The 137,644-nt window shown below is 48.1% G+C and overlaps 5 protein-coding genes and 1 long non-coding RNA gene across 15 annotated transcripts; 3 read left to right on the forward strand and 3 right to left on the reverse strand.

Annotated features, from left to right (window-relative positions):
• Positions 1–5,167: 5,167 nt before the first annotated feature.
• On the forward strand, positions 5,168–26,725 carry FAM183A (family with sequence similarity 183 member A). 2 transcript variants are annotated; one of them, XM_042996848.1, is made up of 5 exons: positions 5,168–5,394; positions 8,763–8,822; positions 10,981–11,084; positions 26,183–26,263; positions 26,345–26,725. In XM_042996848.1, the coding sequence occupies exons 1-4, from the start codon at positions 5,265–5,267 to the stop codon at positions 26,231–26,233; spliced, it is 345 nt and encodes a 114-aa protein (XP_042852782.1). In that variant the 5' UTR covers positions 5,168–5,264; the 3' UTR covers positions 26,234–26,263; positions 26,345–26,725. The 2 variants fall into 2 exon arrangements, with proteins under 2 accessions (XP_042852782.1, XP_015390864.2); XM_015535378.2 differs by lacking the exons at positions 26,183–26,263; positions 26,345–26,725 and adding an exon at positions 20,687–20,878.
• On the reverse strand, positions 25,739–33,698 carry EBNA1BP2 (EBNA1 binding protein 2). Its single transcript, XM_007077347.2, is given in 10 exon segments — positions 25,739–26,189; positions 26,325–26,487; positions 28,382–28,475; positions 28,709–28,784; positions 30,453–30,542; positions 31,817–31,940; positions 32,815–32,984; positions 33,183–33,266; positions 33,350–33,625; positions 33,627–33,698. Coding segments are annotated over 10 exon segments (1,200 nt in total). The 3' UTR covers positions 25,739–26,138.
• Positions 33,674–112,501, forward strand: CFAP57 (cilia and flagella associated protein 57). 8 transcript variants are annotated; one of them, XM_042996843.1, is made up of 24 exons: positions 33,674–33,756; positions 33,997–34,173; positions 37,991–38,349; positions 39,903–40,189; positions 42,069–42,276; positions 45,334–45,486; positions 52,906–53,045; positions 53,814–53,979; positions 54,708–54,821; positions 60,213–60,425; positions 61,997–62,170; positions 65,992–66,153; positions 70,154–70,309; positions 71,473–71,566; positions 72,190–72,380; positions 76,235–76,408; positions 77,316–77,474; positions 79,629–79,772; positions 84,241–84,357; positions 85,707–85,841; positions 85,924–86,067; positions 93,139–93,271; positions 103,062–103,285; positions 112,421–112,501. In XM_042996843.1, exons 2-23 carry the CDS (start codon positions 34,017–34,019, stop codon positions 103,274–103,276), a joined length of 3,795 nt encoding a protein of 1,264 aa, XP_042852777.1. In that variant the 5' UTR covers positions 33,674–33,756; positions 33,997–34,016; the 3' UTR covers positions 103,277–103,285; positions 112,421–112,501. The 8 variants fall into 8 exon arrangements, 6 of the variants coding, with proteins under 6 accessions (XP_042852777.1, XP_042852778.1, XP_042852776.1 ...); XM_042996844.1 differs by lacking the exon at positions 112,421–112,501 and adding an exon at positions 110,493–110,611; XM_042996842.1 differs by lacking the exon at positions 112,421–112,501 and having other exon boundaries at positions 103,062–103,517.
• On the reverse strand, positions 86,791–101,591 carry LOC122241286. The gene is made up of 3 exons (XR_006221333.1): positions 101,551–101,591; positions 91,041–91,126; positions 86,791–87,267 (listed from the first exon to the last, which is right to left on the reverse strand). It is a non-coding gene; the product is annotated as an uncharacterized LOC122241286 (long non-coding RNA).
• A 63-nt stretch (positions 112,502–112,564) lies between the features above and the next one.
• On the forward strand, positions 112,565–115,725 carry TMEM125 (transmembrane protein 125). Its single transcript, XM_042996847.1, has 3 exons — positions 112,565–112,642; positions 113,968–114,117; positions 114,368–115,725. Exon 3 carries the CDS (start codon positions 114,508–114,510, stop codon positions 115,165–115,167), a length of 660 nt encoding a protein of 219 aa, XP_042852781.1. The 5' UTR covers positions 112,565–112,642; positions 113,968–114,117; positions 114,368–114,507; the 3' UTR covers positions 115,168–115,725.
• A 9,615-nt stretch (positions 115,726–125,340) lies between these two features.
• On the reverse strand, positions 125,341–128,859 carry CC1H1orf210 (chromosome C1 C1orf210 homolog). 2 transcript variants are annotated; one of them, XM_015535374.2, is made up of 4 exons: positions 128,758–128,859; positions 127,348–127,441; positions 126,366–126,483; positions 125,341–126,244 (listed from the first exon to the last, which is right to left on the reverse strand). In XM_015535374.2, exons 3-4 carry the CDS (start codon positions 126,382–126,384, stop codon positions 125,925–125,927), a joined length of 339 nt encoding a protein of 112 aa, XP_015390860.1. In that variant the 5' UTR covers positions 126,385–126,483; positions 127,348–127,441; positions 128,758–128,859; the 3' UTR covers positions 125,341–125,924. The 2 variants fall into 2 exon arrangements, with proteins under 2 accessions (XP_015390860.1, XP_007077407.1); XM_007077345.3 differs by lacking the exon at positions 128,758–128,859 and having other exon boundaries at positions 127,348–127,859.
• Between the last annotated feature and the right edge of the window lie 8,785 nt (positions 128,860–137,644).

Genomic DNA, 137,644 nt, shown 5'->3' on the forward strand with positions numbered 1-137,644 from the left:
AGTACGAGCTGCCCCTTTTGGAGGAAAGCACTTTGCTGTGTACGTGCAATGTTTCACCATAAAAAGGTTTTGTTTTGATTTTGAAACATGAGTGCTTATCGAGAATCCCTAACTTATAACTGAGTTCTGATGTCGTGGTGTCAGGCAGGAGGTGCAAGGGGCTTCCACAAAGGACCCAGAGGCTCTCTCCTTTTGTCTTCCCTCCCCATCTGCCAAATGTAGAGAGGGCATCATATGGTCTTTCTCTTTTATTTGTTAATATGGTGAATTGATATTTCCAAATACTACACCAACCTTACGTCTCTTCGACAAACCCCACTTGGCTATGGTATATTATTCTTTTCATATATTGCTGGATACAATTTTCTAATACTTAGTTAAGGATTTTTACATCTATGCTCATGAGGGTTATTTACCTTTAGTCTTGCTTTTTGTAATAATTTTCCTGGTTTCAGTGTTGATGTAATGCTGACCTCACAATGAGTTAGGAAATGGGACGCCCGGCTGGCATGCAGTTCTTGATCACAGGGTCGTGAGTTCGAGCCCCACGTTGGGGGGCGGGGTGGCGCTTATTTAACATTTTTCAGTTAAAAAAATTAAAATAGCACATAAAAAAATGAGTTGGGAAATGCTTCTTCCACTTCTGTTTTCTGAATGAGTTTGTGTGGGAATGGTATTTTCTGCATATGTTTGACAGGCTGACCAGAGAAGCCATCTGGACCATGTGGGGAATTTTTCAATTACAAACTGAATTTTTAAAAATAGATATAAAGCAATGCAGATTTTCCATTTCTTCTCTTTTCCTTTTTTTTTTTCTATCTTTGTCAGTTCTAGAAACCTATGCCTTCACAGAAGTTATCCATTTCATCTAAGTTTTCAAATTTCTGTTTGTTGCTTTTTCTCCTGGCTCTAGGTCACATTTTCCTACTTCTTAACTGTCTGCTTTTCTAATACTTTTCTATTGGTGCTGCTCCCTGGGAATGATACATTGTTGAGTGCTGGATTTTGTTGTCTTTTTTTTTAAGTTTTATTTACTTATTTTGAGAGAGAGAGAGCATGAGCAAGGGAGGGTAAGAGGGAGAGAGAGAATCCCAAGCAGGCTCCATGCTATCAGTGTGGAGCCCCACGCGGAGCTTGAACTCCCGAACCTTGAGATCATGACCTGAGCCAAAATCAAGAGTCAGATGCTTAACCGACTGAGCCACCCAGACACCGCTGTTGTTTTCTTTAAAAGGTATTGGAAATCTTTCTGGCAGGCCACTTGGCCATTTGTGGATCCATTTGATACTTTCAGAGCTTGTTTGTGAACTTTGTTGGGGAAAGGCTAGACCAACGTTTTCTCTAAAGCTAGCTTAGTCCTATTACTAAAATGCAAACTTCCGGGGGCCTCTACCCAACACCTTCAACTAGGACTCTCTACCCTGTGTGGCCAGAACTCACTCTTCTCTCCATCCCATATGAGATCTGGGTGGTGTTGGGCTCACAGCTCCCCAGTCACTTCACTGAGTTTCGCCCTTCTTAGTATCAGGCAAGACTCAAGGGGTTTCCATGCACATCTTTGGCTCTCCTTCCCTCTCTCCCCCACCCCTCCCTCCAATTTCCTGCTCCACAAATTGTCAGCTGCCTTGCACTCCTGAACCTCAGTCTGTGTCTCCGCAACCAGCCAGTATCACCTGCTCAGCTTGGGATTCCCTTCCCTGCATATTTCAGAAAGTGTCTCCAGAGAGAAATGTGGAGTGACTGTAGGGTTCATCTCACTTGTCCCCCTTCTCTCGAGGAATCACAGTCTAGCACCACTCGGTGCCCAGGGTCTGCATTTGCCTAGTTGTTTGCAGCAGGAGAGCAAGCCCAGAAGGAAAAGTCTTGTTTTCTTATTTTACCCTCTGTTTTGCCTCTCCAATCTCCTACATTCACTCTGTACCATGTAGACTCCATCTTGTACCATATAGAGTTGGTCTGTTTGTAGTTTTAAGTAATAGGATTATACTTTAAACCTTAGCCTTTTTTTAAAAATATGAAATTTATTGTCAAATTGGTTTCCATACAACACCCAGTGCTCATTCCAACAGGTACCCTCTTCAATACCCATCACCCGCCCTCCCCTCCCTCCCATCCGCCATCAACCCTCAGTTTGTTCTCAGTTTTTAAGAGTCTCTTATGTTTTGGCTCCCTCCCTCTCTAACCTTTTTTTTGTTTCTTCCCCTCCCCCATGGTCTTCTGTTAAGTTTTTCAGGATCCACATAAGAGTGAAAACATACGGTATCTGTCTTTCTCTGTATGACTTATTTCACTTAGCATAACACTCTCCAGTTCCATCCACGTTGCTACAAAAGGCCATATTTCATTCTTTCTCATTGCCACATAGTATTCCATTGTGTATATAAACCACAATTTCTTTATCCATTCATCAGTTGATGGACATTTAGGCTCTTTCCATAATTTGGCTGTTGTTGAAAGTGTTGCTATAAACATTGGGGTACAAGTGCCCCTATGCATCAGCACTCTTGTATCCCTTGGGTAAATTCCTAGCAGTGCTATTGCTGGGTCATAGGGTAGATCTGTTTTTAATTTTTTGAGGAACCTCCACACTTAAACCTTAGCCTTTGATAGTTTTTCCAATGAGCCCTGTTTTAAGGTCTTCCCTTACTGCTGCAGTGATCTAATTTGTGGTTCTAACTGCTGCATAGCAGCTCACCAGCATACAACGTATAGCTCTTTATTTATTAAGACATTTTGTATGATAGGGATACCTATTTTTACTTTTTTTTCTTCATAAAAGTTTCATGCATTCTTTGTTAGGTTAACTCCTAGATAATTCAGTTTGTTGCTAATGTGAATGGCATTTTCTATTATATTTTTCTAGTTGGTTTCCATGACCTAGGTCTCTGCATCTGCTTCCAATTGAGATGGTAACACAGAGATTTCAAGAGAAATCTGCAACCTCAGACACTAGATGAGAAACTAGAGGGCCAGACCTCTTCAGCTTTTTCAATACATAGTCGGGGAGTTTAGAAACACACTGATGGCTTGGAATGGCCCAAGGTAAGCAGAAGGTAGCCCCAGAGAGTCACTGGGCTAGCCTGTAGTGGGCTGGGTTGTGATGTGCTCAGAATCCATATCAGGGCACCTGGGAAACATAATAATGTGAGACTGGAGTGGAGAGGAGATAAAGTTACAGTGACTCCCACCTCTCCTCCTTCTGAGCCTCTCCCTAGCCCTAGCCTTGTATGGAGGAACGGATGCTGGACCACTGGGCCAAGCTGAAGAAAGGTCAGTTTAGCAGGGGACAAATACTTCTAGAATGATGGTTCATCTCTACTTAGGCTTAGGAAGGTAGTGAAAACTTTTTTTAAAAAGTTATTTGTTTATTTTGAGAGACACAGAGATAGTGTGAGTGGAGGAGGGGCAGAGAGAGAGGGAGACGGAGACCCCCAAGCAGGCTCCCTGCTGTAGCACAGAGCCCAATGTGGGGCTCAAACCCATGAAATTGTGAGATCGCGACCAGAGCCAAAACCAAAAGCCAGATGCTTAATCAACTGAGCCACCCAGGCACCCTCGTAGTGAAATCTTTAGAAGGCTGTTTGAGCCTTTGCTAGAAAAAGGGATCCAGGGGCACCTGGGTGGCTCAGTTGGTTAAGTGTCCAACTTCAGCTCAGGTCATGATCTCACGGTTCATGCCCCCCATTGGGCTCTGTGCTAGCAGCTCAGACCCCGGAGACTGCTTCGGATTCTGCGTCTTCCTCTCTCTCTGCTCCTCCCCCACTGGTTCCCTCTCTCTCTCTCAAAAATAAGTAAAACATTAAAAGAAAAAGAAAAAGGGACCCAGGTGTGGCTCACAATGATGAGTAACAAAGGCTTCTTTGGCTCAGCTGTGGTGTGATAAAGTGTGTTTGCGTTTCTTTATCATGTAAGGGTTTATGTAATGATGTAAGCAGAAGATCACAGTACTAACTGATCAGACATCCAATCAGTTAGCAAACATTTACCAAACACCTATATCTGTCCACACTATGCCAGGTACTGGCAGTGCAGAGATGGCCCTGATATATTTCTTATTCTCGAGTAACTTACCTATAAACAAAGAAGCTTAGTAAAGTATTCCAGGAACTACAGATTGGGAGTAGAATATGGCACAGAAAAAAATTGGACTAGGGGCTATAGAGTCCAGAAAGGTTTCTGAAAGATTACATGTGAGCTCATTATAAACACGTGTTCTCCAGACAGACAAGGGGGAAAGAACCTTCCAGGACAAGGGCAAGGAGCAGCAGGAGCTAAAACAAGAAGCCACTAAGTAGCTGGCTGGGCTCAGGAAACTTCAGGTGTGTCATATAACTGATGTGTTCAACACTGGGTCCCAGACCTAAACACATCCTGGACCACACTGTGTCCTGAATGGATGGATGGATGGATGGATGGATGGATAGATCAATGCATGAAGCACTTAGCTGAAAAGTGCATGGGCTGGCAAACTGTATTATAGGAGGTATCTAGAGTTGTCATATTCATAGAAAAAGAAAGTAAAATGGTAGTTGCCAGAGGCTAGGGGGAGGGGGACATGGGGAGTTGTTTAATGGCTATGAAATAATTCTGGAAATTGGTTTCACATAATGTGAACCGCTAAACACTAAACTATATCCTTGAAAATGCTTCTGGTGGTAAATTTTATGTTATGTGTATTTTATCACAATTAAATTTTTAAACGAAATAAACTATAAAGTCCCCCAAATTATTTATATTAGGAAATAATTCTTGTCTGTATCACATGGGTGATAAGGGCCAGAATAACTTGTCAGACTTGAACTTCCTCTGTTTTGTGAGATAGACCTTTATCTGTTTTGTGAGTCTAGGCATCTGCTTTAAAAGGAGAGAGGTTTCTGACTCCTCTCAAAATCTTTTTTAGGAAATGACTGTCCAAGGTGAGGATCAATCAAGCCCATTACCTCCGGGGTCTGCCGCTGGACGGCATCCTTTCCTGACCGTATGCAGGGGCGGTCCTAGTAACCAGGGTCTTGAGAAGCTGGGGAAGGTGAGTCGAGCTTAGTGGTTCTTCGGAAGGAAGTGGGGCAAAGTATAAGGTTGGGGGAAGGGGGATGGGCGGACCGGAGGGGGTCCGAGGGAGGCGACGCCGTTGCCGGAAGGCGACGCCGTTGCCTGGAGACAGCGTGGGACGCCGTTGCCAGGAGATGGCAGTCTCCCCGCACCCGCAAGCCATCCAGGGCAGTGAGAAGTAGTTGGACGGATCTGAGCGGAGCCCCGCCACAGTCATGGCCGGTCGCCAAAAGGAGGTGATCATAGATGAGGTCCATCAGAACCAGATCCTGCGCGAATTGTACCTCAAAGAGCTTAGAACCCAGAAACTCTACACAGAGTACCACGTGAATCCCCTCCGCAAGGGTGAGAGGCGCTTGGGCCAGAGGAAGGGGACAGGGGCGGGGCAGGAAGGAGGGCCTTGAGGGTGCGGGGCAGAAGTGCGGGGTGCAGCACAGTAGGAGACGCCTTCTCTGACCTCGCCCCCCTTCCTAGATTTCAGGACTCTTGATTGTTGGGGGTGAGGGTTATCTCACTCCGCATCCCATCAAATACATTAATATGTTAAAATGCACACGCACCGCGATTAAATAGTATTTTTTGTGTTGCAAACTGGTGCAGCCACTCCGGGAAACAGTGTGGAGTTTCCTCAAAAGGTTAAAAATAGAACTACCCTACCACCCAGCAATTGCACTACTAGGTATTTATCCAAAGGATACATGAGTGCTGATTCGAAAGGGCACATACACCCCAATGTTTATAGCAGCGCTATTGATAATAGCCAAGGTATGGAAAGAGCCCAAATGTCCATCCACAGATGAATGGATAGAGAAGATGTGGTATATATATATATATATATATATATATATATATATACATACATATATATATATATATATACACACACACACACACACACAATGGAGTATTACTCGGCAATCAAAAAGAATGAAATCTTGCCATTTGCAACTACGTGGATGGAACTGGAGGATATTATGCTGAGTGAAATTAGTCAGTCAGAGAAAGACAAATGTCATATGACTTCACTCATATGAAGACTTTAAGAGACAAAACAGCTGAACATAAGGGAAGGGAAACAAAAATAATATAAAAACAGGGAGGCAGACAAAGCATGAGACTCATAAATATGGAGAACAAACAGAGGGTTACTGGAGGGGCTGTAGGATTTTATGTTTTGTCTTGCTCTGTGTTTTGGTTTGTTGTTAATAAGCTAGTTGTTTGTTTGTTTGATTGTTTGTTTTCTCCAGGCTTCTAGTAATGTCTTAGCCCTTCAGAAAGTTCAGGGATGGTGGACTCAGGGCCCATAGCGTCCCCCGATAAAACAGCCCCGCCCCTACTCTTCTCACTTGGCACATTCTTTGGGTGGTTGCATCTGGTCCGGTAACATCAGCTGCCCCTGAATGACTCTGGGTCTCAAAAGGAGCCCCAGACCCACGAACCCAACCACTGCCCAGCTCTCTTCCCCTGGACAACCCATGAGTACCTCAGACTCACCAGCTGGAAAACTGGGGGCATCCACACCTCTCCCGCCCCCCCTGCTGCTACTCCAGAATATCTTTGAGCAAAAGTTACCACAACCCACGTTAGTAGCCTAGAAGTCATCCTCAGTCTCTCTCTCCCTCACTCCAAACACGTGGAAGTGGTCACATCTCTCTCACCTGACCCTTCCGGGTTCTTACCTCAGCAAAAGACTGTGGTGCTTGTGGAGGCATCTCTACTTCTCACTTCCTTCCACCCTCTAATTAGGGCCTGAGTCCACCTCTCCAGCCTCTTCCCCCCACCCCCAAGCCTCCTCACTTCTGTCTGCACTGAGAGAGAGAGAGAGAGAGAGAGAGAGAGAGAGAGAGAGAGAGAGAGAGAGATAACTACCCTCTTCCTCCAAGCCCTCCTGATCTCACACCCCCACCTCTCCATCCTCCTGGAGCTACGCTAAAAGTGAGTTCCATCCCACCATTCCCTCTGTAAAATCCTCAGTGGCCCCACAGCTTCTGAACTGAGGTTTAAACCAGTCAGTACAGAAGACCCCTGTGACTCTGGCTCTGCTGCCCACCCAGCCCCATTGGGACTCCCCTCCCCAGCCACACACTACTCCTTTAATAAATAGTTTAGTGCCCACTCTGTACCAGCCACACACTCCCTTCTGTCCCACCGTGTCTAAATAGAATGGATTTCCTAAATACATCACACCATTCCCCTGCCTCGGTACCATTGTTTCTTCTTCCAGAATTTCTCCCCCAACTTCCGGGCCTAATTAACAGTAGTCCACTGCAGCTCAGCTCTGCAGAGAAAATGTAATGCGATTTTCTAAACAAAAATTGCATATATTTAAGATGTACAACATGATGTTTTGATATACATATACAGAGTGAGATGATTACAACAGTCAAGCTAAACTGCATACCCATCTCCTCAGTTACCGTGTGTGTGTGTGTGTGTGTGTGTGTGTGTGTGTGTGTGTGTGGTGAGAGTACAGAAAATGTAATGTCTTCATTTTGCTCATAACTAATCTAGTTTTCCTCTGGAGCTCCCAACCACTAATTTCAGGAATGCAAATTAACTGTCCAATTCTGTTTAAACTTGTTCCATTCCCACAATTTAAATAATCCCTTCAGGCAACACTCAGGCTTTCTAGATCTCCTGGCTCTTGTCTCTTGGGCACATGATTCATATGATCCATTGGGACAAAGTCAGGAAATATTAGAACTTGTATTTGTGCTAGAACTTGTATTTATGTTTATTTTTAGGCATAAAGAAAAATTATACTGCTCATAGTATATAGAGACTATATAAATATACATGTATTAGGCGCATGCTTGGAAGGTTTTACTGGTAGGAGTCTGAGGTAAAAAATCACTTGGGAGACTACTGGTTCCTTCTGGCCTCTGCTCATTTCCTACTGCCCTCCACCTATCTCACTGCACTGCAGTACTCTGGCCTTCTTGATGTTTCTCAAACTCACCAAGCTCACTCTCAGATTCTTCCCACATGTCCTCACACAGCACATTCCCTCTCTTTGTTTGAAATTTTGCTCTAATATGTCTCCTTAGAGATGAGACACCCTCACCCCCATCCCACCATCGACTCTCTACCCGTGTAAAATACTTTACTGTTCTACATCTCACTTATTTTGGCCCAAATATTTATTTGTTTACTGTCACCACAAATAGAAGATCAGCACAGGAACTTTCTCTGTTTATAGCCCTGTCTCCAGTGCACAGTAATTATGGGTTGAACGGATGTCTGTGGATTCTGCACCTCTGTTTTCACATAGTCTTCTGATATATCAGTGTGTGTCCAACCTTGTTTGGCTGCCTGGTATGTCTACATCCCTGTAGACCACCGCTGTTTGAGAGAACCTTCTGTAATGATGAAAACGTTCTATATCTATGCTGCCCAAAATGGTAGCCATTAGCCCCCTGTGGCTACTGAGCCCTTGAAATGTGGCTAGTGTGCCCATGGAATGGATTTCTAATTGGTATTTAATTTCAAATATTCAAATTCAAGTAGCTACATGTGACTGGCGGCCACTATGCTGGACAGTGCCTCTCTGGATTGTGAGGTCCTTGCGGGCCTTATTCCCTGGTGCCCAGCACAATACCTGACATGCAGCAAACACTCAGAAAATGCTCAGCAGGTGTCTGGCCTAGGGTGGGTCGTTGAGACGGCAGGGTGTGAATGTTTTAACATGAGCTTGTGATGCTGTTTTTCTCTAGTTCACACAATCACCAGAAAGCCCATGTCTTGGCATGATAACCTGGAGGAACCTGAAGATGGTAAGTCCCAGGGCTTATGAACACCATTGAGATAGAGCACAGATATGCAGCTGGCTAGGGAGGCCTCTTGGGATAGCGGTACCTTAGGGCAACACTTTGATCATCTGAAAATTGGGCTCACGCTCATGAAGCTCATTGGAGATTGGCATACTCAACCATACAGCAGGTTCATTAACTGCCAAGCCAAGAAAAATGCTCCTAATGGCTTTGACACTGTATCCATTCATCCACTCACCAAACATCTTTGCTGTTACAAGCAGAGGTTCTGAAGTCATACTGAGTTCAAATCCTGATTCTGCCCCTCATTAGCTGTGACTTTGGGCAGATTTGTTAACTTCTCAGAACCTATCTCTCAGGGTTGTTGTGAGAATAACAAAGTAATGCAAGTACTTAGAACAGTACCTGCGGGGTAGAGACCTCATACCATAGTGAAGGAGACAGACGAGGAAATTGAGAGTAAAATTGAGATGGCAACAACATAGAAAACAGGTGCCCTAGTCCAACAGTGGAGTTCTAGGAAGTCTTCTTGGAGGAGGTGGTAACATGGTGAGGTGGAGTAGGTCAGGTGAAGGAGACTGAAAGGACATTCTGAGTTATATGGAAAGGCACAGAAATGAGAGACATCAGCACGGCCCAAGACCTGCGGGTAGTTTGGCATGGCTGCAATATACAAGTGGGCGGGGCCACACTCAGGAAGGATGGAAGAGAATTTGATGGAAAGCCTAATCCTTCCTGGCAAGCTCTCCTCCTCCCCTCTACCTTCTTAGAGTAGAATTTGATGGAAGAAAGACGCAAGGTTTATGTAGGAGGTCAGGGTAGGAAGGTGGGGGTGGGTAGGAGGAGGGAGGATCTCGTATCATAGTGAGACGGACAAGAGACTAATAGAGCAGCTATCTGTAGCTATCTGTAGCTACAGCTATCTGTAGGAATTAAGTGTGCTATCTGTAGCCCAACTAGAGGAAAGGAGAGGAGCTGGGGGCTTGCAGCAATAAGGAAAAGAGCAGGTGGTGAGGGGCCTGAGAGCTAAGCAGCAGTTGATCGCTAACTGCTTATATTAAGGATAAGCTCAGCCCGATGCCAGCCCTTAATTAACATTCCTTCATCCATCCTCAGTCATCTTGCTGTGGTAGATATTTGCCTTCCATCTTACAGATGAGCAAAGTGAGGCCTGGAGAAGTTAAACCACCTGTCAGGCCAGTAGTGGAAGGGCCAGGAATGCCTGACTACGAAGCCCAGGTTCTTCCCACTGTCAAACCGCCTCTCTCAAATTGAGACTTAGTAGGATAGAAATGGAAAAATGAAACTTTTAAAGTGCTCAAGCTGTGGAGTTACAAATACGTGTGGGGGTGGTGGCCATATATATCACCGTGCGAAGGATCTGACCTTCTTACAAGCTGCTTCCTCTCTCCACCACGGCCACATTGTTCCAGCTTGCTCGTGCCCCAGTGCCTTTGTTCTTGCTGCCTGTAGTGTGGTTTTCCTCTGCCTCTCCCTCAGGGCCAGCTCCTGCTTGGCATCTAGAGAGACCTCCCCTCACCATCCTGTCTAAAGTAGCCACCCTTGGGGCGCCTGGGTGGCGCAGTCGGTTGAGCGGCCGACTTCAGCCAGGTCACGATCTCGCGGTCCGTGAGTTCGAGCCCCGCGTCGGGCTCTGGGCTGACGGCTCGGAGCCCGGAGCCTGTTTCCGATTCTGTGTCTCCCTCTCTCTCTGCCCCTCCCCCGTTCATGCTCTGTCTCTCTCTGTCCCAAAAATAAATAAAAAACGTTGAAAAAAAAAATTTAAAAAAAAATTTAAAGTAGCCACCCTTGCCTCTGCGTGCCCCTTCGCCTCCCCCCTTCTACACAGCTAGCATCACTATAACCATCCGGTTTATTTGTCCCCTTGTGTATTGGGTCCCCTATCCCCCCACCTAGACCACAAGCTCCGGGAGAGCGCGAACCATAACTGTCACACTGCTCTACCTCTGGGGTCCAGAACAGTGCCTGGCACAGAGTTTGTGCTCAACAAATACTTGCTGAAAGATGAGTTTTGCAAGGCCTTGGCAGGCCCCTGAGGCCATGTGCCGTATCTCCAAGGAAGGATGTGGCCAGGGTAAAGAGCATGGGAGCTCTTGGACCCAAAGCCTGCCTCCTTCATAACTCATGCCTCATCTCCCAGCCAGGTTTCTAAATCTTCTTCACCATGCTGCCCTGGGGCCAAGGAAGAAATACCCAGAGACACAGACTGAAAGCCAAGAAATCGGATGGGACTCAGAGCCCTTGGTAAGTGTGGCTCCTTTACTTCGGGAGCCCAAAGGCAACAGAGGTGGTGGCTAAAAAAGCAGTATATGAAGCCAGACTGGCTGGGTTTCCACTCTGGCTACCACTTCCTAGCTGTGTGACCTTGGGTAAGTGACTAAACTCTTTCCTGACTCTGTTCCCTCACTGTAGAATGGAGATATTACAGACATCACCTCATACGTTTGCTATGAGGATTAGAGGAGGTTGTATTTGTAAGGTGCCTTAAACGGTGCCTAACACATAGCAACTGCCGTGTAAGTGTTGACCAAAGGTTGCCGGTGACTGCCTGAGTTTGCTGTACCAGTTTTTACTAGGGCGATCTTGGGCACGTAACATCACAGGGTTCCACTCCCTTATCTGTAAAATGGGAATGCTGGTAACACACACCTCATTTGATTGGAAGGGGACCGGGAGCTGCGAGGAGCCCAGGAAATGTAATCATCAGCACATTGTCACCCAACATGAGCTGGGGCTTCTGTTACTGAGGAAGAAAAGCAGGGTTTCGAACAGAGAATTTGAAGAACTTCCTGCCACGTTTGTCTTTGAACTGGCTCGTGTCTTTTGTCACTTAGGAAGTTTTAGTTTTTAAGTAGTCAAACGTGCCAGCCTTTTCCCTCACAGTTTCTGGGGTTTGTGCCTTGCTTAGGAAAACACCTTCACTATCCAGAGTTGCAAAATGACTAGCTTTCCTTTTAGATTTCCCCCCAAGTTGTCGTGTCTTTTTAACACTTGGCTCTTAGTCCATCTGTATACTTCGCGCCTGATGTGAAGCTGGAGACACTGTTCCTCAGCTCTGACAGAGCTTCCTTCATTACCTCAAAGGCACCAAGGTCTTGCACACCCTGTATCCTTAGTTTACTGCTCCTGCAGCCTGCCTCCTGATCCCTAGCCTGTACTCCTTGGGGAGTTCTACTCAGCCTTCAGGACCACTCAGGAGGCACCTCATTATAAAGTCTCATTAAGGGATGTGCACCCCCCACTCCCCCCCAGGTAGAGTTGGGCACCTTCCTGGTACGTTTCTGTAGCACCACATGTCTCCTGCTCCTGCACCATTCAGCTCAATTCCGTGCATCAACGTAACATGGTGGCTCTGGTGCCAGCGGCTGGAGTTCACATCCCAGCTCCACCACTTTCTAGCTGTGGAAACTGAACCTCTCAACTTCCGTTTACCCACCTTAAAATGGGGTTAATAATATGGACACTTGAAGGTTTGTTGTGGGAATTAACTGAGACAATGTATATAAACTGCTTAGGGCAGTACCCAGCACATAGTAAGTGTTCAATAAATGGGGGCTGCTATGATGTGGGTTAGGAGGAATAGAAAGGAGAGCTTTAGCCCAACCAAGGACCGATGGGGTGCTTCTCCTGGCCCCTTGGCTTGATCCCAGATGTCTTCCTCTACTGAGTAATTTTCTAGTGTGCACCTTCCCAAGAACTGCCTACACACTGTAGTTCTTGAATTTCTGCCGCAGGCCTGGTCTTCTTGCCTATTTATATGGCTCTAGTCTGGGACGTGTGGTTCTGCTGAGGCGCTACAATGGGGAGATTGGAGTAAACAGCTGAGTAATAATGAATGAATGAATGAATGAATGAATGAATGAATGAATGACTTAGCAAATAGCTGCAACGGCTCCTCCTCAGAGGTGGGGCATTGCCCTAGAAAGAGGAGACTGGGAGATAAGAAGTGGGTCCAGCAGGAGCCTCCCACCTTCACAAGGGGACTGAATCCAGGAGAGCAGTGCTCAAAGGGACAGAGGAGGAGGAGGGGTGGGGGACTAACATACAGTGTATAAGGACAGGGACAGAGAGTTGTGAAGGTAAACTATCCAACGTAGATAATTAAGCAACTTTAAAAATATTACGAAGCACAAGTAATTTAGCTTGTTAGTCTTCATTTTCTTAAAGACAAAAGGCCTGGCTCCCGTGGGTACAAAGTATGCATGTGGAAATGCATCTATTTTTTTTATTTCCTTTTCTAAAATGTATTTATCTATTTTTAATTTACCTCCAAGTTAGTTAGCATATATAGCATATAGCAATAATGATTTCAGGAGTAGATTCCTTAATGCCCCTTACCCATTTAGCCCATTCCCCTCCCACAGCCCCTCTGGCAACCCTCAGTTTGTTCTCTATATTTGAGTCTTTTATGTTTTGTCCCCTTCCTTGTTTTTATGTTATTTTTGCTTCCCTTCCCTTATATTCATCTGTTTTGTATCTTAAAATCCACATATGAATGAAGTCATATAATATTTGTCTTTCTCTAACTGACTTATTTCGCTTAGCATAATACCCTCTAGTTCCATCCACGTTGTTGCAAATGGCAAGATTTCATTCTTTTTGATTGCCGAGAAATATTCCATTACATATATATACATATATACCACATCTTTACCCATTCATCTGTGGATGGACATTTGGGCTCTTTCCATACTTTGGCTATTGTCAATAGCACTGCTATAAACATGGGGGTGCATGTGCCCCTTCGAAACAGCACACCTGTATCCCTTGGATAAATACCTAGTAGTGCAATTGCTGGGTCGTAGTTCTATTTTTAACTTTTTGAGGAACCTCCATAACATTTTCCAGAGTGGCTGCACCAGTTTGCATTCTCACCAGCAGTGCAAAAGAGATCCTCTTTCTCCGCATCCTCGCCAACATCTGTTGTTGCCTGAATCGTTAATGTTAGCCATTCTGACAGGTGTGAGGTGGTATCTCATTGTGGTTTTGATTTGTATTTCCCTGATGATGAGTGATGTGGAGCAGTTTTTCATGTGTCTGTTAGCCATCTGGATGTCTTCTTTGGAGAAGTGTCTACTCGTGTCTTTTGCCCATTTCTTCACTGGATTATTTGTTTTTTGAGTGTTGAGTTTGATAGGTTCTTTATAGATTTTGGATACCAACCCTTTATCTGATATGTCATCTGCAAATATCTTCTCCTATTCCATTGGTTGCCTTTTAGTTTTGCTGATTGTTTCCTTCACTGCACAGAAGATTTTTATTTTGGTGAGGTCCCAATAGTTCATTTTTGCTTTTGTTTCCCTTGCCTCTGGAGATGTGTTGAGTAAGAAGTTGCTGTGGCCAGGGTCAAAGAGGTTTTTGCCTGCTTTCTCCTCGAGGATTTTGATGGCTTCCCATCTTACATTTAGGTCTTTCATCCATTTTGAGTGTATTTTTGTGTATGGTGTAAGAAAGTGGTCCAGGTTCATTCTTCTGCATGCCGCTGTCCAGTTTTCCCAGCACCACTTGCTGAAGAGACTGTCTTTATTCCATTGGATATTCTTTCCTGCTTTGTCAAAGATTAGCTGGCCAGACGTTTGTGAGTCCATTTCTGGGTTCTCTATTCTGTTCCATTGATCTGAGTGTCTGTTTTTGTGCCAGTACCATGCTGTCTTGATGATTACAGCTTTGTAATATAGCTTGAAGTCTGGGATTGTGATGCCTCCTGCTTTGGTTTTCTTTTTCAAGATTGCTTTGGCTATTTGGGGTCTTTTCTGGTTCCATACAAATTTTAGGATTGTTTGTTCTAGCTCTGTGAAGAATGATGGTGTTGCATTGAATATGTAGATTGCTTTGGGTAGTTGACATTTTAACAGTATTTGTTCTTCCAAGCCAGGAACATGGAACATTTTTCCTTTTTTGTGTGTTTCCTTCAATTTCTTTCATAAACTCTCTATAGTTTTCAGTGTATAGATTTTTCACCTCTTTGGTTAGATTTATTCCTAGGTATTTTATGGGTTTTGGTGCAATTGTGAATGGGATCAATTCCTTGATTTCTCTTTCTGTTGCTTCATTGTTGGTGTGTAGGAATGCAACTGACTTCTGTGCATTGATTTTTATATCCTGTGACTTTGCTGAATTTATGAATAAGTTCTAGCAATGTTTTGGTGGAATCTTTGGGGTTTTCCATATAGAGTATCATCATCTGTGAAGAGTAAAAGTTTGACTTTCTCCTTGCCGATTTTGGATACCTTTTATTTCTTTATGTTGTCTGATTACTAAGGCTAGGACTTCCAATACTATGTTGACTAACAGTGGCAAGAGTGGACATCCTTGTCTTGTTCCTGACCTTAAGGGGGAAAGCTCTCAGTTTTTCCCCATTGAGGATGATATGGGGTGGGTCTTTCATATATGGCTTTAATGATCTTGAGTTACGATCCTCCTATCCCTACTTTCTTGGGGTTTTTTATCAAGAAACGATGCTGTATTTTGTCAAATGCTTTCTCTGCATCTATTCAGAGGATCATGTGGTTCTTGTTCTTTCTTTTATTGATGTGATGAATCACATTGTTTGTTTTGCAGATATTGAACCAGATCTGCATCCCAGGTATAAATCCCACTTGATCGTGGTGAATAATTTTTTTAATGTATTGTTGAATCCGGTTGGCTAATATATTGTTGAGGATTTTTGCATCCATGTTCATCAGGGAAATTGGTGTGTAGTTCTCCTTTTTAGTGGGGTCTTTGTCTGGTTTTGGAGTCAAGGTTATGCTGGCTTCATAGAAAGAGTTTGGAAGTTTTCCTTCCATTTATGTTTTTTTGGAACAGCTTCAAAAGAATAGGTGTTAACTCTTTAAATGTTTGGTCGAATATTTCTGGAAAGCCATCCAGCCCTGGACTCGTTTTTTGGGAGATTTTTGATTACTAATTCGATTTCTTTATTGGTATGGGTCTGTTCAAATTTTCTATTTCTTCTTGTTTCAGTTTTGGTAGTTTAAATGTTTCTAGGAATTTTTCCATTTCTTCCAGATTTACTGGCATATAATTGCTCATGATATTCTCTTATTATTGTTTATATTTCTGCAGTGTTGGTTGTGATTGCTCCTCTTTCTTTCTTAATATTATTTATTTGGGCCCTTTCCTTTTTCTTTTTGATCAAACTGGCTAGAGATTTGTCAATTTTGTTAATTCTTCCAAAGAACCAGCTTCTGGTTTCATTGATCTGTTCTACTGTTTTGTTTTGTTTTGTTTTGTTTTGTTTTGTTTTGTTTTGTTTGAATAGCACTGATTTCTGCTCCAATCTTTATTATTTCCCATCTTCTGCTGGTTTCTGGTTTTATTTGCTGTTGTTTTTCCAGCTGTTTAAGGTTTGAGGTTAGGTTGTGTATCTGAGACCTTTCTGCCTTCTTTAGGAAGGCCTGGGTTGCTATATACTTTCCTCTTATGACAACCTTTGCTGTGTCCCAGAGGTTTCGGGCTGTGGTGTTACCATTTTCACTGGCTTCCATGTACTTTTGTATTTCCTCTTTAACAATGTGGTTAGCCTTTTCATCCTTTAGTAGGATGTTCTTTAGTCTCCAAGTATTTGTTACCTTTCCAAATCTTTTCTTGTGGTTGATTTCGAGTTTCATAGTGTTGTGGTCTGAAAATATGCACGTTATGATTTCCATCTTTTTGTACTTGTTGAGGGCTGATTTGTGTCCCAGTAGGTGATCTATTCTGGAGAATGTTCCATGTGCACTGGAGAAGAATGTATATTCTGCTGCTTTAGGATGAAATGTTCTGAATATATCTGTTAAGTCCATCTGGTCCAGTGTGTCATTCAAAGCCGTTGTTTCCTTGTTGATTTTTTGATTAGATGATCTGTCCATTGCTGTGAGTGGGGTGTTGAAGACCCCTACTATTATGGTATTATTATCAATGAATTTCTGTATGTTTGTGATTAATTGATTTCTATATTTCGGTGTGCCATGATGGGATGTTTACAATTGTTAGGTCTTCTTGGTTGGATAGACCCCTTAATTATGATATAATGCCCTTATTCATCTCTTGTTACAGTCTTTATTTTAAAATCTAGGTTGTCTGATACAAGTATGGCTACTCCAGCTTTCTTTTGGTGATCATTAGCATGATAGATGGTTCTCCATTCCCTTACTTTCAATCTAAACATGTCTTTAGGTCTAAAGTGGGTCTCTTGTAAACAGCATAAAGATGGATCTTGTTTTCTTATCCATTCTGTTACCCTATATCTTTTGATTGGAGTGTTTAGTCCATTGACATTTAGAGTGAGCACTGAAAGATATGAATTTATTGCCATTATGTTGCCTGTAGAATTGTAGTGTCTGGTGGAATTTTCTGGTCCTTTCTAGTCTTGGTTGCTTTTGGTCTTTTTTGTTTTGTTTCATCTTTTCTCCCCTAAGAGGGTCCTCCTTAAAATTTCTTGCAGGGCTGGTTTAGTGGTCATGAACTCCTTTAGTTTTTGTTTGTCTGGGAAACTATATCTCTCCTTCTATTTTGAATGACAGCCTTGCTGGATAAAGAATTCTTGGCTGCATATTCTTGATGCACTTCAGCACATTGAATATATCCTGCCATTCCTTTCTGGCCTGCCAAGTTTCTGTGGATAGGTCGGTCTCCTGTGAACCTGATCTGTCTTTCCTTGTAGGTTAAGGACTTTTTTTCCCATGCTGCTTTCATAATTCTTTCCTTTGTTTTGTGAATTTGACTATGACATGCCTTGTTGATGGTCGGTTTTTGTTGAATTTAGTGGGAGTTCTCTGTGCTTCCTGGATTTTGATGTCTATGTCTTTCCCCTGGTTAGGAAAGTTTTCCAGTATGATTTGCTCACATAAACTTTCTACCCCTTTTTCTCTCTCTTCATCTTCTGGGACCCCTATGATTTGGATGTTATTCCTTTTTTTTTTTTTTTTTTTTTTTTTTTTTGGATGTTATTCCTTTTTAATGAGTCACTGAGTTCTCTAATTCTCATTTGAGTTCTCTAATGCTCTTTTGCCTCAGTTTCCCTCTTTTTTTCCTACTTCATTTTTCTCCATAAGTTTGTTCTCTATATCACTGATTTGCTGCTCTGCCTCATCTGTCCTTGCTGCTGTGGCATCCCTTTGAGATTGCATCTCAGTTATAGCATTTTTAATTTCATCCTGACTGGATTTTGTTTCTTTTATCTTTGCAGAAAGGGATTCTATCCTTTTTCCAACCCCCGCTACTATTCTTACTATTGTGACTCTAAATTCTGTTTCAGACATCTTGCTTGTGTCTCTGTTGATTAAGTCCCTGGTTGTCATTTCTTCCTGTTCTTTCTTCCGGGGTGAATTCCTTTGTTTCGTCATTTTGGAGGAAGAAAAAGAATTAATAAAATAAAAATTAAAAGTTAAAAACAACACAAAAAATCAAATAAAGGATGCTAGATCCTAGGTGTGTTTTGGTCTGGTTGTTGAAAGGACCTTGATAGAATAAAGAAAAAGGGAAAGAAAAGAAAAAAAAAAAAGAAAACACTTGAAAGTTTTAAAAAATGAATACAATAAAATAGAATAAAGTGAAATGATGAAAGTAAAATATAATAAAAAATTAAAAAAAAAACCCTGGTAAACATAGTAGAAAATTTTAAAGAAAAATCTTTTTATAAAAACAGAAAATAAAAATAAATTTTTCTCTTTCTGTATTCAAGAATAAGGAAAGAAAAAGAAAAAAAAGTGGAATAGATGGACAGGCAAACAGAAAGGAATACGATGGAAATTACATCCAGTTTCCCCTAAAGTCAAACTATGAAGCACTTTATAGTCTGTACCTAAGCAGGTGGAGAGACTTGTGTTCCTCTAGAGCACAGTTGGTCAGTTGGCCAGCAGCTGGTGTAACAACTCCATTTCTCCATAGATGGTGCTGCTTAGCTTACTGGGGTGGATTGTTGCGGTGCATGTGTATGTGCATGTGCAGGAGCAGTGAAAATTGTGTCACCCAGCTACCCAGTCTCTAGTATCAGAACTCTGTGCTCGCCTACTGGCAATCAAGCACCCCTATCCTGAGTTTTATCTCAATGGGGCTGTGTTTCCAAACCCCTCACTTCTGAGGGCCCTGTGGTTTTGACCCATTCAGACCCTCTGGGGGAGGGTCTCACAGAGTAGTGGCCAAGTGCTGGCCCACCTCTCGGAATGCTCACATGACCGTGACGCTGCATTTGCCCAGAGACGGCGGCTGGGTGCCAGCCGCCCCAGGAAAAGTTCATGCAATCACATAGCAACAGCGTTTCAGGGTTTATGGAAAATCACAACACACATCTGGCACCAGTCTTCACCACCTCAACGTCCTTGTTCCAGCACCAGCAAATGTGGCTGTTCTCTGGGGTCTGCTGGGACCTTTGCCTGTGGGGAGGCTGCACAACCTCTACCAAATGTCCTCCCAGCTGGGGAACTGCCTCTCCCCGTGTGGCCCAAGGACCCCTCAGATCTCGCTGTCTGTTCCTGGGGATTCACCCTTCCCACCAGAGGTCTATCAGGTATCGAGCTGCAGAGTTTCAGACTCTGTGCTCCCCCTGTTTATAGAGTCTTAATGAAATTTAAATCCTCTCCTTTCTCCTTTTATTGTTAATTACCTTATGGGTGTTTCCACTCTTTCTCTTTCTCTCCAGATGCTTTCAGGAGGAGTGCCTTTCCTCTATTCTACCCCATGTCTCCATCCTCTCTCTCCAAGCAAAAACAGCTCCTTGCCCTCTGAGGCTTCTCTCTCCCCCAGTTAACCTCTCTGCACCACATACCTGTCAAGTTTGTGGCTTAAGTTATGCAGATTGTTGAGTTAATCCTCAGATCAATTTTCTAGGTGTGCAAGATGGTTTGGTGTTGATCTAGCTGCATTTCAGGGATAAGAGACACAAAAAACTTCCATATTGCTCTGCCATCTCGGCCCTTCCCCCAGAAATGCATCTTTGACCAGCACATCTCATGGCAGGCTCACCCGGCCATGACAGGAAGCACAAGTATGGCTGTCCCGGCCAGGGGGACCCTCCTAGGCCTCACAGATAACCAACTGTGCATGCCAGATCAGCCATCACTGTGGAGTTGCAAAGGTTCTGCAAATAGGTCAAGCCTGTTCATCATTACAATGCCATTAGATGGCACTGCTGGCATAATAAGAAAGTATTCCTCCCAAAAAAGTTAGATCCAGGTGTTTTGCAACCATAAAAGGCAATTAAGCCGGAGTTCCAGAGTGATACATTTGGGGGCAGAAGAATTGATCAGGCCTAACTTACCTTAGGGCTGGCTCCCTACCCCCTAGCAGGGCCTGACCCTAGACTAGCAGAGAACCCCAATCCCAATAGTAGGACACTGGGGAAGCCATACTCGAATACCTCTCAGCTTCTGCTCTCCTAGTAACATTTGATGAAAATGTAGCCTTTCAGTTAATTGCATAAATTAATCTTCTAGCTTCTGTAAGATTTATGTGTCAGAGTGCTTGCTCTTAGTTCCCTGTGTGACTGCTTCAACAACATCCACTCATTCATTCAACAGATGTGTACTGAATCCCTAGTGTATGCTGGATACTGTTCTAGGTGCTGGGGATAAGCAGTGAGTGCCACAGATACGGGACTTGCCCTCGTGGAGCATACATTCCAGCAGTCCACAGGCGTGGCCTCCAACTCAAGCCTGGGAAAGGCAAGGGAAGCCACGTTGCATATAGGTACTCTCATTCAGTCCTACGACTGTTTTGATGCAATTGCTGTCATCTCCTTTTCCCAAACAAGGCTGAGCAAGGAGAAGCCTCCAGTGCTTTGGGGGCCCGGGTCCATCCAACTACGGGACCCAGGTCATCCCCCCTCTCCAGAAGCTTCCTTCTGACACCCGTGTTCTCCTCTTTAGGTCAGCCCCGAACGTGGTGACCGCAGGCTGAACCACTTCAGGGTCTACAATGACATCACTCTGTACAAGGCTAAAATGTGGAGCCTGGGAGAGGATGATCGCCACAAATAGTGTCCCAGCGGTGACAGCAGCTCTGTCTTTAATACCCAATGTGTGTGCTGCCTGGATAACTAAAGATTATTTTGCAGCCTCGGTCTGACTTTTCCTATTTGGAGTCTCACATTTCTCCTTTCTGCCCAAGTCCACCGGTTCATATCCTTAATCTTAAAACTGGTGGCAGAATTCCAGTTTAAGATGCATACAGTATTTCCTCTGCCTCCCCTGATCCCAATAAGGGATAATAAAAGGACAAAAAAGGTATGGATGCACAACAGAGAGAATGAGAGAGGAACATCAGCTACCAAGAAGACTGAAGACATATTTAGAAGATGGGAAGCTGATGGAGGAAGGTGAGGAAATCACAAATGGGACATGCCGACTGGGACACCTCTGACTCAGAGAGACAGGGGTGTGAGGCGGGGAACTGAAAATGGACATTGGTAGGGAGACCCTTCCCCCCACCAACACACACACCAGCCAGACACATAACACCTCATACAGTGGAGGTCTACTCCTAGGGAAATGGAAAAAGCCCAAGGATCCGGGACACAAAGTAAAACACAGGGTAGGAGTGAGGTGTGACACCACCAATGAAAATCGGTGAAAGTAAGATTGAACCCTAGTCCACACATATATTGCGCTTTTACCCCAGGTTTGAAGCTGGAAGGTTCCTCTCTGGAAAAATGAAATGGCTCTAAAGACCCCCACGTAGTACCACCTGAAGTCCTATTGGAAAAGTGCCGGGGGGAGGGGCCTGAGTGGCTTAGTCAGTTGAGTGTCTTTTGGCTCAGGTCATGATCCCATGGTTGTGGGACTGTCCCGTATTGGAGCCTGCTTAGGATTCCCTCTCTCTTCCCTGCTCTCACCCACTTTCTCTCTCTCAATCTCTCCGTGGTGAACACACGTAGGGTGTGGGAGGGGGCGTGCCCAAGAGGGCACGGCAGCCCCACATCTTCCCTCGGATACCTTGCTCCAGGTGTCTCTTCCATTAGGCCCTTCTTGAGTTATGCCTGAAAGTCAAAGCCATCTATTGCTGAGATCACTCCTGCTTTTGGAACCTGACAGATCAAACTGCAGATCAAGACTGCAAATCCAAGTGGCCTTCCCCTGGGAGACATTTTCATACAATGCAATGATGACTAATTAGTAATGACTACTCGGGCATCTAGAAATGTGCCAGTATCTCTTAACTATTATAATTGTTTTGCTGGAACGGAAACAGGAGGTGACCTGTGATGTCACAGAAAGATAGATGTCTTTGTCCCCTGTTCCTGACGTAGTTCCTAAATCCCTTGTATTTCCTGAGAGAGGTGATAGGGCCATCTTTTATTCTTTGTAAAAATTTTTAATGTTTATTTTCGAGAGAGAGCACGAGCAGGGGAGGGGCAGAGAGAGGAGGACAGAAGAACCAAAGCAGGCTCTGTGCTGACAGCACAGAGATGTGGGGCTTGAACTCACAAACCCTGAGATCATGACCTGAGCTGAAGTTGGACACTTAACCAACTGAGCCACCCAGGCACCCCACATTTTATTCAAATGAGGAACTCTTGGCAGCTTCTAGATAGCTGCAGAATGGGGGCTGCTTATCAGAAAGACCAAGCCTTGATTAGAAACTTGGAACTTTAGCCCTACCCCCAACCTCTGGGGAGGGAAGAGGGACAAGAGGTGAACCATCACCAATGGTCAGTGATTTCATCAATCATGCCTATGCCGTAAAACCCCATTAAAGAAAAAAAGAAAAGAAAAGAAAAAAAGAACAAAACAAACCCAAACTGCAGGATTGGGAGAGCTTCCAGTTGGTGAGCACATCAAGGTGCTGGGGTGGGGAGGGGGGGGGGTGTGTGCCGGGAGAGGGGGTGAAAGCTCCAAGCACCCTCCCTACCCCCATAGCTGCAAGCAGCTCATTTTAACAGTCGTGCACTGCTGTGCAAAGTGAGGATTGCCTGGGTACAGAGTAACAGCTTTCTTTTTGTTTTGTTTTCGGTGACATTGAGAAGGAATTGAACATGCTGTATTTAAAGGAACAGACTTGTAGGAGCACAACGACCACTTTCAGAGCTGACAATTTTGTGACGAGAAAGAACCAGGGACCTGATCTATCTTATAATTTACACTAGATCAGAAAATTAGACTCACGTTTCTGCCTATCAACTGTCTACCTTTTATGCTTCTCTCAAAATACAACATCCACGATGATGAATACATTTTTTAAAGTTCGTCAAAGTATTAAAAACTTCTATTGTTAAATGCGGACAATGAAAAAAAATAGTAAAACTAATATTTTGTAGACTGTAACTTAAAACATTAAAATCACTGAGAATCAAGTGTTTCATTTGTGAAAAAAAAACAGTGCTTGCCTTTTTTCCTTGTATGACACAGAGCAAGCTTCCTTTCTACACCTTGGCAAGTTGTCTGACTCCCCAAGCTTGGATTCACCTCCAACACTTTATCATTTGGCCTTTCAATGTTACAAAATACCTCCAGGAGTCCCTTTAACGTGAAGTTTGCTACCAGTGTCCCCTCTTCTGGGACATCTCCATCTTTTTCCTCATCGTGTCTATAGGCTCGCTTTTGCTCCTTCTCTGGCTGCGTATCCAATCTCCAGAAAGCAAGTGTCACCATTCTCTCGTCACCTGTTTCTCCCGCGGCTCCACTCGCATCCTAGCATCCTATTCAAACGTCACTTCCAACCTTATCACGGTCGCTTACTTGTTGCGCTTTCACTTTGTTGCCTGATCCTCCTCTGTCTACTTTTGTAAAATGTCATGTGGGTTTATCCCTGGGAGGCTAAGAGGCAACACAAGTGCACCCTTGGCCACCTGTGCGTGAACTGAGATGTGCCACGACCCACCACCGGGCTTTCAGTGACAGTTGGTCACTAAGTATCGAGTAGGGATTTGTGGACAGGAGAGCTGGCAGCAAAGTTGCTACTTCCTGCCATTACTCACAGTTAACAACACTTTCAGTAACTGAAATGTGGACAGTGTGGCTGAGAAACTGCTACCTTGAGCACTGAAATCCAGGCATAGCAAGAAGGGCCCTTACAACCGAAATCCACACACCGCAAGAAAAGCCTGCACTTGGCACTGAGAACTGCCAGGTCCCCACCTATCCCTCCATGCATGGGACTGCAATTTAATGCAATATGAGGGATGTTACTGCCTGCACCCTGGTGATCCTTTGAGGGCTGAAACAGCAGAGGAAATGACTTAAATGACTTCTATGAAGTCCACCTCTGAAATTGATTCCATTCGCTATATAAGAAAAAAGGGGGGGGGGGGGAGGTAGCAACATAGTTTCAAATCCTGTACAAGTACTAGCAGTAATGACTTACTTTTGGCCTTCTTACTTTTGGCCTTCGCAGTGGAAACTACTGCTAACCTCTGTTCTCCTTTCTTAAAACTCTCAATTATGTTCCACACGTAATTCAAAGTCTTTAATGGATACATTACTCCATCCGCTAATATTGTAGATTGTCAAAAATAGGTCAGGGTAAAACATTTTGGTCTTCTGAAAACGGGACCTGTTTGCTCAGAATTTTGTTAATCGAAATGAGTTTACAAAAACGAAATTCATTCTTTTTGTAGTGGAAAGTATCATAAAACCAGAAATGTCCTTTTTTGGACAATGATCCCACAAGGAAACAATGTAAAAATGAATTTTTTTCCTGCTTAAGACTACACAGTTCTCAGATATTCTAGCCTCCTTAAAATACAGTTTCTAAACTGGAACGGAGAGATGGAGGACAGGTAAACTTCCCTATCAACACGGAGTAAAACCCAACATGCAACGTGGCCCGCCCACCCACGTCCAACCTATGCGTAGCTTCCAGGCAGCATCTGAGTACCTCTTAAGTATGTACCACCAAGGCTGACGTGAAGAAACTCCCCCCCAGCAAAATAATTCTAAGCAGGTATAAACTCCTATCATATGGCAGGCAACAGTCTAAGCATTTACATATATTAACTCACTTAATGCTGACATTTGGGTAGATATTATTCTCATGTATATAAAAAGATGACAAAGCACAGAAAAATTAATGTGCCCAGGGTCAAACAACAAGTAAGCAGCAGAAACAGGTGTCAAACCCAGAAGTCTGGCCCAAGTCTGTGCTCTTGACCCACACGGCTCAACATGAAAAAGGGGGATCATAATGCACAGGTGGGGCAGGGGAAAACCCAAGGAAACAGAATGAAGGGAACAGAAGAAAAGCCTTAAAAAAACCAAAACTATAATTCACATTATGAGATAAAAGAACAAAGAATGCTTAGAATAAAATGGAAAATGAAAGCTAAAATAAATACTCGATAAATGATTAGGCAAAGAATCAAAAGAATCCTTCCCCTAAAGTAGAACGAAAATACAAACTTAGAAGATCACTGGAAGGGTTTCACAATCTAACAAAAATTCCAGAATTAGAACAAAGAAAATAGGGAGAATTTATCAAATAAAATTTGCCAGAACTGAAGAACCTGTATCCTTCTAAATACCCTAATTAGAGTAAAAACAAGCCCACACCAAGGCATGTTATCATGGAATTTCAGATCGTTGGGTCAAGAAAAGCTTCCAGAAAGAAGGAAAGGGAAGGGCAGTGACTTCTCAGTGGGGAGAGGAGGCAGCAAAACAGAGAAGCAATGCCTACAACATTGTCAGGACAATACCCATCAGCCAAACTAAAGGCAGCTGCAGAAATGTAGGAAGTTCTCAAGTTCCCCTTCCTTAGAAGACACCAGAAGATGGTACACACCAAAGGAAGGCATAAGCTAAGATGTAGCTGATGATGTAGATGGTATAGAAGACACAAGGTGACAGCTGCATGACAGATCTAGGTTGGAGCAGAAAAGTATAAGCTGGTTAAAATGACATAGGTCTAAGGAAAAATAAAGATATACAAGGAAAATTAGGCACACAGGAAAATAAGGGTGATAATCAACTCAAGGAAAACCCAAAAGCTGTATCACAAAGGAAATTTTATCAGAGTACAACTAGTTTGACAGTGATTGGTATTTTAACAATCATAATGTATAAACACTGATTCTTGATTTATCTAAAACCATGATACAATTACCTGGAAAGATGAGGAAGGTATACATTAAATCTCCAATTATCATAAAAGGAAGGCAATTTGGGCTCAAAGTCTAAATTATCATCAATAAACAGCAATCTTAATACATAAAAGTAACTTCTCAATCTTTTAGTCCTGAGTTTTTAACCAAGAGGATGTGTTTCTTTGAAAATTTTTTAGTTTATGAAAGAATTTTTTACAAAAAGAAACCAAAAGAAGATCCAACTGTATTGTGAAATCCCAAGTCTGCATCCCTTTCTCTTGGTTCTTCATATACAAAGATGCTGTTTAGCGTGTTCTGCTCTTCATCTTCTCTCTTGTTCGTTTTCCAGGTCTCTTCTATGGAACAAGAAAATACCGCATGTGGTCACACAGCAGCTTGATCTTCTGCCCCAGGGAAAGGAAGGGAGCGGGTAGGTGTGGGATGGGAGAGGAGGTGATCCAGCCCCTCATGTGACCCCTTGGCTCACTTACATTTGATCCTTTCTTTCCAGGCCTCTTCAGGCCCTTGCCATGAGCTGTCTTGGCCCGGAAGCTGGATACATCATCGTAGCTCTCACGAGTGTTCCACTTGGAGCCTTTCTTCTTTCCACCAAAACCAAACTTCTGGTTTTTATAGCGTCGCTTAGCATTGGGCCTGGAAAAATGCCGGCTTACAGGTCACCCACAGCACTGCAAATCCTGATGAGTCTTACGGCCTACGACTACCCCTAGTTTCCTGTCTAAGCAAAATCTCTTAGATACTTTGTTACCCAGAATCTTATCATTGGCCCTACATTCTTACTCTAAAAATCCCCCAGGCAAGCTCATCTACTTATGGTGTTAACCACTAGAGCAAGAAAACAAAGCAAGAACCAGGAAAGGTTTCACATACATTTTGTGGCTCACCTCTTCTCTCTGAAGAGTTTTCTATTTTAACTAATTTTTGCTAGATCATCCTCAATTGTTTCTATTCCCTTCAAGGATAGTACATGCAATTAACATTCAAATATCATAAATTTTAAAACTGGTCTTCCTGCAGGAAATCTCAAATTCAACATAGCCAAAATCACATGCCATCTCCCTTCCTAGACTGGTTTCACCTCCTGTATACAGGCAATGACTTGGTGGGGCACCTGGTTGGCTCAGTCAGTAAAGCATGCGACCCTTCATCTCTGGGTTATTCATTCGAGCCCCACATTGGGTGTGGAGCCTACTTAAAAAAAAAAAAAAAAAAGGCAGTGACTTGAGGCTGGTGGAACTACATCTTTTCAGCCACCAGGCTAGAAACCTGGGAGCCAGCCTTGATTATTCCTTCTTTCACTCTCTACACCCAACACAATTACTGAGTGCTGCTAGTTTAACTTCTTGAATATTTCTTCAATCGGTTTTCTCTTCTCTGCCCCCGTTACCCCTTTTGGGTCATTATCATTGCTCTCTGGACTTTTGTAATAGCCCCCTAATCAATTATCCTGCCCCCTCAAGTCCATCCTTTATACGAGGTACACTTAATTTTTCAAAAACATGAATATGACCTACTCATAATTTTGAGTAAAGCCCTCAATGTCTCCCCAGTGCCTACTGGATAAAACCCAAGTTTCTCAACAAGGCAAACACTGTCTCTGTGACTTGGCCCAGGGCCCCCTCCAGCTACATTTCACTCCTCCTTGCTCCACACCGCACTCCCAGTGGCACCAAATGCTTGCTCTTCCCTCATACACAAACTGCTGTTCTCACCTCTATGCTTTCACTCTCTCGTGTTCTTCCTTCTTCCAAAACCAGTGTCTCTCCTATTCTCCTGGTTCTTACTCATCCTTCAGACTAAGCTCAGGTGGCACCCTCCTCCAGGGAGCCATTCTCACGCCCTCATCACCAGACCAGGTCAGCTATTTCTAAAATGTTCTTCCACACTACTCCCTCAAATGCCTTGATCATAGCATTCATATATTCTACAGAAATTATCATTTCCCCCAGGCCTGGGGTCCAGGGATGCATAAAGGTGAACTAAGAAGAAAATAATAATCTTTGCCATTAACCCTTTTAATCTGCAAAATGGTATGAGGTGCATACAATTTTCTCATTTTCATAGATGAGGAAACAAATATTCAGAAAGGTCAAGTAAAACTTGCTCAAAGCTGCCCAAAGTGGCAGGCTCTGGACCTGAACCTTCGGTCTACGCCGTGAGCAACTTTTACTGAGCATCCACTTAAAATGTGCCAAATCCTTATATCACCCTACTTTAGTTTTTTTGGTTTTTAGTTAATTAATTTTTTAAAGCAAGCTCTACACCCAACGTGGGGCTTGAACTCATGACCCCCAGGTCAAGAGTCCAATGCTCTACTGACTGTGCCAGCCAGGTGCCCCCTAAACCACCCTACTTTAATCTCCCAAGACTGATACGGCTAAAAGGACCCATCACATGGGCCGGTAAGCCCCGGCCACAGGCAGCACTGTGCTCTCTCAACTCGAGGCCACTCCTGTGGAACTCGCTGCCGTGCCCGTGACTCGCTTGCCCAGCACCCATCACAAAACCAAACAAAAACCCTTCATACCCCTTCTTCATCTGTTGGCCTTTGGCTCCTTCCTTTGTTTTCCGTGCAGCAGCTTTCTGATCCCCCTCAAGGAAATCCAGTTTATCAGAAAAGCCTGGGAGGGAAGAGGTACTTTGATCAGCACTGACCGTTCATTTTAAGAAGAGCTTGAGCTTCGAAAGAAGGTTGTTACTTGCTAAATTAACTTTAAGAGATACATCTTGTTCCCCACACCGTCCCCAAACCTTAGGCCCCGTGGCTGCAAATCAATCAAGGCTCCAGAGCAGTATGTGTTCAAATTAGCAGCTACCCCTGCTCCCTGTATCCTTAGAACAGAGATATACTGACCTTTCTGATATTTCTTAATGGCGTCCATCATATGTGTTTTCTCTCGCTGCCTCTTCTGAAGAACCTCTGTTTGCACCTGGACATGAACACAGGGCTGTCATACCCACTCCAGACCATCGCTGTAAGCGCCTACATGCTTTCGGTAACAACGATGTGCTAACACCACCACCGCACATTTACGTGTGCCAGAACTACGCTAAGGCTCTAAGCATATTCTTACTTTATCTTCTCAACCACCCAGTGAAGTAGAAATCCCTATCACCCCTGAAACTGAAGCACAGAGAAGTTAAGCAGCTTGCCCGAGTCACACAGTGGGAAAGTACGCAGCTGAATTCACACCCAGGCAGTCTGCACTCTTACCCCATTCCACCATCCTGCCTACAAAATCACGGCAAATCACGTCTAGGTCTACACCCAATTCTCTCCGTTCGTTATACGTGAGCAGATTAAGTGTCAAACCCACTCCGTTATGAGGCATGAAAGTACCAACAGAAACAATCTCCCAAAAAACATAAAAGAAAAAAGGCTGTAAGGACAAAAGAAGATGCCAATACTCAAAGGCAGGGATTCTCAATCTCCATACTACTGATAGCTCGAACAGGAATCACTCCGTGTTGGGGGGTGGACAGCCTGCCCAGCGCACTGTGGGAGCTTTAGCAGCCTCCCTGCCCTCCGCCCACTAGATGCCAGTAGCACACTCCCCATGGAGATGTGACACTAAAAATGTCTCCAGATGTTGCCTGGTAAGCAAAATTATCCCCAGTTGAGAATCGCTGCTATGAGGTTTCTTCAAGTTAGCAACAGTGAGCTAACAGGCCCCAGTGACGTTTTCTTTGGCTCTGACAAATTAGATTCTGTTACACCAAATGCCCACGTCTTTGAGCTGGCCCCGGCCATCGACCACCAGATCAATCCAATAAATACGCAGCTGCCCTTCCGCACAGGACAGGACACTCCTCTACTCTTACTCTGCTGAGGATCCGGCAGTGAAGTGACTCCCAGTGTGGACAGCAGCTCGGCACCCCGATCACAAGCGTTTATGTCCAAAACGCAGACAAGGTCCGAACACTTCTGCTGACCCTCCTCACACTCCCTTCTTCCCACAACCCTGACTTCAATTCCTGTCATCATGTTTCCTAAATAACCATGAAATAACAAAGAAAAACCAAAGAGTTTCATGGTATGCCTGCCCTTTTTTACCTGAGGTTTTTTTCATGTTAGAACTCAGACGTTCATAGTTCAAGCACATGGGTGCCATTTTTCCCTCTCAGTTGGATCACAATAATATGGTTCTTTCAAGGACTTCACATCATCTAGGCCAGTGATTCTCAAAGCAGGATGCATTTCAGAATCATCTGAGAAGCTGGGGCATGACGGGGAAGGGGAAAAAAAAAAACACCCAGATTCCCAGACATTCTGAAGCCCAGAAATCTGTTTTGAAAAACCTCCCCAGGTGATTTTGCTGTGGTCAGGTTGGGACTCCACTGATCTGGACTCCCCTCTTCACTGTACAGATGAGCAAATGGGGCCCAGTGGAATGAATGAATTGCCTACAGTTACCATGCTACCCCTGGTGAGACCCTGGTGTCAAGGGAAGATTGTGCTCGTGGATACGAGCACATACTCCCCACGGTGAGATAATAAACACAAGACAGAGCACACACAGGGCATGGAAGCAGACCTGACCCAGTCACCCCAGCCTGACAAACACTCGGCCTCATCCCGTGCGCCCACATCTTCTTACCTTCTTCCCGTATTTCCTAAGCGCTCGCAGTTGCTTAGCCTTTTCAGACTTTTCCATGGCGGCCTGTTTAGCCTGCAGCTTCTGCCGAATCTGAAACACAAAATATTGTCAGCTCATGTTAAGTGAATCTGGGCTGACCACCACGTAGGGTGTGCTGGAGCAGGGAGCACATCTTCCCGGTTCTGCAAACTGGAGCTCAAAGGAATCTTGTACGTCCTGTTTCATACATGAGGACAAGAGGCCCAGAGGTTGAGCACTTTGTCCAAGATACCAAAAGTATCCATGGTGGACCTGAAAGTGACCTCCCCACTCCCAGTGTGCTGTCCCAGTGTGCTGTTTGTTCTGCTATGCAAAACTGCCTGCTTGCCATTCTCCCAGGAGAAACCAACTTTTCCCCAACCCAACTGTCTGCAGACTAAGGTCAAACCAGCATGCAGCCTCAGTCCCCTTCTCCGATACACCACATACACATTAAAAACTCAAGCAGGTACCAGGTACCTCGCCTTTTGCATCAGACACACACATTTCAGTCAAGGGGTAAGCACGTGTCAGTGTGAGTGTACAGAGGGGTGTCCGAGCTCGTCTCTAGATTAGCTTCCCCAAGTACCACTGAAACAAGAGCTCCCTAAAATCCAGCTGGAGACCCAATAGGACTATCGGAATATATCTTGGGATTAAATTTTGACAATTCTCTTCCTCCCAGAGTTAAATGAGGATCAAGTTCTATGTAACCCTAAATTATACTACATCTGAGCAATATGTTAATCCCTCATCTTACAGAAAACTGATGCCCAGAGAAAAATAATTGTTTACAAGTTAGAGCACCGCCCCTTGGCAACGGCTGGACAAGAAGTGTGTTTTTTCTACATGCCATGCCATGACCACGCCAGCTAAGAAATGCAAAAGGCCATCTTGATCTCGGGACCACAGTTCTTACAGTACTTCTCCTCCCCTTAAATGCTTAAACTAGGAAAAAATCATCCTCCTATTTATCTAACTGGTGGTGACTGGCATGAGTCTGAAGTAGGCAATCAAGATGATAATTGTCCTCTGACAACCAATTCCCTATTATTGGGCTTAGTTCTTTTTATTTTCTTCTAAAGCTCATTTATTTATTTTGAGAGAGAGGGGAAGAGAATCTCCAAGAGAGGGAGGGAGAGAGAGAATCCCAAGCAGTCAACCCAGGACTTAAACTCAGAACTGTGAGATCATGACCTCAGCCGAAATCAAGAGTCAGACACTTAACCCACTGAACCACCCAGGAACACTGTGGGCTTAGTCTTTTTTAAATTACAAGAGATAAGCCAGCTGACTACACTTAAGTATAAAGCCTTGGCTTTCCAGAGAAAACCTTTGTTTCTTACCTTCTGCATCTGCTGATCAGACTTGGCCATCTCTGCAAAATAGTCAGTGGGCCTCTTGGTAGGGACTTTGAGCTGATGCAGCCGGGGTAATACAGAAAGCACAGCGGCCTGGGCTTGCCGGTAGCTGAGGATGTAGGACAAAATGTGAAATAAGCGAAGGGAGAGAGACCTTCCACTCCCTCTCACTTGCCTTATCCATCGAGGATGACCTTGGAGTTATCCAGGGGCAGAAAAATGCTCAACATCTGACCTCCACCAGCAAGAACACACACACACACTAATGAAAATGTAATAAAGCTTCATTAACTTGATATCTAGGAGAGATTTAACTGTATACTCTTTAAAGAGGAAGGAAAGTTCTGCTAAAAATAAATTAGTTTAAGACAGTGACCACACTAAAAGTACCCCTTAACTTAAAAACTAATACCAACTGGGGCACCTGGGTGGCTCAGTCAGTTGAGCGTCCGACTTCAGCTCAGGTCATGATCTCATACTCTGTGAGTTTGAGCCCTGCGTCGGGCTCTGTGCTCAGGGCCTGGAGCCCGCTTGGGATTCTGCGTCTCCCCCTCTCTCTGCCCCTCCCCTGCTCATGCTCGGTCTCTCTCTGTCTCAAAAATAAATAAAAACATTAAAAAAAAAAAAAAAGAAAACTAATACCAATCATGAATTCTTATGTAGTCCTTAAAAAAGGTCATGTAAGAACCTTCTGAGGCAAGTTTCTGTTTAACTGAAAACACACAAAAAACTTTAAAACTGAATACCTCAAAATAAAATTTAAAAATAAAATAAATTAGACTTTGGATTATAACCGGTGGACCAAAGGGCTCTTTTCTCAACCAGGAACAATCTTCTAGAGCTTTTTAGTAAAAAAAAGAAGCCTTCCTACTCACTCTCAGGCTTATGACAATTTCTGAGGACTGCAGGTTCACTGCTTCTCCCACCTTCCTTTCTCGAACAGGCCCCCCCCCCCCTTCTCCCACACTTGAAAACAAACATACAAACTCATCTCCCGCTGGAAGTCATCCTCCGGATCAAAGGCTTTCTGATCCTTGTTCTGAGGGGTTGACTGAGGTCCACTGATTTCCGGCACGGGACCCAGGGTCACATCAAGCCTTTCAACCCATTCCAGATCCCGCTTGAATTCAGCCAAACACTGCTTCAGGCCACTCTAGGAAATTCATCAGACACTGAGCCTGTATGAAGGACACAGGCCAACGGACAAAGCACTAAATAAACCCCAACATCCGGACCTCCTGACAATGCCCAGGCTGCGTCTTCCCTGGGACAAGAACTCAGTCCGCCAAGCACAACTGTGCCTTGGGAGCATCCCGTGTCCTAGGACCCCCGACCAGGCGCCCGAGCTCACCACGTCGTTCACAGCTTTCTTCGGCCCCTCTAGCACCACATTGAGGCCTGGCTTCAGGAGCCCTCTGGAAAACGCATCCTGCAACTGCAGGGTACAATCGGCAGTCAGCACCGGGGGAATAAGGACCCTCTCCCGCGCCCAGCCCCGCGAGCCCGGCAGACACCTACCTCCCTGTCGGTGACCAGAGAATCATCAGAATCCGAGTCCGAACCTGACAGCGGGGGGGTGTCCATGTCGCAGCGAACGTGCACGTCCAGTCTAGTCGAGGGAGCCGGGTGGCCTGAGGCCCGCGCGGCCGGAAAGGGTCGCCTCTCGCTGCTGCTGCCTGCCCCCCGCCCCCTGCTCGCACGCCGCAGCCCCACGTGGACCCGAACCCCACTAACGCCGACTGCCGGGTGCCTTGGCAGAACTTTCCCACCGGGACTTCCGCTTCCGGCCGTATACCCACACTTCCGGTTTGCCGTTGCTATAGGAACCGCTCCGGCGTCCGAAAGAGCCGGGTTGCTCGGGACCCATAGGGGTTTTACTCCTGGATACACGCGTGGTCTGGTGACCCAAAGAGAAGACGCCAAAGGTGTGAGCGCATAGTTGGGGGTCCTCTGGAGAAGCAAGAAGCCTCGAGGGAGCGAAGGAAAGGGGAGAAACAGCTGTCGCGGTGGAAGGGGGTGTGGGGGCCGCTGGGGGCGAGGGGGGGGGGGGCGGAAACTAAGGAAGGCTCCGGGGGGCGGGGCCAGGGGCGTGCTCGGGGCGGGGCGGGGCGGGGCAGGGCGGGGCGACGCGCGCCTCCACGCTCACCGCTGCGCTCCTTGTTCAGCAAACTCTTTGCCGGGTACCATGTCGACCGTGGTGGCTCAGTCGCTGCATGTTTTTGGTCTTCGATCCCACGTGGCCAACAATATCTTTTTCTTCGATGAACAAATCATTATATTTCCTTCAGGAAATCACTGTGTGAAGTACAATGTGGATCAGAAGTGGCAAAAATTCATTCCAGGTAAAAAACCTTTCCATCCCTACGCATGCGTTTGACCGTGCCAAATATAACCCCAAAATCCCGACAAGACTATAGAAAGTTAAGTATTTTGGCCAACTTAAATATACGTATAGTTTTATAAAGGTAGAAGGAGTACACGTCCACCTGCATTAACAGAGTAAGCACACATACATCGTTAAAATCACATGTAAAATGATGTTAATTTAAAAGTACTTTTTTACCCCACTGATTTAATGGAAAAAAATTTATTTTAGAGTCTTTTTTCATGCCTCTGCAATATCATTGTCTTCGTCATCTCCAGGGCCACTTTTTGAGTTGTTTAGCACAGCTTTCCAGAGTTCGGTACCTTCATTACATCACGTTTTGGAACCGTGTATGATGAAGGCCCTGGAGGTTTAATCGCAAATCACAAATAACCGTTTGTATAATGTTACATTTGTGTTTGTTCACACTGGTCCTGTTAATGTTATACCTGATTTCCACAACTCAGTCACTCTTTTTCCAGTCTTTATTGCATTCAAAATGTTTGATCTTGACACATGCCTACAAAATAGTGTTCACTGCATGTATCTAATATCTAAAGAACTATAATAAAGCGAAGGTCCATGAACGCACCACGCAGGATAGGAAATAGAACATTGCCAGCTCCAGTGTTTCTCCCTGATTTCGTTCTCACCACGCATACTCACACCCCATCCTGGATATTGTAATTACTCCCTTATTTCTTTATATACTTTTACCATGTATATGTGTGGCCTTATAGAAAATAGATCTTTGTTTTTGCTATTTACCAAGTTTTATAAGTTTAATCATGGTTATACGTATGCCAAGACCTTCTTTTGTTTGACATCATGCTTTTAAGACTCATACATCTTAATATATATTAACTGAGTCATTTTATTGCTATATGGTGTTCCATCATATGAATGGAATGCCCCAAATATATTTATCCATTCTAGTGTGGATGGACATTTGGGAAACAACAGTTTTTTGCTTTACAAAGCATCCTGCTGTAAAGTTTCTTGCATGTATGTACGCTCATCCACTTGTGTGGGTTCTCCAGGGCACATGGCCAGGACTAAAATTACCGGGTAATTTTCCTTATGGAAAGATTTTTGTTTTTTCCTTATGGAAAGAGAAGCCTCGGTGTCACGACTCTCTGTGCAAGAATCCTGCTACAGTATGGGGTGCCTGGGTGGCTCAGTTGGTTAATTGTCCGACTTCGGCTCAGGTCATGATCTCACGGTTCGTGAGTTCAAGTCCCGCGTCAGGCTCTGTGCTGACAGCTCAGAGCCTGGAGCCTGCTTCGGACTCTGTGTCTCCCTCTCTCTCTCTGCTCCTTCCCTGCTCACACTCTGTCTCTCTCTTTCAAAAATAAATAAAGATTTAAAGTAATAATAATTAAAAAAAAGAACCAAAAGATAGGAGGAGACTCATGCACGAGGTGAACTTGTTTCAAGGAGGTGGCCGTCATCAACTAGGTGTGCAAAGGCATTTTACAAGCTCTGCAATCAGCCAACATATATTAAGCACCCATTTGGTGCCAGTCACTGGTGATTGAATGAGTGGATTGCATGAGTGAATGGATAAAGAAAACCATGGCCTGTGCTCTCTAGAAGCTCTCAGTATTGCCATGGAGACAGGTGTGTTTTCAAAGGAGCAGGACTTGGAAATGACCAGGATAGATGCTATGCCAGCTACAGCCCAGGCACGAAAGCACAAAAGGAAAGAGGGAGAAGTTTTCCTTTGCCTCCCCCAGGCAATCTCCTCTATGCCCCCAGTTTCAACTTCCCACGGTGACTCTTACCTCACGTCTGCATTATCAGTCCCAACCTCTCCTCCGAGCCTTAGAATCATACCCAGTTGTCCACTAAATCTCTCTACCTAAATGTCCCACAGTATGCACCTCACACACAATATATCCAGAACTGAATTTGTCATTTCCTTTTCTTCCCTCTCTTCCTTAAGACCCTACCTCGCCAGATTGTCAAATGCATGATAAAGCTACAATTACAAAAATAATGTAGTGCTGGTATAAATATCCCCAAAACCCAGTTATATATATGTATATATGTAAATGAATTGAATATATCATAAAGGTAGCATTAGGAGGAATCTGTGCTGGGACAACTAGTCAGGTATTTGGGAAACAGGAATCAATGTAAGTCCTTACTTCATGCCCCGAGAGGAAGTAAAGACTTTAGTATAAAAAAAAAAAATGAAATCAGAAAAAACTAGAACCAAATAAACATGAGTAAAAGTAAAATCTTTGGATGGGCTGTTTTCCATAAAAAACAATGGACATACTCTTCGCCATGACCCCTAACTCCCTCGGCCTATGTTCCTTCCCAGCTGTCACCCCTACTCCCAGTCACCAGACGTCAATCATTGCTTGTTTCTCTCCTTCCCCTGCCTCACCCAGGCAGCCACTGGGTCCTACTTGGCATCTCTCTCATCTCCCCATCCCAGCCTTCATACTGCCTGTCACTGCCATCCTGTTTTTGAAATTATCTGCCCACTGGTTTTCTTCCCTCAAGGTCTGTCTTCCACACAGTTGCCAGAGGGATTTTTCTACAACATGCGTCTGACCCTTCCAAAACTTCCTCTGTGGCTTTTCATTTGCCTCTGTGATAAACTCCAAACTCTCGTGGCTTTTCATTTGCCTCTGTGATAAACTCCAAACTCTCATGCAGGGTCTCCAGCGACCCCAAACCTAGGGTCTTTTCCAAGGCACGGTCACTTCCTGAAGCCCTTCCAGAGAGGTCCTGCTGCTGGACAGACTCCCTTCAGCTTGCTGGGAAAGACAGCACAGGGCCCAGGGCATCACTTTCTAGCACTTCTCCGCTGCCTTGCTCACCATCCCTGCCCTGGGCTTGAATCAGGGCGGACTTTTGCACAAGGCACAGTAGGCACAGAGCCCAGGGCCCATGATACTGTTAGAGACCCAAGAAAATGAGTATAATAATACTAAGTCCAGTCTGGATTATATTCTTTATGCTAACGCAGTCGTAAGATACAATTTTTACCAGCTTATTTTTTAAACCACTTTATTAATTTTTACTGTTAATGGAAGAAGGGACCCAAGAAAATCATAATGTGGGCCTGATTTCATCTCCCAAATAAAGTTCTTGCCCCTTCATCTTTGCCTCAGCCTTTGCTTTCTAGACCACAACTTTTATTCTCGTGCTTGTTACCTCATGGTTGCAAGATGACTGCTCTGTCTCCAGGTACCACTGACACATTCCAGGAAAAGTCGGGGTAGAATGCATCCGTCTCTGGTTTTCGAGAGAACACAAGCTTTACTGTAAAGCCAGTCCAGCAGACTGGCCAGATTCACACAGATGACCTGACTGTGAGACAGCCTGGGGCCCCCAGCAGTTGGTGTCTCAGCCTCGAAAATAGAGGGGCGCTGCCTGCTGGCTGCTCAGGGCATGGAGGCCCACCCTCTTCACCCGTCTACACCCACCTGTGGTTTCCCGGGCTCACGTGCGATGCCCCAGCCACACTGTACCCTTTTTCACATGCACACCTCTGCTCTTCCTGCCACCTGCCCCACCCTGCACTCTATCCCACCTGTCCTCCCTCTGGCATCGTTCCTTGACTTCTCCTCCTACCTCAGCCTCTGCGAGGTACCCGTCCTAGCCATTTTCCTAATACCCCAGACATAGCAGGGCCAAGGGACTGCAGGGATTGACAGTTACCTGTTTCTGTGCCTTTTCTCCCATGTGTCAACCTTGCCACCACTGTGCCCGGTACATGTCGAGTCACGGTGAAAGCATGATCTGCCCTCATTATCCCCCTTTACCTCTGTTCGCAGGCTCAGACAAGAGTCAGGGCATGCTGGCCTTGTCCATCAGTCCCAATCGGCGATACCTCGCCATCTCCGAGATTGTGCAAGAAAAACCCGTCATCACCATTTACGAACTGTCATCCATCCCTTGCCGGAAGCGCAAAATCCTTAATAATTTTGACTTCCCCGTTCAGAGATTTATTAGCATGGCTTTTTCTCCAGACTCCAAATACCTGTTGACTCAGACATCACCTCCAGAGTCAAACCTTGTCTATTGGCTGTGGGAAAAACAGAAAGTAATGGCTATTATTAGAACCGACTCTCAGAACAATGCTGTCTACCAGGTACCTCCCAACATAACAAGTATCGTGCAAGTTATAAAACTAGTAAGAGCTGTCTTTTATTGAATGCTTTCTGTGTGCCAGGAACACTGCCAGTTTCTTAACATGCATTTTTTTTTTTGAAAAGTTCTTTTTTTTTTTTTTTTCAAGTTTATTTATTTGTTTTGAGAGAGAGCATGAGTGGGGAAGGGGCAGAGAGAGAGAGAATCTCCAAACGGATAGTGCAGAGCCTGTTGCAGGGCTCGAAATCATAAACTGCGGGATCATGACATGAGCCCAAACCAAGAGTTGGATGCTTAACCGACTGAGCCACCCAGGCGCCCCTCTTAATATGCATTTTTAAATTAATCTCTCAACAACCATATATGGTCTGCATAATTATTATCCTTGTTTTATAGATGAGACAACTGAGGCTCCAAGAGGTTGAGTCACCCACCCAAGTATCACACAGGTAGTGAGTGGCAGGGTCAGGAGTCTCAGACTCCAGTACCCCTCTTCTTTACCCTGGCCCAGAACTGCTTTCACAGGCCCAGGCGATGAATTGATAACTCACTTTGTCTTGCTGGTCCTGTCTTCTTCCTAACAGCATTGCTGGGCAGTGGGTAGATTTCAGGAACGTAACATGAAGTGGTTGATCTTGAGGAATGTGTCAACAAAATCGCAGTTACGTGGGGAACAGAATTTTCCATTGTTGTTTGGGGGCAAAATGAAGAGGACCCATGAGGAGGCTGGTTGACTGCTCGGGCAGTGGGTCCCAGGGAGGTTTTACCTTGGTGTGGTCACCCCAGTCTGGGATCTGGTACTCAGCTTTACAAGTTCAGGAACTCAGCTCTGCTCATGTTCAGAGATATTAGCTAGCCAGTGTCTCAGGAACAGACTCCCTTATTCTCACCAGAGGCCAGTGAATAACCCAGCATGTGACTACGAGAACACTCACATTATTTATCTGGTATATTTCCTCCCTAGTAATAGAGAAGTGGGGAGGTGAAATTAGTAATCAGAGGTTGCTTGGTGATCGCAGAATCAGACCAGAGGCAGAGAGAGCCGGAAGATTATTTTGTCTCGGCCTTGGTGAGGCCGAGTCCAGCATCCCTATTCAGAGCAGAGTACACACATCCTCCCTAACAGATTCAGCTGGATGCCCACTATGAACCCCGCATCGGGAATACAGAGATGCAGGTGTTACAGCCCGTCAGTTGCTCACCATCTAGTAGGGGTGTGAGTTGACTGCCCTTACTGTACCTCCCAGTTGGTAGGAGACTCCCTTTCCCCCGGACCCACCAGATCCTCCTTTTTCTGCGTTTCCAGCTGAGTCTTCATGTCACTTTCTTGGCCCAGAGTTTAGCTGTTGTCAAGAACCGCTTATCCTCTTTTTGGCCTTTGTAAAATGATTTTTGTAGGTTTCCTGGTTTAAGATGCATGGACCCCACAATGAATCTGTGCTCTTATCAAATGTGCTATCAAAATTAATCATGCCCTAGTGATGTTTAAAGGATACTCTGAGCTACCTGAAACAAGTATTCACTAGTAAAATGAGAAGTAATTCCACCAAGATTAGTTTTATAAGTAGTTTTCTTTTATCCTTTTACATTTTGCAGGTGAGCTTCAATCCCCAGGATAACACTCAGGTCTGTGTCACTGGCAATGGGATATTTAAGCTTCTCCGCTTTGCCGAGGGCACCCTGAAGCAAACCAATTTTCAGAGGGGAGAACCCCAAAACTATCTAGCCCACACGTGGGTGTCTGAAGACAAGATCATTGTCGGCACGGATACAGGCAAGCTCTTCCTCTTTGAATCTGGAGATCAACGCTGGGAGACAAGTATAATGGTCAAGGAGCCCACCAGCGAGACCGGGAACCTGGAGGTGATCCGGGAATCGGAGAGGTAATGGCGCCCCTCTGGGCTGGTGCTCTTGTGAAAATATGTTCATCATACCAATAGCGTTGTGCCAAAAATGGGATTCTTTAAAAGTCACTCAGAACCCCTCCACCTTCAAGTCAACTCTCTTCATTTTCCCTCTGCCTTTCGCATGTTCATCTATATTCAAGCACAAATTGGACAGTTGTGACCACAGCCTACATACAGTTCTTTTGTTTACATGCATTTTATAAGCCTTTTAGCACTAGTCTTCAAAACTCCAGATCTTTTAAAATGTATTTTCTAATGGCTGCCTAATTTATTGATTCAATTACATAAATGGCCACTGAGCTCTTGCAGTGTGAAGGGCACCTTGCTAGATGCTGGGGACATGTGTCCTCAAAGACTTTGCAGTTTGGAAGGAGCCAGCAGACCAACAAAGAAGCTCAGGGAAGTGTTATTGGTGTAAATATGACAAAAGAATATGAGGTAAAGTGGGGGCTCAGGTCAATTTTACCTCTACTTCAGGCAATAATGGTCATCTCTCACACGTATTGAAATATACCGTTGTATCACTAGACTCTGCTTCAAGCACTTTATGTGTATTCTTACTTGAGTCTTACCCCATATAGTACATATTATGCCCATTTTATAGAACAGGACACTGAGGCTCAAATAGGTTAAGTGATTCACCCAAGATCATAGCCCTGTCTGCCTGGCTCTGGAGCCTGAGCCCTCAACACATGGCATTTTGTAGATTCTTCTTCCTCAGTAACTTTCAGTCTGTCATTTCTCACCATCCCCCACACCCATGACACCTCCTTTTTCTCTCACGATTCTATTAAGAGCTTCCTAGTAAGTCCCTCTGCCCTCCAGTTTGCCATGTTCCTAATCCTGCAGTGAGTCCAGTGCTCTAAGAATAAAACCCAGGGGCACCTGGGTGGCTCAGTTGGTTAAGTGTCCAACTCTTGGTTTCGGCTCAGGTCATGATCTCATGGTTCGTGAGTTCGTGCTTAGGCTTCTCTCTCTCCTCCTCTCTCTGCCAGTCCTCAGCTCATGTGCTCTGTCTCTCTCAAAAATAAATAAATAAACTTGAAACAAAATAGAATAAAACCCAGACTCCTGAACCTGGCCCACCCATCCCTGCTGCTCTGACCCTTCTTTCCATCTGGAGCATCAGCTTCTGCCTCTGTCTACCACACACATCTTGCACACTCTTACTTCTGAGTTTGGTCACGCGTAGGTCCACCTACCCCACTCCTCTGGACATACTCACATACCCACATGCTCCTGTTTGTTCTTCAGACCAGCTGGGAGTTCTCAGCTTCTGCTCATCTCAGATGGGTGCACCTCTCCTTAACGGTCCTCAGGAAGTCCTGCTTCCATCCCACCCAGCTGCCACCTAATGGTCCTTAGCACTTGCCCCTAGACTCTAAGCTTCAAGGGACAGGAACTGTGTCAGTCTTACTTACCATTGTTTCATAGGGTTGTCGACACAGTATAATTCCAATAAATATTTGTTATGTGGAAGAAAGGAGGGAAGAAAGGAAGGGAGGAAGGGAGGGAGGCAAGATTCAAATCTCAGGCCTTCCACTTACTAGTCGTGTGATCCTAGAAAACTCTCTGAGCCACTTTTTCCTAAACAAAAGAGGGATAATAATGCTAGCAACAACCACAACAATAATGGCGACCACACAGGGTGGTGAGACTACCAAATAAATGTATAACCTTCCAGTCTTTCTCTGGACTTTGTATAACAGGCCAAAGGGTGGCGTTTGGGCCTGGGGAACAGAATTGCAATGGGCGATTTCTCCCGCACCCAACGACAGCCCTTCATTCTCATCCCTAGCTGAACTCCTCTCCTTGGGATTGCCTGTAAACTTTACATGCTGTTTTCTTTTTCTAGCCTGATCCAATTTCCGACAATCAGTTCCCCGGTCCCTTCCTATGAGCAGGTCATGATGGCCAGTAACAACAGCCAGCTGGCCATGCCCCAGGTGTTCGCCATTGCAGCCTATTCAAAGGGATTCGCCTGTGCCGCTGGGCCGGGGAGAGTTCTCCTGTTTGAGAAGATGGAAGAGAAGGATATTTACCGGGAGAGCAGGGAAATCCGGGTAAGGAGGGGAGAACTGGGGTCCTCCTGGCACGTGTCGTCCAGCAGCAGAGCACTGACAGGGAGTTTGGTGGAAGGAGAGGGCTATAGCGCTGAGTGGAAATGGGGACTCGAGCCATTTGTCCTGAGGGAAGTTTGGGGATGGAGCAGACAGAACAGGGGTTGACATTGGGAGGATCTGGATTTGAATTCTGGCAGAGAACTTTGGCAAGTTATATTTGCACTTTGAAGCTTAGCGTTCCCGTAAAAATGGTGTTAGGATATATATTGATATTTAATGTCAAGCACACACTGTCTGGCACCTTGAAAGCATTCAGTAAATGTTTGTGGAATAAGTGATACGAAGTGCTGTGGAGAGAGATCGTCTGCGGTTGGGGAAGAACCAGGAAGGCTCTCGGCGGCGTGTGGCGGCAATCTTTGAGGAGGGGTCCTAGAGGAGGGGTAACAGTTGACGGGAGGGAACAGGTTAGGAGTTGCACGTGGAAGGAACAGGTGGAACAAAGGCACTGCGGAGGGGGGAGCAGGTGGTTTGTCTGGGAGATACTCTGCTCCCCAGTGGAGACGAGCTGAAATCACTTGAAAGGGAAAGCCAGGAGCTGAGGCTGTTGAAAGATCTCGAATGCCAGCCCGAGGAGCATGTGTGTAATCCCACAGCCAGCCTGTTTCTGAGCGGAGAAGCATGACACTTAAGAAAAGCAATCTGCCTGCGGTGGGGATGGGGCGGGGGATCCGGAGGCCCTGGACGTGAGGCAGCTACACGCACTCTGAATGAGCCAGGCTTGACTCTGCCCTTATTGGCTGAGTAACTTGAGATGAGTTGCTGAATCCAGCAAAACCTCTATTTCTTCTCTGAGAAAGTAGCCCCTCGCCCTGCTGGTTATCAGAAGGATGACACAACACCTGTGTAAATCACGTGTGAAATGCTTGGTGCTCAATAAGTGATAGCCGTTATTATCTTCACGATGAAGAATCAGGCTTTGCTACTGAAGCCAAGAAGTGGTGAGATGTAGTCACCGCAGTGAATAGCAGGGAAAATGGGAAGGGAGAGAGCCTTTGCGGAGGTTAAGCCTATAGAACTTGCCCTGAGTAGATGTGGGTGACCAGAGGTAAGGAGCTCATAGAGATGCCGCCTTGGCCTTGAGACTGGCTGTCTGGGGAAAGATGCCACAGGTAGGAAAGTTGGGGGTAAGAGCAAGGTGAGTGGGAACCAAGGGGAACTTTTAATTAAAAAAAAAATGTTTTGTTAATTTTAATTTTTTTTTAAAAATTTTATTTTTTAACAATTCTTTGTTCCGTTTGTTTATTCATTTAATAAATGTGTATTGAGGGTTTACTATGTGCCAGGCTCTGTGCTAGGGGCTGGGGATGCAGGAGGGGAAGCACACACACTATGAGCCTGTCCTTAGAACAAACAGATGTGAACAGATTGTCACATGGGGCTCAACATTGTGAAGAAGATAAAGCCAGGAGAAGGACAGGGAGTGAGAGGGGGTTCTGTTCTAGAGAGAGTGGCTCGGGGAGGCCTCGCTGAGGAAGTTGATGTTTGACCAGACACTGGAATAAAGTGAATCCGTTGGAAATGTGGTTTTAGACTTTGGGAGTGGGATCAATGTACACACACACACACACACACACACACACAGCGCTTAGCTTGTGTCTGGCACAGAGTTGGTGCTTTATTTTTACTGTTTCAAAGAATTTATCATTGTGACTATTTTCACTACTGTTGCTTTCACCGAAACCCTCATTTTGGACAAAGTCACTGACAGAACAAAAAAAGGAGGACTGAGGACAAACCTTACATTTCCTAATTTAGAGTCTGAGACAGAACGAGAGCCCAGCAGAGGACACTGAGAAGTGGTGGTCATTCACTCACTCATCTAACAAATGGCTGTCTCATACCTGCCACGGGCCAGGCTCCAGGCCTGGTGCCTGAGCTAGAGGCGTCGGCCACGGCCACTTCCCCCAAGGACCCCACCACCTCCGGAGGAGAGCAGCGAGGCCACACTTACTCTTTCGCTGAGCTCTGCTGTGCACTAGACGCTGCCGAGCGCTGGCACACAGCAGCGGGACGCAGGCAAGGCCCTCGGTCTGTAGGCTCCCAATCCCCTTATGCAGTGTGATGAATGTGGCGGCAGACGGACGCTCCCTGGTGAGCACACTGAGAATGATATTAGGGCTCACCCAACCCCGGGCGGGGTGGGGCGGGACTTTCCTCTCTCCCAGAGCCCTCAGTGTGCTGGCAGAGCAGGGGGAGATGATGGCGGGAAGGAGTCGGGGGTATACGGGGGAAGACACAACTCCAGGCCACGGGAGGGAAACATGAGAGCTCGGTGTCCTGGGCCCCCCAGAGGCAGGTGCTGCCATCACTGCTACAGGATCTAGGAAAGCCCAGAAGATGAGGACTGAGCAGGGGCCTCTGGCATTTCTAAGGTTGACGAGGACATTTCAGTACATGACACAGTGGAAGGAATGAAGAACCGAGTGGACGTGGTATGGGCGGGCCAGCCTTTCGAGAAGTTTGATGGTTAGCAGGTGAAGAGCAGTGGTGGGGAAAGGAAACCTAAGGTGAGGTCTGCTTGGCAACTCCAGGCCCTCTCAGAGGCTGCTGGCAGGGCCGCCGTGTGACCCCTTGTCTTTTCTCTGCCCTGTCACCCACCCCACGTGGAAGAGGGGCTGTCCCCTTCCCCTCCACTGCCCCAAAGTGCATGCTGGCATGCTTGATGAGGTGGCACCCGCACTGGGCTTCTGACAGGTGGGCGGGAGTGGGATTTAAACTAACACTTGTTTTCGGAGGGGATCTCAAATTCCGATGTAGAGAGTGATCCTTTTTGCGGCTGCTGCTGTCTCTTAGTCAGCCACTAATCACTTAAGGGTGAATACAAATCCCACAGAAACAGGTGACTCAAGCCCTCCCTTGTCCACATCTGAGGGGGATCCTTGGCAGCATGCCGGTCTGGGTATCTGTAAGCTGAAAGTATCTGCGAGGACTCCGAAAGCCCAAGGACACGCAGACAATGTGGGAACATGACTGACGGTTGTGTTGCATCTTGGGCAGATTCCAACGGACCCACAGAGCAATGAGCGGAGTCAGTCGGACAAACAGGACGTCCTCTGCATGTGCTTCAGCCCCTCAGAGGAAACGCTGGTCGTCAGCACCAGCAAGAACCAACTGTACAGCATCACCATGTCCCTGACGGAGATTAGCAAGGTGAGTCTTTCCCAGCAGCGCTTCCTTCCGGCCCAGGGATCGCCTACCACGTGGGCAGATTTGAATCCAGACTTTCTGAGCAGGGGCTCATTTAGCCCCTTCCTAAGAGCAGAAGAAACTCGAATCTTGGGGCACCTGGGTGGCTCAGTCGATTGAGCGGCCGACTTCAGCTCAGGCTGTGATCTCGCAATTTGTGAGGTCGAGCCCCGCATCAGGCTCTGTGCTGACAGCTCAGAGCCTGGAGCCTGCTTCGGATTCTGTGTCTCCCTCTCTCTCTGCCCCTTCCCTGCTCACACTCTGGGTCGGTCTCTCTCTCTTTCTCTCTCTCAAATAAATAAAAATTTTAAAAAAATTTTTTTGGAAAAAGAAGAACCTCGAATCTTAAGGTGCCCCGTAGAAGCACTCGGCTACTCTCAGTGGGGTTGCAACTGCTGCGGCCCCTTTCGAGGACCCCTTGGAGTTGGCTGTCAAGTCTAAATTGTACATATCCTTTAACCCTGCTATTATACTTCAGAGAATTCCTCATACTGCTGCACGTGCCTCTCTACCTGCTCATGTGCACAAACATGCATGTGTATGAAGAAGTTGTTTCTTTTTTGTTTTTAAGTAACAAAACTAGCATAAATACACTGCAGATACTGCAACAAAGAAGCACCATAAAGATAAAGAGGGTCACTTTGTACTTCTAAAAGGGTCACTTCATCAAGAGGATATTATGGTTTTAAACTTTATGCACTTGATAGCATGCATTCAAAATATATAAAGCAAAATTTGACAGAACAATGAGGAAAATGGACCATCAATAATCATAAGAGGAGATTTTAACATATCTTTCTTGGTAATGGTGGTTTTTTTTTAAATAACAGTTTTATTGAGTATCGATTGGTATTTATTCACATGCCGTGCAATTCACATATTTACAGTGTATAATTCAGTGGTCTTGAACGTACTCACAAAGTTGTTGCAACCATTACCACAGTCAGTTTTAGAACATTTTCATTGCTTCAGGTTCTTTTTGTTTGTCCCTGTGGATTTGAATTATCATCTGAAGTCACTTCCTCAGCCGGATACGGATTTGCTCCCGCCCACCATCTTTGTGCTCTTATTGGCAAATACACTTCCATGAGCCCAACGATGCATAATATGCATATTTTTTATATAGTTGCTTTCTCAATAAGGTGAAAGAAAAGTGGGGATGAGATATGTATTTATATTATCTTTTATAATGTCATAATACATTTACTGGTATTCTTTGTGTTTTTTGGTGGATTCAAATTACTGTCTGGGGTCACTTACTTCAACCTGAAGAATCTCCTTCAGTATTCCATGGCAGGCAGGTCTGTGAGCAACAAACTCTTTATTCTTGTTAGGAATTTTTTATTATTATTATTATTATTATTATTATTTTAATATTTATTTTTGACAGAGAGACAGAGCATGAGTGGGGGAGGGGCAGGGAGAGGGAGACACAGAATCCAAAACAGGCTCCAGGCTCTGAGCTGTCAGCATAGAGCCCGACGCAGGGCTCGAACTCACAGACAGCGAGATCACAACCTGAGCCGAAATTGGATGCTCAACTGACTGAGCCACTCAGGCGCCCCAATGTTAGGAATATTTTTGTGTTTCATTTTTAAGAGACAGCTTTGCTGGATATAGAATTTTTTTTTTAAGTTTATTTATTGGGTGGCTCAGTTGGTTAAGCATCTGACTTTGGCTCAGGTCATAATCTCACAGTTCATGAGTTTGAGTCCTGCATCGGGTGAGCACAGCGCTGCTTCTCTGTCTCTGTTTCTCTCTCTCTCCCCACTCATGGGATTCTCTCTCACTCTCACTCTCTCCCTCCCTCTCTCTCTCTGCTGCTCACTCACTTATGCCCTCTCTCAAAAAAAATAAAGTGTATTTATTTTGAGAGAGACAGAAGCAGTGTGAGTGGGGGAGGAGCAGAGAGAGAAGGAGAGAGAGAGAGAGAATCCCAAGCATGCTCTGCATTGCAGAGCCCGACGCAGGACTCAAACTTACGAACTGTGAGATCATGACCTAACCCAAAACCAAGAGTCAGATGCTTAACCAGCTGAACCATCCAGGAGCCCCTGGATATACAATTCTTGATCGACAGTTTTTTCTTTGAGTATTTTGAACATGTTATCCCACTCCCTCTTGGCTTTTATTATTTTTGCTGAGAAATCTGCTGTCACCTTGTTGGACTTCCTTGTAACTGATCAATCATCTTACGCTTGCTGCTTTCAAGGTTTTTTCTTTGTCTTCAGTTTTCAATATTTTTACTATCATGTGTCTGTGGATCTCTTTGTGTTTCAGCTTCATGGATGTGTGCATCAATACTTTCCAATAAATGTGGGGAATTTTCTCCATTATTTATTCAAATATTTTTTTCTGCTCCTTTCTGTCTCTCTCCTCTCCTCCTGGTACTCCCACTGTACATGTGTTGGTGTGTTTAGTGGAGTCCCACATTTACCTGCGGTTCTGTTCATTTTTCTTCATTTTTCTGTTTTCCATATTGCATAATCTTTCTTGATCTGCCTTTAACTTCACTGATTCTTTCTTCCGCTAGTTCAGATCTGCTTTTGAGTGCCTCTAGTGTATTTTTCATTTCTGTTATCGTACTTTTTACCTACAGAATTTGCTTTTTTTTTAAACAGTGATGTTCTCTATTTGATGTGACATTGTTATCAAAAGTTTCTTTCCTTCTTTAATCATGGTTTTCTTTAGTTCTTTGAACAGATCTGTAATAGCCACTGTGAAGTCGTCATCCATTAAATCCAATACCTGGCCACTCTCACAGGCAATGTCTGTTGCCTATGCACAGCAAAATGCAAATTAAAACAAGTCTGAGATGCCTCTTTTTTTTTTTCCAGTGACACTTTTCCTTGCTTTAATATTTTTGTCTTTTTCTGCTTTTGAAATGAGCTTTCAATTACAAAATACCAAACCCCTTAAAAATGCCAGCCATCGGCACACCGTGGAGAAGCCCCCAAGTAAGGATAGATAGTAGAGGCAGTTGGCAAGAGGTGGGAAGTGATTGAAGCAGTGGTTACAGATGTTCACAGGAAGCTAAAACTATCCAGCAGGTTGTGTCTTAATGTTAACACAGGTTAGACTAGTCACTACCGTGGTGGGTGGCCTCAGTGTTTGGGTTCAGGTTCTACACGGCGGTCCAATTTCTTCCAGTTAAGAGTTCTTGGCTTGCACCAATCACAGGGTGGCCAGAGGGCACAGGACCAGTCTATTCATTTTTCAAAATGCTGCCATAGGCCTGCTACATGTGTTGAGAGACTTCGGGAGCTCTCCCCTTCAGCAACTGTGTGTAATTTGGGTTTTCTGTCTGGACACGTAGCTCAGCCAAAATCCAGAGGCCATTTGTGAGTTTCAGGGATTGGTACGGAATGTCTTGCCCTTCTACATTCCTCTTGGCAATAGTACAGACATTGTTGTTTTGCAATTTGCTGGAAAGTCTCAGCATTTAAGTGACATTCCTTAATCTGAAACTGAAGTTCATTTTCACTGGGACCATCCTTTCCTTCGCAAGGAATACCTGGTGCTCCATTTTGCCATCTTCTACAAAAAGCACCATTGAGTGGGACGTAGCAGCTGAAGTGGCCTCAGGGCAACGTACTGCACGTCTGGCTCCCCAGACAGCAAAGTGACAGGTGGAGGGGCCACCTTCTACTACTTACTACCTTGTAGTGGAGTCGTTGGGTAACAACTCTAGAAACTTCCTTAGGACTTTTACCGCTGAAAGCACCACCGCTGAGTTGGCGTGAGATTGCTGGGGAGTTACACGTTCCCAGATGTTCTGAGCCTCCCGGCCATCTTTAGGGTTGTAATTAGGGAGTTCAAGATGAAAATCTGTCCCAGTCAGTGCACTCATTTGGGGCCATCAGCCACTTATTAATGTTCTGTGGCTTCAGATCGAGTAAGTTGCCATTTAGGTGAGATTCGCTGATTTCAGAAAATGCTGCTACAGCATTAGCCACCACCATTGGATGTGAATCTGCAATGAGATCCCACAGAGTATCCAGAAATCCCTGATCTTCCACCATTTGGGCATCAATATCATGGAATTTTGCCACACAGACTGCCGCTGTCTTCCTAACGTAGGAATCTTCATCCTTCAAGCACTTGCAGAGCTATTCTGTCATCTTGTCCACCCGGATGCACCCCTGGCCCTGCCTGCCAAGGCCTGAACTAGAGGATTGGGATCCTCACTGTCCTTCACAAAGCTATGGACAGCCATGATGGCCACGTCTGGCTGACTCTTGGTTAGGTTCATCAAATAGAGATACGCAAGCTTCTTTAATTTCAGATGGTCGGTGTGCGTATAGTTTCTTACATCTGGAAAGAGAGAACTGACATCCTGCCTCCGGTCGTGGCAGCAGTCGCTTTCTGCCCAGCCTCCTTCCTCTTTTTCTTTCTTTTCATTGTTGAGTTCAGCCTCTAATTCAAAGATTGCTCCTTTTTTATTGATTGTGAAGTCGCGTGGAGTCAGTCGTGGTTTGGGATCTTTAATGTGCACCAGAGGCAAGGCTGGGGGCGCCACCAGCCCAGAGAGCCTGGCCTGAGCAGTGGTATAATTGTTTCCTGCATTAGCCAAAATTAGAAAGTCAGATACCACCCGGAATTTCTGAGAGCAAAAGAGAATGGGAATCCTTATGGGATGGTGAGGGGATGTAAACTGGTATAGACATTCTAGAGAGCAGTCTGATAGTTCCTGGTCGAATAGAGAATGCATATATCTTGTTACCCAGTGGTCTGCTCCTGGATGCATACCAGGAATTACATCACGCCAGTCCATTAGAGAGCACATACAAAGACGTTCGCCTTCGTGTTCGTAGCAATGGAGAGTCGAAGACAACCCAGCTGTCCGTCCCCAGGAGTGATAAAGAAGTGAAAGAGCTGGATGCATACCACAGAATACCAAATCTCTGGTAGAAGCAATAATCATATACATGACAACATAGATGGTTGAGAGAAAAAAGTAAAACTGAAGAATGCAGTCTGAAGGATGGTGCCATGTATAGAAATATCCAAGAACATGGGGGCGCCTGGGTGGTTCAGTCAGTTGAGCGTCTGACTTCAGCTCAGGTCACGATCTCCCGTTTTGTGGGTTTGAGTCCCGCATCGGGCTCTGTGCTGACAGCTCAGAGCCTGGAGCCTGCTTCCGATTCTGTGTCTCTTCTCTCTGCCCTTCCCCCACTCATGCTCTGTCTCTGTCTCTCAAAAATAAATAAACGTTAAGAAAAAAAAAAAGAAAAATTTCCAAGGACACAAATGAGACACATTAATTGGTGCCTTTGATAAGGGAGGAACAAGAGTGAAAATTAAAAGAGGAAGGGAATGAAATATAAAATAAAAATTGGCCGTACGTGAATTGATTATGACAGTCTGTAACTCTGCGCCTGAGCTACAGAATGAAGAAAGTAAAGATACAAAATCAAGGAAATATGAGGCAAGGTCATCAGACAAATTTTGGGGCTGGGAGAAAGAGGAAGAGAGTCTGAAGGCCTGGAAAGAGAATAAATGGCATGAAATCGGTATCTAAGAGATTCAGAAAGTGAACTTACTGAAAAACATGGAGTTTTCGGTCCATTGGAGGCTTGTGGTCATGAATTCCAAGTGAAATCGGTAAGCCTGCTTGTCTGATTCTCCATCATCGTACAGCTTCTTAGGCAGAAGTGCAGAGAAAGGACGAAAGAGGATTACTGTTGTGTTTAAGGTAAGAGGTGTGAGTGTATTCAAAAGCTGATGGGAATGTGCCAGTAGAGACAGGGGGGTTGAAGATATTGGAGAAAGAAAGGGTAAGGGATGGAGAAGAAGGAGAATACTCTGTCCTGCCCCCCACCCCAGCACAGCACCTTTTCTTCCGAGATAGTAGGGAAGGTTGAGTGGATGCAGCTGAGTTTATAAGTGAGAAAGGGCCAGAATTTGAGGGAATCCCCATCTCAGCCTTTGGTTTGCTTGTGAATGGGCCTAAAATACGTGCACCTAATTGAGTTTCCCAGCCATCACTCCTCATTCAGGTGTCCCAGGTATAAGGCCTCCGAAAATAGAACAATGTGAAGCCTGTACAACCAGTGTCACAGGAAGCATCTCCCTGTGAAATCACCCACCTCTCACTGCTGCTGGCGGTGGAGTGATGCCATTTCTCTGGAAAGAAGTCTGGCAGGGCCTCTGAAGGTCTTTAGAATCATTCATGCCATTTCCCCCAGTATTCCCCTTCTAGAAACGTACCCGTTGCGTCCGTCCCAGCCTATTGATAGTGATGCTCTTGGCTAGGAATGCCCGCGGCACTTTGCCCAGGCCAATATTACTCATAGCAAACCCCCAGACGTTTCTCCCACCACGGCCAGAGTTGTGGCTGGACCGGACCTTTTCCTTCTTAGGATCATTGCAGGAGGCACTTCAGCACAAAACACCAGGGAACTTAGGGGAACAGGTTTGTTACATGCTCTGGAGGGTACGGAGCACACGTGAGGGCCGCACAGCAAGGTCATGGGGAGAGAAAGGGCATGGGCTTTGCCTTTACTGGAGTGTGGGGGGTGGGATGTCTAGGATTTTGTGGGTTTGCTCTTTATTGGCTAATTTAAAACCTAAGAGCACAGGAAGGAAGAAGTGGGATCACTCAAGCAGCCAGTTATCCAAGTTACCCAGGGCATTCTGAGAAAGGGACTAACATGGGCAGCAGGGGGGACAGCCTCATTCCTCATCTGGTTGTTTTGCTGGTAACTGTGTCACACAGCTGGCACTATGTTTCTTTAAGATGGATGTCTTTTGAAATGGATGCGTCCACATTCAAAAGCTTAGTGTTGGATACTTCCACTGAAGGAGCTAAGGAAGTCATCAGAGAGGTACAAAGACTTAACCCGCAAGGATGTTTAGTCTAATGTTATTCCTAAATAACAAATGATGGAATCCACTGAAATGTTCCCATAGTAGAGGAGTGGCTACATTAAATTCTGGTATAGCTATAGAACAAAGTTCTGAGGCGCCTGGGTGCCTCGGTCACTTAAGCATCTGACTTTGGCTCAGGTCATGATCTCACGGTTCGTGAGCTCGAGCCCCGCTTCGGGTGAACTCCGCTTCTCTCTCCCCCATCTCCTCTCTCTCTATCCCTCATGGGATTCTCTCTCTCTCTCCCTCTCTCTCTCCACCCTCCCTTTGTGCCATCTCTCTCTCAAAAAAAAAAAAAAATCCTTAAATTTTTTTAATTGCCATTTTTTGTCATTTTAAATTGCTTTTAAAATAATAGCAGCATTGGAAAATATGCATAATATTAAAGCAGTCTTCCCATGGCCGTTATCTGCGCACCCAGGCTAACTAACATTCGTAGGTGGTAATGGAGCTGAAGTATACAGCCAGCCCTTTGCTTACTCTGCCAGATCTCACTCTGTGTGATTTCTCCAGGGGGAGCCTGCTCACTTCGAGTATCTGATGTACCCCTTGCACTCCGCAGCCATCACCGGGCTAGCCACGTGCATCCGCAAACCCTTCATTGCCACCTGCTCTCTGGATCGATCCGTTCGCATCTGGAATTATGAATCAAAGTAAGGATGAAAGGCTTCGCGACTGCAGCGTGCAGGATCCCAGTTGTTACATTTGTTCATGTAAATTATTTTAATTAGAGAGTTTTAAAATGTAATTACTTGAAGCTCTCAGTTGGAAAAGGTGTTTTGTTTTGTTTTGTTAATCAAGTCTGTCAACTTACCTGTTTCTCTTCCCTTTTTGCTCACGCTTGGGCTAGAACATGGCTTTGTGTTTTATTAAGTGCTTCACCACACGCCAGACACCATGCTAGACAATGGGGACATAAAGATAACACTCCGCCTTCTTAAATAATCTCCTGTGTTCTTCCAGTTTTCCTCTCTCCCTCCAGATGTACTTTTCGTCACATGGGACTCTCCAGACCACTACATCTCTCTCCTCATCACTGCCCCTGACCATCCTTAACTCCCTAGTGACTTTTTCTCCCTGACATGGATTCCCTGAGGATCCCCAGCCTAGAGTGGCCCCCCACTGTAATTTCTCTGTCCTTTGTGTATAGCCACTGGGTTGCCGAAAAGAAACCGTGCGGTCCTTCCAACTCGGGGGATCCAAAGGGAGCTGTGCCTTCAGCATCGCTAGAGAACTCGTTGATCACTTCCCCTATTTCCCATACTCATTGCCGGACACTCTCCTCAAATAACCAAGACCTGGGGAAAAGAGGAACCAAAATTTCAAGCGACAAAGTATCTCCTATGCTATGATAGAAATATGTGCCAGATACAATGGAGGGCTCAAGGGAGTTTCTTAGAATTCCATAATCTTTTTCACAGCACTCTGGAGCTATTTAAGGAATACCAGGAAGAGGCTTATGCAATCAGCCTTCATCCATCGGGGCACTTTGTTGTCGTAGGATTTGCTGACAAACTACGCCTTATGAATCTACTCATTGATGATATACGTTCTTTCAAAGAATATTCTGTCAGAGGATGCAGAGAGGTAAGATGCTGGAGATAAAGTTTCAGTTTCTTGGAAAACCGGGGGTTGAAGTATCAAGAACTAACACACTCTGGCAAAGTGGGACCAAAGTCTGCTTAGAGAACATCGGTGGCTTTAAAAGAAGAAAAGGCAAGAGATCGGGTTCTCCTCTCCCCAAACTTCTTGAGCATATGGCTCTATCCCATTTCTCTCTTGCTCACCAAGATATTTCACTGAACCCCAAGCCTTGTGAGATCCCACGTGTGATTAATTCTCTCTCTGATTGCCGAGTAACAAAAAGTGTCAAAAAGGGAAGTCATCTCAGAATCGGAGCGCCAGCCAGTAGGGAAGGTGAAGTTGGAGATTGGGAGGGGCCTGGGAATAGAAGCGTCACCAGGGAGAGGCAGTAGGCCGCCCATCACACTTCCCCCTGAGGTGACCGCAGAAACCAGATAGTGATTTCGGGAGTTGCTTCCCCACTCTGACGCTTCTACAAACAACGAATGCTGCACTCTACCATCCAAGCAGCGTCATGGTCCGTGCACACACCAGTGGCAGCATCTTGGCCAGTATGAGCTACAGGAATAGCCAAGATGCTGGCTGGTCCTCAGTCCCTCTGCACCTTTCCCCCCCATTCCCACTTCCACACCTGCTTTCAGCCTGAACTCTTTAGGAAAAAGAGCTCTTGACTGTAACGTCCAGAAGGCTCATTTCTCTCATTCTTGCTCTCTTGCTTTGTTTCTTTGTAGTGTTCCTTTAGCAATGGAGGTCACCTGTTTGCTGCAGTCAGTGGAAATGTGATTCACATTTTTGCCACTACGAGCCTGGAGAACATCTCGAACCTGAAAGGACACACCGGGAAGGTCAGTGAGTGAGCAGTGTCCAAGGACACGGGAGGCACAGAGCCAAGCATTATGCTTGCCGAGTGAACAAAAGAGAAGCAATGTGTTTCCTCTTGGAGTTCACGGTCTACTTGGGGAAAGAGACGATGACACAAAAGCACAGGGTAATTACTAATTGCAATAAATGCAATGAAAGAAAAACATGGGGTGTTATGAGAGTAAATAATGAAAGAGTTGGCATAATTTAGAGTGGGGTGTTCATAAAGGCTGGGTCCTAAAGGAGTAGGAAGGAATTAACCAGATAGAGCTTCAGAGGAGCTGAAAAGTCTGTGGGGCTGGAACCATAGGTGTCAGGACAAAACGGGACCCAGCTGAGATTGGTGAGATTAGCAAAGGCCCAAGTGCATGGAACCTTGCAGGCCTCCTAAGTATAAAAAAACTATAAAAAAGATATCCTCCTTGTGCCTTGAAATCACTGAAGATTTTCAGAGGAGGGAATGATATGACCAGATTCGCATTTTAGACTACTTTGGCTGCAGAAAGAAGAATGTATTGAAAGGGTGGAAATGGTAAGGAGACTATTGTGGATGTCTACACCATTTTGGACCATAAAGGAGATGGTACAGGTAGGGAGAAGGAGGTGGATTCAAAAGATACTTAGCAAGCAAAACCAGTAGTTTTCAGACAGAGTGGAGATGGGGCATGAAAACAAGGGAGGGGCCAAAGGTGGAAAGACTTAAGAAGTCGGTGAAAGAATTTGGACAGAAAAAGCACTTGAAAGGCATGCTAGGCAGGGGACCTATTAGAGATGATGGAACTGGAGTATAAAATAGGGTGGTGGTTTGAGGTACACATGGCTGGAACGTTGGGCACATTCCAGCAGTGGTGGAAGGAGCCAGAGAGGTTGGCTACATCCCAGTGTGTGCACCATGCCAAGGAATTGGACTTTACTCTGTAGGTGATGAGAAGCAATTGAAAGGATTCAGGAAAGGAAGTAATGGGGTTAGAAAGGTACTTCTCCAAACAGTATTGAGGATGGATTAGAGGAGAGGGAACTTGGAGGGATGGAGACCAGCTAAGAAGTGAGGGTGAAAGATGAGTCGGAAAATAAACCATGGCTTTGGTAGTAGAAACAGAGAGAAGCACGACATTAAGTTCCATTTTGTATATGTTATGTGCCATGTGTCCAAGAACTATGGTACTCAGGCACGAGGGTCAGGAAAGAAGTCAAGGCTGAAAATGAAGATTCAGGGGATTAGGTGGTAGTGGAAGTCAGAGGCATAGATTACATCACCAAGGGCCTGGAATTTGAGAAGAATCTTGGGCAGAGACAGGTGACCAACATTTCAGGGACTGGTTAAAGAAGAGAAGGACTGCAAATAAAGGCACAGGAGAACTTGGAATCAAGGAATTGTATCAGAGAAGCGAAGGAACTCTTCCAAGATAAAGTAGTTGGTGGTATTAAAGGTCAGAGAGAGGGGCGCCTGGGTGGCTCAGTTGGTTGAATGTCCAACTCTTGATTTCAGCTCAGGTCATGATCTCATGGTATGGTATATGGGATGGAGCCCTGCATTGGGCTGACAGCATGGAGCCTGCCTGGGATTCTCTCTCTCCCTCTCTGCCCCTCCCCTGCTTGCTCTCTCTCTCTCTGTTGCTCTCTGTCTCTCAAAAATAAATCAACATTTCCAAAAATAAGTAAAGGTCAGAGAGAGGTCCTGTAAAGACTAAAAACTAACCATTGAGTGTGGCAAATAACAGGTGCATAAGTGCAGGAACTGTGAAAACACTGAGCTTTCCCGGTTTCAACAATGCGATTGGTCTTCAAGTGACTGTGGAGGTGCAGATGAAAGCATGCCAGGTGATTCTGATGCTCTTTCTAGAACCATGTGCATCTCCTTGGGAGGCCCTCCCTGACCAGTCCAGGAAAGCAGCCCTTTGTTGCATCCCTTTGCAAGTATTTATAACACTGGTTTCTAACCAGGGTTGTATGTTAGACTTACATCTGCAGTATTAAAAATATATATATACAGATGGAGGATACAATAAAGCCATGCACGTGGAAATTTATAACCTTAAATACATATTTAGGAATATAAAAAGATAAAAATCAGTGATATAATCATCTAAAGAAGTTAGAAAAGGAACAGCAAATTAAATTCAAAGAAGATAAAAGGAAGGAAATAGTAAGGATAAGAGCAGAAGTTAATGAAATAGAAAACAAACACAATAGAAGATCATCAAAGCCAAAACATGGTTTTTGGGTTTTGGGTTTGTTTTTTTTTTTAATGTATGTTTGTTTTGAGAGACGGGGGGAGGGGACAGAGATAATCTAAGCAGGCTCCGCACCATCAGCACAGAGCCCGATACGAGGCTCTCATGAACCATGAGATCATGACCTGAGCCAAAATCAAGAGTTGGACATTTAACCAATTGAGCCACCCAGGAACCCCAGGTTTTTTTAAGTAATCTCTACTCCCAATGTGGGGCTCAAACTCAGAACCTTGAGATCCAGAGTTGCATGCTCTACCAACTGAGCCAGTCAGGTGTCCCCAAAACTTAGCATTTTGAAAATGCAAAATGGACAAGCCTTTAATATGACTGATTACGAAAGGAGAAAAAAAGGAGGAAAGGTAAATAACCAGTATGAGGAATGAAAAGGGGATATCAGTACAGATCCTATATAATAAAAAAAGATCATGAGGGGATATTATGAACAACTTTATGAAAATAAATTTGAATAATATAGATGAAACAAATTCCTAGAAAAATTGAGTCTATCGTTTAAAAACCTTCCTATAAAGAAAACTCTAGGCCCAGAGCATATCACTGGAGAATTATATCAACTTGTAAGGAAAAAAAAAAAATGACACTAATAATATTGAAGAAACTCTTGCAAAGTATAGAGAAAAGAGCAAATACTTCCCAATATTGTTCTGTGAGGCCAGCGTAATCATGATACCAAAACCTGTCAAAGACATCACAAGGAAGAAATGCTAAGCTGGTCTTTTTTGTGACCATAGAAATAAAATATTATCAAGCCAATCCATCAATATATAAAAAGGAGAACACAACATGACCAAGTTGGATTTATTCCAGGAATACAAGATTGTTTTACAATTTGAAATCAATTAATGTGGTACACCACATTAGCATAATAAGGATGAAAAAATCATATGTTTATCTCCGTAAATGCAGATATAATTAAATTGATAGCATTTAATATCCATTCACGATTTTAAAAAACAACACTTGGGGCACCTGGGTGGCTCAGTCGGTTAGGCATCCAACTTCAGCTCAGGTCATGATCTTGTGGTTTGTGAGTTCGAGCCCCACGTCGGGCTCTGTGCTGACAACTCAGAGCCTGGAGCCCATTTCGGATTCTGTGTCTCCCTCTCTCTCTGCCCCTACCCTGCTCACGCTCTGTCTCTCCTTCAAAAGTAAATAAACATTTTTAAAATTTTAAATAATAAAAAAATAAAAAACAACAAACTAAAAAATAATGTAACTTCTATTATAAAAATCTTATGCAAGATATTTAAGAAAACCTACAACAAACAGCATACTTGATCCCAAAATTATGAAAGCATTCCTTCTGAGATAGAGAACAAAAGACGATGCCTTCTGTTAGCCTGGTACTGAATCCTAACCAGTGCAATAAGACAAGAAAAGGAAATATGTCTTAGTCCATGAGTCTGCCATAACAAAACAGCACAGACTGGGTAGCTCATAAAGAACAGAAAAGTTTCCTCACAGTTTGGAGGGCAAGAAGTCCAAGACTCAGGTGCCAGCATGGGTAGGTGAGGGCCCTCTTCCTGGCTGCAGATTTCTCATATCCTCACATGGTAGAAGGGGTGAGCTAGCTCTCTGGGGCGTCTTTCATAAGGACACTTACTAATCCCATTCATGAGGGCTCTACCCTCATGACCTAATCACCTGTCAAAGGGCCCCACCTCCCTATACCATCATCTTCTTGGGTAAGGATTTCAACATACGAACTGGGGGTTGCAGGGCAGAGTAAGAGACACAAACATTCAGACCAAAGCAAAATAAAAAGCGTAGAATTGGAAAGGAATAAATAGATCCTCACAGACAACATGACTGAGTATGTAGGAAATTCAAAGGGTTTTCAGAGAAACTATTAAAATTAGTGAATCTAGGAATAGTGTTGGAAATAGCGTCACTATATTTTTTCAAGGGTATTTGTACATAATAGTAACAAACAGAGAATCCAATTTAAGAGGTGGAAGTGGAGCTGAGGAGGTGGTTAAGGACGTGCCCCACAGGGTCGCAGTCTTGGAAATAGCAAAAGAGGTGGCCAGTGGGTCAGAAGGTTGGTTCCTTATGAGAAAATAAGCAAATATATTGAAGATAACGGGAGCCAGGACTCTCACTATTGGAGAAGGGAGTTATAAATATGACAAGGGGAAGATCTAGAGAGTTGTTGTTGTTGTTTGTTTCTTTGTTTAGTGACCTGGCTGAACGAATCCTGAGAAGTCTTTCTTGCCCCTGCAGTGTGCAGCCTTGATGTCCCTGCTCAGATTTTTGTTCTTTTTTTTATCTTTTCTCTGGTTGCCCCTGCGTTGACCTGAGCCACTCATTAGTCACAGATTGGGCTTAGCCCCCTTAGCCAGTTACACTTTCACCCTTTACCATTGGATCTGTGTGGCTGGGAGGCGGCTGTCACAGTTCACAGAGTTCACGTTTTTTTGCTCCTTGTTCAGCCAGGTTCTAGTAGTTTGGAGGCTCTCTCTCTGTACCTGAGAGAGTGCAGCCCTAGCCATGCACACAGTCTTCCAGGCTGCCAGGGATAAATGTGATTTTATTGCTAAGCCTGGCTTCCTGGGAGATGCCCGTGGACCAGAGGAGATTATTATTCAGTTAGGGTTTGGTCAGATGTTATGTTTAAACCCCTTGTGCTAGTGAGGTTTCTGCCCTGTGTTGATGGGTCCCTGTGCAGCTCAGAAGACGCTTTCGAATTTTCCCCATATACTGCTCCGATTGCTCTTGAGTGGGGCGGCTTAGCACATGCGCACAGCCTTCCCGACCCCCGGAGTTGTCTATGATTGCAGGTCTCTCCTTGACCGTGTCTTTCCCTCGTTCTATTAAAATTCTCATGCTCTGCTATTTGCTCATATTGTGGACCTACACCGATATCTCCATCATTTTAGACAATGCCCAGAGGGTAGACTTGTTCATGCTCTGTTCCAAATAAAGCCAGTTTTGGGTTTGCTGAAGGGCACGCACCAGGAAAGGACATTCTGCCTCAGTCTAGTGGAACACATGAGGAGTTCATTCTCCTTTCCCTAATGAGGCGTCTGTGTGTGTGTGTGTGTGTGTGTGTGTGTGTGTGTGCACGTGTGTGCACAGGGACATATGCACGCTTTTAACTGGGTACGCCTTCATCCCCTGTAGGTTCGCTCGGTTGTGTGGAACGCGGATGACAGCAAACTGATCTCTTGCGGCACAGACGGTGCTGTCTATGAATGGAATCTGTCCTCAGGAAAGAGAGAGACAGAATGCGTTCTCAAGTCCTGCAGTTACAACTGTGTTACTGTCTCCCCCGATGCCAAAATTATCTTTGCAGTTGGATCAGACCAGACTCTCAAGGAGATTGCAGACTCTTCGGTGAGTCTGCCCCGGCCCCACCTCTGGGCTGCCCGCTGGTCTGCAGAAGACGGCCTCCACGGGCGCGGCAGGAAGTGTGACGGGAAGAGGGCTCGTCAGAACAGGGTCCCTTCTTCATGGGACGACCCTCTGGGTCATTCCGTTATTGATACTTCTGGGATTTCCTGCCCGGCGCCCTACCTGACTGGTTAAACCGTGGGGCCCCTTTCTCCTTCTGTTTTGCTGGCTGGCTACAGGTCTCTTCCACCCTCCAGGCCCGCAGGTCAGCAACATCTCCAAACTGCATGCTTACCCTGGGGTAGAGACGGAAGTATAGTTACCGCTGTCGCCTCGGCTCGGCCACCACATTTGTTCGAGACCTCCAAACTCTGAAATTTAGGAATTACCACATTTGGCTCCAAATAGCTGAGGGAGGAGAGAAGAGTTCAGCAAAGACACTTCACACAAACGTGGCTGGATCCTTCTCCAGGCGCCAGCGACAGCCGATCCTTGGTGCTCGTCACCCTCCTGGCACTGGGGCCGGAAAGCACACAGACACCACGGCAGCAGACTGACCCGAGACGGGTTTTGCCATGATTGGAGCCCAGCTGAGAGGAAGGGGTCTCTCCACTGTGCCCCCAAGTAGCTTAGTCCTAATTCTGTGGTGGCTTTTACAGTGCTGAACCGGAACAAGCCCCTTCAGGCCAGGCCCGCAATTCACGCCTCTTGCTGTCCCCACTAGCCGGCGCACACAGCATGACCCACGCAAACATTCCCTAAATGTTTGGTGGGAGGGTAGGTGGGTGATTGGATGGAGGGAAGGCACGGTGAGTGAATTCACGAAAAACAAAATGAGTTTCCTGATAGTATAGTTTTGTTTGTGTAACGGGCATTAATAACTGTTTGCTGAATGACTGTATGATCCGTATCGCATTCTGAGTGTGAGATGTGAGGTAGCCTAGCAGTCACGAGCAGAGACACTCGGGCCTGACTGCCACTTCCTAGGTGGGTGCTGTCTCTGTGGCTCTGTTTCGTCATCTTAAAATAGGGGTAACGGTAACTGCCCCCAAAGGGTTTTTGTGAGGATCAAATGAGTTACAACATGCAAAAGCCATAAAATGGGGCTTGGCTTCCTTGTAAAAAAAATTTTTTTAATGTTTATTTAGTTTTGAGAGAGACAGAGACAGAGCGTGAGTGGGGGAGAGACAGAGAGAGAGGGAGACACAGAATCCAAAGCAGACTCCAGGCTCTGAGCTGTCAGCACAGAGCCTGACACGGGGCTCGAACCCACGAACCGTGAGATCCTGACTTGAGCCGAAGTCGAACGCTTAACCGACTGAGCCACCCAGGCGCCCCTTGGCTTCCTTTTATTAATGTTAATCCTAACTCCCAGAATACTTGTTCACCAGTCAGGCAGCCAGGATATACTGAAATCAGTGCCTTTTATGCGTAGGCACCATGCCAGGTGCTGTAAGGAATAGAGAAACATTTTTTAGTACAGAACTTGCCCAAGTGTTGCTGTTACAGGAGAGGAGGGAATGACATGGGGCCACAGCTGAGCCCCTCACCCTGAACACCCGTCTGTGTTCCAGATCCTTCGAGAGATATCAGCCTTTGATGTCGTCTACACAGCCATCGTCATCTCGCATTCTGGGCGCATGATGTTTGTGGGCACCTCGGTGGGAACCATCCGTGCGATGAAGTACCCGCTGCCTCTGCAGAAAGAATTCAATGAGTACCAGGCCCATGCGGGTCCTATCACCAAGGTGAGAAGGGACCCTCTCTTTAGGGGCCCATTCCCAGAACTAGCTCTCCATGGATCCATCTGATCCTGCCCTCCACACCCTGCTTCATCCTTGCAACCCCTCTCTGTGTCTCCTCTCCCCTTATTCCTCTCTCCCTCTTTATTCATCCAACCACCCATTCAATGAGCCCTTATTGGCTACTAATACTCTTTGTTTAAACTACTCCCACGAATATATCTTAGGAGATCATCAGAGGTACACCTAAAGATTCATGCACAAGGTTGTTCACCATAATACCATGCATAATAATGGGCCATTTGAGAGACGCTGTATGCCATCCACCCAGATCTCCCATCTGCTGAGTGCTGGCTGCCGCATCCGGCTCTCCTCCCCCACGGAAGTGCCCTGGACCAAAAAGAGTCAAAGCCCAGGAGATGAACCCCTCCGTCCCCCTGAAGACACAAAACATGAACGCACATTTGTAAATTGTCCCTCCAACAACACCAACACCCAAGGCTTTGAACTATGTCCCAAACTCTACACTGCCTTACCCGCAGACAGTATCCTTATGAAGAAAGGATTTTTCATTATCAGCTGGAACATTCCGGTATTGAGCCTGGGTCTTGCACTCTAAACTGAAAACTCCCCCTCTTCTCTTCATAGCAGTGAAGTTTTGTGGATAAGGTATTTATTTTTCTGATAATGAAAGCAACACGTATTCACTTTATAAATAAAAATCCCTATAGTATCCTCATTAATGTTTTGATGCCTTTTCTCATACTCTTCTGTGTACTTTTGTGTGCATTTTAAATAAATAGAGATTATACTGTATGTACTCTTGTAGGCTGCTTTTTTTTTAATGCTATTATAAGCATTTTTTTCATATAATTAGGTGTTCCTCAAAAACATGATTTTAGTAACTACACAAATATCCCAGTAAATGATGGACCATAACTTAATTCTTCTCTTACAACTAGGCTTTTTTTTAAAATTTTATTTATTTTTATTTTTATTTTTTTATTTTTTTAGTTTATTTATTTATTTTGAAAGAGAGAGAATGAGCTGGGGAGGAGCAGAGAGAGAAGGGGACAGAGGATCTGAAGCAGGCTCTATGCTGACAACAGAGAGCCCGATGTGGGGCTTGAAAACATGAGCCATGAGATCATGACCTGAGCTGAAGTTGGACACTTAACCGACTGAGCCACCGAGGCTCCCCTACAACTAGACATTTATTTTTATTTTTTTAATGAGAGGCTTTTTTACTGTTTATTTATTTTGAGAGAGAAAAAAAGAGAGAGAGAGAGAATCCCAAGTAGACTCCACACTCAGCACAGAGCCCAAGGCAGGGCTTGATCCCACAACTATGAGATCACAACCTGAGCTGATCAAGAGTTAGATGCTTAATTGACTGAGCCACGCAGGTGCCCTGAGACTTTTTTTTTTTTAAGTTTTTTAAATTTATTCTGAGAGAGAGTGTGCACGTGTGCAAGTGCAAGCAGGGGTGGGGCAGAGAGAGAGAATCTTAAGCAGGCTCTGTGGTGTTATTGCAGAGCCCATCTCAGAGCTCAATCTCACAAACCATGAGATCATGACCTGACCTGAAATCAAGAGTCAGATGCTTACCTGACTGAGCCACTCAGGTACCCCGGCATTTATTTTTATTTTTTTTATTTTAAAGAGAGAGAGAGAAAAAACATGAGCAGGGGAGGGGCAGAGGGAAAGAGAGAGAGAATTTCAAGCAGGCTCCGTGCCCAGTATAAGGTCGACATGGGGCTCAATCCCACAACTGTGAGATCATGACCTGAGCCAAAATCAAGAGTTGGATGTTGAACCGACTGAGCCACCCAAACGCCCCTAAAACTGGGCATTTAAATGACCTTATGAACTCTAATATTCTGCTCTACAGATTTCTGTGGGCATCTCTGATTATTTTAAAGGCTAAATTGCTAAACAGGGGTAAAAGCCCCAAGTGAAAGAACATTGCCATTTGTAAGGTTTGGTTTTTTTTTAATTTTTTTAGCGTTTATTCATTTTTTGAGAGGCAGAGAGAGACAGAGCATGAGTGGGGGAGGAGCAGAGACAGAGGGAGACACAGAATCCGAAGCAGGCTCCAGGCTCTGAACTGAGAGCACAGAGCCTGATGCGGGGCTCGAACTCACAAACCATGAGAACATGAGAACATGACCCGAGCCGAAGTCGGACACTCAACCGACTGAGCCACCCGGGTGCCCCCATTTGTAAGGTTTTGACGCACATTCCTGATGGTGAGAAGGCATCTTCATAGTTGATTCTTTTGCTTTCACTTTTTATTTTGAGACGATTATAAATTCATAGGAATGTAAAGATGACATATGTCCAGTGTACCCTTCTCCCAGTTTCCCCCAATAATTGTATCTACTGTAACTATAGTATGGTATCACCCCAGAAAATTGACGTTGGTACAATATGTGTGTGTGTTTCGCTGCCGTTCTATCACGTGTATAGATTCCTGTAACCAGCACTGCAATCAGGGCACAGAACTGCTTCCTGGCCACAAAGAGCCCCCTCGGGCTACCTTTGATAGTGACACCCACCCACCCCTCACCCGCCTCCCTCCCTAGTCCTATGCAAACACTTGTTGGTTCTCCAGTTCCATAATTTGTCATTTTATTTATTTGTTTATTTATTCAGAGAGAGAACATGCCATGCATCCTCCATAATTTGTCATTTTAAGAATTTTATATAGGGGCGCCTAGGTGGCTCAGTCAGTTAAGCGTCCAACTCTTGATCTGGGCTCAGGTCGTGATCTCATGGTTCACGAGCCCTGCATCAGGCTCCACACTGACAGCACAGAGCCTGCTTGGGATTCTCTCTCTCTCTCTCTCTCTCTCTCTCTCTCTCTCTTTGCCCCTCCCCCACTTGTACACACACACACACTCTCTCTCTCAAAATAAATAAATACACCTTTAACAAAAAAGAATTTTATTTATTTTTCCAGCACGCCCTAAGAATTTTATATAAATAGAATGGTACAGTATGTGACCTTTTGACAGTGGCTTTTCTCGCCCAGTGCATACCCTCGAGCTCCATCTAAGTTTTCTCATGTATCAATACTTCATTTCTTCCATGGCAGGAATGCACCATAATCTGTTTAGCCATCTGCCTATTGCAAGATAGTTTACTGTTTTCCCAGTTTGGGGCTATTACAAATAAAGCTGCTATGACCAATCACGTACAGGCTTCTGTGTGGACCTTCCTTTCTCTGGGATAAATGCCCAGGGGAATGATTGCTGGATCATGTGATACATTTATGTTTAGTTTTTTTTAAGAAACTGCCAAGCTATTTTCCATTCCCACCAGCAATGCGTGCAAGATCCAGTTTCTCCACATCGTTGCCAGCATTTGGTATTGTCACTATTTCTCATTTTAGCTGTTCTAACACGTGTGTAGTAATATCTCCCCGTAGTTTTAATATGCATTTCCCTAATGACTAATAGTGGTGAACATCTTCTTGTGTGCCTCTTTGCCATCTGGATACCTCTTTGGTGAAACGTCTCCATATTTCTTGCCCACCCTCTAGTTGGTTTGGGTTTTTTACTGCCGAGGGTTGAGAGTTCTTTTTATAATCTAGATAATAATTAACTCTTCAGATTCCAAATCCACAGAGGACATGACCCAGTCTTGCTTCTTTTATTTATGAACAGAAGCTTGTGAGATGTATCTCATTCTTACCCAGGATCCTGTCTTCCTTCCCATGAGGATGTGCCCAGGGTTGGCTGAATGGAGGCCCTGCACACAGCCAGCTCAGTTCTGGTCACCCACGACCTCTGAAAGCTTCCTCTCCATGCTCTTTCTCTCCTCAGATGTTGCTCACCTTTGATGACCAATTCCTGCTGACTGTTGCTGAAGATGGCTGCCTGTTTACCTGGAAGGTCTTTGATAAGGATGGTCGAGGAATCAAGCGAGAGAGGGAAGTGGGCTTTGCCGAAGAGGTGCTCATTACTAAAACAGACATGGAAGAGAAGGTAAGAATTGGGTCTAACGAAGAGAGACGTGGAAATTCCTTACCAGACTGTGTCCAAACTCCTGGGACTGGCATTCGAGGGCCTGTGTAGCCTGGCTACCCCCCACTGCCCAGCACAGATCCCCCCCCGCCCCGGCTCCTTACACATTCCCTGCCTCCACCATCATGCTGCCCTCCTCACTGCGGCTACATCTCTTCCCACCCCCACCCTGCCCATCATCCTGCCACGTGGTCATCTTGACTTACACTCTGCTCCACGTGTAGCCTGTGAAACTACCTTTCATCTTCCTACTCTTTGAGGACAGGAGCCATGACATGCAGTTCCCTTGGGTGACCAGCAGTTTCTAGCCCATGCTAGACACGTGAAGACAGTCGATCAGTATTTACAGAATTGAACTGACAAGCTGACTATACCCGTTGTATCTGGGAAACTTAATAATTGCTAGTAGAGCCTTCTTTATATAAAAAGAAGTTATTTAGAAAACGTCCCTGAAAACCAGTTCTCTTCATAATAAAACAGTAAAGGTAATAATAACCAGCATATTTTTTTTAGGTTTTCTACAAATCAGGCACTGCACTAATTACTCTATAAGTATTTTCTTATTTAAATCTTATATCATTTCTGTGAGGAAGATACTGTTACTCTCCCCATGTTTTAAGAAGTGACTCTGGAGGAGTGAAGTGAAGTGTAGTAGGACCAGAGTTCTGACCGAGATTTAATCTAGAGCCCACTCTCTTCATCACTACCCCAAAGGGCCCTCCCTGCTGTAAATGCATTAAACACTCTAGGAAGACGTGTTTTGAGAGTTCTGTGCCACGCTCCCTAAGGGAGATGCCAAAGGGATGGGAAAGTCACGAGGCTTACAGGGAATGGCAGAGCTATGCATTCATTGCTGTTCATTCAGGATCTAGAGTGCATTTATTGACTACCTACTGTTTGCTGGGTACTGCGGATGCATGTATAAAAAGACAGGCATGGGCCCTGTGATCAGGAAACACAGTCAAGTAGAGACGAGAAAACCATCAGAGCAGCAAGGCAAAATGGCCCCAAAGCAGGATGATGAGACCCAGGTATTCCCAGAGATCCCTACCAGAGCTCCCTGGAACTTTCTGCAGGAAAGGAAAAGTGGGAGGAAAGGATAAGGGAGAGCCTATGAGAGTCAGGATCTGACCTCCTGCGGGAAGGCAAGCACGTCTTCTGTTCCTCCTCCTCTCTGTTTTCTCCCCCATTCTTCCCCAAGGGTAGGGGAAAAGAACAACTAGGAGACACCAGGCTGTGCCAAAGGCCTGAGGTGTCTGGGCTGACTCCTGACCCAGCCCCCAGCTTGGCCTTGTTCTGCTCACCTCCTAGAGCCCCTTCTATCTCTGCATGTGAGAGACCGCAGTCCTACTCCCTGTAAACCTCCCTGTCCTTCCCAGCTCCCCCCTCCTTGCTCTCTCTCCACCTGTCCTCTAAAAGTCACATTTCTCAGAATTCCCAGCTCTCTTTTTCTTCTTGAGACTCTATGATATTCTACGTAACTATCTCTCACAACATGATTTACCTACTCATTCATTCATCCAACCACTACTTACAGAGGTGCCCTGTTATGTGCCAGGCACCATACTAAGGTCTAGGATGACAGAAATGAAAGACATGTGGGGGCCTTGAGCTCATAGCCTGGAAGGAGGCATAGGTAAAATTAAAAAGGGAAACTAAGTGTGTTACAGGTGTTATGAAGGAACGATGCCCTGGGGTCACAGGGGAAGGGACCCTGACCCAAGCGAGGTGGTACCAGAGGAAGTAAGTGAGCCTTGGACGGAGCCTTCCTGAACAGATGGGAAAGGTTCTTCCACACCAAGGGGTGAGTGTGCAGAAGGATGAGACAGGTGCTCCGGGGAAGATGCTAGGTGGGGCCAGAGATGAGAGGGTGTGCGGAGCTGGAGGGTCTTTTTACACCCAAAGTGTTTCCAAAGTGTTTCAGACTTTGGAAATTGTTCCTAAGGACCCACTGATAGATATAAGTTAGGGAATAAGCTCAGGAGAGCCTCGTCTGCGGCCAGGTGCACGGATTGAGGAAGGATGATGAGCATGTGGCCCAGACACAATGTGTCAGAAACCAGCGTCGCCATCACTAAATGTATTCCATAGTCCGAGGCAGACCCCGGGGTGACCCACTCATCTGATAAACATTCACTCAATGCTATGTTGCTGGCCCTGTGCTAGGCACCCAGGAGAAGGCAGTGAATCAGGAGAGGCCAAGTGCCACTCGTAGGGAGCATCCTACCAAGGAGACCATCTTCATCCGTGGCCGCGTCCCCTTCACCCCACACCCCGCCAGGCACCGTGTTCCCTCAAATCTGTCTCTTGAATCTCTCCATTCCACCATCCTGCCCATCCCCTGCCTGTACTATGCGGTACCCCCTCCCCACCAATCCCTCTGTCTTAGTGCTTGAATCTAGCCTGGGCTACACACTGCCATCAGAGAGGTCTTTCTGAGACCAGAGTGAGCTCAATCAGGTTGGACAAGGGCCTTTAGAGGACCGCTAGGAGAAAATCCTAATTTCTTATCATGGCCGGCAACGACCTTGATGGTCTGACCCCATCTCGGCCTCCTCTCCCTCTGCCTCCCACCTGCACCGCATCGCACACAGCGCTTTGACCAGGCGTCCTCACTCTTATCCCTGACTTTGCACATGCAACCTGTGTTCATCCCTCATCTCAGTACTTCCTATGTGCCAGGGCCACACTTGTCCTCTGGGCAGGAATGCAGAAATGAGCATCACACATTCATTATTCTCTAATTGTCCATGGCTATGGGGGATATAGACCAGAAAAGATGAGACAGGGATGCATGGGGGGGGGGGGGAGGGTGATCATGGATGAGTGAGAGGAAAACACCTGTGTGCTCACCATCTCTGTCATTAACATTAACTTTTTCAGGAAATGAAGGGTGTGTACATCACAGTATTTTTAGAAAACTTTGACATCAGCGAATGCAACAGATTGAAAGAAATCACTAGATGTAGGAACAAGCAAGACAGGACGAGTTAGGACCTAAATTAATGTTAGTGAGGCCAGAAGAGGCATAACAGACATTGAGAGGGACAGATTGACAGTCCTGGGAAGCTGCCTGGCTCTGGGCGCTCATCACAATTTGTAATGATGTGTTTATTTGGCTTCCTCGGTAGACGATAGAGTCGATGGGGGCAGGAATCACAGTTAACACTGTTTCTCAAGTACCTACTATGTGTTAGGCACTCTTCTGGGTACTAGGCATGTATCAGTATACAAAGCCAACAAAGATTTCAGCCTTCCCGGAGCTTAAATTCTTTTTTTAAATGTTTATTTATTTTTGGAGAGGGGGAGAGAGCAAGTGGAGTGGGGAGAGGGGCAGAGAGAGAGGGAGGCAGAGAATCTGAACTGGCTCCAGGCTCTGAACTGTCAACACAGAGCCCAACGTGGGGCTCGAATCCACGAACCGTGAGATCAGGACCTGAGCTGAAGTTGGATGCTTAACCAACTGAGCCACCCAGGCGCCCCTTGGAGCTTAAATTCTAATGAGAAAGAAGACAAAGGACAATAAATTCATAAGTCAATTATATTAGAAAGTGCCTAGATCTAAGAAAATAATAAAAAATGAGCAGAGTGAGCAGGGTCGTGAGTGCCGGGAACAGGAAGGGAAGGGTCGCAGGATTAACTAGTGTGGCCCAAGTAGACCTCATTTAACAGGTGACATTAACACGTATTGGAAGATGAGAGAATTATTAGCGGCATGCCTAGCACCCAGTAGGGCTCACTGAATGGATGTTGTGAGGGCAGAGGAGGAAGCCCATATGTTATATGTTTCCTCGTTTTTAGCCCGTGGGTCTTGTGGGGAAAAGATGACAGGTTCTAGTTGAGACACATGAGTCTGAGGCTGAGCAGAGCTGCAGATCTCAGAGAGCTCAAGGCCCCGGGTTAAATATTCCCCTTCACCCCCACCATGAATGTTCTTGACTCTGATGTCCTTCTCCCAAAGGCTCAGATCATGCTGGAGCTGAAGACTCGTGTGGAAGAGTTAAAAATGGAGAATGAGTATCAGCTGCGACTGAAGGATATGAACTATTCTGAGAAGATTAAGGAGCTAACAGATAAGTTCCTGCAGGAAATGGAGTCCTTGAAAACGAAAAACCAGGTCTGTCTGAGAGACTGAGCCAACAGCCACAAATAATGAGACATTGCCAATTTACTCCAGATGGAACTGCCCTCCCTTACCCAAGCCAAGCCCAAACAATGAACTATATGATACCGTGTGGTTTTTAAGCATAGTTGCTAACATCAGAAATGCTTACAGCAAAGTGCGAAGTGGAACAAAGAAGAATACAAAACCGTAGCGAATGGTATTAATTAAGTAAAATAAATACACATAGAACAGTTCATAAGAAAATAGCCCGCAATGTGATTACTTCAGGAAGTTGAGATTCTGGGTAATTTAAATTTTGTTCTTTCTACTTTTCTGTGTTTTGCAAATCACCTACAATGAGAATATATTATCTCTGTGATCAAGAGAAACTTACTTAAAAACAAAATGAAAAAGGTAACAAGAAAAGCAAAGTGTAGAAAAAGAAGAGCTACCAGAATATTGATTTCTGGATTGTCAGTAGTTTAAATAAAATTAGTCTAAATGGTCCCTCCTGTAGTCAGATTTGATCCACAGGACTTCCCAGAATAACCCCCTTTGTTCACAAATCTGTCTTGCCCTTCATCTAAAACCCCTGGCTTAGAGGGTATTTGTTCTTTTATGTTATCGCCATGGGTCAGAGAGTTTAGCTAAAAGGAAAAAAAAAGCCCCTGGCTGTTAGTTTTATTATTTTATTCCTTTGTCAACAAATACTGACGTGGTGCCCTCCACAAGCTCAACTCGAAGTTATTCCTGGGAGCGCCCCTCTGCCTGCAAGGAGCTTTCCTGCTCGATTAAAGAAAACACTTCTTAGAAGCTGACACATTAACACATCCGAGGATTTAGTTGACGGCACTGTTCAGACAACAGAGAATTCAAATGAATCCTTACTTTTTCCACCTCAAAATCCATCTGCTACATGTCCAAGACTGAACTCATCATTGACAAGACCCATTTAGTAGAAAGGATATAAATAAAGCCTAGAACTTACAGAGCAGAATATAATGTAAATAAAAAGCGATAGCTTGCTTGTGGCTCACAGAACAGTGCCTGGTGCAAAATGACAGGCTTGAGAAACGTTTGTAAGTGAAGGAGGATGTCACTTATAAAATGTGTTGTTGCCCTGGGGTGATTTCAGCAGATGCGTGGAAATGAGAACAGCTGACTCTGTGTTTTAGGTTTTAAAAACAGAAAAAGAAAAGCAGGATGTGTTCCATCGCGAACGCATTGACGACCTCCTAGACAAACAGAGCCAGGAACTGCAGGACCTGGGTGAGTCCCGAGGTAGAGGCCATGTGGTAGCGTGGGGACAAAAGTCTGAGAGTATCCCCCCTCCCCCACCACCGTTGGGACCGAACAGAAGTCCCAGGTAATCTGACTTTGTCTGTAAACAGGCTGCGTTTATCCCCTGGACCTCAGTGTGGATTTTACTCCTGTGCATTTCCTTGTTCATTACACATGTATTACTGCATGCCAGTAGGAGTTACAGAAAAGTGCAGGTCTGGAGCCTGATAGACTGCCTTGAGTCCCAGACTCACCACATACTTTCTGGGTATTCTAAGGAGTCACCAAACCTCACCTAGCCTCAGTTTTCACTCGTCTTCTGTAAGAAGAGGTGCTGATAACTGTTTTGCATATTCAGGACATTCTTCTTGGCCCTGGTTCCCTAAAACACCCCTCAGCCCTTTCCTGGAAACCTTCTGCCTAGCCAACAAGGGGAGGGAGTTTGGCTGCCTGACCAGCTAATGGGGTGAGGGCAGGTGAGAAAGAGCTGGGCAGGTATTTGAGGCTCAGCTGGTACTGGTAGGTGGGTGGGAGGGCACCAAAGGCTCCTGGGTGGCCCTGAGGTGGGTGCTCCTGTCCAATGTGAAATAACCTTCCTTGCTTCTCTCCAGAGTGTTGCAACAACCAAAAGTTGCTTCTGGAATATGAGAAGTACCAGGAATTGCAGCTCAAATCCCAGAGGATGCAGGAGGAGTATGAGAAACAGCTTCGGGATAATGATGAGACCAAGAGCCAGGCCCTGGAGGAGCTGACGGAGTTTTATGAGGCCAAACTTCAGGAAAAAACTACCCTTCTGGAAGAGGTACTCACCGGAAGCTGAGCTGTACCTCCCTTTTGCTGTGCATTCTGCAGGCCTGGCCTGTGAACAGCCCAAAGAGCTGTGGGAAAGCTCACTTCAACTCCTTTCCCTCCCACTCCCTGCTTTTAGCATCCAGCCTTGTGTTAGGCCTTTCACTGTTTGTTTCCCCTAGACCAGCGGGCCCAGTGAGCTGGGAGGTGCTCCGTGTTAGGGACTGAAATTCTAAGTTCGTATCTGTTGTCCTAGCCTAACTGTACCTTCAAGCCTTAAGGACTGGAGAGACCTTTTCATTTTTATTTTTTAATATTTATTTACTTTGAGAGGGAGAGAGAGACAGACTGAGCATGAGGGGGTGGGGGGCGGGCGGGCAGAAAGAGAGGGAGACACAGAATCCAAAGCAGGCTCCATGCTCTGAGCTGTCAGCACAGAGCCTGATGCGGGGCTCGACCTCACAGACCCATGAGATCATGACCTGAGCCGAAGTCAGACGCCCAACTGCCTGTGCCACCCAGGCTCCCCTAGAGAGACCTTTTTAGAAGCCTGTAGGACCTGGAGAGGAACGAGGGCCCTAAACAATGGGGAAGGTGGTTGCCTGAAACCCTTTAGCAACTTCTTATGCCTTACAAGATGAAATCCCTCCTTCACTGATTTGACAAACACAGATGGTCTCTTCTTGGTTTAGAACTCAGCTTGAGTGCTGGGTGACCAAGAGAAAAACCGGGGCCTGGTTTTCAGTCATGTGAGAGAGGCGGCCACACAGATACTCAAGAGAGGGCTGCACAGGATAGCTGGGGGATGCAGACCTCCCTGAGAGGCCAGAGAAGGCTTGCCGGAGCTAATGAGACCCAGGAAGAATAAGAGTTAGAATTAACAGGAGATGGGGAAATGCAGGAGGGAAGGGCAGGCAGGCAAAGTCATGGAATGTTCAAGCAGTTTGGGTTGCCAAAATAGCTAGTTTCCCAAGATGAAGAGAAAACCGAGAAGAGCCAGATGGCCGCCTTTTCTGCATGAAATTGCAGCAGATGGCGTACTGTAGGTGAGGGGGCGGGAGAGTCCTGAAGGTGTGGAATGAATTTGGAAGGGAATGACCGAGAAGACGTCTGGCAGGTATGCAGCTGAGAGCCCAGCTGAGGTTGTAAACGTGAGTCCCAGCAGCATTAATCCACCAGGCCGTGCGCTTTTCCCCAGCAAGGCTCGGCAAGCAGGTGTGTGAGCGAGGGGGACGCAGAGCAGCCCTGATTCACAGCTGGGGTGTGACCGAGTTGTGCCGCCGAGAAATACAAGTGGTCTGCTGAACAGCCATCCGGTCCAGGCCAGAGAGGGGTAAAGAACCGAGAGCCTGGAAGATAGTGGAGGAATCAAGACAGGGCCAGGGGACGTGGTGAGCCTGAGAGCTGGGCCTGCATACCTGGGGGGGCCAACAGAGAAGTCACCTGTGCTGAGAGCAGGGCCTGGATTTTCAGGCTTCCGAGGTGGCACCATTCTGGGGATGGACCTGAGAGTGGGTAGCTCAGGTAGAGGCGAGGTAAAGGTCAAAGCAACCCTGGACATTATAGGACCCTCTGTAACCACCCCCAGTTACGGCAAGGAGGAGTGAGGTGGCACCCAGAAGTCCACCGTGAGCTGGGAAGTGAGCAGGCAGTGGGGGATAAGCAAGGTGAGAGGTGGAGGGTGGAGGTCTCCTGACAGCACGGGCCTCAGACAGAGCAGGCTGAGCTCCAACAGCCAGTGGGGATGTTTCCTGGCACAGCCACCCCCGCCTTGGCCCTGCCCACCTCCCCAGCCCCGTGTCCTGCTGCCCCGTCCGGCTTCTTCCCACCCAACGACGTGGGATGGCCACGTTTCCCACACAACCTCTGAGCCTCTGCTCTGGATGTCTCTTCACCTGGCAGCTCGTCCGCACCCTTACAGAGACTCAGGACAGGAGCCAACTCCTGGAGGAGTTCTTCGCTAACCCCTGTCCCCTCCCACAGGCCTGAGCAAGCCTTCCTCTGTGTCCTCAGGGCCCTCAGACCCCTTTCTCTTACGGCCTACATGGTAGCGTCCTGTGTTAATATCTCTTTCTCCAGGGGAACTTCTCAAGGGCAAGGACTATGGCTCACCCATCACTGATTTTCAAACCAGGGCCCCCCTGGCACATCCTAGATGCTCCAGAAATGTTTGTTGACCTCCAGGAAACTGATCTGAGCTTGGCCTTGGGGGCCGAGGTAGAGGGAATGAATCTGCCCTGAGGGGAGAGAGACTGGCCTTCCTCCCAGGACCCACGCAGTGATCACAACCATTTCTTCTTCTGAGTCAAAGATTTCAACTCAGAGCTTCCCTAGGGAGCTTCCACCTGGCATGCCTTCTCGCCAACCTGGCTGGCCTACTCTCCTTTTTAGCGACATCTACCAGAGCAAGAGCAGTGGCTGCCGGGCGACTCTGGGACACAGACAGAGCACACCTTGCCAGGCTTCCGTCCAGCAAGGGCCTGATGACGTGTGGTGGGGAAAGAGAGAAGCCTTTCTTGGGGACCCAGTTTGAAAACCATCTTGTCTCTCTTCACCCCTGAAACACTCACTCCAGGGATGGTACATGCAGTTTGGGAGAACGCCAGGGTCAGTGTGAGAGAAAAAGGATCTGTAACTTGCACCACTTGGGGGCAGTAAGTAAAGAGGAGTCACACCCGAGTCACTTCTCAGACTCCACCAGGCAGAGGTGGTTCTTCCAGCGTCCGGGCTCCAGGCTTGCATTCATTCATCGCCAGTGACGTGCCAGCTGCTGTGCAGGGTGTTCCCGGTGGTGAGCAGAGAGATGTGGCCCTGCCATCAAGGAGCTTCCAGGAGCCTGTCCAACAGGCAATTGCAATATAACACAACGTGATGGGGGACGTGCAGGTGATTGGATTAAGGAGCAGGAGGGCAGAGTTAAAGGTTCACTCTTTTGGGGCGCCTGGGTGGCTCTGTCGGTTGAGCGGCCAACTCTTGATTTTGGCTCAGGTCATGATCCCAGGGTCATGGGATCGAGCCCCACGTCAGGCTCTGTGCTGAGCATGGAGCCTGCTTGAGATTCTCCTTCTCCCTCTCTCTTGCTCTTCCCTCCTCCCCCACTCGTGCTTTTTCTCTCTCAAAAAGATTTTTTTAAGGCTTCATTCACTCTTTTATTCAGGTATTGAGTACCAACTGTGTGCCCGTGCCGGTTGTACTCTGGGAACTCAGTGGTGGGCACGATAGACCAGGTTTCTTTCCTCGAGGAATTTACGTCTTTTTTTTTCTTTTTTTTTTTTTTTAATTTTTTTTTAACGTTTATTTATTTTTGAGACAGAGAGAGACAGAGCATGAACAGGGGAGTGGCAGAGAGAGAGGGAGACACAGAGTCTGAAATAGGCTCCAGGCTCTGAGTGGTCAGCACAGAGCCCGACGTGGGGCTCGAACTCACGGACCGTGAGATCATGACCTGAGCCGAAGTCGGACGCTTAACCGACCTAGCCACCCAGGCGCCCCTCGAGGAATTTACATCTAATGGAAAAAGCAATCAAGTACTTCCGAAATATAAAATTACAACTGTCACAGGTTCAGTGGAGGAAAGATAGAGGAAGCGTGGGTGTCATTGTAAAGAAGACCAGAGATGGAACAGGTCTGGGGGTGTTGGGAGGGCGGTCACTGAAGGGGAGCCTGCAGCCACATCTGGTAGGAAGAGAAGGGAAGGCAGAGGACAGACAGGAGAGTGGAAGGTCAGGGGACCCAGGGCCTTGGTTCCCATTTCTGTTATAGCACTCTGTCTCCCACTCCCCATGATAGGCCCCACATGCTCATCTCACCCCGCGCCCTCTCAGCACAAAAGGGTCAAGTGCCTTTTCTCCCCCTTCCCTGAACTAGGCACAGGAAGACGTCAGGCAGCAGCTGCGGGAGTTCGAAGAGACCAAGAAACAGATCGAAGAAGATGAAGACCGAGAAATCCAAGATATCAAAACCAAGTACGAGAAAAAGCTTCGGGATGAAAAGGAATCAAACCTGCGACTCAAAGGAGAAACCGGCATCATGAGGAAGAAGGTATCGCACGTGTGGTTCCCCGACAGGCCTGGGCGCAGGCGAGGGCTGTATCACCAATCTCTCTGCACCGCCAGGCAGATGCACCCTTAACATTTCTCCGTGGCACTGTCCCTTCTCTGTCCTTTTCACCGGAATAGTGACATTTGCCCCAACACTGGATGGACACCCCAGACTTTCATTTATGGGCTAGTAGGATTTAGTCAGTTTTCAGAGTTAAACCTCGGGTAGAAACGGAGATGAAGGTCAAGTCCCTGCCGGAGGTGTCATCAGGGTCTCAGTGCAGGGAGCTATGGGCAGGAGAAGGACTGGGGTGTGGGATGCTTGGTTTATAAGGCAAGACACATGTTTATTGTCACTGGTGGTTGGGGTGAAGTGGGATTCAATTCACAGATCCTTGTGGAATTGCCACAGTTTCCCCAAAATGTTCAGCCTTAGAGAAGCCAAGTTCAAAGCAAACTCACATTCCTTCCTATTAGAAATCACCCTACTTAATCCAGGGAACCAGGGACAATGTCTTCTTCCCTTCTTAGACATGGCCAAGGTGGCTCATCAGTTACAGTATCTGTGACCTTAATGGGGCATGGATCCCAACCTTTCAAGGTTGGCAAGGTCCTGGAAAACTCTGGGTCCGCTCAGGAACCCCGACAGCCCATCCTCACGGAAGGGATGGGACTGGATCTCATCAGACAGAATGCTACATCACTCGTGCTGCCAGGGAAATCCCCAAACTGTCCCAAATCTCCAAAACTTCACTCCTAAAATCCCAGAAATGTTGGGTACTAGACATGTTTTCAGGTCACAGGTCGGTGATGTGTTGGGGACCTCTTTAAGTTCACCGGCATTTGGGAGACAGGGAGGGAAGCACAAAGACTTCGGTGGTCTCTGTTGCTGCCATTTGTGTCTGCAGTTCAGCAGCCTGCAGAAGGAGGTTGAAGAGCGAACCAATGACATTGAGAGCCTGAAGAGGGAGCAGGTGAAGCTGCAAGGGGTCATTAAGTCCCTGGAGAAGGACATCCTGGGCCTCAAGCGGGAAATCCAGGAAAGAGATGAGACGATTCAAGATAAGGTGAAGGCTCACCTCTGCCCTCCTTCAACCACCACCCAGATGGATGGACCCAGGGGAGGAGAACCAAGCTCCGGAGAGAGGGGGGTCCCTGAATGCTTGAAACACATTCATTTAACCTGATGGGGATGAGTGGTCTGTGAAGGGCCTACTGGGTGCTGGGTGCTGGGCCGATTGCTGTAAACACACCACACTCAGTTCTCCCGGCCACCCCAGGGGCCATGAGGGACCCCCTGTAGAGCTCAGGAAACTGAGCTCCAGGTGGTTTGGTATCTTGCCCAAGGTAATCCAGTCGATAGGCGACAGACTTGGGATAAGAATCTAAGTCGGCTGACTGCGGGGCCCCTGCTCGCCACGGCTCCAGGTGTCCTCGGGTGACCGTCCCCACAGACGTTGCACACTCCCTGCGGTTGACCTACAACTGCCAGGCTCCCCAGAAAGCTGGGATCACTTTTCAGAATGCCTTTCTCACAAAACACTTAGAAGACAGACATCACATTTTGTGAGGCTTACCCAAATTTCGTAGCCCTCTGCTAAGCAAATCCAGGATGTGTGCCCTTCTGCCTCTCTCCTTGCCATTCCTGCCTCAGGTAGGCAGAATTCTCCAGTGGTTGAGACGGTGGGCTTTAGCCCTGGCTAATTGGGTTCCAGCACAGGCTTTGCCATTTATCTGCCACAGGATCTTGGGCAATTTCTCTAAGCCTTGTTTTCTCACCTGTGAAGTGGGCCCCCTCGGGATCTGATAAGGGGAAACACATGAAATTTCTGCATGTGAGTGTTTGTGTATGTACCTGGGTGTTTGTGTAGAGAGGGTCCAAAGCTCTCTTCAGATTCTCAAAGGGGGGTGTTGATAAGGAGGTTAAGGCCTCCTGACCTAAAATTGCAACAGTCTCCTAACCAGTCTAACGGACTTCCTTCCCACTTCCTACCCCCGCTCCCTGCCACCATACCCTGTAATTGTGTCACTCTTCCCCTTAGAACTCTGCCATAGCTCCCCATTGCCTGTGGCAGGGACAGCAAAGTTTTTTCCATAAAGGCATAGGTAGTAAATATTTCGTCTTTGCACACAGCATGGCTTCTGTCGCACTACTCAGCTCTACCACTGTGTTGTAAAATCAGCCATACACAATGCATGAATGAGTTTATGAAAACAGGTCAAATTTGATCCAAAGGCCATACATAGCTTGCCAACTCTAGGCTCCTGGATACATTCCGAATCCCCTTTAAGCCAACAGACAAGACCCTGGCCACTTAGTGGTACAAAACAACAACTTTGGGGTGCCTGGGTGGCTCAGTCGGTTAAGCATCTGCTCTTGATCTCAGCTTAGGTCTTGATCTCAGGGTTGCAAGTTCGAGCCCCACGTCAGGCTCCGTGCTGGATGTGGAGCCTACTTAGGAAAAACAAAAAAACAGTAACAACTGTTTTATTCTCTCGGGTTCTGTGGGCCTGGCATTTGGACAGCCTACAACAAGATGGCCTATCTTTGTCCCTGATGGCAGGGGCCTTGCTGGGCTTCAGTCAGGGATGACACAAATAGCTGGGCGTAGAAGATCATCATCCAAGATGGCTTCTTCATTCATACTTCCCAGGGTGGCTGGGAGGCTGGGCTCCACGGGTACTGTCAACCAGAGTGCCATTGTGCTCCTCTGCCGGGGATTCTCAGTGTAGGGGAACTTTCTCCGTAGCAGATGGCCTCCCTCACAGCACAAGTTCTAAGAAAACCAGGTAGAAGCTGCTTAGCCTTTTCTCAGCTAGACCGGAAGCCACACAGCATCACTTGAGCAGCATTCTTTGGGTTACAAGCAAACCGTAAGTCCAGCCAGATGCAAGAGAAAGGAATTAGATCTTCCCTCCTGATGGAGAAGCATATGGTCACGTTGCAGAGAGCCTGTGGGATGGGAGATGCTGCTGAGGCCAGCTTTAGAAAATGCAGCCGCCTACAAGCTATATTTGAGTGAATGAATGCTGAGCCCCGGCACAGAAGCCAAGGAGTCAGTGCTACGGCACTAGTGGGGGAGCCAGCCTCTGTGCCCCCAGCCGGGAGAGCAGCCTGTGGCCTCCTCGGTCAGGTCACAGGATTTATGTCCTTTCCCTAAAGGGTTTCCATATACCGGAGCCTCCTGCCATCTCTTACTTCTCTCTCATCTCGCCCACAGGAGAAGCGCATCTATGATCTGAAAAAGAAAAACCAAGAACTGGAGAAATTCAAGTTTGTACTCGACTACAAAATAAAGGAGCTGAAGAAGCAAATAGAACCACGAGAGGATGAGATCAAGGTGATGAAGGAACAGATTCAGGAGGTGAGAACCATCTGAACCACTCTGGCCTCCTGGACTAGTGTCGCCTCCCCAACGGTTCCTGGCTGGGGTAGCAAGGGGGTGGGGTGGGGGGGGATAAGAAAAACCCCTCCTCCCAATCCCTGCCTGTCCCAGGGTATGCGGGCCTTCACTCTGTAGAGGATGTCACAGGAGAGGCCCAGCGGGGACTCAGTTGTGCAGGAGTGAATGCTTTAAGATTTGGCATGTGGCCGGACCTTAGGTTGTGCTCGGGCCCTCCGAGGGAAACCGCGGCTCTTGGGCCTTCAGCCACCAGGGGGCGGTGTGTACTCAGCCACCAGCCCGTCGCATCTGAAAGCACCCTCCTCCAAATGAACCTTTTTTTCTCAGTCTGGAAACGTTGGTGGGGGCGTATGCAAAGCTGCAGTGTTTGGACTCCATCTGAGGAGGAATAGGAAGTCATGCAAAGTCTCTTGAGCAGGAGAGTGGCAGCCTTAAGTATGTGTTCTGGGAAGCAGACAGGAGGAAGGTAGAGAGGAGAGATTAAAAGCAAGATCAACTGGACAAGGACTCCTGAGATTCCATCGAGGTACAAGTGGCCCCCGTTGGTCCCTCCACCCCATTCACAGTGCATCTCCTTAAGCCGATTGCAGCTGTGACGTCCAGGGTTGATTGAAAACCAAATTCCTGCCTTCCCCTCCCTTCTGTTCCCTGTTTCCCAGTAAGTTACCACAATCCACCCACGTGCTTAAGGTACAAGTGTAGAGTCTTCTTGATTCTTCCCGCCCCGCCCCCCCACAATGGCTGTATCCAATGATCGCCAGTGCCTATCTGATGGTCTTCCCAGAGACCTCCCAAATCTAGCCCTCTTTCCTCTCTGCTGCCTCACCTGGGTGCAAGCCTCTGTCATCCCTCATCTGGACTTGAGTCTAGCCTCCGGTCTGATCTCTCCACACAGAGGCCACAGCGAACCCCTAGTGGTGTCCCATCTCACCTAGAATAAAATCCACACCCCCTACCAGGGCCCTGCATGATTCAGCCGCTACCCCTCTCCAATCTTGTCTCCAGGCTCCCTCCCCCAGCGCCAGCCCAAAGGCTTTCTGACAGTTCTGAGGCTACGCCAAGCTTTTCCCATCTTGGACCTTTACAGTGCTGCTCCCTCTGCCCAGAAGTGCTCAGATTATGACTGGCGGCTTCTCCATATCTTCCATGTGGAGGCTCCTTTGTCACCTCTTCAGGGAAGCCTTCCCAGGCTACCCTATCCAAAATGGCCTCCCACTCCCCATCCACGTTTGCTCATTGTGCTGAGCAAGGATACAAGTAAAGTGTGTCAGAGAGCATCGATGGCCCGAGTAGAATTGGATACCCAGGAGCTCTGGTGTAGAAAAGCAAAGCCTTTTCTCTAGGAGGCCCAGGAAAGAAGCCAGGTGGTAGGATCAGTCCAGGGCTAGAGTGTCCAGAGATGGTTTGTCATTGTGCCAGTGACTTTCTCCTGGCCTCTGGAGAAAAGCAGGATGTTCCCAGCCAACCACAGAGCTGCCTCATCTGGGCCTCCTGCCATTCTTGAGTGACCTCAGGGCCCAAAAATGGCAGCCCAGAAAAGAGCAGAGGCCCCACTTGCCTGGAAAGTCAGTGTCCTGCCAGCCCCTGGAAATCACCATCCCATGGTCCCCCTCCTCATTTATCAAGTGGATTTACAGTTGGGTCAGTTACTATCCACCCCAACACACCTGAAGGATTATTCACTTTCCCGTCAGTAACTGGGCCGACCACGGCATTGACCCTCAGCAGGGAATACGCCTGCACCTTGAGAGTGATTCAAACAGGGCCCCTCCTACACCACGCCAGTTACCACCAGGGCTGAAGTCCGGACCTGATTCCTCCCCTGGAGGCCTCTGACCTTGGACCTTCAGGAGGTCAGAGGCCCATTTGGCCCACCCGCTGTGGATCTCGTGTGAAGTTCTTTTTCCTCCACGAAGGAAGCTGTAAACCCTCCTCCGTGGATGAAAATCTAATACTTCCTTGATTCGGTACCTCCCTGCACATATACTTTTCCAGCTTCTCTTCAGTACGATGGGACTATCTGCTTCCTAGGGAGTGTTCAGAACCTCATCGTTTTACTTCACCCCCTTGTTTTTTCATTCAGTGCGAGGTTTTCTCATTTTAACATCTTGGGGCGGATAGTTCTTTGTCACAGGGAGTCCCTGCACTAGAAGATATTTAGCAACATCCCTGGTCTCTGCCCACTAGATGCCTGTAGCAACCCTCCCTTCCCCCCCCCCCCCCCCCCCCCCCCCCGTTGTAACAACCAGAAATGTCTCCAGATGTTGCCAAATATCCTCTGGGGGTAGAATACCTGTTTCCTGCCCCCACCCCCACCGAGAGTCACTGAGTGTGAGGAGAACACATGGAAAAGTAGATGGGGCTTTTCCACCAGGAAAAGGATACTTGTTCCCACATACTGGCTAGTTTCCTAGCTGCCCCGCCAGCTATTCAAACTCAGCGTATTTCACAATTTTTCTGTGAAATACGTTATTTTTGTTCTCAGTGGCTTTTGAGGCTTTGCCCGTATTACTTCCTTTCTAACCTAATCTGTCATTGCTGGCTTCGAGACCATGGAAAAAGAGGCACAGCCAGCTGTAGGCACTCAGACATGACCTTGGAGAAGCACCTTGCTCTCTTTCTGCCACCATTCCCTTGGTCTGGGCCCCATCTCACCCCTGACTGGTGTGTCCGGCTCCAGTCGTGCTGTCTCCGGTAGGACCTCCGCATCAGGCCTTCTAAGGACAAACCATGCCACCCCTTGGGTAAAACCTGCCAGGGCTCTGAGATTTCAGGATAATGGCCAAACTTCTGGGCGGCATGAAGGCACAACTTCTCCCCATGTGAGCCTCTGCCCCTGGGTCCTGCATGATCCAGCTCAGCTGACCTCTCCAGCCCCTCTCTCCCTCCCTCTCATGCAGCCCCCTGGACCACCTGTAGCCGGCAGAGAGGCACCCGGCTGCCCATGGCCCTGGGCCTCTCTGTGCGTGGCCTGCTCTCTCCGCCTGGAACTCCCCTTCTCCACTTTGTCCTCTAGTACCGATTTGTCTTGTGGAACTTGACTGAACATCCCTTTTCCGGGCACTGCCTCCCCGCGTCCTCTGCACACAGAGGGTACTTTCTACCTGGATATTCCCTCTTATTCCTCTAGACCTCACGGCTTCTTGCAGACGGACGCTCTGTCTTCATCAGTTCTGTATCCCCGTGCCGGTAGTGGCCGCCAGCCCTCTCCAGTGGACACATTCATTCTTTAGCCACGCACGTCCCCACACTCCCTGTATCCCGCACAAGGTGGTTTGATGTAGCACCAGCGTGGCACGTTTACCTTTTCATTCCTCTTCCAGAAGGCAGGCTATTTCAAGCACCCCTCTCCTCCCTCACCGTGGCTCCCCTTCGCCTTCTACACTGGCCGCGCATTCACTCGTTCAGATGAATACTGAGTGCTGACTTCATGCCAGGCGCTGAGCCAAAGGGCTATTCTGTCTATCCAGATTCTTCCAATAAGTTTGATAACATTCTCCTGCAAGCTGCGCCTTCGTGTCCAGAACGTGAATGTGGTGCATCGGGGCTTTCCGATACCCCCAAAGATGGTCGGGAACCTTGAAATCTGACCGAAGGGCCTGGGATAGGTTAGAGGAGCTACTCCATCCAGCCACTAAAGAACCCAGTGACCTGTCCCATCCCCCCAAAATAGCGCCCCTCTCTATTAACAGGAATACTAGTGTCCACCAGATATGGTGTGTCAAGCAAACCTCACCCCCTTGGCTTTTGGCAGAAATCGGATCAACTGAGAATTCACCTCCACCTGCTCTCGTCCTAATCAGAAGCTCCAGTTGTCATTCATGCGTCTTTGGTTAATACAAATGCAACAACCAATAAAAATCTTTCAGAAGTTCATTGGTGGCTTCTTCCTTCTCTTTTGAAGATGAGATAGTCTCCTCAGCTGTACTTTTACAACCTTTTCAACAGAGTGATGAGACGGAGGTTCCTTAGGCTGGGGACGCCTACCTGCTGGTCCCTTAAAACGTTGTGCTTTGGGATCGACTCTGATGGCTTGCGGCCCCAAAGCGTTGAGATTCACTCACAGAGTTTCATAAAGTAGGCAAGGAAGGTGCTTCTGTGCAGAACCCTGCCTCAGTTTCCAGGTCCCAGTACGTGAGAATCAAGAAAAGAAGGTCATCAGCGTGGCCGAAGGAACGGAAACTCGGAGGGGGCAGTTCTGAGGCTGGCTATAGAAACACATGATCTGGGTTAATACACCCACCAAGGGATGGGGGCCTACCGGGGTGGCCAGGAGTTGGGAAAATGGTTTCATTCCAGACGACATAGGTGGGAGCTAGAAATGTCCTGGTAGCTGGGGACACATTCCCACCGATAGGCTTCAGTTCCCAAATATTGTTTGTATTCCCTTACTTTCTTATTCTTGACTTTATCCCCTTGTTCTCCATAGATGGAAGCAGAATTGGAGCGTTTCCACAAGCAGAACACGCAGCTGGAGCTGAACATCATGGAACTGTGGCAGAAACTAAGAGCCACTGATCAGGAGATGCACAGAGAGAGACAGAAGGTGTGAGGATTTTCAGAGTCTGGCGGATCTTGGATTTAGGATCTGGCACCTGTCTGCAAGGGGCAGCTGGCTTCTGAGAGACGGCGCCAGCCCATTGCTAAGATACGTTCCCATTTTAACTCTCCCCTCACTTGCTCACAGCCCTGCCTGGTTTCAGGCCCATGCAAATCTACATGACTGAGACTAAGATGACTTTGGGTGAAGTGCTCAAAGGGAGCGGGGCCGGTTTCATAAGGACGCTTGCAGCATTGGCTTGTTTGGCCCGGGGAAGGAATATGCTCAGAGAGGTCATTGTAGTCAGTGGCAAAAGGTTTTGACTACCAAAAGAAAGAAAGAAACAAACAAAAAACACGCTGAGGCAAGGAGGGCCTCGGAAATTGTCTAGTCCAGTCTCTTTAGGTAATAAATAAGGTAGATAAGGCCAGAGAGATGAGGAGGTTAAGAAAAGTCGCCCGGTGCCCATAGCTAAGTGGTATACTGAGAGTCAGCCCTGGGAAGGAACTAGGTCTTCTGGTCCCGGGCTGGGACATGGCTGCGCCGCCACTCCCTAGCACAGGGCACCCCATCGTGTTTGTGGAATCAGATGGATTTTTCTCCGTTCCCCACATGAAGCACCGACTCTGGGCTAGGTAACAGTAGAAGCCACAGAGCAACCAATGTGACATAGGTCCTGCCCTTTACAACCCGAACAGGTTGCTAGGGGATCTGCGGTGTGTGCATATTAATTGTAATGCAAGATGAAGGGTTATGATAGCTGAACAAAGGGCCGTGGGAGCGTAGAGGGAGGAGAGACCCTCCAGGTCAGGGGTAGAGGAGGATGGGTATCAGCGAGAGGAGGGTGGGAGAACGAGCCTCTGGCCCAAGTTTGCAGCTGGACCGATCTGCCCAATCTGGTCATGTTTCCACTACTCGCTCACCGCAGCCCTCCTGACTGTCTGGAAGAATAAACCCTGGGTGAGCTAAGAAGGGGGACATGGGAGCTCTGGCCCAAGGACCACTAGAGAGAAGCAATACGATCCGTCTTGGCTCAGGAAGGAATAGGGTGACCACTCACGCTGCCTTTCATCTTTTAAGGTGTGGTCCTGAAAGGGACCCAGAGGCAATCCAGGAGTTGCCGTGCGGCCTTTTAAACATGAGGCTGTCCAGGCAGCTGCCCCCGAGTTTTAGTACGTCTGCCTCTCGGCTACACACCCCCCTAGGTGTCTGTGTCCACTGCGGGCCCTGGCGGTCAACTGTTGAGTCCCAGATGAGGTGTCCTTTGTCTTCCTGCTGCCATGTGCCTCTGCCTGCGCCCTTGCCCGCTCCCTGCAGAGCCCCTGTGGTGCCAGACTAAGTCCTTCTGATTGCAGGAGCGGGACCTGGAGGCGCTGGTCAGACGGTTTAAGACAGACCTTCACAACTGCGTAGCGTACATCCAGGAACCCCGGCTCCTGAAGGAGAAGGTCCGAGCTCTCTTTGAGAAGTACGTGCAGCGGGCAGACATGGTGAGCTCTGCCTCCCTTTCCCCAACTCCCCTTCTCTCCCGGGTCCCCGCTCCCTCCTTAAGAAGCCCTGCTGGCCCATCAGGTGGAGATCGCAGGGCTGAACACGGACCTGCAGCAGGAGTACGCCCGTCAGCGGGAGCACCTGGAGAGAAACCTGGCCACTCTCAGGAAAAAGGTGGTCAAGGAGAACGAGCTGCGCCGCACCGATTATGTCCGCATCATGCAGGTACCTGCGCGTCCCCCAGATGTAGCTTTCTCTACACCTTTCTCTTTGAGCCCTCTCCTCTGGCCTCCCGGAGCCTGACCTGGCTGTGACCATGGCCAAGAGCCTCTCCATGTTTTTTCTAGGTGTTTCCATGCCCACCCCTGCCCCGCCAATACCCGTTCATTTCTATCACCCTTCCCCCCGACCACTTCACCAGGCACCCGTTCCTTTTTTCCGCCCCTCTTTATCCAAAGTGTTCTTGTGTCCTGCACACCCCCCTTGCCCCGCTCCGGCCCTCCATCCAGCTCTCCAGAGTCACTCTCTCCTCTTTTCTGTAGTTTCCAACTCTTATTTCACCTGATTTTCCTTTGCTGCTTTTTATTCTGCTGCTTGTATTTCGAGACACACCCATCTCCACACCTCTTCTACCTTTTCTGGGCCTCAGGTCCCTTCCCTTATCTCTTGGGTCCGAAGCCAACCACACCCACCCCTCGTGTTGGCCTCACTGTGTCTACACCCACCTCCCCGGGGATCCTTCGTCAGGCTCTCCGGAGAGCCTGACCCCATTACTGCCGCCTCCACTGATCAGCACTGCCGATCAGGATTCTTCTGCCAGATTTCTGTTTGAGTATCAGTATCGTCTGAGGCAATTAATGCGATTTAATATCAAAAGAGAACATCAGAATCACATTTATAAGGCACGTACCTTTTTATGTTTATATTGCTTTAATGCCATAATTAAAATACCGGGATGGGGATGGGCCGCAGATTGAAACAAACCAGTTCCCAGCTCAGCCAGTCCCCACATAGGTGCACTGTGATTCAGGCCGGTGGGACCCAGGCGTGGTGGGTCTGTGCCGTCCATCCCACAACCAGCCCCTGACACCATCAGACCACTGCCCTGCTCCTGGCCGCGAGAGCGGTCAGAAGCCCAGAGAGAGGAGCGCATCCATTTGGTGGCACCCTTTTGGCACCAGCAGCTGATGCACTGAGCCCTGGCTGGCGGTGTCAAGGCCCCCCAGGCATGGAGAGCCCACTGGAGCCCCGGAGTGCAGCATGCTGGGCAGTGGGACCAGGGCGACTACAGGAGCAGGTGACAGCCGGTGGCGTCGCTGTGCCTTCGTCTGCGCCCTGCCAGCAGAGCACAGGCCTGAAGGGTTCTCCAGGGGTGGGGTCCCTCTCTCCACGCCAAGCGGATTTGGGTAAAGCAAATGCCAGTCCCTGGAGAAGGAAAAGGAAAGTGAAGACCACAGGCCAGCCAGGCAGAGGGTGCAAGCACTGGCACGAGGCCACTCAGGTCAGGCATAGGTCTTTGGCTCCCAGGTACCCCAGAGGCCACGTGCCCGCTCCTGTGAAGCAGGGTGAGATGGTAGAAGGGGCAAGGAGACACAGCAGGGCCCCTGCCCAGCCCTACTGCTCCCTGAGGGCTGGTGGAGGGAGCCAACAGCCAGGGGAATCCCCAGAAGAGCGTTTTCTGGAGCAGCATTGTAAACTCATGTGCTGTGGAGCCCTGTGGATCCATAAACATACCCCGGATAACTGCATGGAGCAAGACAGGATCAGCAGGCAGGGTTCTGGGTCCCCACCCCTTAACCAAGGAGACTCCTTGCTTATCATAGTGGGCTCTGGGTCAGAGTTTGGAAGAAAGGAAGGGAAGGAGGGTGGAAAGAAAAGAAAGCAAAGGAGAGGAGAAAAGAGGGAGAAGGAGAAGAAGGAAGGAAGGAAGGAAGGAAGGAAGGAAGGAAGGAAGGAAGGAAGGAAGGAAGGAAAGGGAGGGAGACAGACTTTCAAAGCTACTCTTTTTACTTACAAAAATTGTTTCCTTCTTTGATCTTAAGTTGAAGGAGAGTGTCCAGGCCAGGACCAGGCAAGGTGTCAGGGCAAGAGAAACAAGAATGGACACTGTCTAAACCCGGTTCATCCTGCCTCAACCACTCTTACTGGGAGACTTTGGGGAATTCCTTAACTTCTCCAGGAACCTCCTTTCCTGTCTATAAACTGGGGAAGAAAGTGCCAGCCTCAGTGAGTTACTGCAAGGATTGAATGAGAAAGCTAATGTAAAGCATTAGGCACTGGCCTGGTATGGAATAGGTGCTCCAAAATGCTATCTCCCTTCCTGTCCTCCAACCTAAAGACCTACTGAAGAACCAAGGCAGAAATCAGTGGGAGAGCCTGGAAGGCCATCACAGCTTGGACCAGGCAGGTGGCCTGGGGACCTGATGCCTTGCTCTGCGTTGGTAAGGACCTGTATCCACAGATACCAAGGCCCTGGGGCTTCAGTCCAAAGAGGTCAAGGAAGGCCAAGGCAGATACTCATTAGAAAACACAGAAAATGAGGTCACTGTCTCATTTATATGTTCATACAGGAGTGCAGGGCCTCTCCACTCGTTCTCCAGCATGCTTGCCGATAAGAAAATAAGAGTTGCTTTGAATACAAACAACTAGGACACACATTCATTCAGGACACAATATTGAGGGCTTCTTACGTGCCACACTCTGTGCCGGCCATGGAAGATTCCAAGATGAATGGGGTAGTACGCCTGCCCTCAACAGTTCGTGGTAGGAAACTGAAACCAGATACAGATAAGCACTGCTAGTATGGTATATCCAGTGCCGTGTGCCCCTCATAGAGGCAGGCTTCAATTAGGGGAAGAGGCATTTGAGCTGTGCCTTGAACAGGAAGTAGAAGCAGCAGGGAGCAAGTGGGGGGAAGAGGCTTCCAGGCAGAGAGAACACCTGAGAACAGACAGGGAAGAGTGAGGCCTGTGGGGTGTCTGGGGACCCGGGCGTCCAGACCCTCCTTTATTGCAGAGCACCGGGGCAAGAAGAAAAAGCCCACTGGAGAGTGAGTAGCTTAGGGTCCCCGGAGAGGGCTTTCCTTGCCACACCAAGAAGCAGCAAGTTTATCTTAGAAGCAGTTGCCACCCAAGGTTGAAGCAGGTAGCGGGGTAGGCAGGGTGGACAGGCTGCTGGCGCAAGGCAGGAGGCGGGGCACCCCATTTGGAGATGACTGTCCGTTCAGCGGAGATGAGAAGACCTCAGAAGGGGTAAGTTGTGATATCAAAAAACAACTCAGAGTAGAAGTGGGATGTGAGAGGAAGACTGAAAGAGGAGCAGAGAGATGCCTCATCTGGGCAGTTAGGCAGATGTCCGTCCCACCAACTGTGGGTTCCGGAAGGACACCACTGACGCAGGGCTTCCAAGGCCACGGAGCACATCTGTTGCCTGCTTCTTCCACACAGCCAGGCCCTGCCAACATAGGTAAGGCCAGTAGGGGGTGCTATTGGTATTCCCTTCCTTCTCCTTTCTGGGCCGAAGGCTCTGTCAGGGTCCGTTCCTGCCAGGGCTCTCTGTGTAGCTCCTTTGTTTAGAAGGTTGTCTATAGAAATGGACTTAGCATTCCCTAGCCAGTCACTCTTACAGACCCCAAGACCTGGCATGTGATGGACCCCAGGTCACATTTTTCCCACAGCAGAGGAGCTGGGTGGGGGGCTGGAGGGTTGGAGGGGCTTTTGTAGGTGGTCCTGACCAAGGAGGGATCAGGAACAGAAGACTCAGCAAACGCTGTTGCGTCCACATTTTAAATTCACACAGCTACCCAAGGCATATACAGTGGACCTCAGTGTGACCTCTGGATTCTCCAGAACACAGACCACCCCAGAAACCACTTTAGGGAGCCCAGCTTGTACTTTTCGGGGGCTCCCATGGTCGTCATCTGACGTGAGGTGTTGGAATGGGGTGACGTCCATCACAGGTGGAAAGGAGAGTCCGGGAGACAACAGTTGTAGAGGAGCAAGCACTCGGAGGCAGACACGACCGGATTCAAATCCCACCTCTACTACCACTGAAGCACTGCCTCGGCCTCAGTTTCCTCATAGGGAAATGAGTCTAATAACACCTTCTTCATAAGGTTGTCCCGGGGATTAGATGAGTTATTGCATGCAAAATATTTGCCGTGGTGCAGGGATCCGGTCACCTCTTGAAGTTATGATTACTCTTGTTACCAGCAGCAGCAGCAGCATCCAGCATTTACTGCTTCAAATCCTGCTTGCTCCCTCTTGGTTCCAGGCCTGAAACAGTCTTCTCTCTCTCCCCCACCTCCCCAGGAAGTCCTTCTCCCACTGGGTGTGCGCCCCTCTTCAGACTCTCATGGCCTCTCTAAGCATTGCATCCAAGCTGGACCTTCTTTGCCCGGCACAGTGACCAGTGCATAGTAGGCTTTCAGAGTCAGTGAATGAATGAACGAGTGAAAAAAATGAGTGAACAGAATGGGGAACCGGGCTGCATTAACTCATGGGTCTCGATCACACTCTAGTGGGAACTGGGTCTTATCCTAAAGGCCCATTAGGGTGGCAGGCATCACGGAGGCAGTGGGCTAGAAACAGGCATTCACACCAAAAAGTACTGGGAGCCAAGTCCCAAGCAGGACTGTCAAGGATGGAGGGGTGGGGAGACACTAGGGCAAGGGCTCCACTTGGGGCCGTTTATGGTAATAGAGGGGAGAGATGCTGAGAGCTGGGTTACAAATGGACAGCAAGAAAGGTGAACATGAGATCCAGTTCAGACACAGAATCGACAGGACTTAGTGATAAAATGGATGAATATGATGCAGAAGTACCTCAAGACCTGGCCGGAGAGGACTGGACAAATGGTACCTTCAGTCTCTAATCTTCAATCTGATTACTGTTACTTTACTGAATGAGGCAAGAGAAGGGAAAGCTAAGTGATGCCCATGAAGTAGGGGAGTGGACAGACCCCCGAGCCAGAGCAAGTTTGCCTGAGTTCCCCGCGGGCCCTCCTGTGTCTCCCATCTGTCTCTTCTCCCCTACGCAACCTTTACCCCCTGGTTTGTAATTTCCTTGTTAGTAAGAATCTCATCTTATTCAGCTTGATATTGCTGCATTAGTTATTCATTTGCTATCCGTTCCACAAATATTTATTGAGCGCCTCTTACATGCAAGGTAGGGTCCAAGGTCTTGGAACCAAATACATACATATTTAATCGATCACGTCATGACAGAAAGTCAGCGCAGAGAGGTTTCAGGGGAGGAAACTGGCAGAGAGTTTTGCTGGAGAGCATCTGGAAAGGAAGTGTGGGAGATTCATCACTAAAGCCTGGGTTGGTTAAAATAGTAAAAGATCAGATGGAGAAATCTGCTGACTTTATAGAAAAAAAGGCACAAAGCCCAGCCTGAAAACGAGGGATCAGCAATAATTGGGCATCTCATCCAAGAGGGAGAGAATTTTTTTTTTTAATGAGGAATACTGAAATTAAGTGATATACTGAAAATCTGAAGGTATATCTGACATGCTCAGATAAAGGGGCTCTGGAGGGAAAGAATATGTTAGGGTCTCCCCAGTTCAGGCCCTGCTCCCACTTGGGCTCCACAGGCATATCCCCATAACAGAAAAGTGGTTGTCATGGCTCACAGACAACAGTGCTTGGGGTCACCCTGTTTTCTGGGCTGACTCCATGCTTCCCGCTATGGAGACAGTGTCCGAAGTGGTGGTTGTTCCTGGCACAGGTCCGTTTTATGTGGCCTGCATTGGCCTTTTTTGGCATTCCAACCCTCAGTGGCCTTGCTACCCATGGATTGCCTGGCCCTCAGGCCAGCCGCAGCCTCTCTTAGGAGCTGGCTCAAAACTTAGAATCTCAGGATCAGCCCCAAGCCTACCGAGTCAGAAGCCACATTTAACAGGATCCTTAAGTGATTCGTTTGCACTGTCACGTGAGAGGCACTGCTGAAGACAAGCCGAGCAAAGAGTACTCTAAAAGCAAAGTAGCCAGTCCCTCTCTGGGCCCATGATGACAAGGACATCTCCATGGAGCCGCCCTCGATGCCCGCAGGCTGAGTGTGAAAAGGAAGGCAGATCTGAGGTGTGAGGAGGGAAGAGAGAAGAGACTGCTTGGTCCCAGGTGCAGAGCCCTCACCCCAGGCCCCCAGCAGGTTCCACATCCTCACTCCTCTGCACCTGCCTCTCGCTTTGTGTCCGGGATACGGAACCACCACAGGTCCCCCCACACCAGCCGTGTCCTACTTCTGTGCCTTTCTCTTGCTGCTCCAGTTGTGTGCAACCCCCTCTACCCTCTCCTTGGTAGCTCCTTCAAGCCTCAGCCCAGGGGTCAATTCTTAGGACTCTTCCCTGGTCATTCGGGCAGAGCTCTGTGCCCCACCCCTCCATTGCATCAAGGTGGCTGCCATGCTCAATTACGCCTAGATCCCCCGCTAAGCCCTAAGCTCCTCAAGAGCAGAGGCCAGGTCTTAACTTTCTGTATACCTCAGATCAGCACAGTGCAGCACAGTAAGTACTCAGTAAATATTGGATGGATGGATGGATGGATGGATGGATGGATGGATGGATATTTGTCAAACACAAGAGAAGTGAACTATCAATGGATATAGCAAATGTTAATTATTCATTTGCTTTTCTGTGCTCCTCAGTAAACAGTATGCTGCTGAAGGCAAAAACCATTTCTTATTTCTATGTTCATCCCAGGGCCATAGCAAATACCATATAAATTTAGGTTCAACAGGGGTGCCTGGGTGGCTGAGTCAGTTAAGCGGCTGGCTCTTGGTTTTGGCTCAGGTCATGATCTCACAGTTTCGTGGGTTCGCGCCCCACATCAGGCTCCGCACGGACACTGCAGAGCCTGTTGGGATTCTCTGTCTCCCTCTCTCTGCCCCTCCCTCACTCACACTGTGTGTGTGTCTCTCTCTCTCAAAAAAAAAAAACAAAAAAAAACGTAGATTCAACAAATGAATGGGGAAAGATGAATAAAGGATAGCACAGTATTTTAAGAGCTCAGAGTTCTGGAGCCAGACTGTCCGAGTCAGAATCCTGGCTCTGCCACCTGCTCTCTATGTAATTTGGGCACATCACATAACCTCTCTATGCCTCAGTTTCCTCTTCTATAAAATTGTGATTATAATAGAATCTCTTCATAGGGTTATTATGATACTTCAATGCATTTAAATTCATATGAAGTGCTTAGAAAAACATCGTTGATGCTGGAAAGGGTCTAGATGCAGGCCCTGGGCCCGTTCATCACTCATCCATCCATACTCACTCTCTCTTCTTTCTTTGCTACAGGAAAATGTCTCCCTGATCAAGGAGATCAATGAGCTCCGTAGGGAGCTGAAGTTCACCCGCTCCCAAGTCTATGACCTTGAAGCAGCTCTGAAACTGACCAAGAAAATCCGACCACAAGATGTTCCAGAGACAGGTAACATCACCAGTGGCCAAGGGAGATGAACTTGGGGGTCAAGGGACCAATGGCAGCCACAAGCAGATCTCCGTTTGGCTTCCACAGCTGCCTGTCCCCAGTGTCCTCCTGTATCAGGTCACATCTACCCCATGGCCTACTGGGAACCTCTCTATGCCGCACACCTGCTGTCCAAAAGATCTTTGAGGCCCTTGCCACATTCAAACATGTGCACAACCAAAATCCTTGGGGTTAGTTCTGGTTTTAGAATTCAGAATCTTTCCAATTTTAGAAAGAGCTTACTATCTACTGCATATTATATAACATCCCTAGAGGAGTCTGAGGCAGGTCCCTGAAATCAAACACATTCGTATTTCTGTAGTGAAACATGAATATTCACACTGAACTTCATAAATTTTAAAATGTTCTACATTTTTAGAGCTTTTGGCACTTGAGAATTGCATATAAGGGATTGTGGACCTGTACAGTTAAAATAAAGACAAGAAGAAATATTAGAAACTACTTAAATGGAAAGAGGAAAGAATGACATTAGAAATGTTAAATGAGTTAATTACTGCAATCATATCCTAAAGTTCCTCTGAATTTCTGACAGCTGAGGCAAAAAGAGAAACAAAGAAATATGAGAGTTTACATAGTCCTCATTTATGGCAAAAGAAGGTTTTTGGCTTTTTTCCTAGGGAAGACAAACCTTACATTTTGTAAGAAACTTATCACATGGATCCTTATTAAACGGATGTTGAATAACACAATGGATAGCCTTTAACTGTAGGTCTTCAGACAATAAAAAAATCATTCTTCACAGGGCGCCTGGGTGGCTCAGTCAGTGGGACATCTGATGTTAGCTCAGGTCACGATCTCCCAGTTCACGAGTTCAAGGCCCGCATCAGATTCTGTGCTGACAGCTCAGAGCCTGGAGCCTGCTTCGGATTCTGTGTCTCCCTCTCTCTCTGACCCTCCCCCACTCATGCTCTGTCTCTCTCTCTCTCTCTCAAAAATAACAAACAAAAAATTTTTTTAAATCATTCTTCAGGTATGCGTTTCTTATCTGGACAGTTGATAAAAACCAAGAGTATAAGGCATTTCTATGGAAAATTAAGTCAATGCAGTTCAAGTATATTGTTTTCTGGTGGCTTACACTCAGGAATAGAGCTTAGAAACCTAAGCTCAGGGGATGGACACCTCCTATGGTTGTGGACTGAGTCTCTCCAATGTCAGTCACCTCATGTACTGTGGCCATCTAAGAGGTTATCGTTGGGAGAAGGTGACTAAAGGACACACAAGAACCATCTGTACCATTTTTGTAATTTCTTGGCAGTCTTAAACTATCACAAAATTATACATATAATTGTGTTGTCTCATCTGCCCTTTTTGTTAGAGCCAAGGAGATAGTTGAGACAAGAGTAAACTCTCTGAGTAGTACCTGAAGTGGCAATATCAGGTCTAAAAAACTGACATGACAGCACAGTGTGTGTTACAAAGTCTAAGATACTTCTTAGAGATGAAACCATCTTCCGTCAAAGGTGAAGCATAAATGTGCCTGTGAACAACTGCAAAGCTTCTCTTTTTTTAATTAAAAAAATGTTTTTTCATGTTCATCTATTTTTGAGAGAGAGACAGAGACAGAGCGTGAGCAGAGGAGGGGCAGAGAGAGAGGGAGACACGGAATGCAAAGCAGGCTCCAGGCTCCGAGCTGTCAGCACAGAGCCCGACATGGGGCTTGAACCCGTGAACCGTGAGGTCATGACCTGAGCAGAAGTCAGACGCTCAACTGACTGAGCCACCCAGGCGCCCCTGTGAAGCTTCTCTTTAAAAAATATTTCAAATATGCCCAAGCATCCTAGCAAACAATCAACTGGGACCTCCTCAGGATACTGTCTGATATAGCCAAGTCTTATTACTATTGTGGAAATTTTCAGACATATGCAAAAAAAATGAGAGACAAGCCTAATGAATTCCCATGAATCCATTCCCTGACTTCAACAAGTATCAGCTCCTGCCACTCTGGCTTCATCGGGATCCATAGTTCCCAGTTACTGCTACTTCCTCTCACATCACCTTGGATTATTCTGAAACAAACCCAACATCATATCATCTGTGTGATACAGTTTTACTCAAGGAAGATTTCATTTGTAACAGTTGAAGACAAGTGTTACCAACTGTCTGCTTTGATCATGAAGAACCTGTCTGACTTCTAGTTTTGAACATGGGCCTCCAAGACAAGTCAGCTCAAGATATGCATGCTCAAGTTGTTTAAGACTGACCAATTCAGTTAGTTTTTAAGAACTCTTTATGTGAACAGGACACATTGCCATCCCCAAATCACTTTTTTAGCTTTAGCAGCATTTATATTAAGTTTTCATTCACATAACAACGAACTAGCAGGTCTAATAGACAAACCTGCATGTTTTTCAATTACTAAAACCACATAATTAGAACTTCTAAATAAAGATGGCTCATTAGAAACCTACTAACATGGCATAAGTAACCCATAAGATCAAAGAAAACACAAAAGGAAAGAGATACAAAATTTTGAAAGCTGGAAAACAGATAGATGAGTGGTAACTGACTTCATAGACTCCTAAGCCAGAAATGGGGAACCTAAAAGAAACGTAATGTACATCACAGAACCCCACGAAGGCTCAGGAATTAGCAGAAGCAGATACCTCAGGAAATGGGGGTAAAGGTATGACTGAAAAGGAGGGAGTCTTTAAGAAGCTGTTAGATCTACCTGGTATCCAATACAATGGCTAAAAAATAAATGGATCAGGTCCATCATCATTAAGTTCTTAAAGACCAAAGAACAGAAGAAAAAATCCTTCAAACTTCTAAAGAGGATAGAGGGAGGTTTCGTGCAAAGGATAAAAAATGCCAGTTGCAGGATACAAAATCAGTACACAAAAATCTGTTGCGTTTTTATACACTAACAATGAGCAATCCAAGAAGGAAATTAAGAAAACAGTTGCATTTATATTAACATCAAAAAGCATAAAATACTCAGGAATAAACTTAACCAAGCAGGCAAAAGATCTGTTCACTGAAAACTGCAAAACATTGCTGAAAAAATTAAGTCACCAGTAAATGGAAAAACACCTCCTGTTTGGAAGATTCAGTATTGCTAAGCTGTCAATACTACCCAAAGCAATCTACTGATAGTACAATCGCTGTCTCAATGATATTTCTTTGCAGAAATAGAAAATCCATTCTAAAATTCATACGGAATCTCAAGGTATCCCAAACAGCCAAAACCATTTTGGAAAAGAAGAACAAAATTGGAGGTCTCACACCTCCTGATTTCAAAACTTACTGCAAACTATAGTAGTCAAAACAGTGTGGTACTGGCATAAAGACAGACTTACAGACCAATGGAATAGAGTAGAGAGCCCAGAAATAAACCCTCACATATATGGTCAAATTATTTTCATCAGGCGTGCCAAGACCACTCAATGGGGAAAGGACAATTTTTTCAGCAAATGGTGCTGGGAAAACAGGATACCCACATGCAAAAAAAAAAAAAAAAAAAAAAAAAAAAAAAAAAAGGAAGTTGGACCCTTACTTTATATCACATACAAAAATTAACTCAAAGTGGACCAAAGACCTAAATGTAAGAGCTAAAACTATAAAATTCATAGAAGAAATGTAGGAGAAAATCTTTATGACATTGGATCTGGCAATGACTTCTTAAATATGACATCAGAAGCACAGGCAACAAAAGGAAAACTAAATACATTGGACTACATCAAAATTTAAAACTTTCATGCATCAAAGAACACTATCAGCAAGAGTGAAAAAGCAGTCCACACAATGGGAGAAAAATACTTGCAAGTCATATATCTGATAAAGGACTGATACCTAGAATAAATAAAGAACTCCTACAACTGAATAATAACCACAAAAAACTTTTTTTAACGAGCAAAAGACTTGAATAGATATTTATCCAAAGAAAATACATAAATGTCTAATAAGCATATGAAACAATGCTCAACATTACAAATCATTAGAAATAAGCAAATTGAAACCACAATGAGATGCTACTTCAGGTCCATTATGATGCTTACTATCAAACAACAACAGCATAAAACTGCAAGTGTTGGTGAGGATGTTGAGAGGGAAAGGAAGGAAGGGAGGCAGGGAAAAAGGAAGAAATGGATTCAAATCAATATAGAATGATTGGGAAACTATAGGCTAACTAGAGGGGGAAACCTACCGCACAGAGGGAGATATATGAGATTAGTATCTGTCAGTCTTAGCTCTAGATGAAGGGAAGGAAAAACAAGAGAAAAGATCTCACCCTGAGAACTCCTAAACAAAAGCCCAAACTCAGGCAGGTTTAAGTCCAGAATTTACACATAATTTACAAGGTTGCTCCAAGCAACCTTGGCTGAAAGTTTAGTTTAACTGGTAGTGTCCCCAGACCCCAAGCAGAAGCAAATGCAAATTTTCTATGCAAGAATACATTTTAAACCTAGTTGCCAAAGAATTCCCATAGATAACATTCTAAGGAACATGAACTCACAATCAAAAATCACTAAATACATGAAGAAATAAATCACCATGAGTGAAAAAGTATCAAACAGAATAAAATCAACAAAGATATTTAAGGATATTTAACATGTTTAAAGAAATAAAAGAAATTTGAAAATAAGACAAAGAGTCTCCCAAAATTGGCTAGGTAGATTTGAAAAAAGAACCAAAAATACTCCTAGAAATAAAAACTGCAGGTTGTAATTAGAGTCCGTGTTCAGACTGAACAATAGGTTAGATATATCTGAAAGGAGACTTTGTGAACTAAAGGAATGAAAAAATGACCCACATTGCAGCCCAGAGGGACAAAAGGTATAGTTGGGATGGGATAACCCAACTCAACGTCTAACTGAAGTGTGAGAAAGAGAGAATGGGGAAAGGCAACAACATGATAAAAGCTGGAGGCTTTTCAGAATTGATGAGAGATGCCAATCATCAGGTCCAGGAAGCCCAATGGAGCTGAAGCGCTATAAATAAAAAGAAATCTGTATCTGAACTATAGAAAACCAAAGACAGAGATATTAAAAGCAGTGAGAGAACAGACAGATTGCATATAAAGGACTAACAATTCAATTGATGCCTGACTTCCCAGCAACAGCAATGTAAACCGTGTAGACGTTGTGAAATAGTGTCTTCAAAGTGCTAATAGGTAATAACTGCCCCCTAGAGTTATATAACCAGTGAAACAGAAGGAAAAAAAATTTTCCAACAAAAACTGAGAGAATTTGTCACCAAAGAAACCTCATTAAAGGAACTTTTAAAGAATGTATATCAGGAAAAAAATTACTCCAGAGGGAAGTCTGAATGCAAGAAGAAACGATGGGTGAAAAAAGGTAAATATGTACAATCTAAACAACTGTATAAAACAATATGAGCAATGATACAAGATAGAACTAAGATACTGAGCATTTAACAAGGGGGCCCGGAGCTAAAGCATTCTAAGTCTTGCATCGTTTTGCAAGAAGGTAAAGATACTGAGTCACTTTGGACCCTTTGAAGTTGAATGTGCTTGTTAAACTTTTTAGGATAACTATTGAAAAAGAAAGAGAGAGTGTGTATATCTTCCAAACCAGTAAAGGGGTGGGGGGGGGGAGTGGAACTAAATTTTGAAAAGACAAAAAAGGAAAGGAAAAAGTGACACAAACATAAAATGCATAGAAATGAGTACAAATGAATGCAAAGGTATTAGTAATCACGTTCTTATTTTTCCATCATTTAAAATCAGAACTTGATCTCCCAAAGGAAGCTTGTGGGCAGGATGCAGAGAGGAGACTGTCCAGCTCTGGTAGATGGCAGGGTCAGAGCAGAGCACAGACCAAGGGGATTTGGGGGGATATGAGGAGCAAGGTGGGGGCGGGGGCCATGAGGAGAGAACTAACGAGGCACAGCCATGGAGGAGGACAGGAGGGTTTACACACCACAGCACGTGGAAGGACCATCCAAGGAGGACCCTGTAAGACTGAACCAAATCTGATGAGCAGGCAGGTCATTATCAAAGGGATGGGAGAGAATTGGGGCAGTGAAGAGAAGAGACAGGAAAAGCCCAGCCCATGCCCTCAAGATGCTCACAGACCAAGGAAGGAGACAGGGGAAGAAACAAGGGCCAAAGCCCCACATTGAGCCCACTGAACCATTTTCCATGTGAACTGGTCTCAAGAGGCAGAGCTGCACCCCTGGGAACATTCATGGGACAGTGTCACCCAGATCGGGCATGTTTCTGGAGACAACTGCGTCTGGCAGCCAGCCACCAGCCAGCAGCTATGTCAACCCCGAGCTGTCCTGTACATGTGCAGTACATCCCAGTGTCCAACCTCTGAGGTCCATTGACCTCACCCAGTGATTGCCCAGCCTAGAGGACCTCAAAGCTGCCATCTGCATCAAGATCCTTAGAACACCTGGAGAAGCACTGGGGCAAAGAGAGGATGGTGTGGCAAGTGGCAGGGCAGAGTAAGGAGAATGCAAAGTGCTGGCATATTTCCGGGCTCTGTCTGGTATGTGTCTCCAGAACCGTGGCCTCATGAACACAGGTCTCCCTGGGCAATAAGATGGTAACTGAGTAAGTAGCTGAGTCTAAAGGCCAATGGGAAGGGCATAGAGCTTAGTCCAAAGACTATGCTGGTAACCAGGTTAGAGGGGGCACATGGAGAGGCAAACAGAAACTAGGCAGAGGCAAGTGACACAGACAGAGGGGCTTGAAGGCCTGGGTGTGCTATACCTTCCCAGGGGTGCTACTCTCTCAGGGCTAGTCCACAGCTTGACTGACAGGATGGTGATCAGGGTCAACCAGTAGCAACAAGAGGATGAAGGTCAAGAGCTAGAAAAAGAAGAAATAGTAAAAGATCAAGAGCCTGGGAATTGCCAAAAGAAGAAGAGTCAAGGAGCAAAGGCAAAAAGAGAAGGGCCTAGACTTCTCTTAGGAAGAGTGGGATGCGTGGAGCACTCTGAATGTCGGCCCCATCATCAGACCACATAGAAGTAAGGTGAGGCTGGCCACTGGCCATTGCTGACAGCTTTCTTCTTGAAATGCCCTCTTCCTTGGCTCCCAACAGGTGTCCTTTTCTAGTGTTAACTTCTGGTGTGCAGGGAAGAGGTTGGCAGTGGATAGGAAAGAGACCCCTCTTCTGCTGAGAGAAGCTTGATGGCGGTCAGGGACTTGGAGACACAGACCGTCAGTGAAGTCGGTGGCAATGTCATCTGTTAAGAGTGGAGAGGACAGGGGCACCGGGGTGGCTCAGTTGGTTAAGCGTCCAACTCTCAGTTTCAGCTCAGGTCACGATCTCACAGTTTCATGAATTCAAACCACACGTCAGGCTCTGTGCCAACAACACGGAACCTGCTTGGGATTCTCTCTCTCTCTCTCTCTCTCTCTCTTCCTCCTCCTCCTCCTCCTCCTCCTCCTCCTCCTCCTCCTCCTCCTCTCCACTCATGCTCTGTCTCTCTCAAAATAAATAACTCAAAAAAAAAGTGGAGGAGAGGATGGATTTGGCAATAATTTCTGGGATGTGACACCAATGCACAGACAACAAAAGACAAAAATAGACTACATAAAAAATTGGAAACTCACATGCATCAAACTGTAGGATGGGAGAAAATATTTGCAAATCATATATGTGATAAGGAGTTAATGACTAGAATTTGTAACAACTTCCCACAACTCAACAGTCACAACAACAAAACAACCAGATTAAAAACTGGGCAAAAGACTTGAATAGACATTTCTCCAAAGAAGATACACAAACGGTCGACAAGCACATGAAAAGATGCTCAACCTCACTCATCGTCAGAGAAATGAGATCAAAACCACAATGAGATACCACCTCACAACGTTAGGATGACTGCTCTCAAAACAAAGAGAAAAGTGTCGGCAAGCATCTGGAGAAACTGGAACCGTAGTGCACTGTTGGTGGGGACATAAAATGGTGCAGCCACACTGTATGGCACTTCCTCAAGAAATTGAAAGTAGAATACCATAGGATCCAGAAATTCCACTTCTGAGTACGTACCCAAAATAACTGAGGGTAGGGTCTCAAAGAGATATTTGTACACCCATGTCCATAGCAACATTATTCACAGTGGCCAAAAGGCGGGAGCAACCCAACACCCATCACCGGATGAATGGATAAACAAAATGTGAGGTATACATGCAAACAAATATTACTCAGCCTTAAAGTGGAAGGATCGGACACCTGCTGCAACGTAGATGGACTTGGAGGACATCGTGCTAAGTGAAATAAGCCAGACCCAAAAAAGACAAATACCGTGTGATTCTGCTTATCTGAGGTTCCCAGGGCATTCGAAGTCTTAGAGACGGAAAGCAGAATGCTGGCATAAGTGTTCTTGCAAGAGTTCTGCAGATTGATTGCACAACAATGTAAATTGTACTTAACACTGCTAAACTCTATACTTGAGAATGGTAAGATGGTACTCTTAACGATAGAGAACTAAGTGAGTGTTGATGGAGGGAGGCGGATGGGGGAGGGGCTAGGTGGCTGTTGGGTATTGAAAAGGGCACTTGTGATGAGCACTGCATGTCATATGTAAGCGATGAATCACTGAATTCTCCTGAAACTAGCATCGCACTGTATGTTAACTAAAATTTTAATTAATTAATTAATTAGAATGGTAAGATGATAAATTTTAAGTTACATTTGACCATAATTTTCTTTAAAGAGTGAGGACAAGGAATTAGAGACCAAAGTTCAAAAGCCCAGGGTGGCAGGTGGGTTGGGGCGGTGGGAGGGAGGGGTCACTGAGAGTTTGCTGACTGTAGACAGGAAGTTCATCTGGGGTTGGAAACCGAGAATTTGAATCTCATATGTTACTTTTTTCAGTAGCACGCAACAGGCCAGGTGTTAATGGAGACAATGGATGGTTGGGCAATCTCGGGTTTGGGCTGTGCAGGGCGTATGGGGCAGAAGGACAAGGCATCTCGAATATCGAGGCTGCTGTCAAGAAAATGGCAGAAGAAACTCACAGTGGGTCTAACTGGATAGAAAAGGGAGTGGATCTAAAAGGAACCCATTTGGTAGGTCAAAAATGGAGCGGTCCAGGAAGAAGACATCTACATTCAGTCAGAGAACAGGTATCTTAAGGAGAAGGCTGTCAGAGGGGTGGTAATCGTTGATGGGCTACTAGAGTAGAGACATCAAAGTGCGGGGTCCTGGGCGTGATGAGGGAGGGGAAGCACAGAATGGGTGTTGACGTGGCGTGGAGGCCGGAGGACACAAATGCTGAGATTCAGCCTGTGGGGGCCAGGGAACGGGACGAGCCACGGACCCTTGCGGACGTCAGCATCACATAAGATGATGGCAGCACCTGAGACAGGAGGATGGGGGTGGGGAGTCCTCAAGGAGCAGGAGTGAGTGGCCAGCCCAAGAGGTGCCAAGAGTCTGGCTCCTGGCACAGGAGTTTTATGTGAGGAGGAGGGCTGGGGGCTTGGAAGCCAACCTAGGTCAGCAAGACAGCACCACCCTGCTTGGGGAGTGGGGAACAGGGGAATGAGCGGGGGCCACTGGAGGGGCTCAGGAGCCAGACTGGGCTGAGGTGTTGCCCAGCATTTGTGTCTCACTCTGAAATGTGTCTCTTCACTCCTCCGGGTCTGCTACACGGTGAAATGGCCCATCTCTACCCCTGGCATCTGGGACTGCGTGTCTGTCCCTTAAGTGCTCATAACTATTTGAGGAGACAGGAGAAGAAAGAGGGATACGCTGGTTTCAAAAGAGCTTTGTGGCAGCCCAGGCCCACATTAGTCCTGCTCTATCCCTTCCAGTGCCCAGCGAGGCCATGCCCAGCATCGCTCCCACCATGAGACTGAATGAGCAACAAGAAACTGGGAGAATCATCGAAATGCAACGCCTAGAAATCCAGCGCCTCCGAGAGCAGATCCAAGAGCAAGAGCAGGTCCCAGGCTTCCACCCGCTCTCTGTCGTCCGGCTTCCTTCCCTCCTTGAGTCAGAAGTGGACTTTGAGGTGCAGACCAAGTGACCCCCTCTGGTAAGCCATCTGCAGTTGCATCAGAGGAAGCCCTGTGCCTCTGTCCCCCGGCCGGCTCTGGGCTGGCCCTGCAGTCCCTGCAGCACTGGCCACACCAGCCTCTTTCTCCTGCCCTGGGGAACTTGGGACGTGGTCAGAATAAAGATGTTTGCCCACAACCAGGTCCAACTCTCTGCTTAGTCAGGGAGCCAGGGAGCGAGTAGAGAGAGAGAGGACCCTGAGGAAGTGAGGGGGCGGGGGGCTCAACTCATCCCAAGCCATCGCTGCTTGTCCCGGTCCAGGCACAGGGCTGCCTGTCACTGCGGAGATCACACTGGACTTGGGCCCGGCCTCCTGCCGCCCCTCTGTCCTCTCTGGGCCCCCGGGATGGGGCTGCCTGCTCCTACCCTAAGTATCACTGCCTGCCGCTTCTGAGCTGGCTTCCTCCCCTGCTAGCCCAGTCAGGACCAGACAAAGCCACCGACGTTTTCTTCTCCTTTATGAAGCATAGTGAGATTTTCTGAGGATTTGTACATCTGTGCAAAGATGACAGTAAAGTAATGAACATGGCAAAGTGACTAGAGTTCCCCCAGGCCTTCCATCCCCTGCTGACCCTGTGGTGAGGACTGTAAGCAGAGCTCTATTTACAGAGGGTTCTCTTACACCCATGCACTCTGTGCACTCTACACTGGTCATTCTTGTTCTGCAGGGCCCTGCCCTGCTCCTCCATTTGAATGGAGGTGGGGGGAGGGTACCTCTTCCCCTAAGCCACCGTACTGGGCGCCCCAGTCACACATACCAGGAAAAGTGACATTTTATGCACTCGAGCAAAGGAACATAACCCAGATGTCCTTGTCTTCTCCCACCTTCAGAGGCCAGACACCCTTCTAATATCCAAATAGCAAATATTTAAGCCCCTGGTCTCTGCTGGTCCCTGCTGGCTGTCTTACACCTGGCATCTCCAAGACATTTCCCCATCTTCCCCAATCTGCTTTACCCCAGCTCTGGGCACTGCTCTTGGGTTAGTTTTCACAGCGAGAGCTGAGACGTAGCTGTCACGCCTGGCAAAGCTCTCCTGAAGCCTGGGGAGATCAGAAGGAAGGCTCACAGCAGAGGCTACCAAGCAGTCGACGTGGGACTCGCTCCTTAGCAACTCCCTGACCGCCACCCCTAGCCCACACCCTGTCACAGTGGCCAGCTCCTCCCCTCCAGACCACTGTGTACCCAGCATGTCCTCTGCTCTAGGAGACCAGGCTCAGAGAGTAGGGAAAGATTCAGGCACCCTCTAATTGATTCAACCACAGAGACGACAGCCCATTACATTATCATGCCCGGCAGGTGGGCTCCTCTGGGACACAGATTTCATTCCGAACTAGCATATTGGCTTTACCTTTGCAGAAGAAACTGACTTGAAATGAGATCAGGGAGGTCAGCGGGGCTAGGTGCTGCAGGGTTTAAAGGTGCATTACAGATATGACTCTGTCCAGAGGCCAGCACAAAGCCACCGAGAGCCACTGCCCTCCACTTCCAGGCTCTTGCCACACTGGCCTCCTTCCAATTCTTATAAAAGTTCAAGTTCTTCCTTGCCTCTGGGTCATTCCACATACTGTTTTCTCTGCCTGAAATGTTCTTGTACCCACACCTCACTCAGTGAACTTCATCCTTCAGATGGTAGCTGAAATGTCACTTGCTCACAAAGGTAGTCCCTGATCCCTCCTTCCCCATGTAGATTACACGCACCGTATTGTTTACCTTCAGAACCTTCACTCTAACATACCCATTTGATGGTGTGATGCTGCCTCTCTTCCTAGGCTCTTGGTTCCATGGCTGTGTCTGTGTTTAAAGCTGTCTTGGGTGTTTGGGTGGAGTATTGATGAAGGGACCTGACAGTGGAGGCAGGGGGCTGTCGGGAAGACACCATGGCTAACTACAAGTAAGAGGACAGCTTCTGGGACCCAGATGGTGGCAGCAGAGATGCAGAGATGTGAATTTTTCTTTCTTTTTTTTTTTTAAGTTTATTTATTTTGAGAGAGAGAGAGCTAGTCAGGGAGGGGCAGAGAGAGAGGGAGACAGGATCTGAAGAGGTCTCTGTGCTGAAAGCAGAGAGCCCGACGCGGGGCTCGAACTCGCAAACCATGAGATCATGACCTGAACCGAATTCGGATACTCGATTGACTGAGCCACCCAGGTGCCCTTGAGAAGTGAATTCTTCTGACTTCAGGACTGAGGGAGTTCACCCAGCACAGGGAGAGGGAGGAAGACTCGGGAAGAAGGCACCTGCGGAGAAAACTGGTTGCTCTTCAGCCAGAAGGAAATTCACTGTGGCTGGATGCAGCAACATTCAAATGACACAGTTTTCAACCTAAAAATGCCTTAGAATCAAGTCATCACATTTCACCTACAAGATGGGCCTTAGGGGAGGCGCCTGGGTGGCTCAGTCGGTTAAGCCTCCGACTTTGGCTCAGGTCACGATCTCGCAGTTTGTGAGTTTCAGCCCTGTGTCAGGCTCTGTGCTGACAGCTCAGAGCCTGGAGCCTACTTTTGATTCTGTGTCTCCCTCTCTCTCTGCCCTGCCCCTACTTGCGCGCGCTCTCTCTCTGTCTCTGTCTCTGTCTCTCTCAAAAATAAATAAACATTAAAAAAAAAAAAAAAAAGATGTGTTAGGTTACAGATGAGGAAATCAAAGCCAGGAAGAGTGAAATAGTTGGTACAGCGTCATCCCAGCAGGGCCGGACTCGCAGCCCAGGCTGTCCATGGCCTCCACATCCCAACCACATTAAGCCTGCTCTGGAGAAGCACCAGACAGAACCTGGACCAGGTGTGGAGGTCATAGGAGTGTGACGCTCCACAAGTCTAACCCAGAAGTAGAGGGAGCTGATGCCTCCCAAACTAGGCTCCCCTGAGTCCAGTGGCCGAGAAGGAGGTGAAGGCAGAAGGAAACGGAGAGCCCCATCCCAGCAAAGCCTGGCACTTGGGCCAGCAGGTCAACAGGGTGTTTCCTCACTTGCCCAGGGGGCAGGCAGATGGCCTCTTGTTGGCAAATTTGCAGCCAGAGGTACAATCTTGCTGTTTTATGCTGGTCTCAGCCTATCAATAACCAACGTTGTGGCTAGACTCACCCTTGTGGTTCTTACTATGATCCCAAGACACCCTTCAGCAACCACCATCAGGAAACTTTGAAAAAAATAAAGCTTTATTACTTACAGGGCCTGGAAATGATACATCTCACCTGGGGCCACACAGCAAAGCCGTGGGGAGGGAGGGAAGGAGAGAGAGGAGGGAGGGAGAGAGAGAAAGCCATCTCACAGGCCTGGGATTCTGCTTTATTGGGGTCAAGTGTAAGGCCTAGGGTTTTGTGGGCTCACTATTTAAAACATAAGAGTGGGAATTTGAAGGGTAGGGAGGGGGGCGGGGAAAGTGGCTCAAAGGGTCAGTTATTAAAATCAACCAAGATCTCAGAGACAAAGAAACCTCAGTGGCTGCCAATGTGTTTTTTTGAGACAGTCCTCTGTGAAGTGGATGCCTCGGAGATCAAAGGAGAAGTCAGGCTCTCTTGTTACAAAGAGAAAAGTCACTGTCAGGGTTTAGCTACACCAGTTTGCCTCCCATAGTCTATCCTGTGCGTTCCCACCTCAAGCTGTTGGGTGGCCCTGACGGGGGTGGCCGCTGCACTGAGACCTCCCTTCACTTTGCCTATCCTGACTCTAGGGGAGGTTCTCACCCCACTGGTGAACCTCCCCCTTCACAGGGTCCCTAGAGCCAGTTGACCCCCTCATTGACAGAGTGGGCCTGGCAGTCACCTCCTCCTACAGGACTCTACTGTCACCCAGGTGGCTAGGCATCGGCATACGAACTCCACTCTTGTTCTTCTGCTTGTGGTCCATTGTTAACCTAGGGAGTCATTCATTTATGATGGGACAGCTGGTGCTTTTGGATGACTATCCTCTTTCTGAGCCCCAGACACCCATTGGCTCCCCTGTCCTTCTTCTAGACCATATGCATCGGCTGTGGCCAGACAGGGTGAGCTCCCAAGCAAGCCTCCCCTCACCATCCTGTTCTCCTGGCACTGAGGACCCTGCCTCACAGGAGGTCCTAGCATCAGCATCTACCTTTCCCCACTGCTTTTTACACAAGGCATGACCAGTCCTTACCCGACAGCTGCTCCCAGGAGGTGCCTGAGGAGCCCCGGTGGGCCTGGGCATATGTGTGTGTCCAGGTAGGACTCCCTTGCCATCACTGCTCTGGATTTGGAAAGATCAGAGAGAAGGATGTCCGGACCAGGGGTGGGGTTCCTTCCCCCGGAGCTGTGTGGGGGCGAGCTCCTCTAGACCATTGGAGGTTCAAGATCCACTTATGCTTTGAGCACACCTAAGATACCGACTCCCCTGAGCTGAACTGGAATGGGAGCCGATGTATGAGGAGGTGACCCTGCTGTGTGCCAGGCAGCAGGAAGAACTAACATTCCCGATCCCCCACGATGACCAGTCAGATACAGGAATGTGTACCTGTTGTTCATGTGGGATTTGGCAGGGGTGCTGGGTGTCCACTAGGACTTAACCTAGCCCCTACTGTGTGTACTGATGTAATAAATGTATTAAAAGTGGGACTGGGAGAGGGGCGCCTGGGTGGCGCAGTCGGTTAAGCGTCCGACTTCAGCCAGGTCACGATCTCGCGGTCCGTGAGTTCGAGCCCCGCGTCGGGCTCTGGGCTGATGGCTCAGAGCCTGGAGCCTGTTTCCGATTCTGTGTCGTCTCCCTCTCTCTCTGCCCCTCCCCCGTTCATGCTCTGTCTCTCTCTGTCCCAAAAATAAATAAAAAACGTTGAAAAAAAAAAAAAAAAAAAAAGTGGGACTGGGAGAGTCCAGTTCTGAACAGAAGAACTATGGATGCCCTTCTTTAGCTACAAGTAGCAAAACCCAACTCCAGCCAGTTTAAACCACAAGGGAAATCACTGGGCTGGGGGCGAGAAGGGGGGGGCGGTCTTAGGGAATCTCAAGACAGAGATACAATCAGGCCTCAAAAGAAACTTGCACCAGGGCCTGGCTGGACCACCCCTCCTTCTCTTGTCCTTCCCCCTTCTCTGCAGACCACTTTCCATCCCCAGTTCAGCTGGGGCTAGGTACTTCAGCATCTCATTAGTACATGCCCCAAAGCTGAAATGGAATCTCTAGTCTGATTTTAAAATGCCAAAAGCAGGGGTGCCTGGATGGCTCGGTCGGTTGACCTCCGACTCCAGCTCAGGTCATGATCTCACAGTCTGTGAGTTCGAGCCCCACATCAGGCTCTGTGCCAACAGCTCAGAGCCTGGAGCCTGTTTCGGATTCTGTGAATCCCTCACTCTCTGACCTCCCCCGTTCATGCTCTCTCTCTGTCTCAAAAAAATAAACGTTAAAAAAAAATTTTTTTTTAAATGCCAAAAGCAGGGGGAGAGCCTGGGTGGCTCAGTCGGTTACCATCCGACTTCGGCTCGGGTCATGATCTCAACAGTTCATGGGTTTGAGCCCTGCGTCGGACTCTACTGACAGCTCAGAGCCTGGAGCCTGCTTTGGATTCTGTGTCTCCCTCTCTCTGCCCCTCCCCTGCTAGCACTCTCTCTCTCAAAAATAAATAAACATTAAAAAAGAAGAATTGATTATATTATTTAATCACCCACACAACTAAGTACTATTGTCCCCGTTTTACAACCGAAGAGAATGAATTTTTCTAAGGTTACAGAACTGGAGCTGGGGCTTGACACTTCAAGGTCAATCTAGCTCCAAAACCAATGTTCTGTTCCAACATTCATTCATCATGCATTCCCTGAGCACCTGTTATATGCCAAGCCCATTCTAGGAGCAGGGAAGATACCATGAGTCAGACTCAAATCCCTTCCCTCATGAAGCTTACATTTTCGGGGAGTAGAGAGCCAACATTCCAGACAGGTAAGAAAAATATATAGCATACGGGGCAGTGAGAAGTGCTACAGAGAAACATAAGAGAACAAAGGAAATAAAATAAGGAAAAGAGATAGGAAGTATGGGGAAGGCTGTGATTTTAGACAGAGTTGCCGGGAAGACCTTCTCCCTGAGAAGGTGCTGTTCGAGCACATTCCTGAAGGAAGGTGCAGGAAGGAGTCTTGGGGAGAAAAAGCATTCCAGGCAGAGGGAATAGCCTGTGCAAAGTCTCTTAGCATGAGCAAGCCAGGGAGGGAACTCAGAGAGGGCCTTAGGATGGGGGAGGACTGCTTCTCTGTGGAAGAGGACCACTGGAGGCGTGCAAGCACAGTAATGACATTACCTGCTCTGCCTTAGGAGAGGGTCACTCCAGCGACCAGGTTGGCAGTAGCCTTCGGTAGGAATGTGGCAGAGGCAGGGAGACTGGGCCACAGGGCCTCTCTTTTGAGAGGCAGTCCTCTCAGAACTCCCACCATCTAATGAACCAGCTAGAACCCACATTTTGCACTCTGTGCCCATGGCCACCTCCTACTCTTGGCTTTCACTGTTGCCCATCTGAGCTGCCCCCACAGCCTCTGCTTTGGGGACACGGTTCAAAAGCCCTGCAAGGAGCCTGCCTGTCCGCTTGAACTCCAAGTTACTTGATAAGACCCAGAATAAAAACAAAGACACACAATCCATGTTTAAACTGAGGAAGTTTTAGGCTTTGTTACCCCTACCCAACAAGTTTTTTTCAAACTTCCCAGGGGAAAGGGAGGGAAAATTTCATGAGTTCCCCTGCCCCAGCTCCATCCAGGACAGCTAGACCATGGCTGGCTGGCTGGGCTAACCCCTCCTTGGGACCAGAAGGATAAATAATTGCTAGACATGAGCAAGAGGAGTACACAGAGGTGAACCCTACCCGGCCCCCCTCCCCCCACCCCACTTCCCAGCTCCTCCCAGGGCAAAGGACACCTTCACAATGCTTCACAAAGTGACACAGTCACATGGTTGTCCCTGAGATCCAGCCTGCCCCAACTTTTCCTTGAGGGGAAGAACCATCTAGATCTGCACTGTCCAGGAAGGGAGCTGCGAGCCACATGTGGTGATTGAGCATTTGCAGCATAGCTAGTCTGAACTGAGATGCACAAAATAACGGACTGAAATAGCTCCTTAATCATTTGTATATTAAAATGCAAATATTTGGGGGTTGAACAAAAATTGTAAGATATTTTCACCTTTTTTTCCCTACCTTTTTAAAGTGGCTACTAGATTTTAAATTACACATGTAGCTCATGTTCTATTTCTATTCGACAGTGCTGCTCTAAGGTTGTGACTGGCTCCCCCATCATCTCCACAGAACGAAGCTAAGACGGGTCAAGAATAATTATTTTGTTGGGGCACTTGGGTGGCTCAGCCGGTTAAGCATCCGACTTCAGCTCAGATTATGATCTCTCAGTTCATGAGTTTGAGCCCCGCGTCAGGCTCGGTGCTGACAGCTCAGAGCCTGGAGCCTGCTTCGGATTCTGTGTCTCCCTCTCTCTCTGTCCCTCCCCTACTTACAATCTGTCTCTCTCTCTCTCTCTCTCAAAACAAGTAAACATTAAAAAAAAATTTTTTTAAGAATTATTTTGCGAGCAAAGAATGGGAAGAAGACTTTGATTTTGTTTTTCTTGTCTATTCCATCCATATCAGAAGGAGAGAGAATAAGGGGTGTTACAAGGGGCTCCACCCAGGAGACAGGGGACAGTCTACAACCACCTCCGAGCAGGCACCCTTTCCCCACCCAAAGCATGTGCGGTGGGTGGTGCTGGATTCCCTATTAGAAGCAGAGCCCTGGCCACGTCTGTGGTATATTTCGGAATCCTCCAGGGGCACCGCAAGTGAGTCCAGAGCCTTGCCATGGCGTCTACGTCCCTGTGCAACCCGCCAAACTTGCCCTTCCAGCATTGTCTTACACGCTCCCTGCATCTATCACCTCACACATTCATTTCTCCAGCAAATATTTATTGGTTACCTCCCATGTGCCAGGCAAAATGCTGGCTTCTAAGGTCATGATGGTTAGCAAAACGGACACTAAGGCCACCGTGTGTGGGGGGATGTGGGGGGGTGACCAGTAAGTAAATAGGGGCAATTACAGCACATGCACCAAGAGCAGCTGTGGGGGAAGCACAGGGGTCATGGGTGCACCAGAGAAACCTAAACCGGCCTCAAAGTCCGAGAGGGCTTCCTGGAGGAGGTGACATCACAGTTAAAGAATTCGAGTTGGCCACACGGAGCCTGGGTGGCAGGACGTACCCCATGCAGGGGAACTCTGAGTTCAAAACCCAACCAGAAGGGCAAAACAGTGGACAGAGCATGCAGAACTGAATGACATGACATGCAATCTGGCTGGATGGCAGGGGGCCAGTGGCAAATGACTGGTCTGGTTGTAGATGGCAGGGGCTGTGTGAGCCCTGCAAAAGAGTGTGGCATATATCCTGAAGTGTTGATTCTGCAAGAGTTTTAAGCAGGGGAGCTCTGGTGTACTCCTGAAAAGCCTTTACCCCTCCTCCTCCTCCTCCCCCTCCTCCTTCTCCTCCCTTCCTCCTCCTCTTCCTCCTCCTCCCCTCTTCTTCCTCTCCCTCCTCCTCCTCAGGGGGGGCTCCCATCCCACCTCCTCCAGCAGGAACCACATCCAGGAGGCAAGCCTACTGCAGTCACACACTTGGGGCTTTAAGGAGACTGAGCAAGGGGCTTGTAGGGACTCCAATCCAGGGATGAGTGTACTGGGACTGGGTTTGGGGACCAGCTGGTGTTGGAATTTGGGGCCGAGGCAGGATTTTAGTTAGGGGTTGGGACTTGGGGGCTGAATTGAGGGACAAGAGTCAAGGTTGTGGTCTAGGACCTAATTCCAGAATTTGGAGCTGGGGTTGGGGTGAGGAACTGGAACGAGGTTTCAAGCCAGATTTGGGGTCGGGATCTGGAGTTGGGACGGGAATTGGATTTGGAAATGGGGCTGGGGGTTGGGGCTGAGATGTGGGGTAGGGGTTGCAGCCGGAGCTAGGAATTCTAGTTAGGGTTTGAAACTGCATCTGGGGTCGGGGTTAGGTTTAGGCTGGAATGAAAGTTAAGTTGGGCTTGGAGCCAGGGGATGGGTCAGGGTCCAGGCTCTGGGGCAGATAGACAACATTCCTCCAGCTACCCAGATCTGGGAATTGTGTTCGAGCCCTAACAGCAGTTGACAGAAGCCCCTCCCTTCCCAGGAATGCCTCAGCCCAGCCGAAGGAGCTTTGCCACGTCAGCCAATCGGCTCAAGCCCTGCCTTGGAAACACCTGTTGATCCCCCTCCCCCCCCACACACACACCCGAGAGGCTCACCTGGACGCAGGTTAGGCAGGTGAAGCGCCTCCCCGGAAACGAAGCTGGAGCGCCCCACCTGCCTGGCCCAGCCTGCTCTGGTCGGATCCAGCACTTCCAGGTTTCTTGTGAGTGCCCCATGGTCCCCTGACCCCCACCGCCCCCACTCTCTCCCACTGGCGCTTCCTGACAACCTCCACCCCACCCCCGGCCTGGCCCCACTGTCCCAGCACACCTGTGCCAGCACTTTCCGACCCCGTGAAGTCACAGCCCTGAGGAATGCCGGGACTGACTCCAGGTCCCCTCCCACGGCCCCTCCCCCACCTCCCTTGGGGGCATCTGCACCTGCTCCTCCCACCTCAAGTGCTAGGCAGCCCCTGGAGTGGGGCTGCGAAGGACCAGTAACCTCATCAGAGGTGTAACCCATGCACAGCCACATTAATCATATTCCGGGACCGATCCAGGACCTGCATCCTATATGAAGCAGGAGTCCTCTCCTAAATTAAAGAGGAGAACATTGTGTTCTCTTATTCAAAAAGCACGCTTTGGGCATCTGTGCGGGCCCAAGAATTCCCACTGGAGATTTGAAATGGCCGTGTCAACTGACTCGCCCCCATCCTTCAAGAAAATGTTACTGTCCTCACTTCTCAGATAAGGAGACTGGGGCTCTAAGAGGTGAAGTCATCCAGGGCTTCTCTGACCTTCCCCTGAGCCCCTCTTCTGACTAACCCACATCCAGCATTTATCACATACACATACCTGCTGTAAACTCTGGCTCCTTGAGGGCAGAGACCACAGCTGCTTTATTTCACCCAGTTTGAGTCATGCTGACTGGTCTCTAGAGGACATGTTAAAAGAGTGACCACCGTCAGGTCCCTTGCCCAAGTCCCATGGGTGGTAAGAACAGCGGCTGGGGTTCCAGCACAGAGCCCTCCTTCTCCCTTTGCGCCACTTTAGAGAAATCGTGGAGGAGGATGTCATGGGGGATTGGTGATGGGGAGAATGGAGAAGAGTGGGAGGCAGGAAGACGGGTGTGGAAGAGGGTGATGAGGCAGGAGCTATGGTGATGGAAACAGGGACTGGATGGAGAGAGGTTTGCAGGTGGCCTCCCTGGGATTACACTCCACAAGGAAGTAAGGAACATGAGAGGGGGAGGAGGTCTGGGCTAAGAGCCTGGGATGTGACCCGTTGCATCAGAGGTGACTATGGAACATCCAGGTGACAATTGGCTTCGGGGTCTGGAGCTCAGGAAGGAGATCCAGGTTTGAGGGAGAAAGCGATTAGGGCACCAGCGGCTGTGGATGGAAATCAGATGAGATGTTGGGGAAGGAGAGATCTAGGGGTTAGATCCTGACCCACAAGAGAAGTAGCCACAGCCCCGAGAGAGAGAAGATTCAGGGTCAGGCTGCTGGTTCCAGAAGAGTTAAGTCATTAGCCCCCTCCCTCCCCACAGCCCTCCCCCCAGGAGCCAGTGGTGACAGCTGAGGCCATGTGAGTCGGATCCTGAATGAGGCTTTATCTCTGCTCTTGGTCCCATCATCCACTGTGGCACCAGCTCCTTCGCCAGCCGGGATGGGACAGGCAACTGAGAGAGCCCGGAGAGGTCAGGGGCCGGGCCAGGGGCTTCCCTGGAGGGGTGGGAGGTGTGCTACGTGGGGGAAGTACCCGGGGTCATTGGAGAAGCATTCCCAAGTGGCAGTGGGGGGGGCGAGGGGAGGCGGCGGGGGGAGGCCGTCGGGGGACACTGGGGTGGATTCCCTGGGATCATCCCCAAGGCTCCCAGGAGAGACCATAAAGGCCGATCGGGCTGGGGAGGTGACAAGTGCGATTCCCCCCCCTCCCCCCCCCCGCAGGTGATGGTGGCCATACCCTGGACTGGGAGAGGAACAGGACTCTGGGCCTCTAGCTGCCGAGCTGGTGGGGGGGGCTCTAGGCCATGACCCGCACCCTCTGACCCCTGATACTGACCTCTGTCCTCTGCCCCGCCCCCTCTATGCCGGAAGGAGAGGCTCAAGCCCCGCCGGGCGGGGGGCCGCCCCCGGACGCTCTGGCGGAGCAGGTAGAGCTGTGGTGGTCCCAGCAGCCCCGGCGCTCGGCGCTCTGCTTCGCCGTGGCCGTGGCGCTCGTGGCGGGCTGCGGGGCGGGTGGCGTGGCGCTGCTGTCCTCCACCAGCAGCCGCTCGGGCGAGTGGCGGCTGGCGACGGGCACCGTGCTGTGCCTGCTGGCCCTGCTGGTCCTGGTCAAGCAGCTGATGAGCTCCGCCGTGCAGGACATGAACTGCCTCCGCCAGCCCCACCACGTGGCCCTGCTGCGGAGCGGCGGCGGGGTGGACGCCCTGGTCGTGCTGCTTAGCGGCCTGGTGGTGCTGGTCACCGGCCTGACTCTGGCCGGGCTGGCCGCCGCCCCGGCCCCGGCCCGGCCCCTGGCCGCCATGCTGTCTGTGGGCATCGGCCTGGCCGCCTCCGGTGCGCTCTTGCTGCTGGGCTTGCTGCTCTATCAGGTGGGCGTCAGTGGACACTGTCCGCCTCTCCGTGCGGCCGCCCCCTCCACCCACGCCCACCACAGTGGCGACGGCAGCATCTTCAGCATCTCAGGACGGTTTTCTGCCGGGCGGCGTCATGAGACCACGTCCAGCATCGCCAGCCTCATCTGACCGAGCCCGAGTTCCCCTGCCCGCGACCTGCCTCAGTGTCCACGGCGCCGTGCCAGGGTGGGAGTGGGTGTGAGTGTGTGCTTGCACGCGCACGTGAGTGCGTAGGTGTCCCCAGGACCGTCCGGCCCTCCGTGGGATTGCGTGACGCGTGTACGCACACATCCATGCCACAGGAAGGTGGAACTGGGGGCTTGTGGCCGTGGAACTGTCAGAGTCTACCCGTCTCGACCTGGGGCCCCTGAAGATTCTTGGCCCCTGTTCCCAGCCCCCCTCAAATCCAACCCTGCCTTGCAACACCTATCGGAGATTTCCGGGAGCGACTGTCCTACCCCAGAGACCATACCGGTGACTTCACTGAGGAGAGTACCCGGTGACAAAGTGCAAAGAACGCGGGCTCCACAATGTGACAGGACTGGATTGGAATCCCCCACCCGCTGGGGGGCCTTGGGCAAGTGACTTAACCTCTCTGAGCCTCAGTTTCCAGAGAGTCACGGTCGTGGTCGTGGTAATCGATTGTGAGGAAGGACTGGGCACGTGGCAGGTGTGCAATAAAACTGGTGGCCGTTGTCACTGTCGCTGTCGGTACCTCACCATCTCACCTAGAAACCCTCCCCTCCCCCTCGGCTTTCCCCTCCCCGACAACCACCGCTTCTACGGTGCACACTGCCTACCTCAAGCTGACAAAAGGTACCCTGACGTGTCCCCTATCAGGCCTGTGATTTCTCCTCACAGGTATGAGGAAGCTGGAGGGGAGAGGGGGTGAGGGAAGGGGGGTGGGGAGGAGCGTGGCCTGAGTCCTTCACATTTGCTCCTGTGCTGGTTCAAGATGAAGTCTTAAGTGCCGGGGTTTTATCAGCTAGTTTCTCTGGAGGTTGCCACTCCCTACCCCACCTCTGGAATCGGATCGTCCTGGCCTATGTAGTAGCCGCACCTGCTGGCCTTCCTCCGGGCCCTCCCGCCCCCACCCCGGGTATGGGAGGGTTGTTTGAAACCCCCCCTGGGCGGTAAGAGTCACTGCCAGCTTGGGGTCAGCCCCAGGATCTCCCATCTACGGTGCAGAACGGCCTATGTGGCACCCAGCACCTTCCACCAGGACAGGAGCTACGGTTAGTTTCATCACTCCCTGCTTCTCGAGGTCAGATGCCATGCAGCCCCGCCAGGGCACCAAGATGGGCTGGGAAACCAGACAGGCCTCCAGGGGGCCCCAAGTGTGGAGATACAGGTTCTCCAACAGGAGGAAATTGCTTTCAGGAGTCAAGACCTAGGGGGCCTCCTGGAGAAAACGCAGAGCAGATGGATGAAGGAAGGGTGTTGCCAGCCAAGGAGGGAGCAAGGTGAGTGAGAAGAAGAGGGCATGTCCAGGAGGACAGTGGAACCTCTCCCCAGGACCCGTGGCATCTCAGACCCCACGTATTCAACATCGGATCCCCCTCCTCATCCTGAACCAGCTCTTGTCCCACCCAGAGGGGGCGGGGGGGGCACCCTTCACCCAGCACCTGGGTTAGAAAGCTCGGTTGTGGTCCCAGACGGCACCCTGCCTCCCTCCTTATCCTGTGTCCAGTGAACATCACCTGCGGACTTCCCCACAGATGTGTGTGCGGTGCTCAACCCTCCACACTCCCCCCCCCCAGCGCCCTCTCCATCTCTGCCTCATTTGTGCAGCCTCCCGCCTGGGGTCCCTACTTTTGCTTTTTTTTTAATGTTGGTTTATTCCTGAGAGAGAGTGTGAGCAGAGAGAGAGGGAGACAAGAGGATCCAAAGATCTGTGCTGCCAGCAGAGAGCCTGATGCAGGGCTTGAACTCACAAACCATGAGATCATGACCTGAGCTGAAGTCAGACGTTTAACTGACTGAGCCACCCAGGCGCCCCTCTTTTCTTCTTCAGTTCACCTCTCTCCCAAGCCCAACACATACACCTGAGCCACAGTGACTGTTAGGGAGGTATTGGCGGGCAGAGGGGTGGGATGGAAGGACATGACCACCTGTTCACCCATGAGCCGGACCCAGGTGATGGGAGGCTCCTCACCCCTTCCCCTGTCCTTGGAATGTCTGTCCCACTTGCCTTTCTGGCTCCGAGAAGCTGCCCCAAGGATAGAGCCTTGAGACAATGATACAGCATTGAGACTATCTGGACTATACATGAGATGGAACCCAGTTAAGGCCTCTATGTAAACTTTTAAGATATGAGAGGCAGGTGCAGCGGTCTACTCGATTTGTGGCCACTCAAGACAAGCCTCTAAGGGAGTTTCCTTGCCTGTTACACCTGCCAGTCACCACTCTGGAGTGGCCTCTGTCTTCGGCCTCTGTCTGACCTCCATGTACCGGGGCCAGCTTCAGATTATACCCAGGAAGCTCCAAGTTGCAACCCAGCACTGTCCTAAAACAAAGTCCTTCCCCGTGCCCCCACCACACGCAGGCTACTGTGCAGGATCCCCGACATGATTCGGCCTCCCTCACACCTCCAAGCACCCCATGAGCCAGCCTCACGGAACTGTTGTGACCTCCGCATATTCTCACTTCTCCCGGCCTTTGTGTGCTCTCTTCTCCTTTCCTCCATACCCTTCAAGACCCGGTTCTCCAGGCCTCTTCCCGACCCTCTCCTCCTAAACTGATGAGTTGTCTGTTTTCTGTGCCTGTCCTTGTAATTGTAGACACCAGTCTGCAATTCTTTCTCTGTGTGCCTGTCTCCTTAATCAGGTGGTTGGCTCCTCCTGGGGGGATTTGGGTCTTGCCCATCTGCACACCCCTTGTTCCCAAGGTGGGCCTGACACATAGCAAGTGCTTTGCTGCATGGATGAAGGACTCAGCTTGGTTGGAAGGCAATGTGTATGCAAGGATCAGGGAAAGACCCACCTAGAATAGGAATGGGTAGGAAACTTAGGCCACTGTCCCCACTGTTGGCCCTGAATCTTTCTGCCTCCCCACAAATTCTCACCCTTCCAGGGTTCCCAAGAGGAATCTATCATTATCACCAGCTACAGGGCCACCAGAGAACCCCACACTGCCTCTCCATCCTATAATATGGGGTGAAATGCGATTTCTTTTCAGCTAAGACAGGGTTACTCTTTCAACATATTTGCTTTAGAAAACTAAAGGAAGGAGCACCTGGCTGGCTCAGTTGGTGGAGCATGCAACTCTTGATCTCGGGGTTGTGAGTTTGAGCCCCATGCTGGGCATAGAGATTACTTAAAAAAAATAAAATTAAAATAAAATAAAAATAAAATAAAATAAATAAAATAAAATAAAATAAAATAAAATAAATAGAGCGCTTAAAAAAAAAACCTTAAAGAACAAAAAACAAAACACCTAAAGGAAAACAGAAACACAGACGCCTAGAGAAGGGGGAAGGGACGGGTTACATCACACAAATGTCTAGATCAGCAGCTACTGCAGGCAGGGCCTTTGTTGAGCTTTCCTGGGAAAGATGCCAGATGAAGAATATGGCCCGTGGCCCCAGAGGGCTGTTCCAAAGGGCAGTGGAAGTCAGCACCCACACACCCAGCTATAACATGGGTCTGGGTGAGAGCGAGGTCCAGGCACAGGCAGGGCAGAAATGCTACTACTTCCGGGATCTCTAAAGCAGACTTCCCACAACCTCCAACCTCAAGCTTGTTTGCTCAAAGCATCTCACTGAATCCTCTCTTGGTCTACATTGCAACTAGCCAACTACTGGCCCCTCTGCTCTCTCTCTCTCTCTAAAGCTGTCCCCTCCTGTCTTCATCTCCCTTCTGGTTAAAATCCCATCGCCCAACATTTCACCCACTCCTTCACAGAGTCCCCAACCCCTTAGCGCCCCGCTCCTTTGAAGTTCACCCAGCTGCTTTTGCCACACCTACTGCCTCCCAGTGACCAGGTATTAGGCCAGGCCGCCTGGTGTCACCACGAATTCCTCATCACTCATCTCGACTGGTCTGCGATTCTGCTCATCAGTTATGCTGCATTTCCCTGGTCAGCTCCTGCTTTCACAGCGGGCCCCCCAAGTTCTCTCCACGCCCCTCACACCTCAGCATCACCCCCTGCAGATGGTGTGACCTCCCCTGTCAGGAGAAAATGAGGGTCATGTGGTGGGAGGCCTTCACCTTGCTCCCCTCAAATCGCTCCTCCTTCACTCCTATCTGTGGAATGGCCTCGTCAGCCCAGCTGAGGAATTTGGACTTTGTCCTCAGGACAATGAGAAACATGGAAAGCTTTTAATTAGGGAAGTACTTTGGCCAGAACAGGATTTGGGGCCAGCTGGCTGCAGCGTAGAGCCAGGAACGGGCCTTAGGAGAAAAAGAATCAGAAGCAATGTCCAATCAGGCCCAGAAGTGCCATTGCTGCTGGCCCCTGAGGGATGAGAAGCAGCTGGCCAAGCTAGAGAGGTTGAGAAGAAAGAGTGCCAGAAAGAAGAAAGAGCAGAAGAAGGGTCCAGAGAGGAGAGAACTTGGCTCCTGCAAGGAAACACAAAGGGTTTGTGTGGCTAGAACTGGAGCATTCACTGGCAGGAGGCAGGAGGGGCAGCCAGGGAGGAGCCCTGGGCCACTCTTTCAGAAGCTCTGTACAGGTGGCACCATTTAAGGTCAAGAGGAAGCCAGGGAAGGATTTGAAGCAGAGGTCAAATTGGGTTTTAGGACAGTCATTCCCCCCTGCAGCACAGAGAATTAACTGGAAGAGGTAAAAACAGAGGCAGGGGAATCAGTTGGTTGACGAATGCCATCGGCAGATGCACAATGACGGGGACCAAAGGGATGGCTGTTGGGACAGAGTGAAACACAACAGATTCGATGGATGTTCAGAGGGTGGGACCAACATGTCTTCGTGACTCAGGAGCTTTTTAAGATGGGAGAGGTGTGAAGGGTTGACAGAATGTTGATAGAAAGACAGGTTTAAGACACAAGGCAGAGAAGAGGCTGTTCTTAAAGTCCCTGAACGGAGAGGCAGGGAGGGTGCCTCCAGGGCACAAGATGGTGGCGTTGGGCTTATGGTGCCACTTTGACAGGAGAGAAGGAAGAACGTGGACACAGGTAAGTTTGTGGGGTCTGTAGCAGGAAGTTGAGGGAGGCCCTGACCAACAGCTATTTTCTCTGTGATGCAGAGACCATTTTAAAGAGCTGCTATGGAGAATGAGAGAGGAAGTGGAGTGATCCAGGCCTAGACAGAGGTCCGCACTGGGCAGCAGGGGAGGTAGAGAGAGGCATTTGCCACATGTTCCTCCTGGGCTCAACACATTCCAGATTCTCAGCTGTGTCACCTGGACCCCTGGATATTGGAGAACATGTTCCAGAAACTTCTGATCTGTTCCAATCTGGGTGGTCTTTACATCATATCCAGTCACATCTCCCATGAGACCTCAGGCCTTCTGGGGACACTCAGGTTTCTGGAGGAGCTTCCTCTGGGCCTCAGGGGACCAACACATGCCCCCTCATACTCAGTTTTCTGCATGCTGACAGGGGCTGCCTTCTTCACTGTTCCTCGGGACCTGAGAGGCTCCCTGGACATGGCCATGGAAGTCAGCCCCAGAGACCAGGACAGCCCAGCCAAGGATGGAACGTACCACTTCCACCCCCACGGCCTGCCCTCCCAAACCGGGAGCTTGTGCCCTAAAAATTCTCAGCTCCCATTCACTCAGGGGGAGAGGGTGTCGGCCCAGGCAGGGTGGGAGCAATTCCAACCACCAAAGGTCCCCTCTCTGGGTCTGTTTCATCGTTACTTTGGGGTGAGATCACGGCGTTGTTGTGAAGTGAAGCAGCCAAGTTGCAGTTAACTTGTTTGAGCTTCAACTTCTCTGTCTATAAAATGGGGGTGCCTGCCCAGCAGAGCCGTGTAAGGAAGGGCTAGAGCATCGGTGCTATTATGGCTGATTTTGTTCGTGCTGTGACTATATTCTACAGTAGCCAAGATTCTAATTCAAGGCCTTTGCTGCCCCCACCAGATCTTCTGACCTGAGTCCTGGGAAACAGACACATTCAAATCCCAGCCCAGAGTGAATGAGGAGGGAGGAGGCTTGGCAAGCTCCTCCTTCAGGATTAAGACTGCCCCCTGCTGTAGGGAGCTAGCCCTGAGGGTACCCATAGGTTTATAGCTGTGTTCTACTTTACATACTAACATTTAATCCTTATAGCAACCATATGATATAAGCCCTATTATCATCCCCATTTTACTGAGAAGAAATTGGAGCCCTGAGACAGTAAGCAATTTGCCCAAGGTCACACAGCAAGTTACTGAGAGCTGGGACTTGAATCGAAGTAGTCTGCTCTCAGCTCACTTTGCTGCTCTGCTGAGCTTCTTAAACTTCATGCCTGTGGCTTGTGTGAACCCATCGTTGGCCTCCATACAAGGAAGAGGGGTGTGGCCTTGCTTTGGGGGCAGTGGGACAAGACAGCTGGGAAGCTGAATTGTCCTCCACAGTCAGGTCTGTCTGGGTCAGGCTCTCAGGACAGAGAAGGTGCTGGCAGCTGCTAAGGGTGCAGGACAGGGTACAGGGCTAGGAACAGAGGCAGGCTGGGGCCAGGGCCTGAAGCCAGAGGAGGGAGGACCAGAGAGAGGTCTGGCTGAGTCCCAGGTATCCCACAAAGTCTAGGATCCGTCAGCTTTGACCCTGTGGGCCCAAATCATGCTCCCTCTTTGTGCTTGGGCTCAAGCACTCAGAGCGCAGTGGAAATCACTCCTCAGAGGAATCTAGGAAGGCCTCTTAGGACAGGGTCCAAGGTCCTGCTCAGGGGCCTGCTCAGCCAGGCATGATGCCCACAGCGGGTTCCTAGAAGAAGCCCTCCCTGCTGACCCTGGCTGGGTGCTGGGCTCAGGGAAAGCAAGCCCTTCCCTTGTCTGGATCCCTCAGAGGCTCTGACTCGGGTCCCAAAGAATACATGACAACGGGGACAGCTGAGCTGCTTCCAGGCCCAGAACTGCAGGCAGGACAGTGTCCCCCTGCACCCCGCCCAGTGCCACCCAGGTCGGCACTGAGGGAGTGTAAAGGCAGGGAACAGGCCCAGCTGACTTTCCAGCAGCTCCTCCCTTGTTCAACACACGCCCTCCACCCCTTAGTTCTGCTCCTCAACGTCCTCCTCAAGGTCTTGGGCTGGGGCAGCCTATGCTGCTGTCCCAGACACAGGAACTTGCCAGACCTGCAAGAGTCAGACTGTCTCTGGACTCAGGAACAACTGCTGGGGTTGGGAACATGGGCTCTAGGCTCTGCCACGTCCTCCGCTGCTGACAAGCCCTTAGATGTCAGTGTTTCCCTGTTTAGTCCTCAGAACCTCCTCAACTCCACCCAGGCTCCTGATCTTCTTCACTCCCGGCTCTTGGTGACCCCACTGCCAACTAGTCCCAAACACACACCGCAGACCAGAGTCCTCCCGGGTGCACCCAGCTGTCCCCAGACCTCTCCCCCTGGAAATTGCACGTCAGGCATTGAATCCTTGTTCCCGCAAAGCCTGCCCCTCCTCAGGGTGCCCAGCCCCCCACGCAGAAACCAGGACAACCTCGTTACCTCCTTTCTACTTCCCACGGCCAGCAGCCAGCAAGCCCACCAACCCTGCCTCCCTCGTGTCTCTGGAATCTCTCTGTTCCCTGCCTCAGCTTAGGCAGGTCTTATCGCCTCTCTCTGGGTGTCTCCCCTCCAACCCATTGGCACAGCATCCAGAATGACTTTTCTATCATGATTACCTCACTCCCTGGCCAAAAACATCCACAGATGAGCCTCAGATGCTCTCATGTTGAAGTGCAAGCTATCTTGGCATGATGGCCCTAGCTGATCTGGTCCACCCTTCAACTTCACCACTGCCGAGGGCATCCCTTGACCCTCCACGGCAGCCCCCCTTGACCTCCTGCCTTTTTCTCAAGCTCCTCCCTGTATCAGTCCTGCCCTCACCCTCCTTCTCTGCTGGCTCTTTCCTCAGAGGCTAACATTGCATTCAGTGAGAATGTGTGGGGTGGCCGCCTGGTTCCTGATGACTTCCCCTTGTCTGGGAATGACCTGAAACCAACAGGCAGCCTCCCCAAATCACATTTGCACTATAGAAGCCTGCTGCTGGTCACAGTGGGTTGGACCAGTGGTGGATATTTGACCCAAACTGGGCCGATGAGACTCTGTCACCGGAGTATTTGAAACTTGCCATCGAGAACTCAGGAGTCCCAAGCATGGAGCGTCATTAACGCCCACAAGTGACAGAGCACAAAAGGTACCATTCCTGTCCTCAGGCTGCTAGAGCCACCTGTTTCCTGCCCTCCTGAGTCAGCTGTCCCTTCAATTCTCCTCCCATTGCTTGCAACTGGAAAGAAGCTTGACTTTGTCCCTTCTTAAAACTGCCTCCCTTGCTTGGGTTATTTGGTTTTTTGGTGTTGAGTTGTAGTTCTTTATATATTTTGGATGCCAACCCTGTATCAGATATGTCATTTGCAAATCTCTCCTCCCACTCAGGTGTCTTTTAGTTTTGCACAAGACACGAACAGACATTCGTTCGTAGAAGACCGACAGAGGGCCAATAGACACATGAAAAGATGCTCAACACCACTCATCATCAGGGAAATGCAAATCAAAACCACAATGAGATGCCACCTCACACCTGTCAGAATGGCTAAAATAAAAAACACAGGGACATCTGGATGGCTCAGTTGGTTAAGTGTCCGACTTCAGCTCATGATCTCACAGTTCGTGAGTTTGAGCCCCACATTGGGCTCGCTGTTGTCAGCGCAGAGCCTGCTTCAGATCCTCTGCCTCTCTCTCTCTCAAAATAAATTTTAAAAATTAAAAAATAAAATCAGGGCCCCTGGGTGACTCAATCAGTTAAGTGTCCGACTTTGGCTCAGGTCGTGATCTCGCGGTCCGTGAGTTCGAGCCCCATGTGGGGCTCTGTGCTGACAGCTCAGACCCTGGAGCCTGCTTCAGATTCTGTGTCTCCCTCTCTCTCTGCCTCTCCCCCACTCGTGCTCTCTCTCACTCTCTCTCTCAAAGAAGGAATAAACATTAGAAAATATAAAATAAAATAACAAAATAAAAAACGCAAGAAGCAAGTGTTGGCAAGGATATGGAGAAAAAGGAACCCTTGTGCACTGTTGGCAGGAACGTGATATGGTGCAGCCACTATGGAGATTCCTCAAAAAGTTAAAAATAGAATTACCCTATGGTCCAGTAATTCCACTCCTATTTACCCAAAGAATCTGAAAGAAGGTGTGCATCGCTATGTTTATTGCAGCATTATGTACAGTAGCCAAATTATGGAAGCAGCCCAAGTGTCCATCAATAGATGAATGGATAAGAAGATGGTATATATACACACAAGGGAATATTACTCAGCCATCAAAAAGAATGAAATATTGCCATCTGCAATGACATGGATGGAGGTAGAGAGTATAATGCCAAGTGACATACGTCAGTCACAGAAAGACAGATAGCATGTGCTTTCACTCATATGTGGAATTTAAGAGAAAAATGAACAAAGGGGCAAAAAAGGAAACCCAGAAACAGACTTTTAACTACGGAGAACAAACAGATGGTTGCCAGAGGGGAGGTGGGTGGGGAGTGTGTGAAAGAGGGGACGGGGATTAGGATACAAGTATCAGTACGTGAGCACTGACTAATGTATGGAACTGTTGAATCACACACAAAGAAAACAAAAAAACACAAAGCTGCCTCCCTTGTCCCAATCTCCCCAACAGCAAGGATGACCCGGCCCTCCTCCTCTTCATCAATTCTTGACAAAGTCTTCCACGGTCGCCTCACTCCCTCACCTTTCATCTACTCATTCCTCAGCCTGCAGTAATTAAACAAACTTGACCAAAACTTACTTAGCATTCTTGCCATGCGCAAGAATGAGAACACAGAATGAGGCACAGCCTGTGTCTTCAGAGAGTTCACTGTCTAACTGTGGGGACGGGCACGGTAAGGGGTAGGTGCAAATTGCAATACAGATTAAAATAAACCGTGGCAAAAAGAATAATAAATAAAAAGGATAAAAAAAAATAAAATAAAATAATAAAATAAACCATGACAAGAGAATAGTAGAGAAACTCACAGGGTGTTATGAGACGGAGAGGCTCACAAAAGGCGTCCCCCGGAGGAGGGGACATCCGAGCAGTTCTATCCAGCTATGAGAAGGAATGCTTTTATGCACAGGTTCCAACTCAGGAAAACTGAGAAGCAGGGACTCCTTTTTACTTTTGTTTAAAATGAAAATAGATTTATTAATACCCGTGGAAAGTGTAATATACTGTAACCGTTTAGATGACTCACTTTATTGATAGGGAAAATTTTCAACAAGAAAGTTGGCACACTGCTTGGCACCTGCTAAAATGTTCTCATCGGGCTCATTTGAAATGCTAGCAGGTAGACGGGCTACATGGAGTCGATGGACCAGGGACTTTCATCACAGTCATGGAGGATTGGCAAGAACAGAAGGGCAGTATAGGCCGGGGAGAGAGTGTGACCAAAAAGTGCATGGAGAAACACCATGTAGGAGAGAAGGAAAAACAAATAATTCGTTTAGTAGGGAGTGGTGTCGGGAAAGGCAAGAAAGGGAACCAAGAGGCTGACAGAGGCCTTATTTCCCTAGCCCGGCCCTTGGTAGCTGTCCTGAGTACAGCAGGGAGTCATCGAGGGTGATTGAGCAAGAGAAAGTTTGTCACCCGAGCAGCAGCAGTGTCAGGGAAGGGAGGACTGCTCTACCCCTGGTGAGCCCTTACACCCTAGACACCTCCGTCCCTGAGGCTCACGGTCCCCTTGTGGTATCCACTGTCCTTCAGCTGTCAGGTATGGGTGGGGGGTGACCAAAGATGGGGGCTCAGAAGGAAAAGTGGTCCCTGCTGCCCTCTGTCCCCAGCCCGCCGGCCCCAGGCTGAATGTAATTGTCCTCGATGAAGCCATCGTCATCTTCTTCACCCACCTCCGGACAGACACCCTTCCCGGTCCCGGGCAGCGGGCGGTGCTGGTAGCTGGCACGGTATTTGCGGCAGAGGTGGCACTTGGCAGCAAGCGCGATGAGGAGAGAGAGGACCACAGCCCCCAGCACGACGCCCACCAGCACAGGCCATGCCCGGGCCCCAGTGCCCAGCCCAGGGGAGATGGCTGATGCTGTGGAGAGCTCTGAGGGCCCCACAGTGGCTGCAGAGAAAGGGACAGCATTATGCATGGGGCCCCAGATGGGTTCCCTGGGGAGACCGAAAGGTGTGGGGACAGGGTCCTTCTCCCAACCCCCTCCCCAGCCCCCTTCCCATTCACTCACTTTGGTTTGCCTCACTCATGAAGGGGCCTGGAGACACCGGTGAGCCTCAGCTTCTGCCAGAAGAGCCGTAGCTCCAAGGAGACCCCCCAGATGCCAGGCAGCCCTGGAGCACAGAGTCCTAGAACATATACACCACGTGCGGGTGTCGTGGGAGGCCACAGGTACACATTCCAGGGCAGACTCACAGCCATGTTAGGGCGCTGCACCAACTCTGGGCACTGGACAATTAACCATAACCGATTGTGCACGAAAGAGAAGCTGAGTACCTGGAAATTGGCTATTTGTAAGGGAAGACTGTAGGGTCCAGCTCAGAAAGCAGCTGAAACAAATAAATCAATGCTGGAACTTGCTAAGCACTACGTATGATTCAGGCACCGGGCGGGATGTCCTCACAGAACACTGTAAGGTGGGTATAGACATTATCCTCTCTCTGTAGATGAGGACTCGGAGGCCCAGAGGGGTGAACCAACTCGGACAAAAGTCCCGGGACTTGAACCCAGGTCTCTGACACCGGGGCCCAGAGCCCAATCTGCTACACTGCCTGATAGGCTGAGGTTGGGAAGATGGGACAGAGGCAGTTCTGGCTCCCAGGGGTCAGACAACAGCAATGGCTGAGAACTAATGAACAAAAGTAGAGACCACACGTGGAGGACGGTGCCTGTCCCTACCCAGGCAGGGGGACCCTCTCCTCCTCAGGCAGGAGCCCCTGCCACCCCACCTTGACCCTCAGCTCTTCAGACACATCCCTTGTCCATCCACCTCTGCCCAGAGGGAAGCAGTTTCAGCGAGTAGCCAAATGCAGATCATCTGGATCAGGAAATTACCTAGGTAAGAACCACTAGGGCTAGGGAGGAGAACCTGAATTAAGGGAGTATCTGGAAGAAGACCATCTAGGCATGGGAATACCTGTAGGAGGAGCAGCTGAGTCAGAGGAATGTCTGGAGGAGCAACACCCGAATCTGAGGAGTACCTGGGGAAGTACCTGTCAGAGGAACAGCTAGGACCGGAGATTATTGCAGGTGGACCACCTCAATCAGAGGAGTACCTGGGGAGGAGGATCCAGGCTAGGAAAGCACCTAGGAGAGAAGCATCTGGTTTAGGGGAGTACCTGCCATATATTCTTTAATACTGATATCTTAATGATACCCTCCCTCCTCACCTCCAACCTGTCACCAAGCCCCATCCGTTCTTCCTGGAACTAAGTATCTCCGGAATGACTCTGTCCCTCCTCTGCACCCAGCCACTGCCCCAGTCCAAGCCACCTTCATCTTGTACCTTCACTCTTACAATGCCCCCCCCATCCTGTCTTTCCCCACCTCTAGTCCACTCCCCAGAGTGGTGGACCTAAAGCCCAAATCTGATCCCATCAGTCTCCCGCTTAAAAATCCTTCCAGAGCTCCCCAGGCCCTCGGGGCTATACGCAGATTCTTCGGCATGTTCTTCAAGGCTCCACAATCTAGCACACAGCCCTGCAGCCGATCTTGTCTTCTCCACAGTCCCCACCATGCTCCACCCACACACACCTCCCACCTCACCCACTCTCTTGTTTCCCAGACACCCCTCCTCGGTATTTTGAGTTCCCCATCCCCCAAGGCCAAATCAAACCACGCCTGCCTATGACATTGTCCCTTGACCCCTCAGATGACCCCTTCACTGGCCTACCCAGTCAACCACCCATCAGGATTGGCCAGTTACTGGATGGGCAGCTGCCTGGGGGCAAGGACCGAGCCGATTAAAATGTGCCCGGGCTCTGGCAGACAGCTTGGTGCTCAGCAGCTCAGTCTGGGTGAGAGGTGAGTATGGGCGAGCTGGAGAGTGAAGCGGGTATTAGGAGAGCTAAGGCCGCCTGGGTAACTCCGTCGGCTAAACATCCAACTCTTGATTTCAGTTCAGGTCATAATCTCTCAACAAGCTCCGCGTTGACAGTGCAGAGGCTGCTTGGGATTCTCTTTCTCCCTCTCTCTCCCCCCTCTCTCTCCTCCTCCCCCACCCTCAAAATAAATAAATAAACTTTTTGGGTTTTTTTTGTAAAGAAAGGAGAGCTAAAGCACTCGTTCACTCATTGGATGCCTACTCTGGGCCCCACGCTAGGCACTGGATCCCCCCAAAATAAGATTTTGTTAACTGGAAGTGAATTGTATTCACTTCGAGGTCTGTAAGGTTTAACCCTAATCCTTCTCCTGCCTGCTCTGTCCCTGTGAATTCTTCCCAAGGACACGGGCTGTCACCCTACCCCCACGTCTCTTCCACCGACAAACACACACCCTCTGATCTCACAGATACACACACCCCACTCTGATTTTGTGGTTCCTTTTCTGCTCCCAGGAGCCCTCAGGAATCTGTGGGATCCCCCTCCCAGGCCCCCCCAAGGTCTTCCCCTTCTGCTCCCCACCTGTAGGAACTGTGCACAGTCCTTGGATGAAGCTTCCGGCTGGGGCGGGCAGAACCAGAACAGGTGGGTGGGCCAAAGCCACCACCACCTGACTCACCTGGGGACGCAGCCGGCAGGCGGGGCTGAATCCGCAGGGAGGGCGGAGGGCTGGGCTGCAGGCAACGCCTCCAATCAGGACGACTAATTACACTTCACCCCAAGCTTTTGCAGTGAACCTTCTGGCGCACGCCCCACCCGCACCCCCAGCGCCGGGTTCAGAAAGTGGGGGGAGGGGAGGGGTGTTGGTGCAGCTGGGATCCAGAGAGGGGTCCTGCGGGCCCTAGAACTGGCGGGCAGACACCTCAGCAGGCAACTGCCCAGGCTGACGGCCCTGATAAGCTAGTGAATTTCCCGTGACGGGTACAAAGTCCAGAGTTGGAAAAGGAAGATTTGCAGGCCTGGGAAGGCTGTGGGCCGGAAGTGGAGGGGAGGAGGTGGGAATTCTTCCCTGGCAAAGCCGCGGGGACCAAGGACGCTCAAAGTTGCCTGCAAAAATGTGTGTGAGCCTGTGCAGGAGTTGAGGAGAGGATGGAGAGAGGGGGGCGGATAGAGGGGTGTGGAGGTAAATGGGGAGTGTATCTGTGCCCTTGGGGAGTTATTGTGTGCGAGAGTGTTTACCGGGATGGAGCCGTCCAGCCTTCATCTGGATCAGAGGATACTGGGAGTTCAGAGAGCCTCTCTTCAGAGGCTCTTCAGAGAGGCTCTCTGAACCTCTCCCTTTTTACTCCTCCTCCCCAGGCCCAGTGCCTCCTTGTCATTTAAGACCGAGCTCAATGGGGCGCCTGGGTGGCTCAGTCGGTTAAGTGTTGGACTTCAGCTCAGGTCATGATCTCATTGTTCTGTGGGTTCGAGCGCCCCCGCCCCACGTCGGGGCTCTGCGCTGACAGCTGGGAGCCTGCTTCAGATTCTGTGCCTCCTTCTCTCTCTGCCCCTCCCCAGCTCGTGTTCTGTCTCTCTCTCTCTCAAAAATAAACACTTATAAAAATTAAAAATAAAAATAAATAAATAAATAAATAAACCCAGCTCAAGAGTCACCTTCCGTGAGCTCCCAGTCCTCCCAGACTAGCACCGCCTCCCCCCTGCAAGCCCCACCTTCTTGTCCTGAGCACCCCCTGTGCTGCCTCTTCTTTTGGTGGAGTGAAAGTGGAGCCAGGTTTTGACATCTCTGGGTTCCCTGCACCTGGCACAGGGCAGTTCTCAGTAAATATTTAAAGGAGAAAGTGTTACGAGGACGAGTTAAACCATGCAGGCACAAGAATTCACAGGGACCCACAGGGCACAGCCAGAGCAAGGGCTACAGTCAGGGGTTTGCAAGTGCAGCATGGTAGAACGGAGCCTGGAAGGTGAAGGTCAGTTCATGCAGGACCTTGAATATCTTAGCACGGAGGTGAAGTCCTACTGCCCTTGGCCCCTTCCGAACTCTCCAGCCTTGTCTGTTCCGTACCCAGCTCCAGTCCGAACTGTTCTCTATTCCTAGGACCCACCGTGCCCCCAACCTCCCTAGGAACCAGTAAACACGGGGTCGGTCTGTGTCCGTCCTGTTCCTCTCCACATCCCCAATGTCTAAAAGGGCAGTAATAAATGCTTCTCAAATGAATGAATGAGAGGAAAGTGATTATTACCCCGGATGGGGCAGTGAGGGGCCAAGGAAGGTTTGGGCTCTTGCTTCGATTTTGAATCCAGGAAATCCTAGGATCCAAAAGATAATCATTGAACACCTACCAGTCCCCACTTGGGACCGACCAGTCCCAGTGCTGGTTCTTTTTTATTTATTTATTTTAATGTTTATTTATTTTTGAGAGAGAGAGATCGACAGAGCACCAGCAGGGGAGGAGCAGAGAGAGAGGGAGACACAGAATCTGAAACAGGCTCCAGGCTCTGAGCTGTCAACACAGAGTCCCAACTCGGGCCTCAAACTCACAAACTGTGAGATCAGGGCCTGAGCCGAAGTCGGTCACTCGACTGACTGAGCCACCCAGGCGCCCCGCCCTTGGTTCGTTTTTAAATTGAGGTATTCGTGTAACATAACCCAATTCCCACGAAAAGCATTCACCATTTTAGTCATTTTCAGGGCACACTTCAGTGGCATTTAGTACATTCAGAATGTTGCGGAAGCACAGCTATCTAGTTGTAAAACACTCTCATCACACCAGAACGGCACCCCATTAAGTAGTCACTTCTCATTTTCCCATCCCACCAGCCTGCAGCAACCACTAATCTGTTTTCTGTCTCTGTGGATTTGCCTGTTCTGGGTATTCCCACAAATCCCATTTGTGCCAGATTTTTAATAAACTATTTCATTTAAACCTCATAGCTGTACTATGAGATAGATGTTAATTATCCCTTTAACAGATGATGAAAATAAGGCTCTGAGAAGGTAATTTGCGTGAAGCCCTACAGAAGGAGACAGCGTCTGCACATCCATCAGTCATGTATTCAATGAATATTTATTGAACACCCATCACAGAGCCACAACCAGCCCATACAGCACACATTGCAAAATAGCAGAAGGCAACTTGCTGGATGCCCCCAGTGCATGGAGAGCAGAGAACAGGCCAGATGTCAGCGCCCGCTCCCCAGCCAGGAGCTCTGATGCAGTGAACAACCTTTACAACCTTCCATGGCATCCCTGGCAACCATGTGGTAGGCTCAGTGCTAGCACTGAGGACGAAGTTCCCACCACCATTCAGCTTTCATTCTGGTTGGGAAGACAGACAATACCCACATAAATAAATAAATTAATTCAGATAGTGGTGAGTGCTATGAAAAGTAAAATAGCTTAGGGGCACCTGAGTGGCTCAGTCAGTTAAGCGTCCAACTTCGGCTCGGGTCACGATCTCACAGTTCGTGGGTTCAAGCCCGGTGTCAGGCTCTGTGCCGACAGCTCAGAGCCTGGAGCCTGTTTCAGATTCTGTGTCTCCCTCTCTCTCGGCCCTTCCCCTGCTCGCACTCTGTCTCACTGTCTCAAAAATAAATAAACATTAAAACAAAAAAAGTCAAATAGCTTCATGTGATAGGGAGCTGTAGAGGTGACTGCTACTGCACAGTAGACAGTCAGGAAAAGAGGAGACTCACTGAAGAGGGAATGTTCGAGCTGAGATCTAAGAGTGAGATGGCAATCATGCCAATATCTGGGGGAAGAGCGTTCCAGAAAGAGGGAAGAGCCAGAACAAAGCCCAAGAGGTGGGAGCCTGGCTGGCTTATTCAAGCAACAGAACAGAGGCCAGCTGGAGGGAGTGCAGCCAGTGGGGAGGGACAGAAGGAGCTGCATGAGGGGCGTGTGGGGCCAGCTCACGTGGGGCCCCATCCTTCCCTCCCTGGGTGAGAGGGGCTGACTTCTTTCACTCTATGTGAAGGAGGGACTAGAGGAGGGCAGGGTAGCAGCAGGGAGACCAGCTGGGAGGTTATTTCTGTCATCCAGGAGAGAGGCAATGTGGCATCAGAGTAGTCGGGTAGAAACGGGGAGGGTCTCCTGGGTGGCTCAGTCGGTTAAGCATCTGACTTCAGCTCAGGTGATGGTCTCGCGGTTCATGGGTTTGAGCCCCGCCTCCTGCTCTGTATTGACAGCTCAGAGCCTGGAGCCTGCTTCGGGTTCTGTGTGTCCCTCTTCTCTCTCTGCCTCTCCCCCATTCATTCTCTCTCTCTCTCTCTCTCTCTCTCTCTCTCTCACACACACACACACACACGCACACACACAAACATTAAAATAATTTTTTAAATAAAAGAAATGAGAAATGAGAAATGCTCAGACTCTAGACATATTCTGAAGTTGACATGATTTTTCTGACTGGATGTGAGGTTTGAGGGGGAAAAAAAAAGGAATGAGGAATCACTCCAAAGTTTTGACCTGAGCAAATAGAGGAGGATGGAGTTGTCATCGACTGAAATGAGGAGACTCTGGAAGGAGCAGGTTTGGGAGGGCGGTCAGGACCTCAGTGGTGGACGTGTTTGTTGTGAGACGCCCATGACACATCCAGGTCGTGTCCTAGGTGGGCGGTACCACAAACTAGCCTGAACTCAGCAGGAAGGTAAGGTCTGGACATACATATTTCAGAACCAGCAAAATGTGGATGATTTTTAAAGTCAGTCGTCCAGATGAGATCCCCAAAGGGAAGTGTGGAAAGAGAAGAGGGCCAAGGGCTGAGCCTTGGAGCATGCAGGGAACAGAGGTCAAAGAGGGGAGCAGAAGCAAGGAAGGAGGATAGGAGTGGCCAGCATGGTAGGAGGCAGACATGGGGGGCGGGGGGGGGGTCCTGGGAAACGGGAGAAGAAAGCATTTCAAGGGCAGGAGCTTGGTTGGCTATGGCAGATGCTGATGATAGGCCAGTTAATCTATGGACTGAGAACTGACTTTGAAATTGGTCATGTGGCAGTCACTGGCCACCTTGACAAGAGCAATTTCACAGCATGGTGGGGACAAATGCCCAGCTGGGCATGATGTGTGATGTATGAGCGATGCATGAGTGTGGGAGCAGACGAAGACAAGACAACTCCTTCAAGGAATCTTGCTATAAAAGGAGCAGAGAAGTGGGGCAGATTCTGGAGAAAGGTGTGGGATCGAGGGAGGACTTTTTTTTTTAAGGCTAGGGGCTTTTAGACCATATGTGTATGCTGATAGGAATAATCCAGGAGAGAGAGGAAATTGATGACACAGAGAGAAGGGACAATGGGAGTGAGAGTCCTTAAGGCATCAAAGGGTGTGGGGTCAAGTGTACAGGTGGAGGGTTGGGGTTGGACAGGAGCAGGGAGAGTCTCTGTGACGAAGTGAAGTGTACTGGTGAAATGATGGGAGCCTTAGGGAGTTTCCTTCTGATGGCTTCTGTTTTTCCAGAGAAACAGGAAGCAATGTCATTAGCTCAGAGAGAAGAGCGCGGGTGGCGGTGCTGGTTCTGGGGTTTGAGAAGGTGTTATTTCGTCATCCTGGGGCTCAGGACAGAGAGTTGGTCTGGCCAGGATTGGGGATTTGCCTGGCAAAACTGATAAAGTCAGAGAGGGGCAAGGGAGCCGAGCCGTAGGCAAGGGAGTGGTTGCCATGATGGCCCGTGCACTCCGGGCAGGGTAAAGAGGGAAGCGAGGACCAGGCACGGGAGGTGTGAGGAGCCCTGGAAAAGTGGGAGGACAGATGGATTTTAGGAGCAATCGCTGCTGTGCCAGAGAGAGTGGGTTGAAAAAATAGGATGCGGCCAGCATGTGGCACATGGAGTGAGGGCTGCCCAGCGGATGCCGGTCTTAATACAGATACACCCTAGGACGTGAAACGTCGAGTGATCCTCGGAGGGGGGGGGGCGGGGGGGGGCGGACACAGACCACTGGTGGTTTCACTGTTCCCTGAAGCATGTTAACTCAACCTGCTAGACAGAGGTCTATAATAACATGCTAATAGCTCTATTAGTAAATGGAAGAGACAGGATTCGAACCCAGGTCTTCGGGCTCCAAGTCCAGCACCTTTCCAGTTATACCCCAACTAGATCCCTCTGTTCCTGTGAGTACAACTTACCATCAAGGGGTCATTTGTAGTGACAGACAACCATCATTTCAAAGATGTGATTGTCTCTCCCAAAGGAAACTGAGGGTGCTGCTGATAGAACAGGGAACAGATGCTGAGCAAGCAAAGAATAAGGTGTCCTGCTCCCCACCTGAACCCACTCCCTTGTCCATCTGACCGAGCCCCTCCCTGGGGCAGACCCAGGGGTCTTCGCCTTGGGGTAGTTGCGGTCCCTCTTCAAGAAGCTGATGAGAGCAGGAAAGTGCTCGCAGTCACAAATGTGCTTACAGGTCTGCATGTAGTAGGTGTTCCATAAAAGCTTGGCAGAGGGCACCTGGATGGCTCCGTCTGCTAAGCGTCTGACTCTTGATCTCAGCTCACGTCTGGATCTCAGGGTTTGAGCCCAGCCTTGAGAAGCCGACTTAAAAAAAGAAAAGAAAACAAAAACTTGTCAGATGGATGAATAGTTGGAATTCCTGGGGGGCTCACCGGACCTTTCCAGGTTAAGAATTGGTGTTGACCCTTCGCCCTCTGTATGCAGGAACCTGTTCTATTGTGAACAGATGGCCCCTTTAAATAAGCAGAGGACACCTTCTTCTTGCAAGCCCCTGGAGGTGGAGTCAGCACCTCCTTAGGACCACCCTCCATTCAACCTCCACCTTTCCTGAGGCTGACCTCCTGGACATGGCCCAGCGTTCAGAACATCCCTGAAGTCGTCCCAAGTCTCAAGTGGGGAATGGGCTTAAAGCAAAGCTCGGTGGAACAAATCCTCTGACCTGGCCATCATCAAGAAGTCACATTTCACTCAAGTAAGCTCAAAGGCTATATCCCAGCAGAACTTTCCAGATCCAGAGCTGAGACCAGGGAAACACTGGAGATGGATGGGACCTTCCAAAGTTGCCTCACTTCCTCAAGGCGGACAAGCCTGTCCAGGGCCACGGTATTCCACGAAACCCTGAGGGAGAGCTTTACCAAGCTTCTTATAGCCCCAACCACACCACCCTGGAACTCCAGTATAATTACCTCGGATGGTTGCCACATCAATCCAACATCTTCTTCTTCCCAAGTCGCCAGCCCCATCTTGCCTCATCTGATATATAATTAGAGATCATACGTGCCCAGTGTAAGGAGGTAGCAGTCTGCAGCCCCCACCCCCACCCCCCGTGATCCGTTATCCCTGGAATAACCGGGTCCAGGAGGACAGAACTCAGCAGGGGACACCCCCGCCAGGGATGACATGTGGCGAGAGGTGGCAGACCAGCTGTACAGAGTGGCCCCATCTTGCTGTCCCCTCCCAGCCCCGCCTCCCCAGGCAGTAGGGGGGAGCAATCATCTCTCCCACAGTCCCGCTTTCTCATGGGGCTCTGGTAAGAAAGGGGGAGGGAGGAAAGCTGGAGCCCTCCTGAGACACCCCGGAGTATTGGGGCAGTCCCGTGTGGAAATCCTCTGGTGGCAGGTGCCACTTAAGGCTGAAAGGAGGCGTGTCGCCCCATGTTGCCCCATGTTGCTGTACCAGCATCCCTTCCTCAGGATGGAGCTGGCAAAGCACCGACGGGCCTTCAGGGGGAAAGTGTGTCAAGAAAAGGGTGGGAGTCGGGGCCCTGCCTTCAGAAGTTTCCTTGACACCCCTGTGTCACCACCAATGAATCATGCGAGCTAATGGCCTTGTGCCGTCATTACCTCTTATCCTCAAACAATATTCGAAATGAGATCGAACAAGCGGGAAGCAGCCCCATCACTCGCCCAGGCTGTGGATTCTGTGGGATGCGTGGCTGTGGCCCCTGGTGGCAGCTTTCTCTCATAAAACGTGCTTTGTAATCTAAGGAGGCGTGCTATTGTTTGAGGCAGAAGGACAACAGTCTTTTGTGTTGTGTGCTCTTGGTGCTAGGGTTTCAGGGCGAGGAGGGTGAAACCAGGTCCTGTGTACCCTCAAGACCAGACACCCTGAGAAGTCATGCCCGCCTATCTCTGTCGGGCCCCCTCTTGATCATAACCCAGCACAGCCCTGAATTCATTTTTCCAGAGTAAAACCCCGAATCCTTTCAGGGTACACAAGGGTTGGCTTTTCTTACATCGTTTTTAGGAGTTTGGGGGCGACACGGGCCCTCGGGAGCAGCCTCCCGGCGAATGCTGCTGGGGCCTTCAACCTGCCTGCTCTCTAGTAGGACAGTCCAGCAGGCCTGGTACAGAGTTAAGCTCTCTGGCTAATGTGAAGGAGCATCCATTTCCTCGCGGGAAAAATGGGGATAACAATCAGGAAACCTACCGCAAAGGCAGAGAGCCCCTGAGAAGGCGTCAGCACCTTCACCAGCACCTGTAAATGTTTAATAACTGTTAGTCATGGTGATGGAGGTCTGTCGGTGTTCCACAGAAGGCTGCTGCTTGTGTTACTGGGCCGTTTTCATTCTGACCAAGGTCAGTGAACGTCTGTTACATTTTAAGTAAGTCCTGAGCTTTGAACTGTCTGAACCCTCTGTGGGGTGTTGATTCCGGCTTCTGGCCTCATAGGGTTTCTCGGGGTAGGGGTGGGGGCCAATGGCCTTCGTGAAGCAGTTTGCATGAAAGGGACTTCATTCAAAGCCTTGTTGGATTAACTGGGGCTTCCTTTAAATAAGGGCTTGTTCTCAGAAGCTTTCTTTCTCCAACAAGGAGAAAGAATACAATGGACAGTCCTCATCACAGCTTGTCACAAACACCTGGCACATCTTTTCAGCCCAGAGTGAAAACACACACACACTCGCTAACTCCAGGAACACAGCCTCAGCCTGACATTCCAGAAGCATTTGCTGACAAACTTCCTCCCAAATACAGTTATTTCCTGGAAGAACAGCAAAACCTGTTTTTGAATTGACAACACTGCTTCAGTTGCTGCTGAAGTTAAGTGAAGTTACTATTGTTTCCACCGAATGACCTAAAAAAAAAATCTGAAAAGAATTACTTTTTTTTTTCTTTGCTTATCAACATGGAGACTGATTTATTGGTTAAGTCGATTTCAGGCAAAGACGGACTTAGGAATTGGGTGAACATGTTGCTTCTTTCAACCAAAAGAAAACTTCGTAAGTTGCTTAGGCAACATTTTACTTGGTTCTTCAAAAAACAATTGTGACAAAGAGGAGAGAGAGATAAAGCACTTATGGAATATATAAAAACAGCAGCATTTGGGGTAGCACATAACAAAGAAATATCTTAAATACTTTTCAAAATATTCTAGGAGCCAATACACAAGGGCATGCTTCAGGAGAATGTAGGAATGCGAAGGGGAGGGCAGGGTGGAAACTACCCATTTCCTTTAACATCAGTGCAGAAAACAAAGTGGCATTCAACTTCACATACTGACTTCACACAGTTTGTAGATAACAGCCT

The sequence above is a fragment of the Panthera tigris genome, chromosome C1 (genome assembly GCF_018350195.1).
Source record: "Panthera tigris isolate Pti1 chromosome C1, P.tigris_Pti1_mat1.1, whole genome shotgun sequence".
NCBI lineage: Eukaryota > Metazoa > Chordata > Mammalia > Carnivora > Felidae > Panthera > Panthera tigris.

Excerpts from the sequence above, each read along its gene's own strand:
- FAM183A (XM_015535378.2), top strand. The coding sequence starts at position 5,265 with ATGGCCGGTCGCCAAAAGGAGGTGATCATAGATGAGGTCCATCAGAAC. Across the intron at positions 5,395-8,762 it reads CGTGAATCCCCTCCGCAAGG|TTCACACAATCACCAGAAAG; the intron begins GTGAGAGGCGCT and ends GTTTTTCTCTAG. Across the intron at positions 8,823-10,980 it reads CCTGGAGGAACCTGAAGATG|CCAGGTTTCTAAATCTTCTT; the intron begins GTAAGTCCCAGG and ends CTCATCTCCCAG.
- CFAP57 (XM_042996843.1), top strand. The coding sequence starts at position 34,017 with ATGTCGACCGTGGTGGCTCAGTCGCTGCATGTTTTTGGTCTTCGATCC. Across the intron at positions 84,358-85,706 it reads TGCACAGAGAGAGACAGAAG|GAGCGGGACCTGGAGGCGCT; the intron begins GTGTGAGGATTT and ends TTCTGATTGCAG. Across the intron at positions 93,272-103,061 it reads ACAAGATGTTCCAGAGACAG|TGCCCAGCGAGGCCATGCCC; the intron begins GTAACATCACCA and ends TATCCCTTCCAG.
- TMEM125 (XM_042996847.1), top strand. The coding sequence starts at position 114,508 with ATGCCGGAAGGAGAGGCTCAAGCCCCGCCGGGCGGGGGGCCGCCCCCG.